The sequence below is a fragment of the Microtus pennsylvanicus genome, chromosome 2 (genome assembly GCF_037038515.1).
Source record: "Microtus pennsylvanicus isolate mMicPen1 chromosome 2, mMicPen1.hap1, whole genome shotgun sequence".
NCBI classification, from domain to species: domain Eukaryota; kingdom Metazoa; phylum Chordata; class Mammalia; order Rodentia; family Cricetidae; genus Microtus; species Microtus pennsylvanicus.
Genome location: NC_134580.1, coordinates 105,477,844 through 105,590,777, shown reverse-complemented (window position 1 = coordinate 105,590,777; position 112,934 = coordinate 105,477,844). Strand labels below are relative to the sequence as shown.

At 50.9% G+C, this 112,934-nt stretch overlaps 2 protein-coding genes across 3 annotated transcripts; both read left to right on the top strand.

The window, feature by feature from the left end:
* Positions 1-20,773: 20,773 nt before the first annotated feature.
* Positions 20,774-35,735, top strand: Prom2 (prominin 2). The gene is made up of 24 exons (XM_075962095.1): positions 20,774-21,158; positions 21,658-21,707; positions 22,057-22,259; positions 22,356-22,476; positions 22,693-22,756; positions 23,017-23,106; positions 23,416-23,618; positions 23,998-24,072; positions 25,005-25,068; positions 25,256-25,415; positions 25,707-25,859; positions 26,746-26,869; positions 27,293-27,384; positions 27,523-27,607; positions 29,907-30,053; positions 30,930-31,001; positions 31,694-31,786; positions 31,908-31,961; positions 32,237-32,317; positions 32,474-32,542; positions 33,262-33,351; positions 33,514-33,620; positions 33,928-34,000; positions 34,162-35,735. The coding sequence occupies exons 1-23, from the start codon at positions 20,915-20,917 to the stop codon at positions 33,989-33,991; spliced, it is 2,505 nt and encodes an 834-aa protein (XP_075818210.1). The 5' UTR covers positions 20,774-20,914; the 3' UTR covers positions 33,992-34,000; positions 34,162-35,735.
* A 5,201-nt stretch (positions 35,736-40,936) lies between these two features.
* Kcnip3 (potassium voltage-gated channel interacting protein 3) lies at positions 40,937-111,831 on the top strand. Of its 2 annotated transcripts, none has more exons than XM_075962094.1 (9): positions 40,937-41,268; positions 51,184-51,352; positions 103,702-103,826; positions 104,248-104,317; positions 104,525-104,595; positions 109,410-109,517; positions 109,867-109,971; positions 110,589-110,651; positions 111,374-111,831. In XM_075962094.1, the coding sequence occupies exons 1-9, from the start codon at positions 41,254-41,256 to the stop codon at positions 111,419-111,421; spliced, it is 774 nt and encodes a 257-aa protein (XP_075818209.1). In that variant the 5' UTR covers positions 40,937-41,253; the 3' UTR covers positions 111,422-111,831. The 2 variants fall into 2 exon arrangements, with proteins under 2 accessions (XP_075818209.1, XP_075818207.1); XM_075962092.1 differs by having other exon boundaries at positions 41,130-41,268; positions 103,706-103,826.
* Positions 111,832-112,934: the final 1,103 nt, after the last annotated feature.

The following is a 112,934-nucleotide window of genomic DNA, read 5'->3' as shown; positions in this document are numbered from 1 at the left end:
GGTGGCCAGGAAGAACAAGCAGCCTCCTTGCAACACAAGATCCCTTTACAATGTCTCACCAACATGACTACCTAACATGAACTGAACAAGTACAGCAACAGACACGCCACAGTGGATGGGGGAAAGCCCAGGAGGTCCCCATCCCGCACAGAGATGGAGGCAACTAAGGCATGAAGAGAAAGGGAGATACAGTCTTCTCCAAGGAAGAGCACATCAATTGGTAATCCAATACCAAATGGTCAGTCCTGAAAACATACAGACTGAGCAGGTTATACTTATGAATATCCATGTATACACATATGTGCATGCAATAACAATGTATACACATATGTGCATGCAGTAACAATAATGTATACACATATCTGCATGCAATAACAATGGGGGGAAAGGCTATGCATTTGAAAGAGATGCAGGAGGGGTTTATGGAAGGGCTTGAAAAGAGGAAGGGGAAGAGAGAAATGATACCATACTATAATCTCAAAATTAAAAAAAAAAACTAAAAACAGCCCATGATTCTCTCCTTGTGCACGCACAGCACAGCTTTGCATCCTTGTCCTGTGACCAGCTGCTGCTGCTGCTGCTGCTGCTGCTGCAGGCTGCCCGTTGTTTGCATTGAAAGAATGGCAGCAGCTCCCCCACCCCCATTCTCCTGTGCTTTCAGCCTGGGGTGGCTGCATCATGGGTAAAAGGTGTGTGCTTGGGATGGCCTGCTGATTCTTCGCTAAATAACCTGGGATTATTTTTAGCTCTCTAATCCTCGCCTGCCTCAATGTGTGGGGTGTCCTGTTCTCTGGTAGACGAATCGATTTGAAAGATGTCCTTTCCCAAAGGATGACTTTAGTCACATTCTTGGCTTTGAGTCCCCCCACCCACCCACTTTGTCCAGGGGTTCTTAAGAGACTCCAAATAATAACTCTTTGGTTTAGCTTTGTACACACACATACACTCACTCACACATACACTAAACATACACACACACTCACATACATACTCACACACACATACACACCCCAACTGTACTGGTTTTCTCTTCCATACACAGCTCACGGCAGGCTGTTCCTAGCTGCCACCTGCATGCTGAGGTTTCTTGCCCCCACAGCCCTCAGTCTGAGCCTGGCAGGACCAGTAGCCAGCCCATCACCCCCAGTTTCCACAGTATCAGCTCTGTGAATTGTTTCCGTAGGTCTCCACACCTAAGGTAATAGTGGCTGGAAGACAGATCCAGCCTAGAGTGGAAAGATGGCCCCACTCCCTCTTGTCAGTGAGGAAGAGGGAGCTCTTGGGAGCAGCCTGGGAAAGGGGCTGAGGAAGTCACTCTTGGGACCTCACATGAGACAACTGGAGGTGTTTGAAGATGAAGCCTGAGACCCTGAGCTTGGTAATGTACTGTTAAAGTTTGGATCTTGAATGTCCACCAAAGGCCATGTGTTTAAGGCTTGGTCCACGTCCTGCGATATTGTTAGATGTGGAGCCTTCAGTAGATGAGGCACTGGGCTCATGTCCTCAAAGGAGATATTGTGATCCCGCCTCCTTCCCCTCTTTCTTTGCTTCCTGGCTACCATGAAGTGAGAAACTTCCTCTGTCTTTCACTCCCACAATGATATACTCTGTCACCACAGGCTAAAAAGCAACATGGCCAACAGCCCAGAGTCAGAAGCCTCCAAAATTGTGAGCCAAAACAACCTTTTCATCTTCATAAGTTGATTTATCTCAGATGTCTGTTATAGGAACAAAAACTAACTGTTGCACACACCCTCCAGATGGTCCTGCCCAGCCTGCTCTGAGTGTTCCCAGAAACTAACATACCGCTCAGAGACACATCCTCTTCAGTGCTGTAGCCACTGATAGGTTGCCCGTGCTCCCCTGAATGGCCTCTAACCCGTGCTCCCGTGGTCTCTCACCCGTGCTCCCGTGAATGGCCTCTCACCTGTGCTCCCGTGGTCTCTCACCTGTGCTCCCGTGGTCTCTCACCCGTGCTCCCGTGAATGGCCTCTCACCTGTGCTCCCATGAATGGCCTCCCAGTGGGAGGTTCTGGTTTCATATCTCACCATTAGGTGAACATGCTCACAAGCTTATCTGTCCCATGATTCTATCGGTCGTGGCGTCACACAGCCAAAGTGTCCTCACCAGAGTCAGGGCTGGGCTATTTAGATTTTTAGCTGATGCATGATTAATAAAAACTCAGAGACAGATATTAGGGTTCAAGCTGAAGGTTAGAAAAGCTAAGGTGTCAGCCACTGGCTCTTAACCTCAGTCTCAGTCTGAAATGGCGATCCTGCCTCCAGGAACCTCAGAATGAGACTGTGTGAGAGAGCTGTCTCCTCCCATCTTAATTCCTCTCTAGTGCTGGGATTAAAGGCATGCACCACTACCGCCCGGTTTCTATGGCAAGCTGGAATTAAAGGTGTGTGTCATTTTTGCCTGGTCTGTAAGGCTGGCCAGTGTGGCTGTTTTACTTTTCCCGATCCCCAGGCAAGCTTTATCTATTAAAATACAAATGAAACGCCACTACATTTAGCCTCCAAAACTGTGAACTGAACAACTTTCTTCTTTTATTAAGAACCCAGCTTCAGGTATTTTATTACAGTAATAGAATAATATAGATTTTATTGTTGCTTTGCCATGCTTTAGCCAAAGAGTGCACTCTTTATTTCCATCAGTAGACTTCTCCAGGGCTAGTTCCACAGTCTCCACCCAGGGGTTGAGAGGCCATAAGAAAGGCCATAATGCTCCCCTTCCTAGCACTAGGAGGGGATGAGGAAATGGGGCTTGATAAGAGCGGCCATGTTTGGAAGATTATTTTTTATTATTATTTAAATTTTTTTATCTGTTATTATTGTTGTTAATGGTGACGGTGGTATTTATGTATATGATGTGTATAAGTATGGGTGTGCATATGGGTGAAAGAGAAATTTGGGGGGGGAGGTTGTTCTCTCTTTCCACCTGGTCAAGGCAGAGTCCCTCTTACTTCTGCCATGTTGCTTCCTCCAGGCTAGGGGCCTATCTCCATCTCTAACCTTGCCATAGGTGTGCTAGGATTACAGGTGTGTAGCACTACATCTGGATATATGTGTACTCCACATTTCTAATTCAGGTCATCCAGGCTTGTGTGACAAGTGCTTGCACTCACTGAGCCACCTTGCCAGCTCAGACCTTTTAAAAAAATTTTAATTAACAAATTAATTTTTCTGTGGTGCTGGGTACAGAACCCAAAGTCTACTGTGTACTGGGCAAGCACTCTACCAGTGGTCTCTTGGTGTTTTTTGAGACAATATCTTAGAGTTACTATTGCTATAATGAAACACCATGACCCAAGAGTTACTTGGAGAGGAAAGGACTTATTTGGCTTACATAACCAGAGTTACAGTCCATTGAGGGAAGCCAAAGCAGGAACTTAAAACTAGGCAGGAACTGCTGCACAGGCAACAAAGGAATGCCATGAGCTGGCTTGCTCCCCATGGCTTGCTCAGCCTGCTTTCTTATAGCACCCAGGACTGTTGTATGAGACTGCTTATTTTGTTCCTGGCTGCTCAGCCCCAAAATAATCACACAGAAACCATATTATTTGCAATACTGTTTGGCCAATAGCTTAAGTGTATTTCTGGCTAACTCATATCTTAAATTAACCCATCTCCATTAATCTGTATATTGCCACAAGGCTGTGGCTTACCAGATAAAGTTCGGGCATCTGTTTCAGGCAGGGCTACGTGGCTTCTCTCTGACTCCACCCTCTTTCTCCCAACATTCAGCCTAGCTTTCCCCACCTAGTTTTGGTCTGCCCTGCCATAGGCTCAAAGCAGTTTTTATTAATCAATGGTAATCACAGCATACAGAGGAGAAATCCCACATCACAGGACCATCAGCCCAAGGGTGACATCATCCACAATGGGCTGGGCCCTCTCACATCATACCCTAAGAAAATGGCCCAAAGGTTTGCTCACAGCCCAATCTTTTGGAATATTTTAATTGAGGTTCACTCTTCTGGGTTGACTTTAGCTTGTGTCAAGTTGACATAAACTATCCAACACAGATAGGGTCTCCCTATGTAGCTCAGAAAGAGCTACCTCCTTCCTCAGTCTCCCTTGGTGCTGGGACAACAGATCCATAGCAAGATGCCTGGCTGGAGCAGAGGACACAGAGTAACCCTGGAGTGTTTTAAGTAAGAATGTTGTCATCACGTGGCAGCAGACCATTCTTCATAATGATGCAGACGGCGCATGACCCCAGAACAGGCAGATGACTGCCCTGGGCCCACTGGGGTACAGACCTGGGGATGAGCCACAATGTATCAGGCACTGCTTAGCCTGGAGAATTCCTTTTTTTTTTTCTTTTGGTTTTTCAAGGCAGGGTTTCTCTGTAGTTTTGGAGCCTGTCCTGGAACTAGCTCTTGTAGACCAGGCTGGCCTCGAACTCACAGAGATCTGCCTGCCTCTGCCTCCCGAGAGCTGGGATTAAAGGCATATGCCACCACCACCCAGCGAGAATTCCTTCTGCTAGGAAAAGTCCTAAAAGGGACCCCAGGGGCCTCCATCATCACTCAAAGCAAAGGCCACCGTGAACAGGGTGTCTTGGGGAACCATATTAGACCCTGACTGGGTGGAACTTGGATCCTTGAGCTGACTCTGGAAGCTTCTGCCTCCAGAACTCCTGCCCAGTTCCTGCTGCCCTGGCTTCCCAGCAGCCCCCAGGGCCAAGACCTTCTTTCTGCTGCTTGGCCTCAGTATTGCCCATGGCTGCATTGCCTCTCCAGGCTGCCCGAGACCTGCTGAGACTTGCCCACGCTGGAGCTCCGTGTCTGCACTCATCTGCTTATCTAGTTCCTGCTGTGGCGGCAGCTGGTACCTCGTTTTGCCAAGTTTCTGTCCATTCTTGTGCTTGCCACCTCATCGTTTCACACTGACTTAGAAGTGACGCGTGTGTCTGGCCACTGTACCCCCAGTCCACTCCCTGACTGAGCCCAGCTCATAGCTCTTCCTTTCTAGGCTCTGTGCACCGACACCCCCCTATCAAGGGTCCCATCTTCATTTGGACCTGTACCTTCTTCACTGAAGCACGTTCCCCAGACTCTGTCTCTTCTGCCAGCTTGCAGCCAACCACACCCCAGCTCCCCCTACCTCCTATCCAAAGATTTGACCTTGAAACCAAGGTCTTGGTTTCCTGTGCCAGTGAGGCCAGGAGGCTGTGAAAACAAAGAGCGTGTTCCACTCTTGATCAGCCCTGCCTCATCAGGGAGAACCGTGCTTCCTGGGCAGAACTCACTTTCCCCACACAGGCAACTAGCCTTTCTTCTCCGTCAGTGAAATCGGCAATAGATCTGCAAAGCTGGGGACCAAACCTCTGAGGTCAGTAAGGTCAGGCTTCCGTTTCTTGGGAAGTTGAGGGTCTTGTGGTTAATGGGGGTAGAAGTATGAGGTGAATAAGCCCGCATGGGAGGCTGAGGCCAGCTTGGACAGAGTGTTTTTGAGTGCACCACATCCAGCGCCCACAGTGACAAGCGAAAGGTCAGGCACGTGGAAGTGTCAGTGCTGGTCCCCGACAAAACTCCCTTCTGTTTTCACCAGTTTGGCCCGGATCTAAGACAAGAGGAGGACTTAGCGCGCTACCCTTCCCTCCAGAGCCCAGACTGAGGAGATGAGATTGAGAGGCGGAGCTTCAGGCTTAGCTGGGAAAGTGTTCGCCCAGGTTCACAGAGCACTAGATTTGATCCCCAGCACATCAAAAAACTGGACAAGGTAGCACATACCTAGAATGCCAGTGCTCAAGAGGTGGAGGCAGGAGCTGCAGGAATCCAGTGCCATCCTGAAAATCAGCCTGGAATACTTGAGCTCCTGTCTCAAAGGGGGGAAAATGGGGAACTGGAGAGATGGCTCAGTGGTTAAGAATACCAGCAGATCCTCCAGAGGACCCAGGTTCAATTCCCAGCACTCACATGACAGCTTACAACTGTCTGTAACTCCAGTATCCAGGGGATACATGCCATCTTCTGGCCTTCATAGACATTAGGCATGGATGTGGTATACAGACATACATGTAAGCAAAAACATCCATATACATAAAATAAAAATAAACAACTTTAAAATTAAAATAAATTAAAAAGTGGGACCTTTAAGAGGAGATGAAGGACCATATCAGGATGCATGAAGCTCTCATAATCAGAGACTCATATAGAGACTTATATAATCAGAGACTTATAATCAGAGCTCTTATAATCAGAGACTTTAAGTTTAACAGTGTTTAACAAAACGACGGGTTTTCAAGAAGGCCACTGGGGACTCAGGGCTTCTCCCACTGACAGTCACGCGGATGATGCTCACAGGCTACACGGCACGCAGGCATCCACGGAGAGACATATGAATGAGAAACTGAAAATGACACGGACTGGGGAGTGTCTTAGTTAGGGTTTCTATTGCTGTGAAGACACCATGGCCACAGTAGTTCTTGTAAAGAAAACCGTCTCACTGGAGCTCACCTAGAGTTTCACAGGCTTAGTCCATTCTCCTCATGAGAGGAAGCATCACCACGTGAAGGCAGACATGGTGAAGCAATCGTACATTAGACACAGAAGTCTCTTCCGCACAGTTCAAGTTCAGAGTCAAGAAGCCGCCATAGAAGACCACCCAGGCCAGATTGGAGTGGAAGAAGGCAGTCCTTGGTACTTCTGGAGCCACCCACAGCCTGACTTCCCTGTTACTCCACTGCGCCACACCCTCTCTGAGAATAGCAGTGCCCTCCCCCAGTCCACACCCTACTTGCTCTCTCTCCTCTTCTATACATCCCTACACTTGTAGGAACTGGGCCTGAAACCTGGTGCTCCAGTGCCTTATGGTTAAGATTGAGGCTGCCTGCCGCGGTAGACAGGGAGGGTGGGGTACAGCTAGTCGCAGCAGGAATGGAGTCTTGCTATCCCTTCTGTACCCTGTACAGAAACCCTAGAAGGGTGGCAAGTAAGGTTGCCTTGTCCCCTCAGGTAAGGACAAGGGCCTGTGGTGCCCTGGTTCTCAATCCTCCTCTCCCACCAGAATCCTCAAAACACTATATCCCAACCCTGGAGAGTCTTGTTTGAGGGCTCCGAGGGTGACCTAGACATCCTCAAGAGGTTTTGATGGGACACTTGACGAACATTCCAGCCCTTCCTTGGTGATCAGGCCTCCTTTCTCTCTGGCTGAGCATGCAGGGGCCTGCTCCTTTGTGGTCCCTACCCCCACAAGGACCTACCCTCCAATTAAGGATATGGGGTCTTTCATGTTACCAGGAAAGACAGGTGACTCTATGGGAATGAGTACCTTGCCACTGTCTGTGATCTCAACAGCATAGAATGTCTTTGTTTTTGTTTTTAGAGACAGAGTTTTATGTAGCCCACGCTGGTCGCCAACTCACAATGTAGCTCAGTATGACTTTGATCCTCTGGTTTTCCTTCCTCTAGGTTGGGATTGCCAGTGTACACCAGCATGCCCAGCTGTAACAGCTGGCATTTCCTTAGGTAAGGGCATGTGACCCAGAAGCTGCTCCCAGTTTACATCACTCCCTCCCTCGTGTTTTGGGGGCACAGACAGCTATATAATTCATGCACTGTATTGCCACTTGCAGGGGAATGTGCCCACACTTTATGTTTTTTGAAATACTGTGTTTCTGTGCACACGAATTCTGCATCAGATAAGCACACCTGTCCCAAGGCGGTCCTCATTTTGGTGTGTGTCTGTGTATGTGTGTGTGTTTGTGTGTGTGTATGTGTGTGTGTTTGTGTGTGTGTATGTGTGTGTGTTTGTGTGTGTGTATGTGTGTGTGTTCATGTATGCATTCCATGGTATGGAGGCCAGAAGACAACCCTGGGTGTCACTCCTCAGGTGATGTCCACTCTCTTTGACTTTTATTTTATTTTATTTTATTTTATTTCATTTTATTTTATGAAACAGGGTCTCTCGCTGACCTAGAACTCAACCAATCAGGCTAGGCTGGCTGGCCGACAAGCCCCAGGGATCAGCCTATCTCTGCCTATCCGGTGCTAGGATTGTAAGCACGTGCCACCCTGCCCCACGTTTTACTGGTTTCAGGGGATTAAACACACGTCCTTGTGCCTATAAAGCAAACCCCACACTGAGCTGTCCCTGCAGCCTGGAAGCCCTCAGAGGCTGTGTAACAAGCTCTTGGCGGAGCGGAAAGGCCTCCCTTCTCTTAAAGGGGCTTCCAAGAGCAACGGGCTGGTTCCCTTCCCCAGGAAATGCCTTGCTTCCCAGGTTACACTTCTGTGAGCATGCTTCTGGGGTGTCTGCTGCGGTAGATCCTGGGTGCCCCTGTGCTCTCTGTCACAGTGTGGCGGCAGGGGTGGTAGTGGATCTGACACCTTCAGACTCATCTTTGCCTGCAGAGGGCACAAGCTGCATGGGAAGGGGAGGGTTTCTGAGAGTCCTGCCTGCCTTCATCTGCTGTGGTTGTGATGCAGGCTCGCTCAGTGGCCAGGTATATAAAAGGGGCAGAAAGTAGCCATGCATACTGCACGAGAGAACAGGGTTAAGGTCAGGCCTTTTGACTGCACCCAGCGTGGAAGAGCAGAAGAAGCCAGGGTGGTCTTTCCCCCACCTTCCTGTCAATGCCCTGACCCTCAGGTAGCCAGGAGCCTCCCCTGGCTTAGTGCCTTTTGATCCTGCCTGAAGACCAGCCTGCACCCTGCCCCATCTGCTCCTGGCTCTCTGTGGCGAGCGCTGAAGCTGCAGGGCTGGCCCGCACCAGAGAACAACCCCTGTGGCCTGACCTGTGACTTCTCAGCTGACTAGTATTACAGAGCTGCCTTAGATGTCGCACCTCATCATCGACTGCCGATATCCCGTGGTCAGGCAATCCATTACAGACGCTGCCTCCACACACAGTCTAATCTAGGATCTAGGAATCCGTGGCCTGGCCGCTCTATTTCTCAGGCCTCTGTGCACTGCTGTGTGTTTGAACCCATCCTTCCAGTCGGTCAAGATTCTTTGTGACTTGTTCTGTCATCCAGCTCTGCCCTGCCGCTGCCCCCACCACCACCACCTTGGTGGTGTAATTAGCCATTTTTAAAAAAACAATGTCTAGGTGTTGAGTGGAGACGGGCTCTAAGGCAGAGCACATGGCATCACCAGGAATTTCTTGAGGAACTTGACAGTTTCAGCTGCTATTTTTCTGTCTCTCTCTCTTTCTTTCTTTTCATCCCAGCTGGCTGCACCCAAACTATTCCCCTCACTCTCTCTGGGCAGGTTTCTCTACAGATAAATCTTTCTGCCAGCCCTGCCCTGAAAGAGGAACCTCTGCCACTATGTCCCGTATCTTCCCCAAACACGTCAAGGGGAGAGAGTGTGGCGCTTCCTAGCTATAATGCCAGATCTCTTGGTTTTGTCAAAGGACACTCCATGTTGACAGTGCTCCTGAGGGTGTGAGAAGATGCTGCTGTCATGATGGTATATGACAAACTTTTGCCGGAGAGATGCAACTCATGTGTCCACTCACCCCAGCCAGGGAGCCCACGACAGACCAAGTCCAACTTGGTGAACCAGCGAGCTTTATTAAGGTTACCTAGAGGAATATGGGTAAGGGGTTACAGGAACAGAAATGACTCAAAGACAGCTGCATCACCAAGGCCCACAGCTCATAAATCTGGGAACCTGGAGCATAGCCTGAAGGCACCTCAACAGATTGGAGTGTCCTTTCCAAGTGACTCAGTTGGGCTACACCTCTTCAGGCAGTTCAGCTGAGTTCTATTCTTCCAAACAGCTGGTCTGGTGTCAGAGTCTTCTGTGCAGCTCGGCTTGTTTGAGAATCTTTTTTGTACCTCAGCTTTGCTCTTCTGAGAGGGACTCTCAGCTTTTACTGCTTTCTCTGGCTAGGGGCCTTGTGAATCTGGTTGGCTTCAGGGACTTCCTGAACCTCTTTTGAATTGTTTACTTTCCTGTTTAAGGAGCTTCCCTGAAGGCTGGAATATTATTTCAATCTTGGAGGAAACTGTTACATAACACATGAGCCCAGACAAACATGTGTGGCCTTGTGCTTGTGATGAAGAAAACAGCAGATTAGAGAAAATGTTGCTATAGTTACAGGGGTTTTGATTGTTCTTGCGGGTTCATATACTGTAAACTTGGTCCCCAGTATGGTGATGATGGGTTAGCAGAATCCTTACGAGGTGGACCCCACAGGGAAATGACTCAGTCATTGAGACCACCCCCCTCCTTTAGCATCACTGTGACCACTAAGTAGAAATAAATGTTTTTAAAAGAAGGAAATGGAACTTTAAAATTTTTATATACTGGTACATTTCCAGGCTGTTTTACAAAGAAAAAAATATGTTACATTAGTTAAAAATTCTATAACAAAGTTTATTCAAATTCTAATTTTATAAACACATAATGAAAGAAATATAGATTTTATAAATACATATTCAGAACAAAAATTTTAAATGATTCAAAATATCAGCTCCAAGTTTTTCCCCTTTAAATATATAAAATTCCCATAGACTTCATAAGAATTCCTTTTCAGGAGCCAAAAATTTCATCTTACAAAAGCTAAATTCTCATCAGACACAATCAAAGATGATAAGAATACCAAGAAAAGTTCCGTACAAGGGAGTACAGATAACACATAAGTGAATCCACTTAACCATACACGCCTTCTGTGGTTTTTTTTAAAAATGCTTTATAAAGACTTCCACTTAAATATGAGTGAGAGCCCTTGCCTGACTGTGAAAATGTGTAAATTATCACCCTTCCTCATGGGTGATGAGGAAGCTAGGGAGAGATGTCCGCAGGCACCGCTCTCTGAGGAGGGACACGAGCCACAGAGAGACACCCACTGCCTCCCTGACGGGAGCTTTTCCAGCGGTTCATTCGTTGTTTCCTTTCACTTCATAAAATGCTTTGGGATCAAACAAATGGCCGAAGAATGACCAGATGAGAGAAGCAACTAACTGTACTGTTTGTTTGGTCACCAGCTCTAGACGTCTGGTCTATCACCCCTGCCAAAGACACACCCAGACACCCAAACCCCGTACAACACGGGAGCTAACCCCAGGCTGTTCCTTTGTCCTTGCTCTTCTGGTCTAAGCTGCTCTGTGACTGCAGTGTACCAACCACTGTCTCCTCCAACACTTCTGGAAAGAACTCTTTTAGAGAGCGTGGTGCCCAGGGTCATCCAGGTGCTCATTTGAGCCTGGAGCTCAGCACTCTGCCTCTTCCCCTCCCCTTGGATTATGTCTGCCCCGTAAAAAGTATCTCCCAATCACATGGCAGAGGCTGTGGCTGTCTTTACCCTCTTGGTAAACTCCTCTACAGCGTATGTGTCTCCCCTCTTCATTGATACCTGGGATCCATCTTTAGACTCAGTCCTGTACATACAGACATCAGTTGATCCAAGATTCTTTGTCCTGGCATATACCACCAGGCCACTTGACTTGGATGACTTCTCCCTTAGCAGAAGACCCAGCATCACCCAGTCTCAGCTCACAGTATACTCTGGAATACTGCTGAAGATGTAAAGCCAACCCAAATGTGAGGTCCAGCACTTGGGAGAAAGCCATTTCTGTGACCATTATCACAAAACATCACAGCTGTAGATTGAAGGCTGTGACGTCGCAAACCTTCTGTGGGCTATGTTTGATGATAGCCCCTTCAGCTCACAGGTTCAGAGGGTTTCAGGCCAGGCCATCATGGCAGGGCAGCTCCACTCATGGTGGGTGAGCATGCGGTGAAGGCTGTTCACAACATGATAGAGCAGGAAGCAGGATAGGAACCAGGCACTGACATTCCACCCGCCAGGCCCTACCTCAGAGGTTCTGCAGCTTCCCAAAATAGCATCGCCTGAGAGGCATGAGCTTCTCAGGTCTAAAGCATGGGCAGTTGGCTACGTTTCAGATTCAAGCCAAGACGTCCTTGGATGAATTAAGGCTGACATCACTGTGTTAGTTCTTTTAAGAGTGGGTTTTTAACAAAAGAATGCCTAGTGTCTCTCCAGTCTCTCATTTCCTGTCTCTGCATTTGATCTCATGCATGACTTCCATCACTGTCTCTGCATGTGATCTCTCATGTATGAGCTTCCATCATCATCTCTGCATGTGATCTCATGTATGAGCTTCCATCATTGTCTCTGCATGTGATCTCATGTATGAGCTTCCATCATTGTCTCTGCATGTGATCTCATGTATGAGCTTCCATCATCGTCTCTGCATGTGATCTCATGTATGAGCTTCCATCATCGTCTCTGCATGTGATCTCATGTATGAGCTTCCATCATTGTCTCTGCATGTGATCTCATGTATGAGCTTCCATTATTGTCTCTGCATGTGATCTCATGTATGAGCTTCCATCATCATCTCTGCATGTGATCTCATGTATGAGCTTCCATCATTGTCTCTGCATGTGATCTCATGCATGAGCTTCCATCATCATCTCTGCATGTGATCTCATGTATGAGCTTCCATCATTGTCTCTGCATGTGATCTCATGTATGAGCTTCCATCATTGTCTCTGCATGTGATCTCATGTATGAGCTTCCATCATTGTGGTACCATCTGCTAAGAGGCCCTTACTGGAGCCAAGCAGATGTTAGCACCAGGCTCGTGGACTTCCAGCACTGTAAGTGGAGTAAACCTCTTGTTTTATAAATTATTCAGCTTCAGGTCATTTGTAATAGCAACCCCAAATCAACTAAGACAAAGTTAGAATGGGCCCAGTGGCTCTTCTCCAACAGGCGTTCATTCTCTCTGGGGTTCTCAGAGGGGCTCCTGGGGTGCTACCGGACACCATATGGCCCCTCAACTTCAAGGCTCTATAAAATGGACTTCTATTTCTGTCTTTTTCCACAGAAGCCATGACTGCAGTGCCATGAGGGGAGGAAAGCCTGATATATAAAATGTGGCCTAGGCTCTGAGGGTGAGCCAAGTCCTCTCATGACTAAGCAAAGAGAGGCAGCGAGGAGGCTCTGAGTGATCAGAAGGATGTATTCCCGGCCACTAGCCCTGAGGAGGTTCTGCTCAGGCCAGCAGGCACTGTCCTCCCATCTGACAGTTTTTAGGGCATGGTGACTGCCTTTCATATCCTAGGGACTCACTTGGTCATGCAGAGAGTACAGAGCCTACCCAGTGAGCTTGGGCTGTGGGAGCAAGGTTTTAGCTTGCCTGAGGCCTCCACAATCATGTTAAAGGATCTGTTTAATATTAAGTTGCTGCTTCTAGAGTCTTACCCTGCCATGAGTTACCAAAGCTCAGCCATCTCTCCCTGCCTGGGCCCTGGCTCCCTACTCTGGCCACTCTAAGCTGCTATGAGCCCTGCATAGCCAACACCTTCCAGCACCAAAGCCATGCCCAGTTTGTAGATATTGTCAGGGACTCTAAAGCACTTTCCTGAGCCCAGTGGGGCCTCATTTTCTCCTTACTACCTGACAGTGACATGAAGATATTCTGGGATAGCTGTTTATCAAAGAGCCTCCTTCATCCTCCATCCCCCACCAAAACTTGGCCTCTTCCTCATGGGCTATCTCTTTCACACAGAACTTTAGTCTGGGGCTTGCCCATCTAATTGATTTATTTACTTTTAAATTACATTTGTTCATTTGGAAGGGATCTTACTATTTTTTTTTTCAAGACAGGGTTTCTCACTATTATACCTAGGCTGATCTCAAACTCCTGGTGATCCTCCTGCCCCAGAATTCCTAGCAGCCAAAAGGACACAGGTATATGTCTACATCCAGCTTCTCCCACCACAGACAGAGTCTAAGTGTGTATCCCAGGCTGCCCTCAAATGCACCATCCTTCTCTCTCAGCCTCCCATGTGTTGGAAGTGCAGCTATGTAGACAAACACCACCACCCGACTTTCCCAACTATCCCATCCACATTCCCTACAAAGACAAGGCAGTCCCTCATTCAAAGATGGTTTCACTGAAGTTTTCAATGCTAAGACAATGCGTAAGGGTAGCTGTACAGCCATCCTGTTTTCCACTCTCAGTATTTAGCCAATTATATGAAACATCAACACTTTATTATAAAGGAGGCTCAGCAGGAAAAAAGGCATTTGCCACCAACCAGACTGACTGGAGCTCGAACCCTAAGACCCACATGGAAGAAGGGGACCAACTCCCAAAATTTGTCTTCTGACCTCCACATGTATTTACCTTGCCCCCCTCAAATAAATGTAATTTGTAAAAAATTGGGGAAATGGAGAGATGGCTCACCAATTAATAGCTTGTCCTGCTCTCACAGAGGACCAGAGTTCAGCTCCCAGCCCACACCATGTGACCCACAGCCACCTGTGACTCAGCTCCAGAAGACCTGATGCCTCTGTAGGCACCCCTGCTCATGTGCTTAAACACACACTTAAAAATAATAAAAATAAATCTAGGCAGGTGTGATGGTATATACTTTTAACCTGCATTTGGGAGGCAGAGGCAGATAAATCTCTGTGAGTTTGAAGCCAGCCTGGTCTACATAGGGAATTTCAGGCCTGCCAGGGCTACATAGTGAGACCCTCTATAAATAAATAAATAAATAAATAAATAAATAAATAAATAAATAAGAAGAAACCTTTTTAAATGGGCTGTAGCTGGGTGGTGGTTGCATGAGCTTTTAATCCCAGCACTCCAGAGGCAGAGTCAGGTGAATCTCTGAGTTCAAGGCCAGCCTGGTCTACAAAGAGTAGGAAGAGACTTGGTCAGTTATCCTCATCAACATAGACCATGAAACCCAATATGGACAAGTTCAACAGAACCACCATTTACGGGCTGTCCATGCATTCTTCAGCATTGCCAGGGCATAAATTTCTCTCTTCTCTTTCTCTCTGGTCTACAAAGGGAGTTTCAGGACAGCCAGGCTACACAGAGAAATCCTGTTTCAAAAACCCAATAATGAAATAAAATGAGCCTTGTACTAGATGTTTTTCCCTAGCATGAGCTGCTGTAAATGCTCAGAATTCTATCCCTCTGTGTACCCCAGCTGCCCATGTATGGCTGGCGTGGAACCAGCCTGATGATAGATTGTTCCACTAAGATCTGGCTTGGTTGTGGCATTGGCTTCTGATCTGGAGACTGACTCAGGAAAGTCCCTTTCCCTGCCTCAATTTCTCTACCTGCCAAATAAGTAGATTATCTTTATCAGCCTTCCTGCCTCCCGGCTGAGGAAGAGGCCTGCATGTTTTCTCCTGGGGGGTCTCACCTTCAAAGTGCTGCATTTTATTACAGACATCTATGAAAACAATGGTGGCAGGCAGTGATTGTCTTAATTATGATAATTAAGGAGAGAGAGTGAATGAGTGGGTAGAAAAAGACCTGTTTGTTTACTGAGTCCGCAAAGATTTCAGTCTTCCCTGCTCTTCCCTACAACCCCAGAGCTGGGGCATACACTCCTACATCACTAACTCACACAACTCAGAGCACACACCTCTTTTTAAAATCTTCAATGGCAGCTTCTATTTGCCCAATGATTATATTAGGGTTATATTAGGCTTGCTGAAAAGCTGCTTTCATCCTGCTGGTGATGGGCCAGAGTTAGATTGTGATAGCTTCGGAATTATTCCAACAGTCAGAACCTAGGGTGAGAGGGAAAGGAGACACGAACTAATAGGGAGGACAGTGGGCTAGCCAAGTGGGCATAGCCTGCATTTAGCTTTTCAGCATAGCTGAGGGCTAAGTTAGTCAGGTGTCTTCTCCACCACCAGGGCTGGGTTCCAGGGGACGTATTGGTCTGGTACGCTGCCTGGGTACCAGGGACCACAACCCACTCCTAGGGGCTGTGTTGGTCTGGTACGCTGCCTGGGTACCAGAGACCACAACCCACTCCTAGGGGATGTGTTGGTCTGGTACACTGCCTAAGTACCAGAGACCACAACCCACTCCTAGGGGATGTGCTGGTCTGGTACACTGCCTAAGTACCAGAGACCACAACCTACTCCTAGGGGATGTGCTGGTCTGGTACGCTGCCTGGGTACCAGGGACCACAACCTACTCCTAGGGGATGTGTTGGTCTGGTACGCTGCCTGGGTACCAGGGACCACAACCCACTCCTAGGGGATGTGTTGGTCTGGTACGTTGCCTGGGTACCAGGAACTACAACCCACTCCTAGGGGATGTGTTGGTCTGGTACGCTGCCTGGGTACCAGGGACCACAACCCACTCCTAGGGGATGTGTTGGTCTGGTACGTTGCCTGGGTACCAGGAACTACAACCCACTCCTCACCACAGCCTTGATCTTCATCTCTGAATCATCCTTTAATGAGGTCCCATTTTCAGTCTGCACCCCATTATTAAATGTACCATTCCTTCCATGACTGTGCACTATTGTCTCCTAATCTGAGAACTATGGGGGTGACAGTTAGGCGGATTTTTCATTGGGACCATCACTTCCCCAATAATGACATGGAGACTTATTATTAATTATGAAAGCTCAGACTATAGCTTAGACTTGTTTCTAACTGGCTCTTATAACTTAAATTAACTATTTCTATTAATTTACTTTCTGCCTCATGACTTTATTACCTCATCTCCGTATTTCTCATCCTGCTTGCTCTGAATCTCCAGGTGTCTCTGCCTTCTTCTTCCCAGCATCTTCTCTGCCCCCAAAATCCTGCCTAGCTATTGGCCATTCAACTTTTTATTAACTCAGAGTGGTACATCTTCTACAGTGTACAAAAAGATTATTCCACAGCATTTCCCCCTTTTTGTCTAAATAAAAAAGGAAAGGTTTTAACTCTAACATAATAAAATTATATACAATAAGAACAATTAGCAGGTATTATCTAAATAGAAAAAAATGTATTAACTTTAACAAATGTAACTATATATAATAAGAACAATATCAAGTAATTATTACATTTACAATATCCAGTCCATTTGGATTTGGCATATTCAGAGAAAATACTCTATTTTTTGTCTTATCTTGATGAATTTAAAGTTTTATACCTAAGCCATTTCTATCAAAACTTATATTACCATCTTAAAGCATTTTTAGACCTATAAACATTTTTTAAATAAACAATTTAAGCTTTTATATCTCTCAACTTTATAAATTTTATATCTCTTATGTAAGTTTCTTTTCTGAATTTGGTAAGAAGAAAAACCGTAAAACTATAATTATCTAGTCTTCAATCTCCATCAGAGACCCAAGAAGCATAAAAATATTACTTGAGTTAATAGGTAGTACAGAGCAAACAAGTTCCAAAGTTACAGAAATGACAGAAACAGCTGGGTGCCTGGACGGCCACTCAAGATTCCTCTGTAATATTGGAGCATCCATCTTTGGCTTACAGGCATAGAACATCTGATAGACTTTTCTGTAAATCAGGAATTTTGAAGGACTTTCCTACCTTGTCTTGGCAAAGCTCAGCAGTCGCTTTCTTTGTGTGTCCTGTTTGTTCAGTTTGGGTGGCATTCTGTCAGCAGTCAAGGCAAAGGCAGTTTCTTGCCCACATGGCTAGCTTTTGCCACAAGGAAAGCAATCTCCACGTGGAAGTTCTTTGATGCTCATCATCCTTCTTGAAGTAAATTGGTGCTGCCAGAAGCAGACTTGTCTCATGAAAGGCTTATTTTATTAAAACATCTTAAATGCTATATTCTGTATGTCTTTGAAGTGTTTGATGATCACCTTCCTACCTAAAATATATCTTTGTAAGACCTTGAAAATGTACCTAACATGATTATAAGTTTGATTTTTCTGGATGACTATTAACCTGTATTTTTTTTATTATCCTAAATAGCTTTCAAGGACTAAAACTTTACATTACATTTTTAAATGAGTTGCATAGGTACAATATCTCCTCCTCCTCCTCCTTCTTCTTCCTCTTCTTCTTCTTCCTTTTCTTTTCTTTTTCTATTCAAGATAGGGTTTCTCTATGTCACGTTGGCAGTCCTGGAACTCACTCTGTAGACTAGGCTGGCCTCAAATTCACAGATATCTGCCTGTCTTTGCCTCCCATGTGCTGGGTATCACCACCACCCAACTAAGTACAATATCTTAAACAAGAATAAAAACATGCATACAGTATAACAAAAACAACTTTAAATTTGTATCAATATACAAAAATCCATACCAATGTAAAATATTCGAGACTAGTAGTTCTTTTTTAGTTTGAAAGTAAACACAATAATTTACTCCTTTATCCTACTATTTCTATATACCCCTTTTTCTTTTCAGAATGAGATCCCTGAATCTAACCTTTGTTTAGTACCCTTCCTGACCATGCCCAATTACAAGACTTGCAACCAACCCCCCTAAGTGATGACAACACCCATCAAACCACCAAAAACCACTCACTCCACCTTTTGAGAATATGGGCGTCATGTTCTTAAAATTATTTCCTGTTTTCTGGGGGATGACGGAATTTTAGAGGACCCTGAAAAAAGTTAAGGCAATGTCCAAGTTCTGAGGGAGCTAGCTGTTGTCCAGTCTTGGGGTGATGGGATAATGCAAGACTTATCTGAAGTCCTGGCTGGACCAGTCTATGATGCTGGACCATCTTAGTTAGCCACCCTAAAGTCATCCTCAGCAGTTTGTAGTCCAAAACTGATCATTGGAATGTGTTTGTCAGCTTAGTGGCATTATCATAATCCAGGTGAAGTTGTCATTATGGGGCTCCATCAACTTTTTGGAGACTTCTGAGGTAGCTGTTAGGAATGTTCATGGTGTACTGCAGAAAACTTAAACATTTTAGATGTCATATGCACTAGATCTCAGAGAGATTAAAGGACCAGAGTCTATTAAATATAACCAGGATATACAGGCTTAGTTCCTATTACCTGCTTCAGACTCAAGCCTGAAATTCACATACAGGAGAACAGAGGAAGCCTAAATCTAGAATTGGTTAGTACTCTGTATGACCACTATTATCATATCAGAAGATTTAACTATATATACATATATCAGTATTATAAATTTTAAGATTTTCTACCTTAAATATTAAATAATCAAAATAAAATAAAAGGATTATGAGATTAGTGGCAATAGAATAGTCCCTAATTTTGATTTTTATTCAATACCATACCAGAGGTGTCTCTTCTGACATGAGACAGAGATTTTGGATTTTCCTTTAACAAGCATGCTCGGGTTTAGAGAAGGACAGAGCCATGTTCCAATTCCAAAGCCACCTTTAACTTTTAATATAATCGAGACTACAAAAAGACCATTTGCCTAATATGTCTGCAGAGAATAGTAGAGACAAACCTTTGGGAAGAGTTATGAAATTTTATCCTATTGGTAGTGTGTTATACCTTTAGGCCAACTTACTCCTTTTCTTGGGGCATTTTCTCTGGATGATTGATTCATCCTTCTTCTGGTGTCTCATTTGTCCAGTGGTCTTCAGATTCCTTAGTTGGATGCTTTTATTTTCCTGGAAAGAAAAAAAAACCTGCCCCAGCCTTAACTTTCAGGAGTTTCTCTCCTTGCCATATGTTGGCAGATTTTTTTGTTGTTGTTGGACCATCAGCTCCCCAGTAATGACAAGGGTACTTATTGTTCATTATAAAAGCTCAGCCAATAGCTTAGGTTTGTTCCTAACTAGCTCTTATACCTGGAGAGGGTAAAGGTGGCGATGCCAACGCTGATGACCTGAGTTTGATCTCAATGGAAGGAAAGAACCCATTCCTGCAAGTTGTCCTTTAACCACACACACACATGCACACACACACACACAGAGAGAGAGAGAGAGAGAGAGAGAGAGAGAGAGAGAATAAATAAACATAAAAGTAATTGGTTTGAAAGTCAGATGTGGTGGCAAGAATCCAACACTCCTAAGTCAAGAAGGGAGGGTGAGACAGAACTACCGAGAAGCCTAGGGCAAGCTAGCCCAGAGAGAGCATTGTTGCAGAAACTGCAAGAAACCTTGCCTCTCAACAAGGTGGCCTGGTAAAATTGTCCCCTGACCTCCATGCTCACACATCATGGCACTCCTGCACTCATACACAGAGACTGAGTAAAATTTAAAATTAGTTTAAAAAATAAATATATATGTGAATATATATATATTTATAATATGTATTACCCACAATTCTACTGGAAAGGATCATTGCTGTGTGTCTTTGTGTCACAGATTGTTCTGCGATAACTGTTGGTGCTTATTAATGCAGAGAGATATATCCAGGCCAAAGGGGCGTTTTCAGTTCACTTTGGTGACTGCTCAGTGTGTTCTGGATTATGTTTCTCTCAGCAGTTCCTCAGTCTTCCAAGTTGTTTCTGTTGCCATGAGTAATGTTACTGGGACTATCCTCCATCCATCAGAAGCATTTCTCCATCACCTGTTCAGTGACGGAGTCCTGAGTATTCCATCCTTCACACATCACAGACCCTCTGAGTCCCATCTCCGAGCATGGTTTCTATCAATTCTTGTTGCTGATGACCAGATGGCATGGCTGAACCAAAGGGCACCCCTCTGCTCTCCCTAAGGACAGTGCCTGCTCCAGATTGGCCTGCCAGAGGGCACCCCAGGGAACAAAACAGGCTCCAGAGGAAGCAGGGGAGCCAGGCTAGTTCCTGGTGTGGCTCTGGCCTTAGGACCCCTTTTTTAGGCTAGCATTTCACTCGGTGGCCATGTTTAAACAGGTTGGGTTGCTGGCATTGAGTGTGGAAATTTATTTGAAATTGGGCCACCCTAGATATTCCAGAGACTCTGAGGTACCCCCTGGACGGGCTCCAGACTGCCCTTGCCCGGCTTGTGGGGCATGTGGGGAGGGGAAGGGAGGCACAGGCTTCATTGAGATCGCCAAGGGCGGCTGGGCCCGGCCCAGCCCCCTATCCGGCCTCCGCCCCTGCCCTTCCTACGCTCCCGGCTGGCGACCTGGTAGCTCCAGAGCCCAAACCTGTCGGGCCGGTTTGTAGAGCGACGGGAACCGAGGGAAGAAGGCTGCAGAAGGATGCACGGCCTGCCCGGTGCTGGCCCGCCCTGTCCGCCGCCCGAGCCTGTGCTGCCCACCCGCCCGAACTCATGAAGTGCTCGCCCGGCCTCGTGGTACCCCTGCTGGGTCTGGGCCTGGGGCTGGCCCTGAGTCTAGCTGGAGCTGTGGCCGCCGACTGTGGGTCCTTCGCTCCCGCGGAGCATCTGGTATTCACTCCCGCAGCCAGGACGCGATGGTTGGCCCCTCGTGTCCGCGCGCCGGGGCCCCTGGACTCCCTCTATGGCACCGTGAGGCGATTCCTCTCCGTAGTTCAGCTCAACCCCTTCCCGTCGGGTGAGTGCCCCCTCCCCCAGTGGACCTCCGCAGGCACTGGGCCCCCAGCTAGACTGTGCACATCCTGTCAAAAAGCGCTTGACAGGGTGAGTGAGGTTTCTGACACTACACAGCCTTATTCTTCCGTACGTTCTGGGATTCCACGAGCAGCTTCCGAGCCTTCTTGTTTGACCTTGGGCTGGGACTCTGCAAGAAAGTTAAATCCGGCTCATTGTCCCAGTGTCACAGTGTCAGGGGTCAGGAGGGCCAAAAGAGGCCGGAAGAGGGAAGGGAAGGACTACCAGGCCAGCTGCAGTGCTTACCAGAAGGGCCCAGATGGTCTGCTTGCCGGCCTTCTACCAGCTGCCTCTCCTGCAGCATGATGAGGCCTGGCAAGCTGTCACAGCCACATGACCCTGCCTTCTCTAAGAACCTCCCTGAGCCTGGCAATGGGGAGAGGCTAGGCACAAGGGCTAGGCAGTGGCTGTCCCCAAACCCTTGGCTTGCTTGCTTTCCCTAGAGTTGATAAAGGCCCTGCTGAATGATCCATCTTCTGCAAAAACGGATGAGGTGAGGACTGAGCCGCAGGTGCTGGGGGAGGGAGTTAAGAGCGAGCAGAAGGGCCCCCCACCTGCTCTGTTCAGCCCGCCCTGTGCCCTGCTGAGCATTTGCCAGAGTCTTAGGCATCCTTTTCCCTCCTGGGTTCAAGCCCCGTGTCTTCCTTTGGCTCGTGCTGCTGTTTGCAGTGATCTCCAGTGCCCCTAGACCTGGATCTCCCATCTGTCATGGGTAATGAGCAAGGGTACCACTCACCTCACAGGATACAAGTAGAGGCACACGGGCATTCTCTCCACCTCTAACTTCCACTGGAGGAGGGGGAAGGCAGGGCTGCCCCCTCATGCCTTGCTGCCTTGCCCAGGTGGTTCGGTATGAGGCAGGCTACGTGGTGTGTGCTGTGATTGCTGGCCTCTACCTCCTATTGGTGCCCGCTACTGGGCTCTGCTTCTGCTGTTGCCGTTGCCGCCGGCGCTGTGGGGGCCGAGTGAAGACGGAGCACAAGGCCATGGCCTGTGAACGCGGCACCCTCATGTCCTTCCTGCTGCTGACCACCCTCGTGCTTCTGTGAGAGGCTGCATAGGTCAGGGGGGAGGTCAGGATGGCGGCCCTGTGCTCCTAGGCACACGGCAAACCCTTTTCTCCTGGCCTCCGTCCCTGCAGGATTGGTATGGTCTGTGCTTTTGCTACGAACCAGTACACACATAGTCAGACAGGCCCCAGTGTGGAAGCTGTCCCTGAGACCCTGCTCAGCCTAAGAGGCCTGGTGTCTGATGTGCCTGGAGTGAGTACTATACAATTCTCTCATCTGTGTGTGAGTACCCTGCTTGAAGGCAGACCCAGAGAACCGCATCTCTGCAGCCTGTAAACCTGCCAAAGCAGAGAGGGCGTCCCTTCCTGTGTGCACTTGGCTGCCACCTGCTGGAAAGTCCCTGAAATGCCTAACTGACGGATGGGGTTGCTGAAGGAGGGAGGATGACTTAACCCACTGTTTGTCTAGGAGCTTCAGGCTGTGGCTGAGCGGTTCTCTGTGCCCCAGGAGCGAGTCTCAAAGGAGCTGGATGGTGAGGGTTACAGGTGGCCGGCTCCAGGTCCCTCTGCCCTGGCCTGCCTTGGGGAAACATCCCAGCTCCCTTAACCTGGACTGCACCAGGGAACCACTTCACACAGAGGGATCTTCACACAGTCATACTTCTGCAGGACAAGGGGGCTAACACCACCTTGCAGAGCCCAGGGCTCATGGGAGGCAATGGGAATGTCCTCAGCTCCTGGGGGGGGGGGGAGATGGGGAGAACATCGCTGCCAAATGTCCTGTGTTGTCCAGGTGTCGGTGAGAATCTTGGGAACATAATTCACAACCAGCTCAAGAGCACAGTGTACCCGGTGCTAGCCTCAGTGCACAGCCTGGGCCAGGGTGAGTTGGACCAATGCCCTGTATGTGGGTGGGTCCAGCAGGTGTCTTCCAGGAGTCGATTCTCCCATCCCCCACCCCTTGCATGTACCGCCCCAGCTCCACCCAAGTCCTTCTTCCCATTATGCTGGGATCCTGTGTGGGCATCTCTGCCTACTCCCTGGCCACACGTGCCCAGTGGCAGTGTCCATTGTGGCTATAGATAGTTTATACCCCATTAGCCAGGGGGAAAGAATATGGTGTCTCTCTTTGCTAAGGTGCTGAGGACACCAGGGAGAGAGGAGACCCTCAGGCCACGTGTGACTCTCTCAGCCCTGCAGGTTTCCACAAACCACCTTCGAGCCCTGAACACCACCTCCGTGGAGCTGCAGGAGGGGCAGCAGCAGCTGGAACCGCCCGTGCGGGCACACCGGGAGCGCCTGCTCACCTTGCTTCAGGAGAGCTGGTGCCGCGGGAACTGCAAGGGGGCCCTAAGCCAGGCCAGTGCCCTGCAGCTGGGTGCTGACTTCAGCCAGGTGCAGGCACTGAACAAGCCCACTGGGACTTGGGAGGGCTGGTCTAGCCTGCACTTTTGAAATCCTTCAGCATCTTGGTAGTCAGGTGGCTTTCATGAGGCTGATTTTTCAGAGAACACTTTCCCTGGGCTGTGCCTTCCTTTCCAGAGCACCCAGAGTTAAGGACTCTTTGTTCTTAGAGTGAGCCAAAGCTCTTCCTTCATGGGCCACACACACAGCCCCAAGCCTCATGTGTATTAGCTTCTTGGGTTCTCACCGCCTCCCTGGATGATAGGGGGTCTCTGTGGTCCCCATTTTACATATGAGGACACTAAGGGTTCCGAGGCACCTTCTTCCTCTCGTAGGGATCCTTCTCATGTCATGGAACCCTCTATTTCAGGTGCCCCCTGTGGATGATGTCCTGCATCGGCTGAAGGATGTCCCAGAGGCCAACTTCTCCAGCATGGTCCAGGAGGTAAGCCCTATCTTGGTTACCTGGTCTCCTCCTGCCTGAGAACTAACAAGGGAAGAGCTTCAGTTTCATTCTCTGGAATAAGAACCTGGGTGAGCCAGGCAGTAGTGGCGCACACCGTTAATCCCAGCACTCAGGAGGTAGAGCAGGGGATCTGAGTTCGAGGCTAGCCTGGTCTACAGAGTTGAGTTCCAGGACATTCGGCACTACACAGAGAAACCCTGCCTCAAAAAAAGAAAGAAAGGAAGGAAGGAAGGAAGGAAGGAAGGAAGGAAGGAAGGAAAAAAGAAAAAGACCTCAGTTAAATCCAGGACTTGAGTACACCCTCACCCAGTGGCAGCCTGAGCTAGATGCTCATTGTGCCAGTCCCTACTGCAGTCAGATGGGAGAGGCAGGTCTGCAGCTCAGAAAGAGGAGTTGGGCTCCCCTCAGGGATGGGGTCTTCAGGCCAAAAGGGAGCAGGTGCTTTGGCTGTACCCCAACAGGCAGGCCTGCTCTCTGAGTGGAGGACAGCCGCGGGGGTGGGGGGGTGGGGAGTGGTGCCGCCATGTGAGTCAGAGCCTGTGACCCAGGGCCTGGAGTTGGGGAACCAGTGAGTCAGCTATGCTGGGAGGCTGGGAAGAAGGAAGCCGGGGCTAAAGTGGATGGGAGGCTGGAGTTGGACTGAGAGAGTAGACCTGGTTGTTAGGATGGGATAGGTGGGGACAGGTGAGAGATAAAAGGCAGCGCTGTCTAGGAAGTGGCTGTGCATAGCTGGTGCCTTGTGTGGAAGAGTTGAGCTAAGCAGGAGAAGCCATGTTTGCAAGGACAAGAGGATCACTTCCTTTTCTGGCACCATTAAACAGCAGCACCCTCCCTCTGGGCCCCTGACCTTGAGACCTCAAGGTAGAATTCCAGGCCAAAAGCAACAAACACAGCCTTGCTTGGTTCCACAGGAGAATACCACCTTCAATAGCCTCCCGCTCCTGGTTGCAGTGCAGACGGCCAGTGTGGTCCAAGGTGAGGCCCTGCTCAGGGGCCTGACTAGCTTCCTGGCATGCCAGCCCCACTGTACCCCTTCCAGGGAGCTGGGCAGTGGTGGGGATGGATGTCTTCCCTGTCTGGTGGGCTCTCTATGGGTTCCGGGGATTTGTCCCTGGCCCCTGGGTACCCTCTGTATCCCCTGAGATCCTGTAGCTTTGGGCAGATCTGAAAAAGGCGCTGGCTGAGCAGCCTGAAGGTGTGAGGATGCTGGCCCAAGGGTTCCCAGGTTCAGAGGCAGCTTCCCGCTGGAGCCAGGCATTGGAGGGGCTGGAACAGCGCAGCCGCCCCTACTTACAGGAGCTGCAACAATATGAGAAATACAGGTGAGCGGCACCCTGGGCCTCCATTCTATCCCCGTCCACTTCCAGCCTGACAATACTGCTGCCTCCGTTTAAAGTCAAGAACCCTAACTCCTATGGCTTCCATGTTCCACCTGACTGTGTATCCCCAAACCTGAGCCTGGGGACCCTGTAAAAGCTATGAGACCTCAGGAAATGTTTGCACCTCTGCTTCTAAAGATTCAGTCTGGGGGGCCTAGAAACCTAGGTCCCCGGCCAGCCCTCTGGTGCCAGCTGCCTTCCTTCTCAGTGAGCCCCCTACTCTCTCTGCGGCAGGTGGATTTTGGGATGTGTGTTGTGCTCTGCCATACTGCTTGTGGTGATCTGTAACCTGCTCGGCCTCAGCCTAGGCATCTGGGGGTTGTTTGCCAGGGAGGACCCCAGCCACTCCGAAGCCAGAGGCGAGGCTGGAGCCCGCTTCCTCATGGCGTAAGCAGGGGCCGGGGGTGATGGGGGGAGAAGGGGCCTTCACTGCTGGGTTGCCAGATTCTTCCTGGTATGGCAACAGGAGTCGAGTCTGGCAAGTCAGGAGATTGAGACTTGGTGCTGACCTGGTCCCCATTCCTTGGGCGACTCTGGGTGAAGCAATGACCTCTCTGGGCCCCAGTGTCCTCCTCTATCTAAGGGGGTTGGGCTGATGCAGGGACAGCACCAGTAGTAACTATAGCATACGCACCAAGCCCAGACACAGTTCCGGAATCCTTAGCTCGGCTTCTAGGCAGTCCCAAAGCCGTCATCAGGAGGCGGCAACAAAGTCAGAATCTGCTTGCCATCCTTAAACTAGATAGCCTTTAAGACCAAGGCAGCCACATACGGTTGGCCAGGTTGTTCATTATACAAGGTGCCCAATCAAAGGGATTAGCAAGGATCTGAAATCCACCCCACACTTTACTCTCTAAGCCTCATGGCCTGGCTTGGGGCTGTGGCCACTCACAAAGAAGCTCTGTAAGTCAGTGGCCCTGGTGACAGGGCCCTTACCTCTCAGTCCCTTTGAAGTGTTATCTAAGTAGATGAGTCATGTCTGCTAGGTGAGCACAGGGATGGGTCACTTCCCTGGACTTTAAGTCCAGAAATGGCTCTTCCAACAGGCAGGCATCCTTCCTCTAGGGTTTCAGGGCAGCAGGCCTGAGCAATTGGATGGGGGTGGGGTGGGGGTGCCAAGAAGCTGCCAGGCATGCTGGATTATCCTTCTTTGCCCAGGAGGCATGCCTTATTGTCAGCCTATGCCTGTGCAGGTCCCAGGATGTGGGTGGGGATAGGCCTGGTCCAGGGCTGTCAGCTTCCACGTTCCTTCAGCCATGTCTCTCGCCTCCAGAGGTGTGGCCTTCAGCTTCCTCTTTGCAGCCCCCCTCATCGTCCTCGTCTTTGCCACTTTCCTGGTGGGTGGCAACGTGCAGACGCTGGTGTGCCGGAGCTGGGAGAGCGGAGAGCTGTACAAGGTGGGTCTGGGCCTGCTCCAGCTCAGAGGGAGCTGAAGGGAATTTGAGCCAAGAAAGTGAATCAGAAGGAAGTGGGAGCCAGAGGTGCAAGCAGGACAGGAGGAAGGAGGATGAGATGCGCAGGGTGTGGAGGTGGGTGGTAGAGAGACACCCATGAGACACCCATGAACCCCAAGCCCCTGCGTATGCCCCAGGTCCCAACAAGGACTCCAGGTGAGGGGACCCACGTTCTTTCCTAACTCTTAAGTCTGGGAAGGGCACTGTGCTGAAGGCCCTGCTTATACCACTGCCAGAGATTTATGGGCAAAATCCCCATGAGGAATCAGGGCATAGAGTCATTTGAATTAGAGCGAGTAATGGGTGGCACCAAGCGGCAGGGCTCCTTCATCTCTCTATGCCCCACCTCTTCCTGCCCAACGGCAGTTTGTAGACACCCCGGGGAACTTGCCCACATCCATGAACCTGTCCTACCTTCTTGGCCTGCGGAAGAACATCAGCGTCCTCCAGGCCTATCAGTGAGTAGGAGATCTGGGGTTGGGGCTGGAGCAGGGAAGTAGAAGGGAGGTACAAAAGTGGGTGTCCCCCTTAGGGTGATGCCAGCCTCACCTGCCACCCCTGGTGGCTCTTGGTTGATGGATATCTTCCTTCCCCAGACAATGTAAGGCAGGGGCAGTCCTCTGGAAGGTTCTACAGCTCAATGACTCCTATGACCTGGATAAGCACCTGGATATCAAACAGGTAAGAAGATGTTCTAGAAGGTGTTAAGACTTCACCCCTCCTACACATCCTTTTCTTCTGTTCCTCTGGGGCACTGACTTTCAACTCATCTCATATCAAGGTACCTCAAACCAGAGGTCTTAGCAGCCAACTCAGGGCCTATCCAGGGCTTAAGCTGTGGAAGATTCTAGGGCTGTGAATGGGTGAGTGAGTATCTGGCTGCCTGAGCATCACTGAGCATGTGCACCAGGGAAAGCTTAATACAGCACAGGCTATGGAGGAGAGGACAGAGACAGTAAGAGTGGGGGCGGGGTGTCTGGATGAGGACAGGTCCTGGGTGGCATGTTCTAGCTGATAGTGGAACGGCGGTGCTCCTGAGCCAGCGGGGTGACACCTGTAGAAAGCTCTCGGGGCCTGCGCACCTCAGAGCCAGCTGTTGGCCGTAGCAGAGTCTATCCCCACCCCCACAAGGGTTTCAGGTTGCCCATCCTCCCCAGGACTCAGGTGGCTCATTTGCCAGAGGCGGTTCAGGGAGTTAGAGTGGACCTTGGTGCAGAAGCGGGTGGCAAGGCAGAGTGGAAGCGATGGAGGATGGAGGTCCCTGTCAGTACTGACAGGAGAAAGCTTCAGAACCAGGGAAGGGGGTGCATTTTAGAACGAACATGCCGTTTTTCCTCTCTCCATCCTTAGGAAAGGCGGGGAAGAGGGCCCTGAAGAATAGTTTCTCTAAGCATGTCTTAGGAAGCACTCCTCCCATGCCCCTCCATACCCCAGCTAGTACTGTTGCTGCCCACACAAAACTAGCTCATTTTGGTGCTCCCGAGAAACCGCTTGGATTTATCTCCATCCCAAGTCATGGGATGGCACAGTCAAACAAGATCAGACCTGACTCGATGCCTTAAGCCATGGCTAGGAATGCTTGCTTAAATGTCAGTGCCTTTTCCCTCCAGAATCTTTAATCAGAGACAGTGACCCCATAGCTGGAGACTCTGCAGGTTGGGCACAGGGATCGCCAGCCCTGGTAGCTGGAAGTCATCTCAGCCTTAGGTGATCTCAGCCCCGGAGAGGGGAGGGGTCCATCTTACAGAAAAGTGTGGACCAATGAGGCTCTGGTTCTGAGGGACCAAGCAGTTCTTTGAGGTTGTTTGGTGATCTTGAAGAAACGTCTCGGGAGAGACTCTAAAAAGCCAATCTGCATAGATCAGAAAGATAAAATGTGCCATCCAGGGCACCAGACGGCTGCTTCATGTCCCATCCCTGTCAGTTATGTCTGGAATGCTGGTACCAAGAGAGTTGGAGCCCCCCCTCCCTGGAGGAAAGTTGCTTAGTAAGATGGGAAGAGGCGACCAGAGATGGCTGGTTTCTGATATTGAAGCTGAATGTCATGTCCACAAGACAGGCAAATGCTGACTGTCTTTCCTGGAAATGTGGGTGTGTCATTCACTCTTCATCCATTCATTCGTCAGTTCATTCACAAATCTACAAACTGGATCTCACTGACCACTTGACAGACTCAGCTGCAGACGAGGGACCTTACAGTAGAAGTGTCCCAGTCCCTGGTACTATTGAGCTGATGTAATTAACAAGCCCAGGGATAAGAGACTTGAGAGTATAGGTGCTGTGAAAACCTTAATACAGGATGTGATAAAGAAGAGCCAAAAAGCTACTTTGTATCAGGTGGCCAGGGAAAGTGTTGTCTGTTTTACTCTTTGTGGGGGCCCGCCATCCAGTTCCCAAATAAATCACTCATGGAGGCTTATTCTTAGTTATGAACGCCCAGCTTTAACTTCACTAATTTCTTGCCAGCTTTTCTTAGCTTAAATTATCCCATTTATCTTTGATCTCAGAGATTTTATTTTTCTATTTCTGTATACCTTACTTTACTTCTTTCTCCGTAACTTGCTGTGTGGTTGGGCGGCTGACCCCTGGTGTCCTCTTCTCCTTCTCTTGCTCCCTGAATCCTTCCTTCTCCCAGATTTCTCCTCATATTTATCCTTTCTGCCTGCCATCTCTGCCTATTTCTTTCTCCTGCCCCACCGTTGGCCATTCATCTCTTTAATAGACCATCAGGCGTTTAGACAGGCTTCACAGAGTTAAACAAATGCACACAAACAAAAGTAACACACCTTAAAATAATATTCCCCAACAGGTAAGTCTGTGCCAAGGCCCAGTTGTCACATGGTCCCTGGAAGCAGGCCAGGGCTCTGAGTAGAGTTCTCTTGGGGGTCTGTGAGGGTGTGTCCACCTGGAAAACCAGGTGATGGCCCTTGAGCCAAGCAACCAGGCTCAGCAATATGCCTCATCCTGTCCTCTCCTCCAGTACACCCAAAAGTTCCAGGAGGAGCTTCAGAACTTCAAAGTGGATGTGAAGAATCTAGACCTGTTGAGCCCCGCTGCCCGCCGAGACCTGGAGGCTTTGCAAGGTAGCAGGCTGGAGAAAATCCACTATGGAAACTTCCTGGTACAGGTCAGTGAGGGGCACATCTGGTGACCCAGCAGGATGTGGCACTGAACAGAAGGGCCAGTCTGTGTGTGTTTGGCCTCTTTCCAGCTCTCCACAGTCTCTCTGCTCCTGGGACTTCTTCCTGTTAAGGAACTAGGACACTTCTCCAGGTCCTTTAAGCAAGACCACGAGTCGCTGTTCATGGTCCTGAACCCACTGCTGCTAAGAATGGTGGTGTCATGCTTAGTTTCGCACGTGTATGGGTGTTTTGCCTACATGTATGTCTGTGTACCATATGCATGCAGTAACTGTGGAGACCAGAAGAGGGCAGATGAAACCATGAGACTAGAGTTTTAGATGATTGTAAGCTACCAAGTGGGTGCTGGAAATCCAACCCAGGTCCTCTGGAGGAGCAACCAGTGCTTTTAACTGCTGAGCCCTCTCTCCAGCTGGACACTGGCTTTTCTTCAAGTCACTCCAGAGAGCATCTTTATTTCTCTAGTCCATTGGACTCTGAAACACTTCACACCTTCAGTTCAAGCTCACCACAACTCACGTCACAATAGACTTAGCTGGAGCTGGGAATATGGCTCAATTTATAAAGAGCTTGCCTAGCATACACAAAGCACTGGGTTCAATCTCCAGTGCTACATCAAGCCTGATGTGGTATCAGGTGCCTGAAACCCAGCACTTGAGAGGGTAGAGGAGGATGTGCAAGCTTGGATTCAGCCTCGGTTGTATGAGACCTTCTCTGAGATAGTAGATAGAGATGCGGGGCGGGATGGAAATGATTGAACATAGTTGGAGCAGGGCACAGTTGACAAATCTGGGGATTCAGAGGCTGGGGTTATCCAGGGACATCTGGGTTCAGCCTTCTTGGTGTCTCCTGTCTTCCCTCAGATCCAGAAGCCTGTAGTGGAGACTGACATGGAGCAGCTGGCGCGGGAGCTGGAAGGACTGGCCCAGGCTCAAGTGAGAAGGGAGCAGAGACCCTGTAGCCAGACAGTGGTCAAGAAGGAGATCTGGACGGGGTGGGGGGGTGGAGGGAAGACTAGGAATGCTGGGATTGGAGAAGGGACAGGAACAGAGGCTGGGGACTGAGGGCCCCACCCGCAGGTGCTGAGGCTTTTTACCCTGCTGTTGGGCTGAAGGTCTGCAAGTTCAGCTCCCATTCAGGCCCTGCTGTCAATTGCTGTGTAGCCTTGGGCAAGCCATTTTGCATCTCTGAACCTCTGTCACTGTGTCTACAGACTGTACTAGTCTCTGAGCAGATGGGAGTTTCTGGCCTAGCCTCACACAGCTGGGCCAGCTTCAGACTCTGCCAGGACAGTGCTGTGAGGACCCCTTCCCCCAAAGGACACACGCACTCCCCCACAGGAAACCTCTTTCTGTATTTACAGATATCTCAAGTTTCTGAAGTTCTCCCTGAGACACCTCAGACTCCACAGCCACCTTGGCCTTGCAGTGAGCTCGGCCCAGTTTTAGCTGTGGTTGTTACAGCTTAAGTGGTGCTGTGGCAGATTTGGTAGCATCCAGCTCAGGGAAGACCTTGATCAGGGAAGAAGCTTGAGGATTTTCTCTCTGAACCCAGCCCTTTTCACCTTCCTCGGAGGGCTGCTCTTTGTTGGGGTGGGGATCCTTCTAATCCTTTGGTCTGCCCTCAGAATGACTCTGTACTGAGGCAGCAACTACAGGAGGAAGCCAGAGAACTCCGAAGCCTCTACCAGGAGAAGGTCGTCCCCCAGCAGAGCCTTGTGGTAAGCTTGAAGGGAGTCTGGGGCCTGAGGGACAGGAGGGATGGAGAGAGGGCCGTGAAAGGAGGAAGAGGCCAGCCTCTAACAATCCTTGCCTCTAACAATCCTGATTCCTCCTCCACAGGCCAAGCTCAACCTCAGTGTCAGGGCCCTGGAGTCCTCTGCCCCAGATCTGCAGGTGGCTAGCGGGAGTGGGAGGATGGGTTGGAACAGGGGGCACTAGAGGAAGACAGGGCAGCTGCTTTGAGATTTCTGCTCTGTCTTGTCCCATTGGGAGGTGAAGGGGGAGGAGGAAAGGGGTCAGGTCCTTAAGGACCTCTTTTGTTGGCCTCTGGGTCCTAGAGCCTGCCCTTCATCTGTTAAAACGATTGTGTGGTATATCGTAGGATGGCTGGATGGATTGGTGGGTGAGTGGATAGATGGATGGCTGATTTGGACTGTTGTCTCCTGCAGGTAGATACTGCAAACATTCTTGTTAATGTCACTCGTCTGAAAGGAGAGCTGCCTGCCCTGACCAGCCACATTGTGAGGAATGTGAGTTGGGGGCAGGGAGTGTCTACCACAGGCTTTCCCTCCAGCTCGGCTTTCACTATGGCTCCCAGGAGAGCCAGGCTCATTCTGATGATGTCAGACGTGGAGGGGTGTAGGGAGACAGGATCCCTGCCAACCATGGGCTTCTCTTTCCTGTAGGCCTCTGAGTGTTTCCTGACCAGGGAAATGGGCTACTTCTCTCAGTATGTGGCCTGGGTGAGAGAAGAGGTGAGTGAGGGCTCGGCACCCCACCTGGTGTACCCACCCCAGTGGACCAGCTATGGAGCCCTTTGGGGGTACCGCAGGCCTTTGGAATTGGACGCAAACTCCCAAACCTGCCATCTGCACTCTTGCTCACAAAATAGATCCTGCTCACCCGACTTCTACCCCCAGCCCTTTTGTGAGACCCAAGTATGGGCTAGGTTGACCATAGCTTTTCTAGAACATCCCATCTACTCCTTGCCCCTATGCCTCTCCATGGATAGGTCCCTCACCCTGCTTGTCAAAGGCCAACCATCAAAGCTCACCTCCTCTTACACATCCCAGGGCCCTTAGGTTCTGGGAAATGTCTGAGCTGGGGTTTGCTTGCCCGTGAGTGTCTGTGTATATGCATTTGGGGACAGGCATGTGTATGCATGCATGTTCCCTTTCCAATAACGATGACTTACAACCATACTGAGGGACGCAGCGAGACTCACGTGTGGGCTAGTGAGTGGATGAAAGGGACGAGAGCTAAGCTGAGCCGGAAGTTCAGTGTCCTAACCTTCCTGGGGACCCACGACCATTATATCTGTGCTTGCACCTTCCACTCCGTGTTCACGTGTAAGGTGGACCCCAGCTAAGTCCCTGGGCTTCTGTGTTCATCTTGGCCTCCTCTTCAGAACATGGAGTACCCATCTGTGGGTCCAGGTGTCTTCCCATATACCTGCCTCACTTTGGTACCACAGGTGACACAACACATCGCCACCTGCCAGCCCCTCTCTGCAGCCCTGGACAATGGCCATGTGATTCTATGTGACATGATGGCCGACCCCTGGGTGAGTGTCCCCAGCCTGTCACGAATACAGAGTCCAATGAACAGGGACAGTAGGAGGGCATGAGGCCAGGGTGTGGAGTCAGTGCAGAGCCTGTGGGCACGGGGATGGTGGGAAGGTGCCATCTGCCCAGCCTGGTGAGCTGACCTCATGGCTACTCTTCAGAATGCCTTCTGGTTCTGCCTGGGGTGGTGCACCTTCTTCCTCATCCCCAGCATCATCTTCGCTGTCAAGACCTCCAAATACTTCCGTCCCATCCGGAAACGCCTCAGGTAAGGGACTGTCGGAACAACAGTGGGCATCAGATGTCCAGGAATTCTTTACAGCCATTGGGCCGCACCCTGTCCAGACCCCTCCCAAGCAGAGAGAGCTTCTGACCCAGCTCTAAGGAGTACTGGGGCCTGATAGTTCCCACATCAGCCTGCTGCATCTTTCTTGCTGCAACTTGACCACCTGGAGGGTAGCTCCTTGGGACTTATCCTTCTCTGGAGGACTCCTGAGGCAGGGCCACCTCCAGTCAGCCTGTGCCAGGGCCGAGGGTCTGTGCTGGGGACTCACTTTACTTCTGTGATGTCACAGCTCCACCAGCTCCGAGGAGACACAGCTTTTCCATATCCCCAGGGTCACTTCCCTGAAGCTATAGGACCCACTGGTGAGTTGTCCCCCCTCCCTCATAATTCCCCTGAACCTGATTGGAGGGGCTCAGATCTGGGGTTTCAGCATGAAGGAGGGGACAGGAAGGCTTGGGGTCTGGGTCAGTGTGGATGGGACCTGTCCCCCCTCCCCACCTGCCTTCACCTGTTTTCTTTTTAGTTTCTAACAGGCAAGGTGATCCCTGGGGACTTCCTGTCTTTCTTCTTTTGTCTCACCCTGGACCAGAAGAATTGTCATCCCCTTCCCAGAGTGCAGGCTGGCCTCCGGTGCTGGCCTGTCCCCTCTCCTTCTCCAGCTTCCCTGGTCCCACCTTTATACTCTTCCCCTCGTGACCCAAATCATACTCAACCCTTACTGAACTATAGAGCCAACAGGTTCTTCTGGGTACCTAGCACTTGTCCTCCTTGCTGTGGTATCCCAGCAACAGGGAGGGCCTCTTCTCCACCCATGGGAGCTCCTTCTCCGGTCTTTAGGTGGACTCAGGTCCTTCCATCTACCCCATCTTTCTCCCTGCTTCCTGTCCAAGTCCCTTTCCCCTTATCTGAGTTTGATCCTCCCCCACCTGCACCAGCCTCCTTCCTGGTCCCTCCCCAGTCCTTTGCTTGCTCTCTCCAAGGACAGGCCTGTCTGAGGGCTGAGCTGTCCTGTCTGCACCCCGGGTTATAAATAGCCACGCCGGTCCCATCTTCCCTCTGAGCACTGGCTTCTAAGAGTGGACCAGGGATGTGGGCCACATGGGCTCCCTCTTTACCCCAGAGACAGTAGCATGGTGGCCCCCACCAGGAAGAATCTGGTGGTGAGAACACAGTTTTGCCCTCCTCTTTCCATTCTGCGCATACGGCCTGGGATCACCCCTCACTTGTCTCTGCATGGTCCCTATGTGCTGGACACTAGGTCTGGAAAGGACAAAGAAAAGAGAGACGATATGGACGAGCCTCTGTTCCATTAACATGTCACTTCCCTAAGCTTTGCCTCTGGGTCCCTGAAGCTGGAACCCCAAGGCTGAGGTTCAGTAAACAGCTTAATGAACATCTGTGGGAAGAATCCCACGGCCTCTCTGACTGCAGGCACCCTGGGACTGTGCAGCAATTCAGTGTGAGGAGCAGAGCCTGCCTGGTCATGTGATTCACAGCCTGGTTCTGATGCTGCTAGCTGGGGCACCTCAAATATGTGATGTAGGTCCCCCAAGCCGCAATTTCTTTCTTTCTTTTTCTTTTCTTTTCTTTTTTCTTTTTTTGATAGAGAGGCTCCTCGGAGCCTGTATGTAGGGTTGTGAAAGCCAAACATGATGAGAGGAAAACCTTGACAGGGCTTGGTGTGAGCAAGTGCTGCTTGGGAGTTGAGAGCTAGGCTCAGGGCAGAGCCAAGGTCTGGGCATAGAGGGGATGCCCTTTATGTTAGTGTGTTTCTGGGCATGTTGGTGTAGAATTGCATCTTCTGAGCTAGCAGCAGTTTTGTTGCTAGGACTCAGGATGGTGGTACCTGATGTGCTAAGACTTCTACATTATTACTCTCAAACAAGTTCTTTTGTCTGGTTGTTTTGTTGTTTTTGGTGGTTTGGGTTTTTTTTTGTTTGTTTGTTTGTTTTTTTTTTCTTTTTTGGCTTTTCCCAGAGGTTAGAAGTTTTTGTTTTGTTGTTTGTTTGTCTTGTTGGTTGTTACTTGTTACTTGAGAGTGAGGAAGTGACACCCTGTATTTTTTAGATATAATTGATGGGATTTAAACAAATGAAATAAAAGCAATTAAAAATCATCTCTGGTTCTGTCAGAGTTGCTTATCTGATCTGTTAGATGCCTGCGCATATTCCGTGCAGTTATTTTAAACTGAGTTTTTGGTGCAGATGGGAGCCCCTGGTGACCTGCTGCTGGTGGCTGTCATGGTCCTTGTTTTTGTTGGTTTCATCTTGCCTCTTCCACATGGTAGGGCTGGTTGGATATTGGCACTCTTATATCTGAACATCTGTCAGAACGACTGGCGGCCGTGGGTGACATCGTCTTCCATATCGTGTGCATCTAGCAGTGGCTGGGGACCACTAAAGTTCCCTGGAGAGCGGGTCTGTGCCAAGTCTTCACTCCACTTACCCCCCCACAGCATGGAAGACTTGCCAGGCACCCCCTTTTGATGGGTGTGGCTTTTAATCAGATGTTACTTAAAGCTCTGCTCAGCATCCTTTGGAATCAGAACACACCCTAGCATGGAAATAGCCCGCCTTTCCCACCGTACTTTGTTTTATATGATGCTGGGATTTGAACCCAGGACTTCATGTGCTTTAAGCAACCTTTCTATCAAATGAGCTACATCTTCATTCCAGCTCTGTGGTTCTTTACAGGCCCCCTTGCTCCCCGCAGCTTAAATACACATCATTTCAAATGCTCAAAAGGCACACACCACACATCCTCTTTTACAAGTGACGTCTAACTGGGAGTTATTCCTTGACTTTAGCATCCAGAAACCTCGTCACAGCCTTTTGGATGCTGTTTGGAGAAGTAGTTCAGAGGCTATTGCTGTAAACACTGGTCACTCAGGGATGAGGATGCTGGCAGTTAAGAAGCAAAAATAGCTGTAGAGAGAAGCAGATGCCTGCTCTCCCTGTTTAAAATGATGGGCGGTACCTGGCTGGAGCTGCTCTGTACAGAAGCTAAACCCCCCCCCCCCACACACACACATGCACAATGGCAGTTACCTTTTGCCGTTGTTGTTATCTGTGGTTGAGCCTGATGAAGCCCCAGGAAATTATCTGGCAACTTCAAGGTCATCAAGTTAGATGACCCTGGACATGTTCTACTGGATTCTCCACATGTCCCCATCTCCTGTGGCAGGACGGGAGGGAGGCCATATCTCCAGGGAAGTTTGAGTCAGATGTCCTTAGTGTCCCTGTGGCAGGAGGGATGACAGATTGGGGACCCTGGGAGCTCTGCTAGATTTCCACCTGGTTGCTCAGCGCAGGGCCTTGGGGCAGATTCTGCCAAGGAAGCACCATGTGGGTTAGGGCAGCACAGGGGGCACACAGCAAGGGCCACGTGCCTGGGGCTGGAGCGGAGTGAACAAACATTTATCCACTGAGCTAGGCGCTATGTATCAGCCAAGAGAGAGGCATACATTTAGCTACTTGGTTTAGAGAAGGAAGGCACAGAGCTTGGGTATGGGCAAAACCCACCCAGAGGAATCTACAAGGCTGGTGGCACTCCAGTACCCATTGGAATCGCCTAGGTCCAACCTGAGACCTTGCTCAGGCTTGATCACGGACAATGTCCCTCCTCCCATTGTCCAAGGGCCAAAACCCTTTCCTTCCCTCTTCAGGCTATGTACTGATCAAGAGGCTGGCAGCCAGCCGGATGGAACAAAGCCTTTTTCTCCTGGCAAATAAGGCTTTCCCTGAGTCTCTTGGATATGCCATGTGGAGCACCTCACACTTCCCCAATCTTACAGACAGTAATAAAGTTGAAGACCTGGGTGAGGATGGAGGTGGAGTATTGGGGACCGAGAGCTATACCACTCCTGCTCATGGGTGATGTGGAACTCAGGGTCGAGACAGTCACCCCCTCATCTACAGTGAGGGTACCAAGGAGTTAGGGTCAGTGGAGACTCAAGGGAAGTAAGCGAAGCCCAAGATGAGGTGAGGTGCCTCCCTTCACTAAAGCCAGAAGGAAGAGGCACCACAAGCACAAGAGGGTTAGCAGGATGGCTCTCTGGGTAAGGGAACTTTCTGCCAAGCTTCATGACTTGAATTTGATCTCTAGGACCCACGTAGTTAGAAAACCGACTCCCACAAGGCGTCCTTTGGCCTCCACATGTGTACTGTGGCCCTTGCCTCCTTCCTGACCACTTAAAGAAAAAGAGCAAGTGGGGTTTGTAGGATTCCTAAAGTTTGGGAAATGTAGGGGACAGGCACTTCCTTCTCCCCTCTGTAGGATCACTGTTAACTGCATAAATGCAGAACTTAGGGGAGGGCTACTGATCCGATTGAAGGCTCCGGTGAGAGTTGGCGTGGGACCACATTCGTTGGCCTGTTCCATGCCTGGCGGAGGAACAGACTTCAGGCAAGAGCAGGTGCATCTGCCCCTGGGTGTTGGAAGCTCCTTGTTAGTCGTGGTCCCCCAACCACATAACAGCCATGTGGAAGATCTGGTGTGGCCAGAAGGAAGGTCGCCAGGAATGGCTAGGGCTGCTGGTTCATCTTTTGTCAACCTGACACGAGTTAGAGTCACCTGGAAAGACGGACCAGCAACTGCAGAAATGCCGCCATCAGACTGGCTGGTAGGGCATTTTCTTGATTAATGATTGATGCGGGAGGACTCAGCCCCCTGGGGGCAGTGCCAGCTCTGAGCAGGTGGATGCAGGCTGTATCAGAAAGCAGGCTGAGCAAGCCAGTAGGCAGGCTTCTTCCATAGTTCCTGCTTCAGTTCCTGCCCTGACATCCCTCCATGATGGACTGTAAGCTGAAGTAAGCCCATCCCTCCTGACAAGCTGGTCCTGGTGTTTATCATAGCAACAGAAAGCAAACTAGGAAGCTTAAGTGGAGGCTGAACCCCCCCCCCCCACACACACACACCCTCTCTGGGAGCAGGCCTCCTGCCTTTGGAAGTCCGGTTTGGTCCCAATGGCCTCTACTTCAGAGCAGGTGTGCTAAGAGCGAGCCAAAGGAGAGCTCTAACTGTGCTGTGTGCCTAAAGTGACTAAGAACTGCTTCTTTCCCCTCCTAAGAAGGGTCCTGGGCCTGTCAGGTTTCCACGTGGCTTGTGGCAAAAGAGGTTCCACGGGTCTGAGGAAGACTGTAGAAGTGATGCGGATGTTCACCATTCCAGGCTGTGTCCACTTCTGAGATCTGCAGCATCCCAGGAAGGCATATTTTTTAGGGCAACAGACATCTCTGGAGCTCTTGTGAGATTAGACCGGTCTCCACCCAGTAGGGGCCCTCTCATAGGTAAGGGCTGTGGGGTGTGGACCCTGAGAGATGTCCCTATCAACTCTCCCAGACCCTCTGCAAGACCCAGACTCAGAAGGGGCCTGAGGAAAAGGTATGAAAACTGGAGGCTCCCCAGAGCTGTCTGAGGGGCTGGCAAGGAAAGAGTTAAGCTTGAGCCTGGTGTGGAGAGGTCCTGATTGAGAGCTGAGAATGGTTCTGTTTGCCAGGGTTGTAGTTGTGTGAATTTCTCTCCTGGAGAGGTGGAAAGGGCTCCAGCTGGCTGTAGTGGCCCACGTCTGCATCTTCAAGTGTTGGAGTACAAAGAAGAGAACAGCCTCCTGAGACTCGGAGTCATCCCTCCCTCTTCCTCTTGCAAACTGCACCACACCGCTCCTCCCAGCCCACCTGAAGAAGCCACAGCTAAAACCCATCAGCCTAAGTATTGCCAAACCACACTGGGCCTCCTTCTGCATCCTAAACAGACCTCCAAAGACTCTTTCTCTTAGGGAAGACAGTCTGTCCTTACGTGGCAGAACAAGGCTGAGGTTCACTTGAGGTCTTGCTTTGGCTCTTTTTGATTCCTCCATCTTCCAGAAATTCTAGAAGGACCTTGGAAATGTCTGAGGGCATTGAGAAAAATCCCCGCGATAACCAAAGGAAGAAGGAGGGTCAGGCGACTTGAGGCTCCTGGCAGGGCACAGTTGCCTTGTGCCTGTGTTTTATGTGGGGTACTTGCTGGGTAGCGGCTGTAGGAGGAGGTTGCTGGCTGCCTGGTAGGCCCGGGAGTGGAGGCCTTTGGACTAGGCTTGCTCTGCCACAGCCTGTTACTCCCAAGGAATGCGGCTCAGAGGAGTAGAATTTCAGCAAGGGTACCAAGCAGAGACTTGTGACTCTCCAGAAAGAGGTGCTGCCTTGGGGTGGACTGCTCAGAAGACCCTGCCTCCTCAGAAAGTGCCCTGAGTAACTTGTCCTGGGCTGTGTAATGAGCAGTGTCCAAGCTGATCCCTGAATCTTGGACGTATATAACGGGTGGGTAGAAAATTCCCCCAGAACTGGCTCTAATTGGAAAGAACAGCCTGGACAGCTGTCTGTCTGGTAGGTGAACACTGGACTTTTCTGAGTTTTACCCCATTAGCATAGACTGGGATAATGACCCTTCACTTCAGAGCCCACTGGGGACTCCAAGGCCTCAACCTGCCCTTCCTTGTGGAAACTTGCCTAATGCTCAGAAGACAGCTGGGAGGACTGGCCCTGACCCGGGAGTCTCTGCGGTCCTCGTCATCCCCTTTCCCAGAGAGCCCTTCATCAGCCGAGTCCCTTGCCCAGACTGAGTCCGGACGGGCAGAAGACAGAGCTATCATCCCCCTCTGGAGACAGCCTTCCTGCCTCTGGGGGATCAACAGCCTCGGGGTTTTCGCCCCTAGGGTCTGACAGCTGGAGCTAATTGGCTGACTCAATATAAAGGGGGTGGGACAGGGTAGGGAGGGCAAGCAAGTGCTCCAGGGCTTTCTGGGAAGGAGGGGCGGGCTCAGCTTCGTTTCTATGGGAACCACTGGCACAGGCAGGCTCCTCAGGGCGCCAAAAAGGGAAACTTGGCGCAGGTTTTGGCACCTGGCTCCTGGTGGGTTCTCTGAAAGATGAGAAAATGCCCAAAAGCTCATCTCCTATAGTGCAGGAAGGAGCCTTCCCGGGGATGCTTGGGACCCCTGATTCCTTCTTCCATCCCCAGATCCTACTCCTAGAGATCTGGGGGAGATCCCGTGACTGCCCAGAATCCCTGAAACTGGGGAAATGTGAAGTGCTTGCTCCAGCTAGGAAGGTTTGCATATTGCAAGGCCTGTGAGGGGTTACACAGAGGTGACTAACGACGCAGATCAGTAGAGGTGGAAGAACCCCAGAAGTCACTTCAGTGATGTAATCCCAAGGGCTCCCCTCTTTGTTCTGGGCAGGGACTGGTGTTGGGGTGGCCTCCCTGCTTTCCCTATGACTAGGAAGGGAGGGAACGGACCACGTATTGGGGGCGGGATGAGAGCCAGGGGCACCGAGAGGCTGAGGGACCAGGTTTAGGAGCCCTGGAGAAAGAGAAACTGGGGGGTGGAGAGAAAGGGGGAGGGAGGAAGAAAGGGGAGAGCAGAGGGAGGAGGGAAGAGGCAGAGGAGAGGTGGAGCTAAGACCCGGGAGGGAGGGAGAATGGAAGGAGTGGGCAGGGGGCGGGGGAGAAACCTCCAGTGACAATTGCGTCTGGGTCCTAGCAAACATGAGGCAGCTGCCAGCCCGACCAGGCAGTCTGGCTTGTTCGGGCTGCAAAGCGGGAAGGCTGGTGACAGTCCCCTTCAGCTGCGGAGATGCAGAGGACCAAGGTAGGTGCTGATGAGGTGGTGGCTTGCCTGGACTTGGGGAAATCTGGGGCTTGGGTGTTGCTCTTGACTGGGGAGTGTTCCTAGTGCCTCGTTCCTTGACCCACTATGCCTGCTGACCCAGTAAGGAGAAGCAATTGCTGGGGGCACCCTATCTGGAAGGCTGGAACTCTAGGGCTCTTTCGGATATAAGAAGCTCTGGGTGATTTGGACAGAAGAGAAAGAAGCTTGAGGTTAGTTCCGTGGCTGGTTCTGTTCAGTTAGGTCTCCGGAGCAGAGACCAGGGTAGCTGACCCTGAACCTAGCCTCATTGTCCTTAGTGAGACAGGGGAGCATAGAGACACGAGGGGTCTTGTGCGAGGGTGCTAGCCAATGAGCACAGTTTTCAAGTAATCCTTCAGTTAATGAATGAAGACCCCCCCCCCTTCTTCTTAAGGCAACATGAGGTCCCCTAATAAGGGCACAAGCAGCTCCATCCACCTCCATGGGGCTGTCAGGAGATGGCAAGAGAGGGGAGGCAAAGAGGCAGAGTTCATGAAACAGTTGTGAGGTGAGGGGAAGGATGGAGCCAAGAAAACTCAGCTGTGCCCCAACTTAGCGTTGACCCTCAGGGAGTCTGGCCTGGAGCCCAGCATGCTGCCCAAATTTCCAGGATGGTCTTGCTCAGAAGGAGGAAGGACCAGATCCAGGTCCAGTTGAACATCCCAAATAAGGAAATCAAGGTCTTATAAAAAGAATAGACATTGGACTAGTATCTGGCAGTCTCTCCCCCCAAGAGATGACTTTCCGCCCCCACTCCCTGTCCATTCCCCATGAAGACAAGCAGCCCAGGGAGGGGTGTGGACTGGTTTCAGGCCATACTGCCCCAGAGTCAAGGATACTATCCCTGCTCTGTTTGGTCCATTGCCCAAGAGACTCAGAAGAATGAGCAGATGGAACAAATCCTTTTGAGTACTAGAGCAGGGCTCCTGGAAAGGCACAAGTGTCCCTCGCAACCTCTGGACTGGCAGGGAAGAAGCATTGACAACCCTCTGTCCCAGACTCACATGCACACTGCATGCAGCGTGGGCTGTGTACACCCACAAACATCCGTGTGAGCATGGACCTCACGGTCATGTAAGCACAGACACATAAACCTGGTGACCACCCCTGCTCCACCTCCAGAGTCAGGCAATGTGACTCTGTGTATCCACAGACACAGGGATTTCTACAGCCATGTGTGAATAGATGTGCACACAGCTGGCTCTTTCTGCCAGCAAGGGACAGCCCCCTTTCCTCACTCCTCTCTGGTGGTTCTAATTTCCAGAAGTCTCCTTAGGACCTTAACTACCACTAACACTACTAAGTGGCAGAGTGAGTGACCAGAGTCCATTTGGCCATTCTCTTGGCCGTTATGACCTCTACCATGACCAGAATTGGGCACCCATGTAGTTCATCATCTTATGCCTGCCCCTGGAATCCTATGTGTAACCTGGTCCACAGAGATGGTGGTACTGGGTGAAGGCCCCACTGTACCATACCAGCAGGTGATTATGAGACAAGCTTTGTCCCTAGCAGCAGAAAGCACACCAACTAGCATAGGCTGGGAGTTGGTCCCACTTGCAAAAGCCAATAGCTGCCCCCCCCCAAGTTCTCCCTTGCCTTCTCCCCATACACCCCAGCCATCTCTTTATTGCCTCCCCCACTTGACCCTGCAGAATGGGCACTAATTGTCTTCATTCTTCATGCTGCCAAAGCTTGGAGTGGGCACTGACCACAGTGGCAGGTCTCCTGAGCCAAACCCTTTGTCAGGAGGAGTGAGCCAACAGCATCCAGATTCTGAGGTGACAAGGTGTCCTCATGGACCAGTTTGGCCCTGGGAGCCTCTCCGGCATCTTGCAAGATGGACCTTAATCCTTTTCTGTTCAAAAAGACAATAACTGAGTGCCTAGACAGGGTAGAGATGGAGGTGGCCCTGAAGGACCACCCTTCCCTCTAAGCCAAAGTCCCCATGTAGCCCATGACGTAGTTCTTGGTGTTGTTCTTCCTCTGCGGGTGAGGAAAGAAGGTGGATCCTAGGGTGCCCGTGGCGTTGGAACTGGATTTGAACTCTGTCTTGTCCTCCAGGGCACAGACCCCAAGCACTGGGTGGGGGTGGGAGGCAGGGAGTGGTAGGAGCAGACTCCAGGGGAGAGGAGCGCCCTTTTATCCAGGCAACCAATGAGGGCTGAGTCTAGAGTTTGTGACTTGTTTGTACCTTCAGCCTGCTTCTGAGTGACACAAGTGCAACTCTGCCTCAGCCACAACCCCTGCCTGCATTAGCCCCTGCTCCTCCTCTCAGGGCTGTGGATCTAGACGTGTGAGTGAAAGAACCCCTACTTCTCCGCTCCTCTTTTCTTTTCTGTGTCTTATAACCCAAGCAGGCTTTGCTTTGTGCCAGAGAATGCACTTGAACTTCTGGTCCCCGACCTCTAGGTTCTGAGCAGTGGAATTACAGATGTGCCCCACCATATCAGTTCATGCCAGGGCTCAAACCCAGGGCTTCATACACACCAGGCAAAGCATTCTAGCAACTTAGCTCACCTCAGTCCAGTCCCCAGTTTCTCATCCTCATCTTCCACAAAAGTTGAGAGCTGTTTGCTCAGGCTGGCCTTAGGGGCACCCTCTGCTCCCTTGACCCTCTGGGTCTCACCGGGATTCTCAGGAGCAGTTGCAGGCTCTCCCATAAGGCCTCCATGAGGGTTTTCAAGGCAGAGAAGGAGGAGGAGAGTTTCTGCCTCGGCCAGCCCTGCCCTGTCGGGAAGCGTGCACAGTGTGGGTGACTCACAATGCTCCCCCAGCTCCCGGCCCCAGCTGACTGATGTTTTCCCCCTTGAACAGGTGCATCTGTCAGCTGCAATCAGCCCACATCCTAGAACACCACAGAGCAGTCATGTGACAGTGCCAGAGCTGGAGCTGGGGGAGCTGTCAGGGCAGGAGGACAGCCAAGAGAGGCCTGTCCCTCGGCTCTCCCTGTCCTGTGTCAGCACTCCGTCCAGCTGCCCCTTCCGTCGGGCTTGCGCCCCACTCCTACTCCGTGAGGCAGAGCAGAAACACTAGGCTAAGGGCATCATCCCCAGCCCCGTCACCGCTGTCTTCTGCTGCCTTTAGCATATAGGTGACTTCTGGGACAAATAGGAGCTCCTTCTCCCTGGTGCCATGCCCATGTCAGGCCTTACGGTAAAAGCCTCTCTCTGGGCAGTGGTCCCAGGCAGCTCGGTTCTAGATAGGGCTCTGCCCCCATGCCGCTGAAGCAAACTTGCCTTTCTCTGGGCTTCTAACTTCCTGCTGGGATTAGGATATGCCCATAACCTCTGCCTGGGCCCCAGATGGGCTCAGGCCCTTGTGTTGTCCTATGGGCAACTGGGACTACCATCCCGCAGCTGTCACCAATGCCCCATAAGTACACAGAAAAGTGGCAAGCCCATCAGCTCCTATCCTCACTATTTGGGACTAGAGAGTCCTGACCGCAGAGGAAGTGGCTGGTGAGGGCTCGGGGCTGCCCCTGTGGTCTGGGAGCCCCGCCTCTGCATCAGATGGGGCTGGGACAAGCACGAGCTCCTTCCTATCTCAACGGTGTGAACACAGACATGTTACTTTGCCCCTCAGTGCCATGGTCTCATATCACCAACCTCCTCGAAGGATAAAATCCTTCACTAGCACATTTAGCCTGAACCTTATATATCTGGTTGCTAGAGTATAACCTAAGAAGGCATCCTGACAGAGAAGGTTACTAATGAACAGCTTAAGTCAACCTGAGTTGTGGAGCGTCCTCATTGCCAGGGATAGGAGAGCGCTTGTCCTGGCAAGTTAGCAGGCACCAGACACAAGACTGGGACTGTCCAGTTCCGGCCTCCTCTGCTGCTGCAACACCCGAGTCTGAGGCCCAGAGACATGTGCATAGTCACATGTGCGGGTATGTACATCCCAGTACGTGCTCCCACCCACAGGGACATGTGACTGTCTCAGCTTCTCCTGCCAGGATGAACTACCTGGCTCACATCTGTCTGTGTCAGAGTGGGTGGCGGACTCAGGATGGCAAAGATTCCCAGTCCCTGGGGGCCTGCACGACACAACACCCACCAGCGCTTTCTGCCATCTGTCCCGTTCGATGGAAATAGAGTGAACAACTAGTGGGTGCTGGGTGAGCCAGCGTGCATCTAGGCAGTCCCTGGAAAAGGAGGGGTGCAGGCTAGCCCCACATCTGTCTCAGACCCTGGCCTTAGGACAGTCTTCCTGGACAGGAGGGGGGGTGAGAACCTGGAGCACCCATCCCCTGTCAAGGCCCAGGAATTTCTGTCAGGTGAGATAAGTGTTCCAACCATTAGCGGCACTTCTAATTCTACAGAGTAGAGGTTTTGGAGTTTTGGTTGTTTGGTTTTTAACAAAAAATGAGCAGGCAGGCAATGTGGCCCCCAGGTAGCAGACCCCTCCTGGCCCCCTTAGATCTCCAAGCACAAGGTTCCTGAGTTTGGAGTTTGGGGATTGCTTTTGCTGCCTTGCACGGGCAATACAACCCCTAACTTGGGCCCAGAAAGATAATCGCCATGGTGGGTAGGGGGCTCGTTGGCATGCATTGCTTCACCTGTGTTCCCTGTACCTCTGGGAGGGCATTCTATGATCCCTATCTGCAGATGAAGAAACCAGGGCTTGGGGTAGTCAAGTACCTGGTCCAGGATTGCCCAGCGAGAACACGAGGGCCCAGCAATCAAATCTCTGGCTGACTGGTTATGGGCCTCTTCTCTCTGCACTCAGCTGCCTGAAATAACTCCAGCCTGTCGCAGATCCCCCCACCTGCCCAAAGCAAGGTGCAGCTTCTGCACCAGTATCCAGTGTGTCCTGGTCGCTTTTAGCAAAAGTTCTCACTGCTATTTACATCCATGAGGCAGTGTGCTCGTCTTCTTTTGTGGTGTGTGTGTGTGTCTTTATGAGTGTGTGTATCAATGCACTTAGAATGCACATATTTGCCTGATATATCTCTGGAAAATTGCTAGATATTTTGATAGAAGTATGTTAGCCTTTAGCTATACAGCATTTGGGTAGCATATACCCACTAAATGCCTCTACCAATCTTTCCTAGGGTTGATACTTGGGGTTCTCTGCGGCCAGGGACTACACTAGCTGCCAAGATTCTCACCTTTGGGTACCCCAATAGTCTGACTCCATCTTCTTGCCAGACAGACTCTCACAGGCGGTGTTTCTTGCAGGTCATGAGCAGTGTGCAAGACAACTGTACCACGGGCATCATGGCTTTCGGGGAGCCTATGTAGGGTGGGGAATCACGTGGTAAGACGTTGGGACCAAGGGGCTGATTTGGTGAAAACTCTTGGGACAACAGTATCTAGTGCCTAGATGGACCATCGTCAGGATAGACAGAGGCCTTTGTCTCCATGAGAACAGGCTTCTGATTCTGACACCTGCATCCCGACCCACACCTCAGCACATCCTAAGCATCTGGCATTAGCCTCTCCACTCCATCCCACATGCACAGGGATACAGATCAGAGGATAATTTTCAGGAGTCAGTTCTTAATCGGGTGGTGGTGGCACATGCCTTTAATCCCAGCATTCGGGAGGCAGAGGCAGGAAGATCTCTGTGAGTTCAAGGCCAGCCTGGTCTACAAGAGCTAGTTCCAAGACAGGCTCCAAAGCTACAGAGAAACCCTGTCTCAAAAAGCCAAAACGTAAAAAAATTTTAAAAAGAGAAAAGAAAAAGAGGAAAAAAAAGTCAGTTCTTTTCTTTACCAAGTCCTCAGGTGCTTCCACTCACTAAGCCTTCTCATCAGCTCCAAAGGAGACTTTTACTGAATTAAGTATGGTGAAAAAGAACATAGATTGGCTGGGCGGTGGTGGCGCACACCTTTAATCCCAGCACTTGGGAGGCAGAGGCAGGCGGATCTCTGGGAGTTCGAGGCCAGCCTGGTCTACAAGAGCTAGTTCCAGGACAGGCACCAAAGCTGCAGAGAAACCCTGTCTCGAAAAAAAAAAAAGAAGAACATAGATAGACCCCACGTCCACTTTGCTGGCCTGGGATATATGGCAACCTGACTCAAACAAACAAACAAACAAACAAACAACTAGTACAAGCGGGATGTACAGTGCAGGCCTTTAATCCCAGCACTCAAGAGGTAGAAGCAGGTGAATCTGTGAATTTTGGGCTAGCCAGGTCTAAATAGTAAGATCCTATTTAAAAAAAACAAACCCAGCTGGTACAATATCCCACCCATGCTAGAGACACTGATGCAGCCACCAATGTCATTCAGGTTGCCCCAGTATGTGTGTGGCTGTTAGAACATTATCACCTGCAGTTGGTGCATCCGTCACTACCATCAGCACACAACACATGTAACGAGGTAGCTCTGTCTCCAGAGGTCCTTCTGGTTTACCCTACGGTAACCACACTTTCTCCTCCCTCTGCCCTTCCCCCCCCATCCAATCCTTGGCCTTTTAATCTGCCCTCCCTTGCTAACATGCTGTCATTTCAAAATGCTGTGTAAACAGACTCACGTGGCAGGTGACCTTTCAGGACTGGCTTTTTGGTTCCGCTTAATTCTGAGTCTTGATCCCAGTTGTGATGGGTGTCCAGCTCCTCTCTTCTCATGGTTTGGACTCTCTGGGACAGCTGTACCACCTTGGTGTCATCATTCCTCTACTGAGGGACATCTGGCTGTTTCCAATTTGGGGTTCTTATGAATAAAACTACCATGAATATTCAATTATAAGGGTTTGTTTGAACATAAATTTTCAACCACCTGGGACAAACACCCAAGCATGCAATTGCCATTCTGAGGACCTCCAACCTTTCCTCCAGAGTTGCTGAAGCACTCTGTGTCCCCAGTGGCCAGGCAGCTGTGACCCAGGTCTGCGTTGCATTTACTGTTTTGGCTATTTTTTTTTTATTTCAGGCATGAAGTGTTTCTCATGATGATTTTTTTTAAATGTGTTTATTTTTGAGCGTGCACATTCCTGTGTGTGTGTGTGTGTGTGTGTGTGTGTGTGTGTGTGTGTGTGTGTGTAGATTGGTGTCGGAGGAAAACTCTGTGGAGTCTGTCCTCTCCTTCCACCTTGGTGTGGGTTGTGGGAATCGAACTTGGGGCATCAGCCTTGTGCTGTAGGTGCTTTAGCCACCGAGCCATGTTGCTGGCTCTCCTGGTGGTTTTCAATGTGCATTTCCCTGGTGGCAGAAGATGGCATTTTCCCAGGTGCTCATGTACCATCGCTGTGCCTGCTGGTGACACGTCTGTGCATGTTTCCTCTGGATAGATTGTCCTTTTACTGTGAAGTTTATGAAGTAAGAGGCTGTCAGATACCAGGCTCTGTGACAGAAAGAGCAGTTTACACAGGTACACATAGAAGTGTGTGCACACACACACATACATACATACACACATACGAGTCTCAGAGCTGCCCTTCTGGAGGAACCTGAGACAGCAGAATAATAAGCTATTTTCCATATATATTCCATATTCCATATATATTCTGTTGCAGCAAGGAGGTGCAGTAACAGAGACTGAGACGGAGGCACATGGGAGTGACCTAGTTAGAACAGTGCTCCAGGGGTCTGACACCTGAGCGTGGCCTTGAGCATCCAGCAGACAAGTGTCCAGGGCAGGGAGCAGCAGATACCCAGGCAGTGCTGTGGAGAGAGGCCGTCTGTGAGGAGCAGTGAGCTGAGGGCAGGCATGTGACATGGTTTGATTTGCCAAGTGACAGGCAGCCTTCAGGGACTCCAAGCGGGGGCAAAGGGATGTTTAATTTCGGTTCCACTGTCCTCACTGACCCAGCAGCCCTCACTCTGTCACCTCCCCTCACAGAAACCATAAGGGGCAGTGGGGTCTCCTCCCTCCCCTCCATGCCTTTGAGCGTAGGAGACAAAAAGAGGGTGTCAGAAGAGCTATTTAACATCCCTTGGCAGCTCAATCAGACCCTCTCCCAGACAGACAAGTGTCAAATATTCATGAGGATGACCCGTGCTCACACCTCCCTGTTCCTGCCTCCCTCACAGTGTGCTGGCCCCGGCCATAGGCTTGATGCCTCTCAGGGGGCGGATATGGACAGGCTGCCTCCCTTCCCTTTGCCCTTCTTTTCCCAGATTTCTGTCACAACCCTTGTCCAGAGAGGCTCAAAGAGAGATTTCTGGCAACCCATACACATAGAGGAAGCCAGTTCAGGTGTCCAGACTTCACTCTGACTCTACCAGGGAGAAAAGTGGCACCAGGACCCACTATCCCAGGATATTCAATAACAGTTGCTTTTGGAGACTGTCGATCTGGTTAGGGAGCTTGGGGAGGCCCCAACCCCCACCTTCTGAAATCTCTCTAGGGACCTAGTCCCATGAACAATTACTTTGGAAGCCTGTGGCCAACATTACCCAAACTTTGGAGTCCCAATGCCATGTTACAGAGTGGTGTGTCCCCAGACTCCTCATGGGTTAGTTTTCTTGGCTGTAAAAGTGTGGTGTGGCCCACCTCGCCGGGCTGTGACAACAAGGTGACTTGAGCTCAGACCAACGGGCACTGTAGGAGAAATCACAGGGTCCACCACACCCATCTAGGATTTGAGACAAAAATCTGCTGTGCCAGCTCTTCAGGTGGGAGTAGAGGTCAGTGGGGGTGGGGTTTGATGCTCCCGGTTTCTCCTCCCCTCCCCACAAGCAGAGTCTTTAGCAGTGAATTCATGCGATAATGAAACAGCTGCCCGGCCGACCCTGCCCCCCTCCTTGACCAACACACAGATTTTATTCATCGAGGCCATTTCTCTCCTGAATGAGGTGTTTAATAATGTAGAAGGCGCCTCAGATCCAGCCAGGGCATGGTGTGTGTGAGCATGTGCCTGTGTGTAGGTCTGTAGATGCATGCGTGAGTACATGTACATGGGTTTGAACATGCAAGTGTGTAAACACCGTCCGTACAGGGAGTCGCCTCCGTCCCCATCACTGGCAACCCCCTCCCTCCACAGCAATGCTCCTGACTGCAAGTGAGTCTTGGGAAGGGGGAGGAGTGAAGGGCTGTTCCTTTAGGTGTGATGGGTAATGATGACTGTGAGCCAGGACCATACCTGTCCCGTTGCTGTGCTAGGGTGAGACTGGGCATAGATGAAGCAAACCGATACCCAGAGGGGCCATCATGACTGACTGCCACCTGCCCAACCAGGAGCTACCCTGCCACCCCTAAGGACTGATGATGGCAGACAATTTGATAGCCGGGACTGAAGGGCAGGATTGCTATAGGCAAACAAATCCCTGTGCTCTGAATCCTCCACAGTGGCTCCAGGCTGACCTTTTCTGATTTACTGTCTCTTAACCCCCAGCTCCCCCTAACTGACTGGCCACACAGCCATGGGCATGATAGGTCATCAAGTTTGGTGGGGGTTCTGCCCAGGTGTTCACACAGACTTCATCTCCCCTCAGCTCACTTCCAGGTGAGAACTCAGGCCAAGCAAGGCCCCTACCTCACTGTGTCCCCTGTGTGACGCCTCTCTCTTCTCCAGGCCTCAGTCAGTTCTTGAAAAAATCCTTCAGCTCTGGCAGCCTGGCTTTGTGGAGGGGCCAGCTTCAGATGAACAAGTCTGGGCTCACTTCTCTGGAACCTTCTTCTAGGGACCCACCCTATGACAGAGCCTGAGTGTAGAATAGAAAGAAAAGCATGGAGGTATGGCAGGGCAGCAGAGGGCTCTCTCTTTCTCCCTCCCTCCCTCCCCCCTCCCTCCTTCCCCCCTCCTCCTTTCTCTCTCTCTCTCTCTCTCTCTCTCTCTCTCTCTCTCTCTCTCTCTCTCTCTCTCTCTCTCTCTCCAGAGATTGTTAGGACTGGCCTCACTCGGGATATCAGAGTGGCCTACAGGACCTTCTGGAAGTTCCCTCCGTGAGCCCATTTTAATGTCTCCTATGTCTATTCCCTCGCAGCAGGAGGCAATGAAGGCGTCAGATGGCAGCCTCCTAGGAGACCCTGGGCGCGGACCGCTGAACAGAAAGGAAGGCCTCAAGTGGCAGAGGCCAAGGTTCACCCGCCAGGCCCTGATGCGCTGCTGCTTGATCAAGTGGATCCTGTCCAGTGCTGCCCCGCAAGGCTCAGGTAGGACAAGAGTGACTGGGTCCAGAGAGCGAGGGTATAGATCGCTCTGAGCCCTGTCCGTCCTGAGGCCACAGAGGCCACTTCTCTGGACCATATTTCCTCCACCTCTGCTGAGAAATCGCGTCTCTCTTTGTTCATATCCTCTTCCCACAGATGCCTTGTGCCGCACAGAACTGAGCTCTAGTACATGAGTGTGGTGCAGGACTGTGGCCCCCGGGGACAGAGGAGTGGGGTCACACACAGGTGGGACAGGGATATGGAGGCGGCTGGAGGCTGGGAAGCCGGGCTCTGCCTCACCCAGCACTCCCCTGGCGCTGCCTTGAACATGCCACACACCCTTTCTAAGTTCTCCATAGAAAAGGGCTCTGGACCCACCCACAGAGCGAAGGCATAAAACACCTTAATCTAGGTGCTCCCGCTTCTTGCCCCATGCACCTAGAGAGGGAGGCTGGGGATCTGGGACACTCGTGGTGCGGAGATGGTGTTGACAGCGAGCATGTTTTCAATGGCAGAGGCATGTGTGAGAGTTTATCACCAGGACAAGGTGTGTGCTCGGCCAGGAGACCTGCTTTACGTGTTTTCTTAGACGAATCCTGTTGTTGGACAATGGGCACAGGGAGTGTTCCTGGTGTTCCAGGTAGGAGGGTGCTCATGAGCAGAAGAGAGGTGACAGGCACAGTGGCCTGTGCATGGATGCGCATGAGGAGACAAGGCTGCAGCATCCGGGGACCCTGTCTTTATCTGCAAAGCCCACCCCAAGTTGCTCGTTGCTCTATTCCATTCCACAGAAAGCCTGGCTTTGGCGGGCTGCTCTGCCGCTCGTAGCTGACATTGTCTCTGAGCCTTTCCCACAGAAGCGCAAGAACGTGTGGGGAGACTTCATGCCCCCCTCCCCAGCTGTTTTGTGATCCTGCGGGCAGCAGAACATATTTAGTCCTACCCTCACAGTGATGTGTGATCTGCACTGGGGTGAAATATTTCCCACCGTCCACCGCGGTGGGCACCAAGAGCAAAAGGAGCTGTGGCACCCCTGTGTGACCTCTGAGTGTGTCCAAGGGACTCAGCTCTACCCTCAATGGCTCACTTTCTGTCCCCCTTCAAACTCAGAGTGCCCCTTGGCACCTGTCACCCTGAATGACAGCTAGCATCATGGGCTTGCTGAAGCCCTCTGTTTTTCCTCACGATGCCCACTCTGACCCGCAGGCCCTATCTACCAGGCAGTGGTTCTGGATGGGGCTGCACACCTGAGCTGGCAATGGTGGAGAGTTAGAAAACAAACAGGGTGTGTCACGGTCACCACAGGATGGCATCGGCCACACCAAGGGCCCTGCCCCATTCTGGGTAGCTTCTTAAAGGGCAGGGCCTTTTCCCAATTACTCCTTTAAGAGGTACACAGTAGAGGGTAGAGCCAGGCTAGCGTGGACCAGTGCAGCCCGGTCTGTGTTTGCATGGACAGACATGTTCATCGGAAGTTGCCAGGCACCGAGAGGAGATACAACTGACGGGAAGCAAGCCGTATGAAGTCTGCCTCTTGCTTCATCTTACTTAGGAGTTCACAGGCACTAAAAGAGACAAATGGCTCATCGGGTTCTCCAGCAATTGGGGCAGGGATACCACAGACTGAGGTGTGGAACCCCATATACCCTGACTCCCTTGGGTGAGTTTTTCAGCCTCAGTTACTCAGTCTAAACATCCATCTGCACCCCTTAGAGAGGATGCCACCGGTGTGACACACGGGAGGTTTTCTGCGCATGTGAAATGCCATGCTCTGGTCGATGAGTCGGCTTCTCCAGTCCGGGTGCATAGAACAATAAGCCGCATTCAGGGCATCTTTGTCACATGCCCAGGGAGGCCTGCCACGGTATCCTGAGCACTGCGTGCCTGTGGCGGCCCAGCGCCCCAGACGCCGCTGCCCTTGCTGCTGGTTATTTTCCATTCAGCAGTAGGCTCAGAAAAACCTATCCGGGATGGCTGGGAGCAGAGGTCAAGGCTCAGCACAGTGCCCCTGAGACTTGAGTGAGCTGGGACCTAAATACAGAATGGGGCAGGACTCAGGGCCGCCCAAGTGGTGGTGCAGGGGCTGGTCCAGCTGTGGCTGTGCCCTGAGAGGCACTACCCAAGGGGACAGCGGCAGTGGTCTCTAAGATGCATGGGCCCAGAGGGTGGGGTAGGGCAGGAAGCTTGACCTTCCCACCCAAAAGCACTTATTCTCAGCCCAGGACCCTGGGGACATCTCTTCGTGTGGTGTGCCAGAACTGTGACTCCGGCCTGCTCTGTGGGTGGCCCTTCCTGGCAGAATGCCTTCCCAGGCATGGTTTCAGGTGTAGCTGATGCCACCAACTGGACAGACCTGCTTCTCAAGTCTGCCTCCCCGGGAGGCCTGGGAGATTTGGGTTTCTTCAATGACCTGACTTAGAATGAACTCCTTCCCAGAATGGCCTGGGGTCCTGGCAACTGAGTGAAACAGAAGGTAGAGCTCCCCCCCCCCCACCCGGGTCCGGGGAAGGTCACAGCAACTCTAAAGGAGCAGGGAACCAGTACAGGATAAGGCTCAGGTCAGGCTGCCACCGTGGGAAATGCCACCCATGCTGAGTAGCGCTTGTTTCTGTGCCGCACAGCCATTCATGGAACCGAGGATGTGCTCCTGCCCCTCCCCCTCCCCTGAAGTGTAGGCCCACAGGCTCATCGGCCATGCAAGTCACAGGATCAGTTCAGACTCAAGAGAGGATAGATGCACTCCCAGCGCTTGAGCAGAGAGAACATCTTTGATCCACTCCAGAGTCCCCGAGTTCTCAATCAAGCAAACCAAGACTTCACTCCTCAGAAGACTACACCGTCTGTGGTCCTGCCGTGGGAGTGATCCCCGTCGATGAGTGGTATTAGGATTCCCAGAGAAGCTGCTGAGCTGAGACACTGTCCTCTTGCTACTCTGTGTACCTGGCCCATCCTCTTTAACTGAGAAGAGGAGCCCAGAGGAGCCAGGTACCATCTCAGCCTCTGGGGCAACAGTCCCAAGGGTATCTCCTCTTGGGGCTTCTTCCTTCAGAATCTAAACTCTCTCCCCTGGAACCCAAAGCAGGAAGACAGGGGAAGCCCTGAGGGGGTAGGGTGACTGAAGGACCACCTCCTGGCTTCACCTGGTCCCTGGGCCACCTTCTGGATAGAGAGGTCTCTCGTGTTTAGTACTATGTCCTGTGTACCACCGTGTCTAAATCTTGTAGCTGCTTCTAACCATTTCTGGTCGTTAGCTGGCACCTCTACTGTGCCAGCTGTGCCAGCAGTGGGGAGAGGATGGTAGAACAAGAAACAAAACCCTTGGTCAATGACAGTGATGTGTCTGTGTGTAGTAAGGGCTGTAACGGGAGCGCTGAGGGGTCTGCAGCCAGGCTCCAGTGGTGCTTGGCTACAATCGCTAGCTGCAGCTGAGCTCGGCTGCCACCTGCTGGTTTACTGGGCACATGACACCAGCGCAGCCAGGGCAGCGGGGAAGAGGAGGCTCTTGAATGCTGAGTAATGTAAGTCCAGTGGGATAAGTGGTACTTTGTTTATGGGCAGGTGCTGCAGCGGAGAGGAGAGGCCACCTGGCTCCTAGGCTGCCAGGCACCTGCCAAGCCCTGGCACCCTCTCAAGAGCATTTAGAAAGGATTCATTCCCCAAATGGGTCCCTCTCCGACCATGGCCTTTCCACCTCCCTGACCCCTGACCCCATGGTTAACCACAGGCCATGATCAATGGGAAACAGTCTCTCTGGCCACCTCTCCTTCCAGGCAGCGTACAAAGCAGCTGTGCACAGCTTTCTCCCCACCACGAAGACTGGAAAGACATCCCTTTCCACTGCCCTTGCCCTGAGGGGCTTCACTGCTGGGTGTCACCTTTCCTGACACTCTGCCTGTCAATCACATGGGATTTCCCTCCTTAAACAGTCTAAGAGACTCCACTGAGAGCATGGTTGAGAGGGAAGACAAAGCAACCAGGGGCTGAGCTGCCTGCCTACCTGTCCACCCCAGCCCTAGCATATTCTGCCCTGGCTTGGACCTCACTCACTCCAGTACACGTGGTGATAGATGCACACAGGGTCCACAAGGCCTGGGGCTAGAGGTAGATGTCCAGTTCCTGGGGATTAGCTCAGAGCTCATGGCCCCCTGGCTCCGTCTTCCATCGTCTCTACAACAGCCCGGTTGTGGTAGCCAGCAACTAGCTGTATTCAGAGGGAAGAAATTCTTGCCAAAGAAACATGTTTTTCTGGAAAATTGAGTGCATGCCATTCTCCTGTTGGGACCTGCGTGGACCCTGAGGGTGTTACAACTTTCCTCAGACACATTAACATTCACAGTTACTGAATATGCTGGCTCAAGACACCCAGAGCTAGAACTGCCTTCTGGGCCTGCTGTACTGTCTCTGTATGTGCTTAGTAAACAGCTCAGCGCGGCATCCATGCCCAGGTACACAGCAAGTGTCACCAAATACCACGCTTGGGTTTTGGCCTGGTTGTGTGCAGCACACAATGTGTCTACCTTCGTGGAAGCAGTCTGACTCTCCTGCATCCATACGTAACAGCAGCTCCATTTGAGTTAGGAAGGAACAGAAGCATGCAAGCTTGGTTCTTCAGCCCTGTCCTGCTTAGCGGCAGAGTAGAGCTTCAGCCCCAGCCCTTACCGCATCGTTCCAGGCAACGGGAAGAAACAGGCACATGGAGGGAGAAAGTGCTGCTGCTGTGTCAGCAAGGCAACACGAACACAGAAAGTTCTAGAAGACTTTCTAGAAGAAAGTTCTAGAAGACTGCTTACGTTCATTGGCCAGAACTAAGCCTTGTAGACTGCAGGGATTGTGGAGGAATGACACTGGTTTTTTTTTGTTTGTTTGTTTGTTTGTTTTGTTTTTCTGTTCTGCTTTAAGATAGGCTCTCAGCTATTCTGTGTTGGCCTCAAACTTGCTGCATAGCCAGGGATGACCCTGAACTTCTAAGCCCCTTGGTGTCTACCCCCCACCCCCCACCCCCGTGCTGGGGATTAAACCCAGGGCCTCATGCATATCAGCCAAGTGTTATCCTGACTGCACTACACAGTCAACCCTAGAACAGCAGTTTCTTACTGGGCATATTCGTCCCTCTGACAGATCCTGATGTCTGTAAGTAAAAGCTGAGGGAAGGCCCGCAGGATTGTCGCTCTTGATCACACAGAGCTCACGGGGTCATTTTGATGACTAGGTACCTCCTTGGTAGCCAGAGGACGTCTACAAGCTCTGGCATTTACTAGGTGCTCAGTAAAGGGAGGCAGAAGTTCCTGCTTCAGCCGTGCTCTTGCTTGCCCCGTCCTCATCAGAGAGACCACTTCCTCTCCCCATTCGCTTCCTCTCAGACACACAGGATGAATGCATAGAAGCCAGGTGTAAAGGGGAGGACAAAGACCTGGGTGGGATGAGAGCAGGCTGCAGAGAAACCCTGGGCCTGTGAGGTTCACACCCTGAGCTGCAAGTCACACTGGATGCCACCTCCTCCCAAGGTGCCAGAGCAATGCCCACCCCCACCCAGGACTTCTGCACCAGCTGACACTTCCATTTGGGCACCAGTGAGGTCCTGGGTCCTGGAGGCTGAGGGGATAAGCGCAGGTACCACGCAGACTCAGGGATCAGAGCATCTCCTGGGCAAGGGCTGAAAGGCTGCTCGTCTTTGACGTTCTCCCAAGAGCAGGCACTGGCAAAGAGGCCAAGAGAGGGGCTAAGACCAAGAGAGATGTTGAAAGATTGAAAGAGAAAAAAAAAAGCTAGAAGCGGAGGAGGGCATCCTCACAAAAGAAGGGTGCTGAGTCTCGGGTTGGGAAAGGCAAGCAGAGAAACAGGACCTGGGCAGCGCCATGTCAGGGTGCGGTGAGGGCTGCTCCCCGAGGCTGCAGGAGTGTCAGCATGGCTGTAAGAAGCACCTGGGTGACATCATCAGCTTCTTCTTCCGCTTCATCTCCGGGAACCTGGCTCGAGGTGAGGGCTGCCTTGCTGGGTCAGGGGTACCAAGTGCTGGAAAATGCCATTTGGGGCTGGGGACTGGGGCCCCTCCTCTGGGAAGCAGGGATAACGGTACTAGGGACTTGGGAGCAGGATCAGTCTTTGAGACTTGGACGTCCACAAAAGGCCCCCTTCCCCCTCAGAGGGCCAAGCCAAGGCTTTCAGACTCATAAGTTTGGAGAGAGATGGGCTGGCCAGGGACAATTCATATCTTCATAGTAGATATAGACCCTCGCCTGCCTAAATGCTCTAGAGAGCCTGCCCCATCTTGCACAAGTAAACTCCCTCCTTCCCTGAGGACTCCTCTTTCATCAGAGACAATATGGACCTGTCATGCAGAGGAGAAAGAGGGAAAGAAAGGGAGCCAGTGTGTGAGAGACTGTGTATAGAATGTATCTATCAATGACAACCTTCTTCAGCTCCTCAGAAGCCCACTCATCTGGAAGGCTGGATAGGAGGCAAGGGGATCCGGCCTGGGGCTGGGGGAGGTTTCAGAGAAGGCCACTTCTATGCTGTTTCCTCTGCCTCTCACCCAGGCTTGGCAGGGCCTGCTGACGGGCAGTGGGCACTTGCAGACCCAGAAGGGGAGGGAATCCTGCAGATGGGGACCTGAGAAATAGTGTTGAGAGCTTCAGACCTCCTGGGCTCTTTTGTCCTATGCTGTATTGGAAGAAAAGGACCTAAGCTAAAGTTGTCACATGGTTCCCCAAAGAGACTTATTATTAAAACCATCAAACAGAGCCCTCGCGGGCATGTAACACAGGAGCCAGCCTTCTGTTCCATGGAGATGACAGCCACCCAGAGGGGTGACATGCTAACAGTCGACCTCACTCTCTGGGGTGGAGCCTGTCTCCAGGCTTCTCTTCTGCCCAGCCTGGGGCACCACGTAAGAGCCAGGCCTAGCCGAGAGCTGTCGGGTTAACACATAGCCTTTTATTGTTGTCGTGTGTGCACACACAGGCTTGCGGCGTGTGCTTAAGGATCAGAGGACAGCTCTGTGGAGCCAGCTCCCCCCTTGTACCTTCGCATGGGTCCCAGGGATAGAACTCAGGGAGCCGGACTCAAGCGGCAAGTGCCTTTACCTGCAGAGCCGTTCCCACCAACCCACCAAGAACATGTTAAGGACAAAGACAGGAAATTGCAGTAGATTCGCCTATGGCTATGGATGGATTAGATATTTAATAATAACTTAAAATGCCAGAGGAATGAGAAAATGAAAAGACAGGCGTCTGCCACCACCAAGCTGTCCAGAGGGAGGTCAGAGTCTGTGCCAGCGTAGGCAGCTCACGGGGCTGGGAGGGGACCCACCCTTCTAGTTTGTCAGAAGGGCATCTTTTGATGTCTTGTCACATGGTGACTTTCATCTCCAGAAGGGCTTTGAGGGGAGGGTGGAATTAAAGATGGCAAGATTAGACTAGTTCCAGAAGAGACTCCAGGGACCAGGACCAGGACTGAGGAATGCAATGGAAGCCAACAGGACACTGGCCATGACCCTGCTTCAGCACCTCATTGCTCCTGCTATCTGGGGACTTCCAGCTCTTTTCTGACTACACTTGGCTGGCCCCTCATCTGACATACATATAGTGTGGTGTGTGTGTGTGTGTGTGTGTGTGTGTGTGTGTGTATTCAGAACACATATAATAATGCCTGCTCCAAGGGAGAATGGGGTGATCGGCTTTCTTGCCAATAAATAAGCATTCATGGCCTGTTAACTGGTGCTGGTGTATAGTTCCCCTGTATAATACACCATAAGGCTCCTGGGTGCTCTCTTGTTCTCTCCTCTAGAAGTTTGTCTGTCTGTCCTTCCCTCTTTTTTTTAGTAAGAGTGCAATGACTTATACCTGATTAGAAGAAGGTTCAGCCAGAAATATCACTGGAGTTATTAGGCTCAGAGCCTGAGGTCCCAACAACCCTAACAAGCTAGGCCCATCTGCTTATCCTCAGTATGCCGCTCAATGAGACAAATAATAGTAAAAACTTTTAAAAATGAGTTTAATTCGATGTGGTCACATTGGGAAGGTTCTGGTGTGAGGCTTAGGTTGAACTAGAGGACTGGATGCTTTCATAACTAAGCAGCCCTAGTCAATTTGTGGTCTGGCCCATCCTTGACCCATCCAGTCCCAGGGCCAGTCTCATCGAGAAGGTGGCATGACAGATCGTCACAGCTGTGTGGACTCTCTTCTGGAAGGCAAGCTCCTCCTTTACATAGCACCCAGTCGTCAGCCTGGTCATTCTCTTAGCACAGGATTCCTGGAGAAATTTCAGTTACTTGGGAGCCATTGTGCCAACAGTCTGACAACCCAAGGGAGGGGCACAGAAGTCTTTTTTTTTTTTTTTTTTTTTGGTTTTTCGAGACAGGGTTTCTCTGTGGCTTTGGAGCCTGTCCTGGAACTAGCTCTGTAGACCAGGCTGGTATCGAACTCACAGAGATCCGCCTGCCTCTGCCTCCCGAGTGCTGGGATTAAAGGCGTGCGCCACCACCGCCCGGCTGGGCACAGAAGTCTTTAGAACGCCCTCACTCCTGCCAGGACGGTAATATTAGGGAGGTTACCTGTCTCAGAGCAGGCAGGGGGAGAGCAAGAGCAGCCCCTAAGCCCCACCCAAGCCGCCTGCTCTGGCAGATAGTTGTAGAATCCTAGGCCTTGAAGGGGCTCTCTGGAGCTTGGACTGAGGCCCCTTAGGACAGTCTGGCTTTGATTACAGCCTGCTATGGTGTTTAGGTAGAGCCTTGCTGAAGGAATCCTCGGTCATTGTCACCTTTGACCCTTTCTGCCTACTGGCTGACATGGTCCTTCCTTACCTTGTGGATGATTTCTGTGCAGGAGTTAGCAAGTGCAGAAGGAACTTCACCTGGGGCCCATGGGCAGGCCAATGTCATCCATCTGTCTCTACAGGCAACTGTGGTGCCCTGCAGTCCTGACTCCCAGGTGCTGAGCTGCCACCTTTTCCAGGTCAGAAAATGGATCCTGACTTTCTTCTTCCAGGTGCACAAGGGTTCTATAGAACAAGCCCTCAGGCTCCAGACTGGTGACAGGAATCCAGGTCACACCCAGGGCAGCCAGAGTAGCCACAGTCATTGCCTTGACCCTGCTACAGGTGTTGGGTCAGACCCCTCACCCCGGTCTCACATCCCAAATTCCAGGGACCTACTCAGGTCAGTGAAGGTGGGGAGAAGAAAACCGTCCATCGTGTCCCAAGATAACTCTTGTAGATTGTAAGGATGTCCCGGAGCAAGGCTGCTTTCCAGTCCCTTAGTGTGACCCATAGAGTCATACCTCTGGTGTTGTCCTTTGGAAACTCCCGATTTACAAAGGGTAAGACACAAAGAGCCCCGACAGTGAGAGATTAACACTGTGAAAAGCCCCCCACCCTAGAACCCCCAGAGGTGGGTGCAGAGCAGAGGCCAGGAAAGGCTGTCAGCTAAAGCAGCAGAGACCATCCCTACCCTGTCACAAAGTCCATATGGCTTGAGTTATCCAGCTATCATTGTGATGTACTAAAAATATTCTCTGACAAACAGACACAAGAACATACCCCGGTTCCGCTGCCCTCCTAAATGAGGATGCCAGCCGAGTGGCAAAGCTTGGTTCAAATCAGAAAGAAACCCAGGGAGGCGAGAGGGCTTGGGATGAACAGGGCATAAGCAAGACGGCTCAGTTATACACACATGACGGGAAACAGAAGACCAGAGGCCATGAGGTCTTCACAAGGGCATCTTCTCTATCAGAGGAAAGAGGAGCTTCTCAGACCTGCGCCTTTGTGTATCAGTCTCCGCATCACTCGGCTCTCCCTGGCAAGTCAGGCTCCCTGGCAAGTCAGGTGCTGCTGAAGGCAGGCCGGGAGCTGCTCTGGCGGACCAGCTTAGCATCTATTTCCACAGTATGCAAACAGAGCCCCATCTGCTAGGCCAAGCTTCAGCTCTCACCGCATCAGTTTCTTCCTCTGAGGGGTGAGATGGGTGTAAGGATGAGGTCATTGAGATGGTCGTGCCGGATGCGTGTGGAAGGAGTGGCTCTGTGGATGGCTTTCTGCCTTTATCTTGTCGCTGGGCGGCTCCTGGCTTGGCTCTGCTCTGTTCTGATGCTGGACATTGAGCAAGTCCCTCGGTTTACCCACCCATCTTCACGTGGACACAATAGCATGCTCTTTTGGATCCCGCCAGCATCTGTAAGGGATCACAGCAGCAGCTGGGCAGGCACTAACAGAACCCGACTTTGTGGCCCTGAGCTGAGGTTCTTTCCTTTCTGTGTGTCAGTTAAGTTAGTTTCCTGTCTGTGACCGAGAATATAGAGGGTAAGTTTCCAAAGTCAACCTGTTGTGATTTCTCCTCATTCCACTTGCGCAGCCACAAGGCCTGTGGGGTGGGGAGCTGGGCATGTTGTAGCTTCCAGACCCTCACTGGCAAGGCTGCCCTCTCATCTCACACCTTTGGTCGTCCCTGGCTGCTGCTGTCTGAGTTCTGAAAGGTCCCCTGTTCCATCATTGCTCTGTGACCCTGCTAGAACTCTCTCCCAGGCTCTTTCTAGTGAGGTGGAGCCCACTAAAGCCCACCATGGGCAGTGCAGCCATCTTTCTTCAGAGAGAAGTGGGATTTTTCAGGCCAATAAAGCTCCAGCCGTCCAGGATCCTTCCTGTTCCAGGCTCTGCTCACTCTGCCTCCCTCCTCTATATGTCCAGATAAATGGGAAGAATGGGAAGAGCCTGCTGGAGCACCAACTGATGAGGTGGGCAGGGATCCTCTTCAGAGGTGTTTTGGGCTCCTGGGTCCCTACATCATCACCACTTTCCCAGCCTGACTCCTCCCTGGTGTGTATGGGTCTAAGTGGGCAGGGTGGAAGGTTTTGGGGATTTGGGACTGCCATTCCCCCATATGCACACCAGAGGGCAGCAGAGGCCGAGGCAGCCGGCAGTTTGAACCTTTCAGGGCAGGTTTTACACAGGCTGTTAATTTCTTCTGACACATCTACTTCACACCTTAGAGGATTAGAGGCACAGGATCTGGCATTTCTGGGCTTCCAGCCCTCTTTCAGGATGCATCCCGATTCCCTGAGCTGAGCCAAGAACACACCAAGTGCCTCCTCCAGTTGGCCACCCCTCACCCCTAACTATCCATGAAATCTCTGTTCTAATGACTAGGACTCTGTGTTCCTGGGAATGACAAGGCCCTCATCCTGCGACACCCCAGAGGCTTCAGTGGGTGGGTGGGTCCTAGGGTATTGCCTTCAACGGCCTGTTTTTGTGGTGCTCCTCATTCCAGTGTGACAGGGAGGGAATGGAGCTGAGAAGTTCAGGGCGGGAACATCTACATTTCCAGATGTTTCCCTGGATGCTCAGGCCAGGGCTCCTGTCCTCCAGCCTCCAGCCCTGTACCCTTGGTGTAAGGGAAATGCGGGAGAGGAACAATGACTGTCCTTCAGCAAGGAACTAAATGCATTCCCTTCCCAAGGCTTAGCTCTTGTTCTCTTTGGTAATGATGTGGAAGACAATGAATAACTGGGGTTTTATTTTGATCTTAATTTTTTTTTTTTTTTGGTTTTTCGAGACAGGGTTTCTCTGTGGTTTTGGAGCCTGTCCTGGAACTAGCTCTTGTAGACCAGGCTGGTCTCGAACTCCCAGAGATCCGCCTGCCTCTGCCTCCCGAGTGCTAGGATTAAAGGCGTGCGCCACCACCGCCCGGCTTGATCTTAATTTTTTTGAGGCAGTATCTCTCTATTAAGTTTTCATGCCTGTCCTGGAACTCACTATATAGACCAGGCTGGCCTCAAACTCACAGAGATGCTCTTGCCTCTGCCTCCCAGTACTGGGATTAAAGGCGTGCAGCACATACTAGGTTCAAAAAGCAATACTTTTTATGACTTCACATCAGAAACAAAGAAGGTGCTCTTCTGGGCTTTTCCAGCATGGAAGAACATGATGGGGGTACTCAAAGCCCAGAGACTACAGCTCAAGATGCTTGAGCCTGGTCTGGGAGGTTGAAGAAAGCTCTCCAGGAACTGGCTTAGTGACAGGCAACAGCTGGGGCAAGATAAGAGGCGCCTCCTGGCCAGGTGCTGCTGAAGACAAACCAGATCTCTGCAGAGCACAAGGCGTGGCTAGGCTGGGGACAGTCACAGCCCTTTACCTCATGGTCAGCAAATGGCTCCACAAAACACACACACACTCACACACACCAAGGCTAGAGTGAGGACCCAGGCCTAAGCAGTGAGCAGAGGCAGGGATCCGCTGGAACTCAGCCAGGATGGGCAGAAGATGGCAGTAGCAGCAGCTACAGTGGCAGAGTCAGCAGGGACAAACGCCCACGAACCTGCCCCACAGCCTCTAACTTTCAAGAAGGGCCCAACGACAGGATGAATTAGCAGGAACGGGACACCAGCCAAAAGCAACCTGAGGTCTCTCTGAGCGCATAGGGTGATCTCAGGCCAAGGGGCGAGTTAGGGATCTGAGAAGCCCTTGTCTTCTGCCCCCAATGTGGAGGGGTTAATCTAGAGCATAGGGAGATGCCTGGCTCCTCAGCACCTCTCCTGGCTGGAAAGAGGTGTGGCCAAGGTGGGAGGGGAAGGGGAGTGAACTGAGTGCTTGCTCTGGGGTCAAACCGATTGTGACGCCGACACCCATGCCACCAGCCTCCACTCCTGCCACCTTCCATGAGAGAGCTTGAGGCTTAGAGAGGAAATTGTTGGGTCCGTCAATTCACTCATCCATCTGTCCGTCCATCCATCCTTCCATATACACGCCCACCCGTCTGTCAATCCATCCACCCACCTGTTTGTCTCTATTTCCAGCTCTTTACACGGCTCTCTTGGTCTTGGTGCAGGTAAAAAGCTAGGGGCTCCATCTTAGCACTTGGCGGGGGCGGGGGGGCGGGGTATGAATGCACAGTGGATGGCTGAGCTATTTCTAAACACAGATCTCACAAGGAAACGGGTTGAGGAGAGTCTATGGGGAGGCAGGAAGGCATAGTGGGCAGGCTTAGTACTGTGTGTGTGTGTGTGTGTGCGTTTGTGTGTGCGCGCACACACACGCACACAAGTGCACTAGAAAACACACACACACACGTGCTCACTCTCACCACTCTCACAGGTGTGATGAGAAGCGTGCCTATGACCTGTGTGTTGGGGACCAGGTGCTGTTGTAGCAGCATTGACAGCCCATGATGGAAGGGTCCTTGGAGATCTGCCGCCTGACACAGGAGCAACCAGGCTGTATGGGCCCCTTAGTGCCAGGAGTCAGTGGCTGTCATGTCAGAACCCTGTAGGCATAAATGGAGGTCTTTCTGCCCTGTCTTTAGATGAACCCTCAGGCTATGGGCTAGAGAAGGGCTAGCTCTGAGAGGATGGAAAAGGGAACCTCAGAGGAGGATTGGAGGGCAGGGATGGTCCTGGGGTTCGCCCAAGGGTTCCTAGAATGGGTTGGAGAGGCCTGGAACTGTACCCTGGTGACCTGTAGCAGGTCCCTTCATCCCTCAGCCTCTGTTTCCTCATCTTTAGGACGGAGAGTGGCAACGGAGCCAACTCCCCGCTGCTGTGAGGATGAAGAAGTAGCCGTCAGCTAGGGTACTGGCACTCCAAGTTGGCTTCTCCTGTTGCTGAGATAAAACACTCTGAGCAACCTTCCCCTAGGAAAGGGTTTATCTGGCTTACACTTCAGGGTCATAATCTATCACGGAGGGAAGTCGGGGCAGGAACTCAAGCAAGAACTGCGGAGGAACACCGATGTGATTGCTAGCTTTCTCAGGCACAGCCAGGCCACCTGCCCAGGGACGGTGTGGTCCACAGTGGGTGGGGCGTCCCACCTCAATCATTAGTGAAGACAGTGTCTCTCAGACATGGCTACAAGCCTCTCTGAGCAAAACAAACCTTCAGTTGAAGTTCCCTCTTGTCTGGTGACTGAGCTGTGTTGAGCTGACCATAAAAACTGGGTCTGCTCCCGCTAGGCATCCAGTAAACTCCACGGCGCCTGGGTCAAGGCTGAGCCTCAGAGCCGCAGAGACAACACAGCCGGTCTCATGCCTAGGGGACTCCTAGCGAGAGAGCCCCTCTACCTCCGGGGATGTAAGTAGATTCTATTTTAATTAAGCCCAAGGCCTGGGGTAAGAGCAGAGTGCCAGGTGTCTGTCTCCATCTGTGGCCCTGCCAGCCCACAGGCCAGCGTGGTTTACATTACTGCATGAGAGGCTTATTCATAAGCACTAAGGTGGGCATCGCCAGCCCATTTTATAAGTGAGGACTATGACCAAGGGAGATTAACAGTATCCATCCATCCACGCACCCACCCACCCATCCATCCATCTGTCCAGCTGTAATCAGGTTACTCAGAAAAGCTGCACCTGACCCCACACCTGAGTCCTTAAGGAGGTTGTGTCACGGGGACCCTCATCACAGGTCTTACACAGCACCGGTCCGGCTGCCAAGAAAGTGGCAAGCGGGGAGGGCCTGGAACCGCGTCTCTCTGGTGAGTTTGACAGCTGGTGGGATACAGACCCCTGTGTAGAGTATGCAAGTGGCTCACACATTTCGCCGAGTAAATATTTACAGCCATTATGGCAATTGATCGCCTTCGATCCTGTGCGCAGCTGTGAGAGAGCCCTGCTTACTCATGCTTTCTTAAAAACAGCTTCTTCCCCTGAGCGGCTTTAATAATTCAGCTCCTAATTGTCTCCGAGCGCAAGCCTGAAAATGCCAACTCAGGGCCTTCCTCCCCACCCTAGTGCCCTCCCATCTTCCCTGCAGGCTCTCACTGCCCCACTGCTACAGCCCCGGTCCCGACTGTGGCCGCACTGGGGAAGGGCCTGGGAGCTGGTGGGTTCTGATGTTGTTCCTGTGCTCTGCTGAAGCCAGGAGGAGAGCTGAGTGTAACGGAGCTCCAGGACCAAGGAGGAGCCAGCAACAGGAAATTCTAGCTGCTGCTTCCAGGGCACTTTGGATAGCTGTAGGTGGGGAGAAGACACGGGGCACCTTAGGCGACAAGGGAAACCTGTGTGGGATAGGCACTGAGGCAGGCCTCTGCCAGTGACCACGCCTGCCACAACTGGGGGTGGGGAGTGGGGGAGAAGTGAATATTGACGTCATGGCTGTATATGCCGCCACTCTCCTGGTGAGTGATGCTCTCCAGTGCCTCCCAAGGGCTGTCCCCATCGGCACGCAGGATAAAGGTCTGGGGATAGCATGGTGTCCTGACCCTGCCCCTGATGCAGGGCAACCAGGGTCATCTATAGCTCCATCCTGAGCTCAGTTTCCTTGTCCAGACAGCAGGGTGATGCAGGAGGTGCCGTGAAAGAGTCTCTTGTGCCTCCTGCAGAGCATCTGGGAGGTGTAAAATCTTCACAGCCAAGGGACCAGGCCTAGCTGAGGCCAACAGTGAGGATCGCGCACTGCAATGACCACCAGTCCCTGGGAAGGGCTGTCCATCGCGGCAGAAATTCCCACTGTCCATGGCAGACATCTGGGACCATGAGGTCTCTTCCTAGACTTTTATTTTCTTTTAATTTATTTTTATTCTATGTATATGTACCATGTGCATTGCAGTGCTTGCAAAGGCCAGAAGAGGGTGCTCTACCCCCCCAGAACTGGAGTTACAGACAGTTGTGAGCCACCAAGTACATGCTGGGAACCGAACTCAGGTCCTCCAGAGCTCAGCAAGTGCTCTTAACCACCAAGTCACTTCTCCAGGCTCTTCCCCTCCATCTTAAACTTTTAAACAACAGTCGGCCCAGTCTGGGATAAGAGGGTGTGACATGCAGGCTGGGTAATGTCTGGTAGCCCAAGTTCCAGACAGGTAGAAGACTCCACGGAGGAAGGGTGAAGTTGATATGTAAGAAATCGGTGTCCGAGAGGTAATGGTTAGGGCTCACCCTTTGGTGACATCAGTCCCCTCTCTGCGTAGCTTGATTTAGAGTCTAATAAGCCCCTTTGACTAAGCAAGCTCAACCAGTGACACCTGATTCAGCTGCTCTGGTGAGAAAGGACATATTCTCAGAACCCAGGCAGCCAGGCAACTAAGGGTTAGCTGGGATTTCCCAAAGCCAACTCCAGATTGCGTGAGCAGGCCTAGGGTTGGCACGCAATGTGAGTGCCCTCTAAGCTCAGGAGGGATGTGGCCATGGTGGCAATTAGATTCTATTCTAATCCAGAAGACTTTAAAGGCATTCCTTTGGGTTCTCCTTAGAGGTTTTACTATTTCCTCCCCTTTTAGTTGATTGTCCCACTGAGAATTCCAGGGTTTTTTCTGTGACTCAGGGAAACAACAATTTATGGATCAGGCCTATGCCTTAGCCAGGGGATGTGTGTTTGGGATTCCAGGTTCCAGGTCTCGGTCTGTCTCTTCCCATTGAACTCTGAGTTCAAACTTCAGCAAGGACCATTGTTTGGTATATCAGTGCCACAGATGGACAAACTGGACAACAGGGCCCTGTGGAGGCGCATCTGCTCTCCTTGGGCCACACACACACGCACGCACACACACACCCATGCATGTACATACACACACACGCACACATGCATGCACACACACACACGCACACACACACACACCCATGCGTGTACACACACACGCACGCACACACGCATGCACACACACATGCACACACACACTCACACATAGCTCATTGAGTCAGTTACTGAGGACATATAGCTCACCCACCCAAAGAAGGGGCATGGACTAGCTGAAGGAGCTGGGGGAGAGTGGAGGAAATGCCAGGAGTAACTCCCAGCTCCTAGGAAAGACAGACTGAACAACTAGATGGGGTGAGGAGGTGGTGCCCACCCTACCCTGTGGTCTGACTGACAAAGAAGATCCACATAGTGACATGATCATAGGGTCACACTGGATGGGGAAGAGGACACCCAGAACTAAGGTGCCCAGAGAAAGCTGCAGCCTTCAAACGTGGGCACGTGACAACAGACAGAAGAAGGTACAGAGATTCAGAAGGTCAGCCTGTGGGTGGGAGGCCTCCTGCCTCCATCTCTGTAGGTCCTAGAAGCTAAGTCATGGGCACCCAGTACACACCACCCATCTACCTATCTACCCTGCCCCTACACCCTACGCTAGCTCAGGGCCACGGGGCATCTCTCTCTCTCTCTCTCTCTCTTTTTTTTTTGATTCTTCTCTCATATATTACATCCCAACTGCAGATTTCCCTCCCCGCCTCTCCCCCAGTCTTCCCACCCCTACCTCCCCTCTCCCCCAGATCTATCCCCCTCTGTCTCCCTCAGAAAAGGTCAGGCCTCCCGGGAATATCAACCAAACATGGCATAATACGCTACAATAATACCAGGCACACATCAAGGCTGTAAGATGCATCCCAGGAGGAGGGAGAAGGTCCTATAAGCAGGCAACAGAGTCAGAGACTCTTTCTGCTCCCACTCTTAGGAGCCCCACGAGAACACCAAGCTACTCTGCCATAACATTTATGAGGAGGATCTAGGTCAGACTCCTACAGGCTGCCTGATCTCTGCAAGCCCCATGAGTCCCAGCCAAGGATTCCATGAGCCATGTTCCCGTGGTGTCCCCGGCCCCTCTGGTTGCTCCCATTCTTGCTCTCCCTCCTCCACAGGACTCCCTGAGCTCTGCCCAAAGTTAGGTTGTGGGACTCTGCATCTGCTCCCATCAGTTACTGGATGAAGTCTCTCTGGTCTCTTTAGTGACGATTCTGCTAGGCTCTGGTCCATGAACACTCTTCAGGCAAGGCAAGCTGTAGGTCGAAGGTTCTGTGGCTGGGTTGGTGCCCCAGTCCCTCCACTCAAGGCCTTGCCTGGTTACAGAAGATGGCCAGTTCAGGCTCCATGTCCCCCGTTACTAGGCGTCCTTGCTAGCGTTACTCCTGTAGATTCCACAGTTTCCACTGCACAGATTTCCATCTTGCCCTCGAAATGCCCTCCAATTATAGTCATTTCTCCCAGTATCTTCTCCTTCCCTCCCCCTTGATCTCTCCTGTTTCCACCCCCCCACCCCAGTCCACCTGCAAAATTAGCTCTTCCCAGGGAGACCCTCCCATCCCCCCTTAACCCCTCGTTGTGACTTAGCCTCTCTGGGTCTGTGGACCACAGCATGACTATCTTTTACTGCTAATATCCACTTTAAGTGAACATATACCATGTTTGTCTTTCTGGGTCTGGGTCATCTCACTCAAGATGATTTCTTCAAGTTCCTTCCATTTGCCTGCAAATTTCATGATGCCATTGTTTTTAACAGCTAAGAAATACTCCATTGTGTAAATGTACAAGATTTTCTTTATCCATTCTTTGGTTGAGGGGCATCTAGGTTGTTTCCAGTTTCTGGGTCTTATGAGTAAAACTTCTATGAGCATAGTTGAGCAAGTGTACTTGTGGCCTGGTAAAACATCCTTGGGTCCTTTGTGTATATGCCTAGGAACTGTATAGCTGGGTCTTGAGGTAGATCGATTCCCAATTTTCCGAGGAACCGCCATATTGATTTCCAAAGTGGCTGTACAAGTTTGCACTCCCACCAGCGATGGAGGTGTGTTCGCCTTGCTCCACGTCCTCTCCAGCATGATCAGTCACTTGTGGTTTTGATCTTCACATTCTGACAGGTGTAAGACAGCATCTCAAAGTTGTTTGATTTGCATTTTGAACCACTGGACATTTTTACATCTGGACTCAGCATGTATCCAGGAGCCACCAACACCCAAGGAAAACCACATAAAAAGTCTTTAAAGCCATGCCTGAAAGTGTAACATTTGGGAGGCTAAGGCAGGAGGATTGTCATGAATTCAGGGTTAGCCTAGGCTGCATAGTGGGTGCCAAGTAAGTCTGGACTGGGCTCGCTGTCTGAAAACAATACAGTTTAGACTTAGCCAAATAAGGACATGACGCACATAGAGAAAATCATTGAGACAGAAAAATAAATACAGAGACTATAGAGTGAAATGAATATGGATGTCCTTAGAGACCTAGAAGCACATTATACACATAACAAAAAAAATCTGCAATATTGGAAGTGACAGTCTAGGAGCTGAAATATAGAACATTTCATAAATGAGCTGAATTGCTAAATGACAACCATGCAAGGTAAATCAATGGATTTGACTGTGATAGCCTCGAAAATCCATCAAATTCTGTACTTAAAGATAAAGGGAAAACTATGAAAAAGAATTTAAGATCCAGGCATGGTAGCACACATCTATAATCCCAACACTCAGGAGGCTGAGACAGAATAGCCAACATCCAGTTCAGGGTCAAAACAAACTAGACAGCAGGTTCAAGGCCAACCTGTGCTACCTAGCAAGCCCTTCTCTCAAGGCAGCAACAGCAACAGATACACATGAAACATTCAAAGATCAGGGCTGGAGAAGTGGCTCAGTGGTCAAGAGCACTGGCTGCTCCTGCAGAGGACCTGGGTTTGGTTCCCAGCACCCACATGGCAGCTCACAATTGTCTGTACATTTAGTCCCAGAGGATCTGTCACCTTTTATGGCTTCCACAGTCACCAGGCACACATGTGGTGTACATACATACATTCAGGCAAACGCTCATTGGAGGTGGATTTTTCTATCCCTCCTGCCAGCTCCCAAATAACCAACACGGGAACTTCTTATTGATTATGAAAGCTCAGCCAATAGCTTAGGCTTGTTCCTAACTGGCTCTTACAACTTAAGTTAGTCCATTTATCTCTGCCTACACGCTGCCATATTACTCGTGGCATTTACCTGTCCCCTGCATGTCTCATTCCCTCTCCATCAGGCTGGTGACTCCGCTTTCTTCTTCCCAGCATTCTCTCTGCCCCCAAAATCCTGCCTAGCTATTGGCCATTTAGGTTTTTTTTATTAAACCAATCACAGTGACATATTTTTTATAAAATGTAATCAAATATCTCTCAACAACCCATAAAATGAAAATAAATAAATCTTTAAAATAAAATAAATAGAATCTTAAAGTCATGGTGGAGAGAGAGCCAAGCAGTTTCAACCTTTGCCTGAAAGAAAACGGGTGAGGGAACTCGGAAAAAACAGGAGTGTGTTTCATTTAACTGTCCCAGAAGTTTAGTAAGAAAGATACAGTGTGAGCATGTGTGTTTACTCGTTCACATGTCTGTGCGTATGTGCAGGTGGGCAGGCACATGTGAGCATGTGATCTTATGGAAGTCAATGACCTCTTCCTCAATTTCTTTCCAAAAAAGACACATTTTACAGATGAGGCCACAGACAGATGGAAAATGAGATTTCTCCAGCTCCTACAGGGACAAAGGCTGTGGCTGAAGGATGCCAGGCACTAAAGCCTGGTTCTTTCCATGGGGTCACTCTGAGACATGTGGCATGTCCCCTAAAAGCACACATGGTGGAAACAGTGTCTCTCTGACTTGTACCCCAAAGCACTACTGGGTTTTAAGAGGAGGCTACTGTGGTCAAATAGACTTGACATTTCTCGATGGACGCAGTTGGACAAATTCTACAGGCAGGGCTTCTCAGAACCTTTAGTGTTTGAGAGATAAAACATGAAGCCCCTGACCCTGAAAGCTCTCTGCTCTGGATTCTGAGTTTTTGTAGCCTCTTTGCGTCTTTGAAAGATTTTTTTTGCACTTTTCTGAATCTTAATCTCATCTGCAAAATGGGAGTTATAGTCACAATTACATTCCTGACCATCTTCCGGCTTTAGGGTCATAGTGAGCAAATGACGGAGCAAGCGTGTGTGTGTATGTGTGTGTGGGGGGGTGAGGGTAAGAGAGAGAGAGAGAGAGAGAGAGACAGAGACAGAGACAGAGAGAGACAGAGAGAGACACTTTATAATGTGAACTATTCTGCCTCATCTGAGTTCCATCACTAAATATCTGACCTCAGCCTGCTCCCAGCTGCTGTGGGCAGCTGCACAGATTCAGCTTCTCATGCATGATTTACAAACTGAACTCCAGAGTATGTGTGTTTGTTCAGCATGTGAGGGGTGAGAAGAGATGACAGACCTGGCTCAGGAAACCCCAGGACATTACTGTGTGCTTGTCATCAAACCCTAGCAGACAGTATCTGTCAACCGGAGGCCCCTCTCCCACTGTGGGGCAGGGATATGACTGCACAGGCCCTTTCTCCCCATGCCTCAAGTCGGTGTCTCTTATACTGGGGCAGGGTGAGACCATGTATTATCGTTGAGCCCAAGCTAACCTAAAGCTTGCTATGCAGCGAGGATAATCTTGAACTTATTTTTTATTTAAAACCTTTTAATGTTATTTTATGTGCGTGGGTTTGCCTACATGTATGCCTGTGCACTGCTTGTGTGCAGCATTCTGCAGAGGCCGGAATAGACCATTGGACATACTGGGCTTGGAGTTACAGATAGTTGTAAATTGATACAGGATTGCTAGGACTCAAACCCAGGTCCTCTGCAAGAAGAGCAGATTTTTGTAACAGCTGAGCCATCTCTCTAGCCTGACCTTGGATTTCTGATCCTCCTGCCCTGATTCTCCCCGAGTCTGAGATTCCAGGTGTGTGCAAGCACACTCAGTTTATAAGGCGATGTCTATAGAAGTTGCGGGGCTTCGCACCTGCATGGCAAGCTCTCCACAGCTGAGCCACAGCCCTGGCTGGCCCTGTTGTTTCTGTCTTTTTGAGATAAGGTTTCATGTTATTGTGCAGCATGGCCTCAAACTTATGGCGAGCACCCTGTCTCAGCCTTGTGGGTGCTGGGATTATGGGCATGACCATCCCATACCTGGCTACAGGGATCCTTTAAATGTCCAAGCCAGAGTGGAGGGCGACTGTGGGACAGGTTTGGTTAAGAAGTGGAGAGACTTGGGCTCTTTTTTGTCCCTCTTATGCTACTCTGTGACCTCACAGCCCAGGTTGGAGCTCCTTTGTTCCATCTGGCCTATGAAAGTCAAGTGGCAGTCATAGCTGCCTCTCTGGGCACACAGCCATTAAAGCAGGTTAGTGGTGGCACATGCCTTTAATCCCAGCACTCGGAAGGCAGAGGCAGGTGGATCTCTGTGAGTTTGAGACTAGCCTGGTCTACAGGGCAAGTTACAGAACAACCAGGGCTACACAAAGCATCGCTGTCTTGGGGGAGAAGAAGGAAGGAAGGAAGGAAGGAAGGAAGAAAGGAAGGAAGGGAGGGAGGGAGGGAGGGAGGGAGGGAGGGAGGGAGGGAGGGAGGGAGGAAGAAGGAAGGAAGGAAAGGAGGGAGGGAGGGAGGAAGAGAAAGACCTAGACCATATGATTACTCCATGGCCCTGGGGATAAAGCCATCTGGACCTCTGTATAAGACTCCTGCCTTTGCTTCCTCTTCCTTTGTGATTTCAGTACTGGAGACCTCTAGTCCACAGCCTGAACTTACTCTCACTCTGGCCCTGTCCTATGCACCTGGGCTCCTCCTCAAGCCATCCCTGATCCTCAGTCCTGAGCAGGGAAACTTCCCAGCTCCCTCCATGAACCTCCTCTAGCCCCCCAGTTTGGGACAGCAGCTTCTCGTACCTTCTCTGTCACAGCCAAACCATGTCTATGGCGGGTTAACGATCAGTCTCTGGAGTGGAACCATTCCTCTAGGACCAGGACCAGGTCTGCCACCCTCAGTGCTGTGTCTGGTAAACACAGGGAAGAAACCCAGCAAATACCGGCTAACGGAACACATGCATGTGCTTAGATGTAACATTCTGGGATCTTACATCTTTCCAGACTGAGAGAAGAATCTAAAACCACCTCCCCTCTATACTTCCTGTATATTCTAGAACCACCTTCACTAACTGTCCCCTCTATACTTCCCTGGTGGCCTTTCAAGCCCCACTGGCAGCTCCCCTGCCCTCTAAGGAAGCGGGGCATTCTGGGTATTTCTAAGGCACCTCTCTGGGCATGATGGTCCAAGCCTGAAGCTTCTGGAAATAGTTTAGGGCAAGTCCTAGAACGGGTGTGAATGAAGCCAGGGCTGGTACCTGTTATGTGAGTTCTGAGGACTGCACCTGGGGCAGATAAATAGTAGGCAATCAAAAAACAGAACAGTCACTACTACCACCATTGTCTGTCTTCCATGCTACCCTGAGCTCAGAGAGGCTAGGGCACTGGTTGAGGCCTCTCAGCTCATTTGAAGTTGGAGTGGCATCCATACCTAAGGCTTGCTCACCCCCAGGGCACTCTCTGGCACTCCCTGTAGAAGAGCCTGAGGTTTTGATCTCTGAGTTGCTTGCTGCCTCCAGCTAATCCGGGACATCTGGCCATCAGAGGGCACCGTGGGGGTGGGGATGCTGGCACCAAGCATCCAGGATGGAAATTCCCCAAGACACCCTTGGGCCCTCAGCTTCAGTTCCAACAAAGAAATGCTTATGTCTTGGACATCTTCACAGATCAGCACAAGGCTGGGACTTGAGAGCACTTTGTGTCGATGTCATCATCGTGAGGATTGATGGCAATGTGTGACTAGGATGAATGCCAGGGCCAACAAGCTAGCTCCGAGCCAGCCAGGGAACTTCTGACTTCCCAGGCATCCTTTTGCTCAGGGGTCAGGCCTGTATTCCTGGGGGCTAAAATCATACTGCACTGGTTAACAGGAGCCTGCTGCTCTACAGGGTCCTGCACAGGCCGGGGTGCTTGTAGGAAGGATTAAAGGGGGGCTTCAGATGAGGAGCTTAGCCTGGGGGTCACCCTGGCTCTGATCTCCTGACTGATCATTACCATGGCCTATAGCAAGCAGAGAGATGGGAAAGCCAAGTTCACCCAAGAAACAAATTTACCCAAAGAAATTCACAGACCCAGTGGTGAGCATTGTACAAACGCGGTTCAAAGTGCAGCTGACCCTGTCATGGTGGAGCTGTTTAGTTGCCCGACATGGGCAGTCCTTCAAGTGAGAGAGAATGGGAGAGTCTCCATCACAGGGACCAGGAGGATAAGCTGAGTTCACGTCACCCCTCCTATCACCCATTCAGTAACGCTAGGCTCGCATGAGGATAGATGGAGGCTGGATATGTCTTGCTAGGGATGGAGACATGAAAAGTGGTCCTCTCCTTCTTGCCCAAGGGACAGTCAGCGAGGACGCTGGGTGTTCTCATTTCCTTTCTGTTGCTGTGATAAAAACTCTTTGATTATAATCAACTCTGGTGGAAAGGGTTGCTCCTCTGTCTTATACTTCTAGGTTACAGTCCATTGGGGCAGGAACTTGAAGCAGAAACCATGGAGAAATGCTGGTAGCTCGCTTGCTCATAAGCTCATCCTAATGTATCTTTCTTATACTGCTCAGGACTACTTGCCTAGGGATTGTCACCACCCACGGAAGGCTAGGTCCTCCTACATCAATTAATCATCAAGCCCCCCCCCCCATTGAGATTACCTCCTCAGGTGATGCTGGTCTCTGTCATGTTAACCAGCACACTGGGCAACGAGAGGACTTTCCTTTTAACTGGCAGTGATGGCCCTAGAACCACAGTGATACTTGGGGAAAAGCCTACATGACTAAGTCATTCTCATGCCTTCCCAGTCTTTCTTGGACACGAGAAGCATGGGGATACAAATCTCTTAGGGAGCACTCATCTCTTCCTTTCTGAGGCAAAACAAAAATAAAACAAAATCCTAATGATGAAGATGACTTTAGAAAAGAGTTTCCTCATAAGCTAAGAGGGTTTTCCCACAATATACAGACCCATGGCCAGCTTGTCCCTGGAGACATGCGGTGTTCTTCCCATACGACAGGCTCTTCCCACGTGACAAGTTGTGTGCATGGCTGACAAAGGCAGCAGCTTCTATGGAGTTAGGGCCTCTGAGAGTCTCTGCCTCTTGTCCCTGTGGGTGTTCCTATCCCATTTTATTCCCCATTTAAGGATTTCTTCCTTCTTGAGGAAAGGTTGAAGGAGCCTGGGGACTGTCGGTCCTGTCTATCCCTGGGATGGAATGAGGATAAGACGGACATTCCCCCTTCTGCTTCTCTTCTTTTTGATAAAGGGTCTCATATAGCTGAGACTGCCCTTGAACTCCTGATCCATAGGAGAACAAGCATGCACCACCAGGCTTGACATCCTCTTCATCTTGAAGACACTCTAAGTTGGACGTTCATTTTTCCTTCCTTGAGTTTTTTTTTTAAGTTAATCTATTGTAGTCTGGTTTCTTCTTATTTTGCTGTACCTAATAGTGGTTTTTCTTCATATTTTTCCTGATTGGGATTTGTTCAGCTTATTGAATCTGTCTGATATCTTTCAACTGTTTCTGGAAATTTCTTCAAAATCTGTTATTTTTTCAGATTATTTGTGTAAGTTCTTTGTCCTTTTCTTCTAAGACTCCAACTATATATTTTTTTAGTCTTTAAAATTGTCTTATATTTATTTCTATTTTTCTTCTATTCATTTTAGTCCATTTATATTTAATGTAATTCCACAGATGGTTGAACTGATAACTGAAATTTTTCTGTTTGTCTCATGTCTTGGCATCCCTCTCTTCTCTGTTACTGCCATGCCTTGTGTTTATACTCTCTTGTTTCCTGGCATGTGTTATAACCTTGTTGAGTAGTGATCTAGATACATATCCGGCTATGCTATCATCTCCTGCTCCCGGAGATGTGCATTTTCTGGGTTCATTTTGGAGTTTTATTTCTCAGCATTTTGAGCAGTATGCTCAGAGATAGTGACAAAATATTTGTCAGATTTCCATTGCTGTAACAAAATATTTGTGGTGACTTAACGAGGAAGGTTATTTTGCTTATAGTTTTGGAGATTTGAGTTTTGAGTCCATGGTCATTAGTCCCTGTCATTTTGGATTTGTGGTGTATGTCATGACCAGAGTCTGTGGTAGAGGAGGCCTCATGAGAGCCAAGAAACAAAGGGAAGAGTGTATGTCAGGATCCAAATATAGACATGACTATCCCACAGTGACTTAACTTCCTTATACTAAGCCCCACTTTCTAAAGAATTGTAGTTAGGCCAGGCAGTGATGGTGCACACATTTAATCACAGCACTTGGGAGGCAGAAACAGGAGGATCTCTGTGAGTCCAAGGCCAGCCTGGTCTACAGAGCAAGCTCTAGGATAGGCTCCAAAGTCACAAAGAAACCCCATCTCAAAAAACTAAAAAAAGAAAAGATTTGTAGTTGTACTTTTTTGTTGGGACAGTTGGCTTCCCAATGACACAGAGACTTATGAATTGTGAAAGTTCAGCCAATAGCTTAGGTTTGTTTCTAACTAGCTCTTATAACTTAAATTAATATTTTTTAATTTTATATCTTTTTTAAATTAAATATCTTTTAATCTACATTCTTTTACATGGCTCAGTTACCTTTACTTTGCAATGCCCATGCTGCTTGCTCTGTGTCCCTAGCATCTCCTCCCTTCTTCCCAGCATCCTCTGTGCATCCTTCTGCCTAGCTACTGGCTCTTCAGCTTTTTATTAAACCAATCACAGTGACATATCTTCACACAGTACAAAGGAATATTCTACAACAAAGATTCTACTACTTGGTGTGTGTGGTTGGGGGGAAGGTACTAGGGATTGAACACTCAGGAGTCACACATGTTAGACAAGTGCTCTACCATTGAGCTATGTCCCCAGCTCTCCACCACCCAACAGCACCGTGAGCTGGGGAGCAAGCCTTAGCCCCATAAGCCTCTCAGAACCTTCACCCCATAGCAGAGACAGATCCCAGTTTGTACTTCAGAGCTCCAATTTCTCTAGTGAAAGCATATTAATCTGCTATTTTGAAATCCCTTTTCCTTTGCTCCAACATCAGGGGCATCTCTGGGTTCTGAGTCGACATGAGGATTAGTAATGTTTTTCTTCTCATATGTAGAGATCTTCCGTTGCATGCCGGTCATTGTGATTTGTTATAGAGGGTTGGTATTAAATTATATGCCTATAAAGACTGATGAGATGGGGGGGCGCCGGGGAGATAGTTTGTGGGCAGTTATTGCTCTAGTAGCATGAGTTAAGCTTAGATCCCCAGAACCCACATAAAATCTGACAGTTACCCCAACATTGTGGAGCCAGGTGGATCTCAGAGGCTTGTTGTACAGCCCATCTAGCTGAAAGTCTATTCCAGGTTTAGTGAGATGCCCTGTCTCAAAAATACTGTGGCGAGCATTAAATGAAGACACTGAACATCAACCTCTGGCTTTCACAGATTCCCTTCACACAAACACACACACACACACACACACACACACACACACACACACACCACACCGTGTATTGGCTTTTCTATCTGAACGCTCCAGCAAGCAACCCCGGTGGGTGGGCCCCTGCCCCATGCAGCGGTCCAGTTAGATCCTTTCTGCCTTGTGGCTCTGTCTTCCCCTCCCCTGGACCTCATCCTGATTGATCTGCATGTCTGAGGCCCTTCTTCACCATGTGGGGATCCAGCCTGTGGGAAATCTCAGAGGGAGCCTCTCCTACTGTACTGGTTTATGTTCATTGTCATCAGGGCTGGCTTGGGACACACCTGGGAGACACACCTCTGAATGTGCCTGTGTGTGTTTCCACAGATGTTACTGAGGGGGGAAGATGCACCCTGGGTGTGGGTAGCACCATCCTATGCACTGAAGCCCTTGACAGAAAAAAAAAAAAAGAGGATGCCAGTTGAGCGCCAGGCCTTCCTCCCTGAGCCCTAGACCTCCAGTTCTGTATTCTTGCTTGGCTCCCTTTTCAGAAATCTGGTCTTCATAACTAATAAGTAATGTATTAATTAGGTTGGTTACAAGAAACAGTAACCCAACTCAAGTTGTTGGCTTAAGCAATAACTAGAGGATTTGCTGGCTCATATAACTGGAAGATAGCTGTTTAGATGTGCCACGAGGCACAGTTGAATCTAGGCACCTCTTCCCTCTTGTCTCTTGAGGGGACAACATTCTCAGCCTCCTCAGAGCACCACGGACTCCATAAGTCTCCTACAGGGTTCTCATGGTCCTGGTCCCATCTAATACTCAACCTGAGCTGACCACTGAAGTGCGAGAGGCAGTGCAAAGCAGAACAGAGGACTCGATGCCGCTTGCCGGTTCCATTCAAATCTCCAAAGCTGCCGTCCTATGGCTTCAGAAACGAAGATCCCGACAGAAGCGATCAGGGTGCCCTTACCAAGTCTGAATGGGGATGTTGAGGCAGAACCACAGGCAGAGGGACAGAATCCATGTTCATCTTGAGATGGTGGCTGAATGGAGCAGTGGGGGCCGGGAGGGGCTTGGGGCCCTATGTCCAGGAGGGACGGAAGGGGTGTGGCTGAGCTCCTGATGGCCCAGCAGAGAGGGATGGAGGCCTGGTGCCAGAGCGCAGAGGTACCATGGAGATAGATGGAAAGAAGGATGGGACAGGGAGAAAGACTGGGGCCAGCACAGGCTGGAGGAGGCAAAGAGGTCAGCTTTGGGGGTGCTGAGTATGGACCTCCAAGAAACATGGCGTGAGGTACTTCTTGGTAGTGAGACTCCACTCCTGGCAGTTTGTTAGTTTCTGTGAAGCATAAGAAGAACGGTTCTTCGAACAATACCTGTTCTGCCCAGTAGGATGCACTGGAACTAAGGGTAATGGAGGCCTGTTCCCCAGAGAGCTGGAACTAGTACCGCTTGCTGAACTGTTCCCAGGAAATGGCTCCCTGAGGTGGCACCGGTCCAGACACATACGAGTCAGAATCTTTGGAGTCTGGAGTAGCTCCGTGTCTGGAGCAGGAAATACTAAGCCCTGTCAGTCAAATCCCCGGGTTCCCAGCCTTGAAGAACCAACAGCAGAGCTGTGTGAGACATAAGAGATAGAGGGATATAGGAGGCAGAGACGGGCCAGAAATATAGCAGAGGGAGTCCAGGGAAGGCCAGCAAGCAGGGCTGGTGTAATCTTGGTGGTCTTCCTAGAGACAGCTCTAGAAGCAGCTTCAATACTCCAGGCTAAAAGGACATGGGTACGTCAAGGGCAGCCTCTCTAGACGCCAACCAGCTTTGTCTGATAGCTCCCTAAACTAGGCCAGGCTACCCCAGGCATCCTGAGGCCTTCAGATGAGAACCTGAGCTCCTCCCTTGAACCCCCTACGAAGCATGGATCTGAGTTCCTCCCCTTGAGCACTCTAGGAAGCATGGGGGCTCCTCTGCAGGGCTCCCTCATCTTCCCCTGCAGGGATTCTCCCCCCATCCCCCAAGTACCCTATCCCTCCTGTTCTTTCCCCAAAAGCCAAGCAAGTGCAACCACTTCCCAGGACGTGACCGGCAGCCCCCTGGGGGCGTGGCTGCCCAGAGGGTGTGGTCGGACATTTTCTGGCTGAGAGAGGACTTTTGGGTCTCCAGGCTTAGTCGGGGGAGGAAGCGTGTGAGAGGATCCACACCTAGCATCAGCGCGCCTCCGTTAGCCCCGGGCCTGAGAGGGCCCAACTCTAGTAAGCAGAGGAGTCAACTTCCATCCATTAGTCCTGCAGCCCAGGCTGCTCGTACCGCGGGGCCACTGAGCTCTCGGGCCTGTGATCCACTTAGCCTTCGTTAATATTTTACACCGCACCGTCAGGGGATCGATGACTCGCTTATAGCTCCGTGCTTATAGGCCGTCACTGACGCTTCCACTGGCATCTGAAGCTGCTTAGGAGCCCAAGGGAAACTGAGGCAGGATGGCAGTGGTAGGTGCCAGCCCCAGAAGGCTCGCAGGGATGGCTTCTTATGCACGCTGGGGTTCTCTGCCTCACCTGGTCTTCCTGCACAGCTGGGTTGAGTGTAAAATCATGGGGAGATTGGTGCCCACTCAAGCGCTGCCCATAGCCTCACGGGATCCTTTACGAGACCAAGGAGAGGCTAGTTACCACCCCATTTTTTTGGGTGGGGAAACTGAGGCTTACAGAGGTTATGACTCTCGAGATGTCCGTCAGGACTTTTACTCCATATGGACACTAACTGGGACCTAGGCTGGGTATTTCTCAGTGTTTAAGTGCATAATTTATACGTCACAGGAGACCTTTGACCGTCTGGCCTTTTAAACGTTTTACCCTGTGGAGTTCTCCAGCTGAGCTGTCTAGTAATCTTGGCCTCTCCACTTAGCCCTCTGAATTGGTCAGTGGAAACTGCAACCTGATCAACCTGAACTAAAAGCCTTGTACTTACAGCTCCTTAAAAGTGTTGGCCTTCTGGGCAGTGGTGGCGCACGCCTTTAATCCCAGCACTTGGGAGGCAGAGGCGGGAGGATCTCTGTGAGTTCGAGACCAGCCTGGTCTACAAGAAAGAAAAAGTGGCTATTTATTAACCAAGAAGGTGAAATTGTGAGGCTGGAGGCTGTGTGGCTCCCATCGGTGAAACGCTGTTTCAGACTGTAAGGGGTTAAGCTGCACTTGTGCCCCTGTAATTCACCCTCTGAGCCTCGGTTTCCCTGTCTGTAAAATGGGAGATAAGAAATGCCCACTGGAGGAACTCTTTAAATATATTTAAAGGCATACATATGAGCTCTGGCGCAGGTGGGGTGGCGCAGGTGGGTGGGGGTGGGGTATCTGCTACGGTTTCTATAGACCTGAGTGCAGAGCTGCACCTGGGACTAAACAAGGTGTTGATGCCCTTTGAATGAATGGGCTAGTAGTTCGTGATCTCCTAAAGGGAAGCTAAGGTTGTTCCGGCCAGAAGTGGAAACTGCACTCTTAGGCTCTTAGACGTGAAGCGGCGCTCAATTTCTCCTTCTGCTAAAATAGCAGGAAGGGGTTGGCATTGGCGGCAGCAGCGCTTCCCTCCTGGTCCCTCTGGATCTGGCGAGGACTCCCGCGGTTCGCTGCACCCGCTGGAGAGCAGCAGAGAGCCAGCACTGGGCGCCGGGCATCAGCTGGAGCTTCGGAGCCTGGAGCATCCGTGGCTCCGCCCTGCCACTCCCCACCCTCTCCTTTCTTTCCGTGACTTCCTTGGCCCTACCCAGTGCCCCAAAGGGAAGAAAGCCATCCACAAACTAATTAGCACAGCTTTCAGAAGCAGCTTAGATCTTCCCGACAGCCAGAAAGGCAAATGGGCCCTCTAAGGAGAAGGTTACAAGTCCGAGACACCACCAAGGTTATACAGCTGTCAGAACTTGAACTCTGTTCAGTAGGCTCCAATGCCAAAGCCGAAGCTTACTCGTAAAGTCTCTAGAGCAACAGCAGGTTTCCAGAACTGGAGAACTCTTCATACCAACTTCTCCATCTTCAAAGAGGGATGGATCGGGATCAAGTTGAATCTCAGGCTGTGGGTTGAGACTTGCAGGAAACAGCCTGGAGAAACAGAGCTTCCCGGATCCTCTGCACCCCTCCCACTGATTCTCTTGTGTGGCCGCCGCGCCCCTCCTCCTGGGCACCCCGCTCCCTCCAGCGGGTGGGGAAACCGCAGACCGCGCGGCCTCCCCAGGGCTGGCGGGGTAGCAGTGGCAACCCGCCAGGCTCAGTCAGGAGCTGGACCTTGCAAGGCGGGGCTTCATCCCTCCCACCTCCTCCCCGGCTAGCAAGGAGGGGCCGCAAGACACAAGTCCCGGAGTGGTCGCTGCGCCTAGGCCAATGAGCGTGCGGGGAGCCGCGATGGAGCCTGGGGCGGCCGGGAGCGCCCGGGACCCCCCGCCGGTGTGGCCCCGAGCCCTTGGGGCAGGAGAGGGGGCGGCAGAGTCGTGGTGCCCAGTGCGGGGCATGGGGGCGCTGCTCTCTCACACTGGTTCCGGGAGCTGCACCCCACACTGCAGCCGTCGCTGTGCCTCGAAGTTTGGAGACTGATTTGAAAAGTTGCGCCCGGGCTCCAGCATCACGGCCAGGCCAGTTCTTCTCATTGTCGCCTTCTCCTCCGTGGGGTCCTGGCCCCACCAACACCCATAGCTCCGCCTGTCCGGGGCATGTGAGCCGCCGCCCCTGAAGCCGGGCGGGAGGCTCCGGCCCGGGCGCCTGCAGGCAGCGCACTGCCTAGGGGTGCGCCCCGGTCCCAGCCACGCTCGCCATGGGCATCCAGGGCATGGAGCTGTGCGCCATGGCCGTGGTGGTGCTGCTGTTCATTGCTGTCCTCAAGCAGTTTGGCATCTTGGAACCCATGTCCATGGAAGGTAACGTGTGGCCGCCCGCCCCTCAGTGACTCTTCCCCGGGAGGCCAGGGTCGGAGAAAGGATAGCTGCAGCGGCTCAGACGCCGCCCCCTCCTGGTTGCGGAGGGTTGGGTCTGGGATTAGGAGGGCAGAGAGAGCTAGGGCTGAACAGACCAAACCGGCGTTGGCATAGATGGGAGAGATGGGCAGGGTGACATCTTGAACGAGCATTCCTAGTTGACCCAGGCCTGCGAGTCCGAGCTGCCTCTGACTTGGATTGCCTGCGGGACGCCGTGACCCAGTGTGAAGGTGCCAGGAAAAGACCCACACCCCCAGGTGCCAGTAATTAGCAAATGGTTTGAGACCTTTGCCAGTGGTGGGACTGTCCCTTTCGCCCTCCATCTGGTGTCCAGTTCCCTGTCCTCATACAGTGCTCCTGTCCCTGAGATCAGTAGCCAAATCCGCAAGTACGTTTCTGCCCTAATAAAATATTAACGGACTACTCTTAAACCAGCCCTGTCCATCTCCTTGGGACCCCTGACAAATATCCTTGGAAAGGAATACCAGTCACAGGGCCCTACCACTTCTGGGCAGGTTAGGAGGAGGGGCCCTTCTAGGGACACATAGCTGGGCTAAGAGAAGGGAACACCAGAGCTATAACTTCCCCAGCTGTTCCAAAGGTTCGGGTACAGCTTTAGCTCCTTCAAGGGTGGATGGGCGTGCTGCCTGCTTCAGCCCTCTAATGACCTTGCCAGGCCCCAGTTCTTGGGAATGGAACCCAGAGGCTGCGGGAGGGAGGTCGCTCCTGTCTCCTGAGCTGCCCAGCATCCTCTTAGACATAGGGATGGGACCCAACCCCTGCAAAAGGGCAGGCCAGGATAGAAGGTCTTCTGTTACTCTGCTCCTAAGGACAGAGTTGGCTCCTTTCTTGAAACCTATCACCACACACTCCCCACAGATGCCAAGGGCTCCCTCATGCTTCTTTTCTAAATCTGTAAATGAGGACTGGAGAGAAAAAGCCTGCTTAGATCACCACCCCTTGGACTCTTAGACTCTAGTAGGCAGGAAAGTTGTCCAAGCCAGCCCTTGCCTGGCTGGAGATGGACCCTGGCAATGAACTTAGTGGGGAACAATGCGAGGGTATTGGGGTTGGAGCAGGTATAGGGAAGGCTTCATATACCCCCAGCAGATGTCCTGTACCCGCCGTCTTCTGTACATCTCCCATTGAAAGAGATGTGGTGAGCTGTGATACCCAGGGAAGCCAGGACCAACCCATTGCAAATCCCGGTTTCGGGGCCCTCCTGGACCCTCACTCCTGCCCGTGCCCAGGTCAGCCTCATTTCCATAGCACTGCAAAGGTGACTCTTGCCAAGGCCTGGGACAATCTAAGGGTTGTGCGTTCTCAGGAGAAGGACTGTCTTTATGAAGTGGATACGATTCCTAAGACAGTGTATGATTTGACCAGCCTGCTGCCAGCTCGGAACTTCCTTCCCCCTTTCGAGACCACTTGTGCCTTTGGAAGTTCTGGAGTCTTGATGCAGATGAGGAGCTCACAGCCTGAGATGTCTGAGAGGGGATCCCTTCATCCTCACAAGCGGTAAAGCCTCTTAACCATGCGGAGTCTCTGCTGCACCCCCTGTAAATAGGGGCTGATGATCTTAACTCCTGCACCCCTGTGCTGTGACAGTCGGCGCCCTTGGAACCATTGCTATCACCAGAAACCAGCAAGAGGTGGCTACTAGTAATAACAGAAGTGATTCAGAGTCGAACACATTTCTCTTATGGAGACAGCTCTCCCCTCCCCCTTTCTTGGGTCAGAGCGGGGAAGTTGTAAGTTCTAGATGTTCTGTGTTGATGGGGAGTGGTGCCAACTAAGGGCCTGAAGTGCCTGGTGGCCAGCACTGGCTAAGGGACTCTGGGGTGTGCTGTGAGGAGCCTGAGTCCCGCCAGCCCACGGGGTATGAGTTGTTCTGCATACTGCTGGGGTAAAGTGGCTGGTACTCCTGGTCCTTTGTGCGCATGTGCAATTGGCCGTATCTCTTGTCTTCTGAGCCTCTGAGGTTTTCACTTGTAAGACACCAGAATTATGAGTCCTTCGGGACTTAGGGAACTGAAGAGCACGGAGCTTTTCAGAGGGTCTTGAAGCGGACCCTATCTCGGCTTTGGGACCGGGACCCAGGGGGACTGGGCTGAGGAGCTCGGGTTTGTTAAGTGGTGCCTGGCGTGTAGGTTCTGGGTCTGACCGGTCCACAGAGCCACTGCAGCTAAAGCAGCATTGCAGGGTTGGTGACTTTCGCTCACTGGCTGACATTTAGTTCTACAGGGAGTCCCAAGTCTTGACCCGAGGCTCTTCACTGGTCCATGCTTGAGGGTCAGTGGGAGGGTACCCGGCCACATCTGCATCTCTGCCGTCTCTCAGGTCCTGGTAATGTGGCATCCTTCTTTGCCTTTTCCCTGCAGAGGCCTTGACTCCCACACACCTGGGTCTCTCTGCAGCCCCACACTCACCATAAGGTGCTGGATGTCTGGGTTCCTTGGTTAGTTTGTGATTTGTCTCAGTATGGGGGCGTGGCTTTGGGCTGTTCGCTATAGTTCCCGTTCCCGTGTCTGGCACCATATCAGCAGCTTGGTGAAGAGTTTTTGAATCTGTGAGGGAATCTTTTCAATAAGGAGAGACAACTGGGGCTTCCAATCTGCCTCCAGCCCCAGCTGCTCCACCCCCCCCAGCTGCTCCACCCCCCCCAGCATAAGTCTGGGCCGGGGAGAGACACTGAACCCATTGGGCATGAAGGGGTCTCTAAATGCCAGGAGTGGGGTCCGCTGCTGAGTTTACAGAGGCAAGGAGATAGTGTATGTTTAGTGTCAATGGAGCTAGGTATGACTGGAAGGGGAACAAGGCGCTTGGTGGAGGAGGCCTGGTGAGGTTATATAGGGCATTGGTTGGTATTTGAGGGAAAGGTGCTAAGTAGGGTCTTACTAGGTAGCCCAGACAAGCCCCAAACTTGTGATCTTCCTCTCCCCTCCCTTCCAGCCCCTGGGATTACAGATGTACTAACCACCATGCCTGGGTGGAACACTGAACCTAAGTCATTGTCATATCCAAGTGGGCTTCAAAGAGCACACTTACCATGCCTACCCCAGGCATCAAACGCCTGAGGTCTCCAGACATGTTCCCCTCTAGGGATCTTGGCCTTTTATTCTCAGAGAAGTCTGGAATCTCTGTGTGGAACTCCCAACTGTGGACACCCAGGGGCAGGCGGGGTCGAACACACAGGTAGGTTAAAGACCTTCAAGGACAAGCAGTCAGGGCTTCTCAGGGTGTCCCCGTGCCAGCCATAGGAATATTCCCAGGACTTGTTAGAAGTGAGCATTCAGTCGTGGTAGTTCAGGCCTGTATCTCAGCTTCTGGGGAGGCAAAGGCAGGAGCCTCCAGGACTGCCTAGGCTTCAGAATCAGTTGAAAGCCAGACTGGGCAACTTGATGAGTTGCCTATATCAAAATGAAAAATTAAAAACAGGCTGAGAGTATAGTTCAGTAGAAAAGCACTTTGACTAGTGTGTGTGAGACCTGTGTTCAGTCTCTAGTAAAACACACACACGCGTGCACACACACACATGCACACGTGTATCTTAAGGTCCTCCTTAGACCTATGGTGCCTGGATGTGGGCCCCAGCTGCTTGTCTGGTGTCCAACTCCAGAGACCACTGTGATGTGCTCCAGTTTGAAAACACAGCTATGGGTGGCCATGGTCTTCTGCAGGGACACTGACATTCATCCAGACTATAGGACATTTCCAGGCAGAGGCAGATATCTCAAATTTTAGCAAGAATCCTGGCTTCCCTTTTAGGTGCAGACAGAGGGGGACTGGGGCCCCAGGTACAGCACCGGCTCCTACTGGAGGCGTTTGCAGCCCTCTTGGAGGGGTGGCAATGAGACTGGGGGACTGGATAGGCTCTAACTATGTCCAAGGCAGGGCTTCTAGAGCTTGCTATGAGAAGTTGAGGGTAGGGCTACCATTGGGGCACGGGGGTGGAATACAGGGCCGAAACTGCAGGTTTGTGGGGCTGCTCTCTGTTCCCAACCAGACCTGGTAAGTTTGGGGGGAAGCATGTTTTTTTATCGTAAGCGCAATACCTGGAACCCTCACAAGGTGATTACTCTACAGGTCTATAAGCCAGAAGCCTTGCAGATCTCCCTGTTAAGGTGACATAGGTGAATAGGGCTCTCCTCCAAGGGGCTCTTGGGAGTAATACTCCTTGCCTTTACCTGTTCCTTGAGGTGTCTTGCTGGTCCCTGCCCACTTCCTCCATTTCAGCAACATCGGACTGAGCCTCCTGTCTCGGCCTCTCTTCCGGTGTCCCTTCTACTTCATTCTGAGCTCCTGCATGGCCCAGGAAGCATCCCTGTCTTAAGGTCAGCTGAGCAGCAACCTTAATGAACTCCATCTGCAGCTGGAACCCCCTTCTGCTGTGTGACCAGACATACCCATGGGTTCCAGGCATTCATCTCGGACCTCTTTGGAGAGCCATTATTGTGTCTCGCACAAGGGTCGGGTGGAAAGGACCCACGAGGAATCATAAAGGAGGTGGAGGCTGCACCCCTCTGCAGTGTGGCCTGGAGGGAGGCTTGCCTTCAGCAGGTAGTGAGTCCAGAGCCTCACCAGGGATGTGAGGTCATGAGAAACCAGGTTCCAGGGCTGAGCTGATGCTGCCACTGACCGACTAGAGGGAAACAGTGACCCGAGCAATGGAGGAGGCAGGGAGGTCAGATGCTGCTGACAAGGTGGTTTATGGGGGCCCCATGTATATCTGAAGCTTTCTGTCATCTGGGGATGGTACCCCATTCACCAGCTGGAGCACCTCCCAGTGTCTCTGTGACTTCAGTCCTGCTCATCCTGTTGCCCATTGGTCTAGCCAGAGAACTCTTGACTCTCGACGGATGTCATGACTACTGACCAGACCTGTCCAGGACGGTAGATGTCCCAGTGTGGAGTTGATACAGCCTCGGCACCTCACTGGAGATCTCTGACTGAACAGGGGTGTGTCCTGGCCACTATGTGATTTGGGGATTTCCAGCGGTCTGTTTCCTAGACCTGGAGCTCCACCTGGGACCCACCACTTAGGTCAGTTGTGAGCTCCCGGAAGTGTTTTGGACACTAGAGCCTCCCGGCTGGCAGGGGTGTGTTCTTGCTGGGGCATGAGGTATATTCTAGCCAACAATTAAGCCTTGGAAATAAGATGAGAGTGTTGTAATCAAGCCTACAGAGGACAAAGCTGCAGAGGCCTGAGGGGAGAGAGAGAGACCCCTCCTGTGAAGGGGAGGGTTTTCCCCAGCACCTGGAGCCTCACAGAGCCCCAGAGAAATAAGACTCTCAGTGGTCACTGCCATGGCCTTGTATGCACACCCCTCCCCTCCACAGTAACACCTTCCAGTCAGGTGTGAGCCCAAGAGAGGGGAAGAGACAGGGCTAACACTGAGTATCCAGAGCACAGTTCCCCACACAGCACCAGCTGGGCTGGGCAAACCTCTCCAGGCTCCAGGCCTTTCTTAACTAGCTCATTCGTTTGCTTGGCAGCCATGCCTTTAACCTCAGGGCTCACTTGTCCTGTCTTTGAAATGGGCATCACGGCAGATCCTTCCCCTGTGTGGTTCACTGGGCTGGGGTAAGGTCTAACAGGTTTGAAAGAGTGGAGGGAGGAACTCAGAGCCATGGTCCCTGGGGCCTTAAGCCTAGGGGTCTGGGTGCAATGTTGACAGAGCCTCACTCCTGGTCCTTTGTCCACCTCCGTGACCCAGGGCTTGGCATTGATGCTGTGTCTCAGTTCAGATCTCCCAAGTTCTAGGCTAGAGACTGATCCCTCTCCATTTTCCTCCCCCGAGATTTTGCAGTGCTGCTGGCTTCCAGTGAAAGGAGGCCACTACATACCCTGCCACTCACAGGACAGACCCTCTGACCAGATGGCAGTGTGTCATAATAGGGAATTTAGTTTTAGAAAGAATGCTGGCCACTGCTCTCTGAGCAGCAGTGAGATGCGCTGATCTGAGCCAGCTCATCTGCAGGGAAGGCTTCCTCTCCCCTGGGAATGTCCCTGACTGTAGCATCCATAGTACTACGTGTACTATGGTCTTGTAGTGCCTGTACTACGTGTACTACGGTCTTGTAGTGCCTGTACTACGTGTACTATGGTCTTGTAGTGCCTGTACTACGTGTACTACGGTCTTGTAGTGCCTGTACTATGTGTACAACGGTTCTACACCTGTAGCGTACCACCTGTGCCTACACTACTGGACGGTTTGCAAGCGGGGCAAGGGCCTGGAGATTGATACACACAGAGACATGGGTCATCCTTGAATTCCCCAAGAATGCCCCCTTTATTGTGTTCCGGGGCAGCTTATATAGGGATCCTTGATTGATAGCCACGCCCCAGCCAAACCCACCAGAACCCACTCCCCTGCCATCAGGAACTCCTGAGGGTCTCGTGCTCAGAGCAGCTGCAAACACAGGAAAACAAGTTGTTTTGTTCAGAGCAGCTGCAAGCATGACAAGTTGTTTACAGGAAATTCAGGGTCTGGGGGTCCACAGCTCCCAACACCTGACCCTTCTTTCACATCCCACCAGGGATTGTGTTAAAGGACATTACCTTCCAAGTTCCTGTGTTCCTTTCCACACCCAACTGTGGGTTCTCCACTAGGGGCCTCAGCGTGCCCAGAACCCTGGCAAACAGCAGGTGATGAGTGAATTACTCTAGTGCCGGTCACTAATAGCACAATTCCACAGACTGGGGAAGTTATAAAGCCAGAAACTGACTTTACCTTCTACTCTGAGCTCTCCAGAGCGAGGTCTGTCTGGTGAAGGGGTCTTGCTAGCAGCATCCCCTGGGCAGTACAAGGCATTGCATAGAGACAGTCAAGGAACTTGCGTGTGTTTTTCTTCCTTACAACGCTTTTGGGATTCCATTACGGGGGTTCCATCCTGACCACTTTATCTAATCCCAATCACCACCTAAAATCCATCCCCCCCCCCCTTGAAGTACAGTTGAACGTATTGGCACAGGAGACCACTTCCTAAATATAATCCCAGTAGCACAGACACTGAGAGAAACAGTTAATAAATGGGACCTCCTGAAACCGAAAAGCTTCTGTAAAGCAAAGGACACGGTCAACAAAACAAAATGACAACCTACAGAATGGGAAAAGATCTTCACCAACCCCACATCAGACAGAGGTCTGATCTCCAAAATATACAAAGAACTCAAGAAACTGGTCATCTAAAGAATAAATAATCCAATAAAAAAAATGTAGTAGAGACCTAAACAGAGAACTCTCAACAGAGGAATCTAAAATGGCTGAAAAACACTTAAGGAAATGTTCAACATCCTTAGTCATCAGAGAAATGCAAATCAAAACAATTCTGAGATTCCATCTTAAACCTGTAAGAATGGCCAAGATCAAAAACACTGATGACAACTTATGCTGGAGAGGTTGTGGGGAAAAGGGAACACTTCTGCATTGCTGGTGGGAGTGCAAGCTGGTACAGCCCCTTTGGATATCAGTGTGGCGATTTCTCAGAAAATTAGGAAACAACCTTCCTCACGACCCAGCTATACCACTTTTGGGTATATATCCAAAGGATGCTCAATCGTGCCACAAGGACATGTGCTCAACTATGTTCATAGCAGCATTTTTTTATCATAGCCAGAACCTGGAAACAACTTATATGCTCCTCTACCGAAGACTGGATAAGTAAAATGTGGTACATTTATACAATGGAGTACTACACAGCAGAAAAAAATAACGACATCTTGAAATTTGCAGGCAAATAGATGGAGCTAGAAAACATCATTTTGAGTGAGGTAACACAGACCCAGAAAGACAAGTATCACATGTACTCATTCATAGGTGGTTTTTAAACATAAAGCAAAGAAAATCAGCCTACAAATCACAATCCCAAGAGAACTTAGATAACAATGAGGACTCTAAGAGAGACATACATGGATCTAATCTCCATGGGAAGTAGAAAAAGACAAGATCTCCTGACTAAATTGGGACATGGGGACCTTGGGAGAGGGTTGAAGAGGAGGAGAGAGGCAAGGAGGGGAGCAGAGAAAAATGTAGAGCTCAATAAAAATCAATTTTAAAAAAGTATAAAATTCAACCCCCCCCCTCAAAATACCAAGGTTGGATTCAGTTCTATTCTCTTACTGCAGGCATTAAATTTCACCCTAAGAAGTCTGATAGGGATTAATATAGAAACACACAAAAGCAAGCCTGATTCTAACCGCTATGGCTTCCACCATGTTAGGCTGCATCCAGGGGAGCCTTCACCAGGAACCATCCTGTTTGGATCTTTCTGTTACCAGAATTAGAAGTCAGCTAGATCATTTCATCAAGTATCCGGTCCTCAGTACTTTTAATTTTTTATTGTAATTTTCTTTTATGTTTATGGGTGTTGTGGTGATTTAATGCAAATGGTGCCCAGGGGTTCATATGTTTGAACGCTTGGTCTTCAGCTGGTGAAACTGTTTAGGAGGGATTAGGAGGCGTGGCCTTGTTGCAGGAAGTGTGTTACTTGGGGAAGGCTTTGAGGTTTCAAAACACTTGTTACCACCACCACCCTCTCTCTGCCTCCAACTTGTGGATCAAGATGTAAGCTCTTAGCTATTTCTGCCGCCATATCTTTGCTCTGCTATTATGGACTCTAACCTTAGATAACATAAGCCCCCAATAAGCTCTTTCTTCCATACGCTGCCTTGGTGATGGTATCTTCTTACAGCAATAGAAAAGTAACTAAGACAGAAGTTGGTACTAGGAAGTGGACTACTGCTGTCACAGGCCTGACCATGCTGTCCTTCGCAGGAATGTGGAAGACTTTGGGACTTTGGGCTCGGAGAGCTGTTGTGTGCTGCAAGCAGGGCTTAGCGGGAAATCTTAGTAGAAGCATGGAAGGCAATGGTTCTGTGTAGGCCATGGAGGCCCAGCTCAAGAGGTTTCAGAGGGGAACAATATTAGCAATTGGGCCAGAAACCATTCTTGTGATATTTTGGCAAAGAATGTGGCTGATTTCTGCCTTTACCCTAAGAATCTGCCAGAGCAGGTGGATCTCTGAGTTTGAGGTCAGCCTGGTCTACAGGGCAAGTTCTGGGATCCACAGAGAGACCCTGTCTCAAAAAAACAAAGAAACAAAAGAAAATCTGCCTGAGGCCGTTACTGATTTCCCTGGCAGAGGAGGTTTCAGCATAGCCCAGTGTTGACTCTTTCGTGTGTTTGTTAGTAATCACTGTTATGAAGGTCTACAGTGAAAAGGAGCAAGCAAGCCAAAAAGAAATTTTAAAAAAATGTACAGTTTGAAGTAAAAAAGAGCAGTTGAAAGTTTAACGTTGGAGTCAAGGCTTGTGCTGAAAGAGATGAGGTTAAAGAAAGGTTTGTTTCAAAATGGAATAAGGGCCGGGCGATGGTGGCGCACGCCTTTAATCCCAGCACTCGGGAGGCAGAGGTAGGCGGATCTCTGTGAGTTCGAGACCAGCCTGGTCTACAGAGCTAGTTCCAGGACAGGCTCCAAAGCCACAGAGAAACCCTGTCTCGAAAAACCAAAAAATAAATAAATAAATAAAATGGAATAAGGCAGGGGTGCCTTCAGAGATCCCACTCAGCTAAGTCTCTAACTACAAAACAAAAACAACAAAGGAAAGCTGCTGCCAATTTAGGGGACCAGGCTCTACCAAATGGGAAGCTCCATTTGACACTGTCATCCATGTGGTTCTGGATTTAGAGTCAAGAAGGATACACGAGTAAAGGTTCATGGAATCTTCCTCCACTGTTAAGTAGAGCTGCTGAGGCCAGGTATGTGGCAGGGAGTCGCAGCATGGAGACCCTGAGGAGCCATTGCATGAAGCTGTCAATGTGAAGCCTAGATTGCATTGGAGAGCCTTAAGATGTTAGAGGCACCAAATCTGTGAGTCTGCTAAGGAGAGATGCAGGCAGGAAGTGAGACGAGCCTGAGAGAGAAGTACGTTGCAGTCAGCAGTCAGAGCCATCGAAGCCTTTTGATGGGATTTGGAGTTTGTCCTGCTGGGTTTTGGTCTTGCTTTGGTCCAGCATTTTCTCCCTATGCTCCCTTTCCTCCCTTTAAGTATGGTAATGTATATCCTGTGCCATTATATGTTGAAAGTAAATGATCTGTCTTTTGCTTTTACAAGGGGTTACAATTAAGAGATTGCCTTGAGTCTCAGAAGAGACTTTGAACTTTCAAACAGTGTCGGGACTGTGAAAGACTATAGGGACTTGAGAAGCTGGACTAAAATGTGTTTTGTATAATGATATGGCCACAAGCATGTGCGGGCCAGGGAGTGGAATGTGGTGGCTTGAGTAAGAACGATCCCTATAGGCTCATATGTTTGAATACTTGGTCCGCACTCAGCGGAAATGTTTTAGAAGGACTAAGGGGCGTGGCCTTGGTGGAGGTGTGTTGCTGGGGCAGGCTTTGATGTTCCAAAAGCCCATGCCATTCCCAGTTATCTCCTTCTGCCCCAATGTGTAGACTAAGATGTAAGCTCTCGGCTGCCTCTCCCGCCATGTCCTTGCTCCACCATCAGGGACTCTCTCTAATCCTCTGAAACTTTAAGCCCCAAGTTAATGCTTTCTTTTATAAGTTGCCTTTGTCACGTGTCTTAACACAACAATAGAAAAGTGTCCAAGGCAGGTGTTTTGCCTGCATATATGTCTATGTACTGTGTGCATATCTGGTTCCCACGGAAGTTGGAAGAGGGCATCGGGTTACCAGTAACTGGAGTTGCAGACAGTTGTGAGCTGCCATGCGGATGCTAGGATTTGAACCTGGGTCCTCTAGAAGAGCATCCATAGCTCTTAATGGCTGAGCCATCTCTCCAGCACCCCCAGTCTCAGGATTTTATTATATCACCAGTGGTGATGCTCTGAGCATCACAGATGCTCTCCTCCCTGGCAGATTGTAAACTGCCAGACTTCTGAGCTCCTAGGGTTGTGTATCTACATCTAGGTTGCTGGTGTCAATAGAAGAAGCCAGCATCTAAGTAGAGGTGCTCGCTGTGTTAGGCATGTTGGAATATTCTAATGTTCAGAATTATTCCAATATTCAGAAGTTCCACTCTTAAGGTGATAAACTGAGGCTTTGGAGGGTGAGCAGCTCCTAAATTGCTGAGTCAGGAAACAGCAGAGCCAGGACCTTTCAGAATGTCTGCCCTGGATGGAGCCCTCACTGGGAGGGAGGGAGGCACAGGGACAACTGAGCCATGTGTATTCCAGTCTCTTCCAGGACAGGCTTCTGGAGCCCACAGTGGAGTCAGATACTTAGATCCGAATCCTGAGTGGGAAACATCCCCTGTCAGGCATTGTGAGGAAGCGTGGCACCGGGTACAGAGCTCACAAACAGGGTCCAGATGAGTTAGCGCACTGATGGTGGAAGCTCTTCGGCCTGGCCCAGCGCTCTCCCCTGGTCCCTCACAGAACTACATCACTGCCATAGGAACATAAAGAAGCCTCATGGGACTGTTCCTTCCTCATCATGCTCAGGTCAGGTCCCTCTGGTGGCTGTGCAGAGGGCAGGCAAGATGCAGGCTCCTTCCTGGTTGTGACATTAAGAGGACACGGCCTGGGCCAGAGCTTGAGGTGTGCTGTTGCTCTAGGCTGAGGCTCGTTCTCGGGCAAGGCTGTTACCGACAGTGGATTCAAGGTCATTTAGCAACAGGTTCTCAGGACAGTGCTATAGTTTGGATTGAGTTTGTCCCCCAAATCCATATTCTACAGGCTTGTTTTCCAACCTGTGGTTCTCCAGGGAAGTTTTGGGACTGTCGAGGAATGAGGCCTGATGGGAGGAAGCTGGGTCACTGGAAGCCTGCTGTCCTTGTTTCTAATTGTCTGTCTTTTAAACTATGGCTATCCTCATCGAGGCCTCAAGAGCCGCAGCCTGAGGAAGTTCTGTTCCCTCAGGCACCGACTCTTTTAAAACTACTAAGAGAACTTATCTAAATCTCTGTCCCGCTAAAGAACTCAAGATTCAAGGGTTGAGGTGGAATCCTGCTTCCCAGAGAGGCTGAATAGCAAGCAGCTCACCTAGCTCGCCTCCTCAAGTCTCCCAAGAGTTCTCATGCTGCTCCTCACCCCTCCTTATAAACCCTTCTCCACCCGGCTCTCCCTACTACTTCCTGTCAGCTAGTTGCTGACGCAGCCTCCAGACCACAAGTGAATTTTATTTAATCAAACACATCTTTGTATCATTAAACAAAAAACAGTCCAGAGCATAAACAAAAGTAACACACCTTAAATTAATATTCTACAACAGAAGCCCATAAAGGGACTGTGTGTGAATGTCATCCCTCAGGATCTGTTCACCTTTGGGACATGGGGCCATTCACTGAATGTGGAGCCTGTCAATTCAGCAAGCCTGGCCAGCCAGGGAGTTCACTGAGATCCTCCTGTCTCAACCTCCTTAGACCTGGATCACAAGCAAACCACCACACCCAGCTTTTTTACAGGGCCCTGGGAATTGGGTGCAGGTCCTCATGTTTGCCTGGCAAACCCTTTATTGACTGAGCTACCTCCCAGTCTCCTTGAGAGCTCAGATTCTTTTTCTCTGTTCATATCCCAGCCCCAGTGAGATGGACAGGCTTTGGGAGCCCTGTACTCTTGTTGTGGTGTGCTAGGTGGACATTACTCCAAAACAGCAGGGCCTGGAGACCATGGACTAAACCATCCCAAACCATGATGGAAACAAACCCTTCTTCCTTGTAATCTGTTTACCTCGGGTATTTTGTTACAGTGATGGAAAGCTAACAAACTCAGAGGAAACTCAAGGTCCAGAGTTCCTTTACAGGGGGAAGAGACTACTCAGACTAAGCTGGAAGTCTTGTCCCGTGGCTTCTACTCCCTCCACAGACGTCAATGGGACTCTTCTGTGGAACCACAAGGTCTAGGTCACAGGTCACAGGGGTATCTAGCATTTTGATATTACAACATGATGTTGTGTTAAGAAAAAGTTTCTAAAATTTCAAATATCTCATGTTTTAAGTAAGTTCACAATTTTTCATATTGGACTCCTTCATGGTTATCCTCAAACCCATGGCCCATGGGTTGATTATTCCTAGAGGATACATAACAATGGGGCCTAAGAAACGGCTGAGACCCAGCAGTCTTACCCTGTAAACAGGAGGTCCTAGCAGGCAATTTCAGGCCCAGTTACGGCTGCCAAGAGCCGAGATCTAGGATCCCTCCAGGCCTGGGTCCGAGGACCGTGATTAGAACCACTTTCTTCCCTATTCGCAAGAATCCTTACAGGGTTTATCACAAGCCACCAGCTACCCACAATGTGGGATGATGTAAAGTCACTGGTTTGGGAGATTATTGAGGACATTAGTGGTCCTGGAACATCCCAAAATAAGTGAAATTTAACTTTGCATCTAAAGGTCTCGTGTGAGTGAGCTGCCCTCTTGATGAACACGGAGCTGTTTTTAAAGAAACCGATTCAACCCTAACTATGCCAAGTGCTCCTGGTGACTGGGGAGGGGGGGTGTCTGTTCACTCTGCCCGTTCTGTCTGTCCCTGGTCAGGCATGGTGAACACAGAGGTGACTGTGGGGTGTGTGAGTGCGCTGCTGCACCATGTTGGGGCCCTGATCCGACAGCACCGAGGAGGAGGGGAGGACAGAATATTGGGAGGGTCGTGGTCACTGGCACTGGAGCCGGTGAATATGGTAGAGCTTCTGGAATCTGTTCCAAAGAAAGAACTTTGGAATACTCAGCCAAATCAAGAGGAGGTTTGGGGGGGGGGGGTCTGCTCTTGTTTCTGCCTCCCCTCATACTGTGGCAAGATGCAGGAGACCTCTAGGGGTGTCAGCAACAAGGAAGCTTTGTTGGGTTCAGCTCTGGAGCAGGCCCAGAAGGCCCCTTCCCCAGGCCCTGCATAGGTCCTCTTAGTGAATCCGAGATCTAAGTCGCGTTTCCCAAGCCCCTACAGGTGAGTCGTGCACAGAGAGAGACACAGAGTGGAGGGCAGGACCGCAGTCTGTGCTGTTTATGCACTGGTAAGAAAACCCAGCTTGACTCTGAGGGTGAGTTGGCTGTAGCATCTGCTTCCCTGTTGATCACGAGCATTGATTAGACTGACCTGGCTGGCCAGGAAAGTGTCCCCTTCCTCCCTTACAATGTGACTCTCCTGTGTGCTCGGTCTAAGAGGACAAGCTCAGACCAAACAGAGGAGGAGCGATCTTTAGGCACACCAGTAGCTGCGTTCATGTCTAGAACCTCTAAACGAGCTTTTCAAAAAAGCCCCGCCTACAATGTTTCAGACAGTGTAGGACTCCTGACTTTTTTAAACATCAAGAAAAGTTTCTTTTGGGAAACTGGTAAAGTAATTTGACCTGAAAACATGAGGACTTGAGTTCAGTCCCCTAACCCACGAAGCTATGAGTCCCAGGGCTGGGACAGAGACAGGGAGATCCTTGAGTCTTAGTGGGGCTGCTGGACAGAGGTAGAGGATTCAGCTGTGCTGGTGCTCTGGTCATCAGTGGGGGCATTGGAGGGACACTGGAGTGCCAATGACACAAAAGCCATTTAGCTCCCTGTTTGTTCTCTTGTCCTTCTGAGTAACCCTTCACCCAAGACTCCTCCTCCCCTACCCCAGTCCATTCAGTGGCTAGGGACTGCTTCATTCTTGACATCTCTTGTTACGACCAAACCTTTGGGGACACTCATCCGAACCACAGCAATGACCTCCAGCACACCCTGTCACCAAATCTGACCACATAGAATGTCACTGCTTGGGTGGAGCATTTAGTCCCTACACAGAAAGCAGAAATCAGCATATGTCAACAAGTTACAGCCAACCCAAGGCCCAAGACCAGGATGGGGGTAGATAACAATGCTGTTGTTCCCTCTGAGAAGGCAACTGGGATATGAGCAGAGGCCCAGTGGGGAATAGGATACCTGGTAGGTTTTATGGGACAGTATAGCTGAGTGGAGAGAGGGAGGGGAGAGCTATGTCAGAGGTGAAGTCCGAGCTGAGGGTGGGGGATGGGGGATCAGCCTAACTAGAAAATGGTGGTTGGGAAGGAGTCAACTAAGGCATGGGAGTGGCTTGTGTGTGTGTATGCACACGCGTGTGCATGCATGTGTGCATGAGTGTGTGCGCATATGCACATGTGTACATGCGCGTGCGTGTGTGTGTGTGTGTGTGGGTGGGTGTGTGTGCTTGCATACGTGCGTGTGCTTGTATTCATGTGCGTATGTGTGTGTATACATTTGCATGGTCAGCCTCAGATGTTATCCCTCATGCATCAGCCACCTTGTTTTTGAGATAGCATTTCTTAGCAGACAAGTAGGCTAGACTGGCTGGACAGGGAATCCCAGGAATCCCACTGTTCCACCTTCCAGAATGGGGATTATATGCATGAGCCACCTGACTTGTGTTTTTATGTGGGTACTGGAGGCACAGCAATCACTTTACCAACCGACCCATCTTCCCAGATCCCCACCCTGGATTTTTTATTGGGATTGCATTGACTATGCATATGTATATATATATGACTTTAAGAAGAAATGCTGTGTTTGCAGTATTATCCATCTTTGTAGTATTTTGTTACTACCACATGGTCCCATGCTGCATGGTCGTGTATCTGTCTGTAGAGGTCCTCCGAGTTTCCCTTACTAATTCAGTGGCTTAGTTGTATTGCCTGCGCGGGTGTTACCTGTTATTTTTAGTGCTTACTGTTGCAGAGAGCTGCTATTGATCTTTCATGAATTCATCTCCTCCTCCCCCTCTTCCTCCCCCTTTTCTTCCGCCTCAACCTCCTCAGTTCTCTCGGCATGGGCTGACGAGGCTGGCCTTGAGCTCCTGCTCCTCTGGTCTCTGCCTCCCAAGTGCCAGGATCACAAGTGCACACCACCACGTTTGGTTATTTTTTCGTATGATTTTCCCTTCTTCTAATCACCCAGATCTTAATTATCATACACTAAAAAAAATGTCAAAAAAATGCTGAGCACAGCTAGCAAACATGGCGTCAAGATTTTGCATCTGTCCTCCAGAGTGAAGGGCGGCTCCACTTCCCTCCTAATGTTGCTGTGACCAGGGTTTGAGACCAAGGTTTCTGTGTTGATCAGGGTGTGGGGATCACGGGTGGCCCTTTGAGACCTGTTTGCTTGACCTTAAAAGGGGCAGGGACACTTAGTCCCCTGTTGGTTTCTCCGGACACAGTCTCACAGACTCTGTCTCCCTGGTTGGCCTTCACAACCCTTCTACCTCAGCCTGCACACTGTCTCCCCCTCCTCACCATGCCCGGCTTTGCCATTAAAAAATTTATTATATCTCTCTCTCTCCCTCCGTTTTCTCTCCCTCCCCCTCCCTCTCCTCCCTATTCCCCTTCCTTTCACAACCACCTGTGACTTTAGCCCCAGGGAATCTGGGCCCTATTCTAGCCTCTGTGAGTACCTGCACACACATGGCCCACACAATGCACAGGACCATGGCAGATAGTCCCAGACCTGGTTAATCTTCACGCACTTACGTACATCTGGGTTTGCTTTTCCTTGGGTCTAGAGCAGTGGTTCTCACCCACCCTAATGCTGTGACCCTTTAATACAGTTCCTCATAGTTGTTTCATAGCTACTTCACTATAATTTTGCTACTGTTATGAATTATAATGTAAATATCTGATATGCAGGATATCTGACCTACAGATTGGGTTCCCGGAAGCCAAACTTAGGTCATCAGGCTGGTCTAGAGCAAATTGTCTTAACATTTTGAGATGGCTTTGTGTTTTTATATATGAATGGATCCTTGTTTGTTTTTAATAGAGAATATTATTCTTTTATAATAAATAGGCCATACTTCCATGTTTTTACTGATGGGGCGACTTTCAGTTTTGCCGCTGGAAACACTAAGAAGATCAAGGCTTCCTTAAATAGCCTTGCCCAAGTCTTCCTGTGGACTTTGTGCATCCCCATTTGTCCCATGTGATTGTGGCCATAAGTCTGCCAAGCAGTGGTCCATTGTGTACACCGTGTTATACTCACTGTAACACAGCACGAGCTCCTGGGAGAGTCCCACCCTCACCAACATTCAGTGCATCCATCTCATGGGCATCACAGAGGATTGGATGATTTGCCACTTACATTGGCTCCTTGGCATTTCTTTGAGTGTTAGGTTGATGCTGAAGGCAGGTCTTGTGCTGATCATTTGTATGTCTTCTCTCCGAGAAGGTGGAGTTATCAGTTCTATTAGTGTTGGCTTACAGAGTTCGTTACATGTTCTGGACATGAGTCCTTACCAGATGTATGCACTAGAGATAAGTTTTCCAAGCCTATTACTTCCTACTGGATTTCATCGTGGCTTTATTGGTTTTTCTCTCTATTGATTTGTTTCATTGTTTCTTGAGCTCTACTCTTCTTTTCTCTGTCATTATTATCATCTGCTGTTGTTTTGTCGTTGTCATTGTTTGTTTTGAGACAGGGTCTGGAACTGTAGCCTAGTCTGATTTTGAACTGGGGACTATCCTCCTGCCTCAGTCTCCTGAGTGCTGGGATTACAATCATGGGTCACTGTGCCTGGGTACCTATCTTCTTTCTTCTTCTTCCTCCTCCTTCTTTGTTTTTAAAGATAGGATTTCTCTGTGTAGCAGTCCTAGCTGTTCTAGAACTTACTTTATAGCCCAGGTTGGCTTTGAACTCACAGAGATCTGCCTGCCTCTGTCTCCCAAGTGCTGGGATTAAAGACGTGTGCCAGCACGCCTGGCCTGATAGAAGAACTTAAAGGCTATGACATTCTCTCTGGAAACAACTTTCCCCACACTCAGCAGATCTTGACAGTCTGTGTCTTCACTATCACTCAGATCAAACTTCACCTTGTAATTTTTCCTTCTCCAACCTGTGGGCTCATTACAAGTGTATTGTTTCATTTTCAAACACTTAAGATTTTTCTAAACATTTACTTGAATTTTAACTTATTACCACCATGGTCAGATCCGTTTTATGTACCAGCATCTGGTATATCCTGGCAACCGCAGAGTAGGCTTTGAAAAGAAAGTATATTCTACAATCTCTGTATAGTGTTCTATAAATATTAATTAGATCAAATTGGTTGATAGTGGTTTCTGAATCTTTTATATCTGTGTGTGCCAGTTGCTGAAAAAGAATGTTTATATTTTCAAATGTGGCTGTGCTGTATTTGTTCCTCCCTGGAATTCTGATTTTTTTTATTTACTTATTTACTTTGCTTTAGATACTTAACAGCTGTGTTTAAGTGATGTAGTATATTTTGTATTATGCCATCTTCAGGATGAAGTGATCTTCTCATCATAAAATTTCTGATGTTTTATCCTTCCTCTCCCATCTTAGTCTCCCCAGCCTGGGCTTTCATCTCTGAATTTTGTTTCTGGAGAAAGCATGTTTCTGGGCATTTTTATAAAAATTTAAAAGGCCTCCCTCTTAAAGAAGGCAAGCCCTTCCTTCCAGCTTCCGGGCTGCTCTGTGCAGCTCACACTGGAGGCTCCTCCTTGGGGTGTGCCCTCCACATCTGTCTGCCCGTCCTGCTATGATAGACAAAGATGGCTCCCCCATCTGTTTAAAAAAAGTGAAATACACAAAACTCTCACTGTTGCTGGGAGCTTCCTTGGACAGGTGACCCTATCTGGGGACAGATCCTCATGGGACACCAACCAGAGTGGCATTGCAGGCTCACATGTGACTTGCCAAGGCTTCATTTGATAGGTAGCCAAATTTGACAGTGGTTCTAGGGCTTGGGTATAGATTAGTGGTAGATCGCTCACCCAACCTGCGTAAGGTGCTGCATTCAAGTTCAGGATCACAAGACAGTTTAGAGTCCGGTATATCCATATGAAGATGGGAATGGCCAGAGAGAAGGGAAAAGACATGGAGAAGAGATGGAGAAGGAGTTCAGGCTTGAGTCCCGGGACCCACTGCCCACATGGGAGGGTTCGCCTTAACCAGAGGCAGGGCACCGCAGCATGGAGCAGGAGGGAAAACATATAGGGACATTGTCTGGAAAGCACTTTGGGGAATTTCCCCTTGGGTGCAGCCTCTAAATCAGTGGTTCTCAGGCCTTCAGTGGGTGGAACAACCATTCCACAGGGGTTACCTAAGACCATCAGAAAACAGATATTTACATTATGATTCATAACAGTAGCAAAATTACAGTTATAAAGTATCAACAAAATAATTTTATGGTTGGGGAGTCACTGTGTTAAAGGGTCATTGCATTAAGAAGGTTGAGAACCGGTGTTCTCAATGAAGCAGAAGCACAGAAATGTGAGAGACGGGGGAAGAGAACGCCTTCACCTAGGAGCCAGGGTATATGGTTGGCCAGGGAAACATCAGGTGCTTCTGAGGCCAGGCTGCCCCATGTGTGCAGGCTGCCCCGTGTGTGCAGGCTGCCCCGTGTGTGCAGGCTGTCCGGTGTGCAGGCTGCCCCGTGTGTGCAGGCTGCCCTGTGTACAGGCTGTCCCTGTGTGTGCAGACTGCCTCGTGTGTGCAGGCTGCCCCGTGTGTGCAGGCTGCCCTGTGTACAGGCTGTCCCTGTGTGTGCAGACTGCCTCGTGTGTGCAGGCTGCCCCGTGTGTGCAGGCTGCCCTGTGTACAGGCTGTCCCCGTCTGTGCAGACTGCCTCATGTGTGCAGGCTGCCCCGTGTGTGCAGGCTGCCCCGTGTGTGCAGGCTGCCCCGTGTGTGCAGGCTGCCCCGTGTGCAGGCTGCCCCGAGGCCCAGCAGGCCGGTTGTACAGTCTCTGGCCGACCTTGTTGGTAGAGACCTGGTTGTGGTATAAAGGATCTTCTACACCTGTGCCAGCAGAAGATGGAGCATTTTGAGAACATGTCGCCCACAAAGGGGCAGGCGGTTGCAGTTCTCTCGTCCAGAGCTTTTACTTTGTTTTGTGAACAAGATGCATGCCACTCCCAAGAAAATGTATGGGGGGCGGGGATCAGATAATTAGGAAAGATCACCAGAAGTCTCGTTCTACCTCAGGGCAACCCTGACACACATTCTGGTGTGCTGTTTTGTTTGTTTGTTTTAACAGAAATGGAAACAATGACCTTGCCCTTACCCAGCTACATAGCAAGCTTATCAGGCTGGGGTGGACCAAGATGAGTGCCTTCCCATTCCTGATGAGATCAAGGGGGTCTGCAGGGAAGAGACAGTCTAAAGATAGTATCTTGCTGTGAGATCTTTCATGTCTCCACCCCTCTTCCCTTCCCCATGTGGTTGAGGAAGTGGATATGCTCAGAAATAGAGGAGCTACGTTATGGTGGAACAGAAGCTTAGAACAGCCAGCCAAAAGGCACAACTCCGTCACGGCCCCTCCCTCTGTGCCCTGCACAGCCAGCATGGCCGTACAGGGTAGTCACACAAGGAGAGTCCCTCCACCCTCTCCTTCTGCCTGTGTCCCAGTTCCTGCCCACACCACATGTCTCTCTCCCTGCTGGGTCTGTGTCCTCCTCCAGACAGCAGTGACAGTGAACTGGAGCTGTCCACGGTGCGCCACCAGCCAGAGGGCTTGGACCAGCTGCAGGCCCTAACCAAGTTCACCAAGAAGGAGCTGCAGTCCCTTTACCGAGGCTTCAAGAATGTGAGTGCCCCTGTGTCCCCAGTCCCCATTAGAGTCCAGAGAGAGAGAGAGAGAGAGAGAGACTCTATCTATCTCTCCATCTTCTGTCTCCTACCCAGGAAATGGGGTTCTTTTCAGGGCTCATATTTTATGGAAGAGCTATGGGGGAGGTATGGTTCAGAATAGATATTGTGAAAGCCACCATGCTCTTCTGTGAGGGTCTCCAATGCTGTACCAATTGGGATGGCATCGGCATGAAGGGAACCGCCTCCACAGCCCTGTCTATTGTGCCTTCTGCCTGCCCAGGGCTCAGGGGGCACAACTGTTCCTCAGATAGTGGGCACCTCATCCTCCCAGAAGGTGGAGAGAGGTCAGCCCTGTGGAGTCAGGCATGGAGCCAGGAGTGGCTAAGGCCACTGAGAGGTATGGCTTCTCACTGCAGGAGTGTCCCACGGGCCTGGTGGATGAAGAGACCTTCAAACTCATTTACTCACAGTTCTTTCCTCAGGGAGGTAAGTCCACGGCCAAGCCCCTCCCCACTACTTCCAAGCCCTCTGGGGAGGGGGCCTTATGACCATCCCCACCTTCCTAGCCACCCCTCCTTTATGGAGGGTCTGATGCTGCTTCTGACCTACCAGAGAGGAGCCCTCACTGGGCCTGAGCCCAGGCAGGACTGTGTGAGATCGGAGCAGCTCCAGCCTTGCCCTCTCTCTCTCCAGATGCTACCACCTACGCACACTTCCTCTTCAATGCCTTCGATGCTGATGGGAACGGGGCCATCCACTTTGAGGTAGGTCCTGCCGACCTGTATGCCTGCCCTGAGGTCTCCGGAGTGGTCCCCTCAGAACACAGGCTAGCTTTCTCTTCCGTTCTGTGAGTTTGCATCTAACTCAGCTAGTCAGCCAAGGAAGCTGCCAATACACCCTCAGCTAGCAGTGACCCAACACAAGTCTATATTTTAAAAAGAGGTCAAGGATTTTTAAAAATTAATTTATCACGTCTCTGGGGAGGGGCACATGCAGTAGCAAGTGTGTGAGGTTGGCGAACAGTTTGCAGGAGTCAGTTTTCTCTATCATGTGGGCCCTGGGGATTGAACTCAGGGTGTCAGGCTTGGTAGCAAGTACCTTTAACATCTCACCAGCCCTTGCCTTTGTTTCTTTGAGACCAGGTCTCTCTGTATCATCCACTCTGGCCTCAAACTCACAATCCTCCTCCACTCCCTCCAGAATACCAGGACTACAGCCATGAGCTGCTATGCCTAGCTCTCAAATGGGGCAAGGTTAGTGGAATTTCATTGTTCCCTGACCTTATTGCTAAGCATAAAAGGTCAGAAACACCCAGAGAACGTGTTGAGTGGGCTTGAAGCCTCCAGGTTGTCATCCCGGCAAGACACCATGAGTGGCGGCCATTGTTGTTCAGAGTGGGGAAAGAGAAGCCAGAACCCCCCACGTCAACCCAGACAGCCTGGGCTCCCCGTGAGCAGTGGTAGGTAGCATGGGTTCCTCCCAGGCCTGGTCACATGCAGTCATTTGAGACAGGCCCCATCTGTGGAGCCCAGGTCCCTAAAAATAGCTACAAGAGAAAAAGCTGAAACCTCTTCAGAGAGGACCTCACTGAGAGCTAACCTGATCGATAAGTGCCCCAGCTTGGCTTCCAAGGCCAAGGGCGGCCAGCAGGAAAGCGGTCTAGCAAGCGCACAGCTCAGAAAGGCCATGGACAGCCAGGCTGGGGTAATAATAACTCGTCAATAATGCCACTGGGTTATTTTTACACAGCACCAGCCACAGAGAGACACTGGATGGGCCTGGGAGCCTGGGTTCAGCTCTGTGACCACAGCACCCCCGCCCTGACCAGAAGGCCCATCGTCCCTGTACACGCACAGGGTTGTTACCACTGCTTTTCGTTAACACCTGCAACACCAAAGTCAGTGCACATAGACAACCCAGTGAGAACAGGGAGCTAGCAGGGAAGATGTGGCTCCCCAGGCTTCCTCTGTGGCCAGCTCCTGGGGTTCCCGCCTGAGGCCACAGAGCCTCTTCGAGAAGTAGTGAAAGGAATTCTCTGAGAAGTACCCAGCCACAACCATGTGGGAGAGCTTTCCCTACTCATCAATGAGCCCTTCAGTCAGCTTCCCAGGACCCCTGTGTGTGTCCATGGACCAGGAAGGTCATGGTGCCTACCCCCTCCTGTGACCATCACTTACTATCCCTGTGGAACCTTCCTGGGTGGCACAGAGAGGGATCTTGGATTAGGTGATGTGTCTGGGAAGCAGGATATGTCAGTGCCTGGGATGGGGCCCCGGCACCTTCTCATCCAGCACCGATATCTTCTCTGTGTGTGAAATGAATCCCTCTGGCTTCAGTCCCCTGAGGAACTTCCTGGTTGTGACACTCTACTCTGGGAAGCTTTCTGGAGGAAGGGAGGGGCACATATCTCCACTGCTCCGTCCTCCATGTTCCATGGGCCAGGATCCCTGGAGTCTAGAATGGTCCTCTCAGGTGGGAGGAGGGAGCTCTGGCAGACTCTCAACCCAACTCAACACCTCAGAACCTTCCGGGGGAGGAGAGGGGGGAGGAGGAAATATATTACAACTTCTCATCCTTGACAAAATGACAGCAGCAACAAAAAACAGTAAAACTAGCGAACCCCATCCAAACTGAGAGGATGTGGCCCCAGGTCCCTCCTGCCTTCCACCTGCTGTAGACAGTGTTGAACATGATGTGGTCCGTGGTCCCAGGTCCCTCCCGTCTTCCCCCTGCTGTGGACGGTGTTGAACATGATGTGGTCCGTGGTCCCAGGTCCCTCCTGTCTTCCCCTTGCTGTGGACGGTGTTGAACATGGATGTGGTCCGTGGTCCCAGGTCCCTCCCGTCTTCCCCTTGCTGTGGACGGCGTTGAACATGGATGTGGTCCATGGTCCCAGGTTCCTCCCGCCTTCCCCCTGCTGTGGACGGTGTTGAACATGGATGTACCTTAACAGTCCATGCCACGGAAGCTCTTTCTGATTCAGCAAGTGCGTCTTATCAGGAAAGCACAGAGCTTCCCGAACACTTCAGAAACTATGGGTGCCTCTGGGTAGCCAGCTTGAAAATGGCATTGGACAAGCCGCTCATTTGGAAAGTGAAGCTATCACGTGTCTAGAGGGCGTGGCCACTTCTTTGTACTGTACCCAACCCCAACCCCATCATGGCTTCCATGTTACTGACCAAGTTGGCCTCCCTAATATGGTGTTAACTGTCATCCCAGGTTGGCCTGCAGTCCGACAGTCACCCTTAGTTCTTACCAGCTTCTTCGTGTTCACCTCTGAGATCTTAGAAACCTGCATGCAACCTGGGTGCTGCTTTGGGGCTCACACCTTTGAGCCTGGAGTTAAGGCTGGTGGTGGACACACTTGAAAATATGCTGCTTGACAAATGGGCTGTCCCTTCGGTGGCCTTGCAGCGACAGTCAGTGCTCTGTTAGAGCGAGCTGTGTGGGCTAAAAGTCAGGTTTCCAGAAGAGAGGAGGGTGCTAGTGCCCCCTAGTGGTCTGCTTGAGAAGATTACACCCAAGTAGACACCACACTGTGCCTCATCCTCCCACAGGGAAAGCCTGTGGGGTAGGCGGTGGGGTGGGGCTGGATTGTCCAGGCTTCAGGGATGACTTTGAATCTTCCTTGCTTGGGTAAACCACGCCCACACTTTGGTGATCATTTCCCAGCCTAAAAGTATAAGAAATACCACCTTGCTTCTCCTTTGAGTTTTTTATTCATGACTTCCAAGACCAGTGCACTGACAGGGCAGTCTCCTTATAACACGTTTCCATGACTCTTCTGGGCTGTCCTGTTTAGGTGTGGTGTCTTCAGCCTCCCCGAGCACACAACATTTCCCATCCCCCTCAACAACTGACTGCAGGATTCAACTGTAAAGCGACTGAGGGATCCCCAGCTCCCTCGGGCCCCTTGGACCCACTTCCTCTTTCCCCTGGGGCCAAGTCCCCCAGACTGGGGAATCTCTTAACTTCTTCCTGGCTTTGCTCTCTTTCCAAGGGCGCGTCTTCCAGCAGCTTCTTGGAAAGAGTGTGTGGGAAGTGACTTTCAAGCCACTGGATATCCGGAAATACCTTTACCCTTCCTCTCTTTCACCTGCTGCACGAACTAGAACTTCCAGGAAGGTTGTTCCTCAGGCTTCAGTCCCCCAGGGACTGTTCAACAGCCCCACCAGATGATTCTGATCAGGTGTGTGGGGCCTTACTGACAAGGATAATGGATGCATGGACGGATGGATGGATGGATGGATGGATGGATGATTGATATTGATTGGCTTCTCCTAGTTGGCTTTGTGTTTCTCTCTGGAAACCCTCTCTTGGCAGCCAGTTTTTCTGAGTCTCACCAGGACTTGTGTCGTGGGGTTCAACTGTAGTTGATCTCACACACTGTGCCAGTCTCGGGATGGGGGGTGGGGCCTGGGAACTTAGCTTTGTCTTTGGGGGAAATCTTTCCCAATTTCTCTGACTCACTTGGCTGTATTTTTCTCTGGTTCTGCCTAGGTTTTCTGTCCTGGTGCTGTCCCCCAGGATCTCTCTCTCTCTCTCTCTCTCTCTCTCTCTCTCTCTCTCTCTCTGTGTGTGTGTGTGTGTGTGTGTGTGTGTGTGTATGTGTGTGTCCACTTCTTGGAAGACCCCACTTGCTCCCCCAAACCTTCTTTCATCATTTTTGATCCCTACCAACTAGCAAGGTCTTTCTGGTCTTGATCTTCGATCGTTCCCCTCTCCTCTTTTATAAACAGTGTCCTGTTTTTATTGTAAGGCATACCAGGTTTCTAACCTCTGCAGCTCCTTGTTTTCATCAGGTTTTTTTTCCCCTTCTAGAATGTTCTGTTCCTTACAAATTGCTGTTCTGTTTCCCTTGGTTTCTTCTTCTTGTCGTATGGGCTTCCTTGTGGCCAGGAAGTCTAATCTGGGCCTAGGGGCTGAGTCCTTTGAGGCTGTACCCTGTCCCTTTGCAGGCTCCATGGGCAGTTCCCCAGGACAGGTCTTCCTTTCAGAATAGCCAAAGAGGACCCTGTGGTGGGGAGGGGAAGAGGGCTTGCTTCTCGTGCCTTCCAGCTGGAATCCGTATGCAGCTGTGTGGGCAGTCACATCCTGTCATGTCCACTGTCACAACCCACAGGGGACAGCAGCCTGCCAGTTTGAGCTTGTTAAACTGAAAGTGTCTGAGGACCTTTGACTTGTGGATGCTGAGTGGACTAACGTAGAACTCTCCCCTGGGCTGAAGGAGCCCCAGACAGCAGAAAGGCGGGAAATAAGCACAGGACACCAAACTAACAGCTGGATCTCTGCTGGACTCAGTATTGACGACTGTGCGTGCACACACACACACACACACACACACACACACACACACTGCCGCGGGGTACACAGGCACAGTTATGCATGTGCTCACACACAGAAGCACAGACAACCTTGCACACACACTCACACGCTGACCACCTGAATGGACATATCTGCCTCTCGACTGTGGAAGACCCTCATTTGAGGGAGTGTGACTTCCAGTGGGAGTCACCTGGTGGGCTAGAAGGGAGCCCCAGCCATGGCTACTATTCCTCACCCTCCCTCTCCTCTACAGGACTTCGTGGTTGGGCTCTCCATCCTGCTCCGAGGGACGGTCCACGAGAAGCTCAAGTGGGCCTTCAATCTCTATGACATTAACAAGGATGGTTACATCACCAAAGAGGTACTGGGTTAGCAGACGTGCCTGTCCCTACTCTCCTGAGCTCCTGGCTTCCCTTTTCTCCTGATGCCACTAGCTTGGTGATTCTCAGCCCTGCCTAGTGACCTTGCCACACAGTCCCAGGGGAGGTCTGGTTTGGCCCAAACATTTTTATCTGAAATAGTCACTCTAGCTTCTTGTCTTAGAGACAGGTACATGAAAGCCTATCTCCAGTTTCTCTTAGCAGTCATTGGACAGGAAGGGCCAGACACCCTCTGTAGCTCCCAGGCGCCTCAGACTCACTCACCACTGCCCTGGTGGTGGCTTGGTGTCCCTGCAGTGGAAGCAGCTCATGCAGGCCTCTGTCTTCCAGGAGATGCTGGCCATCATGAAATCCATCTACGACATGATGGGCCGCCACACCTACCCCATCCTGCGGGAGGACGCACCCCTGGAGCATGTGGAGAGGTTCTTCCAGGTGTGTGAGCCCTGACCTTCGATGGGGGCGGGGCAACCCTAGTGAGCCTCTAGTCCGCACTGAGCCGCAGATGGGCTCCCCGCCCCAGCTGATTGCCGGAGTCCTTTGGGAGAATGAATGAAACCCAGGCCCTGTCCCAATGAACTTCATCTGGAAAATGAAGTATTCTGGGCCCCTACGTGTAGAGGCAGCTGGTACCCACACAGGGTCCAGTATTTTAGTGCCTTTTGGGACATATTTGAAGCAAGCTCCCCTCCTCCCACCCTACCTGAATAGTGCTGAAGTTGCTCCCATTCTGGAGGCGCAGAAGGAACCAATGGTTCCATTTTACTTGCATCATTCGGTGCCTCTAAAGTGCAGGCTTTTGTCCCAAAGTTGAGGGGTTAGATAGGCGCAGAGGGAATTCTGGGACGCTAAACTAAGGTGAGCCAGCAAAGAGCCCCCTCAGCAGGCCACCTGAGGAGACCTTAGAGTAAGGTTGGCTGGGAAGGATGGGAAATGGAGGGACCAGTTGAACTGGAAGAAGGCCCCACCCGAACTCCAACAGTGTACTCAGGCTGGAGTAGGGGAAGGCCCTAAGGGAGACAGGCTTACCTTGGGCATGGTTTGGGTTGCAGAAAATGGACAGGAACCAGGATGGAGTGGTGACCATTGACGAGTTTCTGGAGACCTGTCAGAAGGTAGGTGGCATCTGGTTCCTCTGTGGTCTCTGTGTGTGTGTGTGTGTGTGTGTGTGTGTGTGTGTGTGTGTGTGTGTGCATGTCTTTCTCTCTGTTTCTCTGTATTCCCCTCCCTCCCTCCTCACACACAGGATCCTGTTCCTGCCAGGGCACATGGAGGATGGCATTAGCTGCCCTCAGGCCCCACCTCTCTGGGAATCTTCCATCTTTCCTGAGTCTATCACCTTGGTGTCCCCTGAACTTGTCTCTCCCTTGTCTACCCTGTCCTGACTCCCAGACCCTCTCTCAGCGATTCTCATATCATCTCCAATCAGAGAGCAGTGTGGGGTCAGCAGAGGGGCGATTAGCCCAGTGTACCCCCCAGACAGAATCACACTAAGGGAAAGGCATCCAGTGCTTTCTTGGCTCTGCTGCTGGCCCTCCTCTCAGAGTCCATGGAGACAGGAAACGCACACCACCGCCTCCTACCTCTCCATCAACCCTGGTCCCTGACCTGACTTGCAGCTAGGAGATTTTTGTGCAGCAGCCATGACCAGGCCCTGCAGTCCATCCCTAGGGAGGACAGGCTGCACCTTGCCACTTGGGCTCTGGGACCAGCTACTCCCCATTTCTCTGGCCCTCGGTGAGACATAATCCCTGACAGGAATCTACAGTTAGTCAGGATTGGGGAATACCACTGCCCTGCCCCCAGCTCCTGACCAGCCTCTCCTTTCTTCATACAGGATGAGAACATCATGAACTCCATGCAGCTGTTTGAGAATGTCATCTAGGACACATGGGAGGGGACCCTGAGTGGTCATTGCTTCTCAGCCTGGAGAAGCCTCAATCCTGCCTCATACAAGCAGCCTCTATGAGAAACAGTTTTCTAATATATTTGCAAAAACTGAGCAGTTTACTCCCAAGACAGACACAGACACAGTCTTTCTCTCTCACTCTGTCTCTGTCTCTCTCTGTCTCTCTCTCTCTGTGTCTCTCTCTGTGTGTGTCTCTCTCTGTGTCTCTCTCTCTGTGTCTCTGTCTCTCTCTCTCTCTCTCTCTCTCTCTCTCTCTCTCTCTCTCTCTCACACACACACACACACACACACACTCACACACACATGGTTTCTCTGACTTGGCAGAGGAGGTGGCAGCCAGAAGGTACTCCTAGTTCTTCCCAGGTCAATAAATGGGACTGCCTCTGGGGGTCCCTTCTGTCCTTTCTACCACTTGGGAGACCAGACTATTCCCTACCCATGGACCCATGTTCCTAGGAAGCTCCCAGAAACCATACAGGGGCCCAGAGGGAAGAGGTCTGAATAGGGGAGAAATAATGATAGAAGCTGAGCCTGAAGCTTCACGCTGATGCTCCTCTGGGGTCCTGGAACCCCAGTACCAGGTCACCTATTTTGGGGTGAGCTTAGATCATGAGGTACCACTGGGCTATGTCCTTAAAGAACAGAGCAGGATTGAGGTTTTTGGAGAAGCTGGGGGAACAATTTGTCCACACTATTGGATGATGGAACATCAACTGGCCAATGGGGATGTGGTGGGCGGAGCTCTCGCAGTGCCCAGCACCAGGCTGGCCTCTCCAAGGTACTCTTTGGTTCTGGTGGGGAGGGGTCACCTGGCTCAGGAACTGATAACCAAGAAGCTGGACTGTAATGGGAAAGGCCTGGTAGGAGTATTCCCCTCCTCTTCCTGGCCACTTGCCACCCAGTTCCTTGGCACAGCAGATCTTTCACAGCTCTGTGGCTGCCCTTGAATAGGCTCATCCCAACCCAACAAAAAGCACAAACACCCTAACAGCTCAGGCCGGGCCCACAGAGGAGGCAGGGGCCCCTGATTGGGGGAGACCTGACTCGGTGGCATGAGGAAGATGCTCAGAATCCATCCTGTGCCTCAGAGCCGTGGGGTCTCAGAGCTCTTTCCCAGCCCAGCTCGCCAACATTCTAAAGCACAAACCAAGGACTGTGCTTGCCTGGGCTACCCCCTGGGGATGGGAGGCCATGTCAGCTCTAAGTTGAAGCTAGCCATGAGAACTGGGGGCCTGTGACCAGGCAACAGGTCGGCAGACCCTCAGGAGGAGAGAGAGCTGCTCCTGCCTGCCCAGGCCTCCCCCATAAGGGACTTAAGTCCCAGGCAGCATGTTCCCCAAAGGAACATTCCCACAGAGTACATTCCATCAACCGCAGCCTAGTCTCTGCTCAGGCCCAGCTCCGAGAGTCCATGGTGTTCCCCGAGAAGGTCAGCCCCTGGCTAAGGGGGGCCCTTAGAGGATAGGCAGGGTGACCATGGCCCCCATAC

Coding starts and splice junctions, on each gene's coding strand:
- Kcnip3 (XM_075962092.1), top strand. CDS start 41,166: ATGAGGCAGCTGCCAGCCCGACCAGGCAGTCTGGCTTGTTCGGGCTGC. Junction 41,269..51,183: donor CGGAGATGCAGAGGACCAAG/GTAGGTGCTGAT, acceptor ATTCCCTCGCAG/CAGGAGGCAATGAAGGCGTC. Junction 103,827..104,247: donor TTTACCGAGGCTTCAAGAAT/GTGAGTGCCCCT, acceptor TTCTCACTGCAG/GAGTGTCCCACGGGCCTGGT.
- Prom2 (XM_075962095.1), top strand. CDS start 20,915: ATGAAGTGCTCGCCCGGCCTCGTGGTACCCCTGCTGGGTCTGGGCCTG. Junction 21,708..22,056: donor CTTCTGCAAAAACGGATGAG/GTGAGGACTGAG, acceptor TGCCTTGCCCAG/GTGGTTCGGTATGAGGCAGG. Junction 31,962..32,236: donor CCTCTGCCCCAGATCTGCAG/GTGGCTAGCGGG, acceptor TGTCTCCTGCAG/GTAGATACTGCAAACATTCT.